Raw genomic sequence first — 144179 nt, forward strand, 5'->3', positions numbered from 1 at the left:
AGACCTTGAAGGTCCTGTGCACTAAGCAGACTTCTCCCCTTTCCTCTCAGTCTCCAGGTTCCCGGGTGCCAGGCTAACTACTCTCCTCCTTACTGGCCTTGAAGGTCCCAGGCACCTGGCCAATCAGGTGGTTGTGACCCCGATACAGAACAGGGAAGCTTAGCAGCACACATAGCACTGCCTATAAAATCAAGCAGTTAAGTCTTAAAGTGGGACTTGGACTGAAACAGCTGCTGGACAGCAAAACTTGTGATCCTCCAGTGGTCAGGGATGCCTCCAACATCATCTGCTTCTACTGAGGATTTAGTCACTCAAATTATTTTACATCTTTCAAGCCTAGATTATGATTGTTATATTGATATGGAAAGTCATATATTAAGATTTGACCTGACATGCAGAGGATCCAGGTGATTAGAAGCCATAAGCTAAGCTATGCCTTGAAATTCTGTGCTATGCTACTTATAGAATTGTGCTACACTGATTCTGCTTATTAAAACACCTGTTCTACTCTGATCATACCATTCTATGCTGATCATAAAAGTCCGGTAAAAAAAAAAACCTTTTAATTGTAACTACTACTTAGTTTCATCATCATTCTGCCAAGGATTTCCAAAAGAACCCGTCTGTCCCCATAAAGCCAGGTGACAGCCTTTCCTCATAAGGGAGGTGCTCCAATCCTTTAATCATCTTTGTGACTCTTCACTAGTGTCTCTCCATAATGTCCATGACTCCTGTACTGGAGGGCCCAGAACTGGACATGGTACTTTAGATGCAGACTCACCAGTGCTGAGTAAAGGGGAAGGATCACCTTCCTTGACTTTCTGGCAACGACAGCGCAATGCAGCACAGGGTGCTGTTAGCCTTCTTTGCCACAAGGACACATTGCTGGTTCATGTTTAGCTTGGTGTCCACTAGGACACTACAAACATACAGTCCTTTGCTGCAAAGCTGCTCTCCAGTTGGTGAGCCCCCATCATGTACTGGCGCATGCAGTTGTTTTTTCCCAGGTGTGGGACTTGGCACTTTCCCTTGTTGAAATTCATGAGGTTCCTGTCAGTCCATTTCTCCAGCCTGTCAAGATACCTCTCGATGGCAGCACAACCCTCTGGTGTATCAGCCATTCCTGCCAGTTTTGCATCATCTATGCACTTGCTGAGAGTGCACTCTTTTCCACTGTCCAGAGGTGTTGGCAACTTGGTGTCAAAAATATATTTTGGGCTATTCCTATAAGATTTTTTCCTCCTATAATCAGATTTCAGTATTCAAAATCAAGCTTGGTAATTTACCTTAAACAACAGAAAATAATTAAGTGTTCATTGATTAGTATGAAATACTTTATGTGCCTCAAGGAAATTCACAGAACTGTGCTATTATTCTCTTCACTGCTCATCATGTCTAGTTTTTACTTTTTTTTTTTTTTAATTTAGTGAGTAAAATAAAATTCCAATTCTAGTTAAGCCCATTAATTCAAAGCAGTCAAATCTATGAGCTAAACACTGACAAACACTTCTACTGTTCCCTGCTGTTTAACTACTGATTACAGTGTGAGCTAGTGTGTTCTGGAAATAAGACGCTTCCTCACAGACTTGCATAAACACCTGAGGAGGAATTTTCCTTTTTTTTGGTGAAATACAATTTAAGCATTATGCTTTACCTCAGTGAAATTCCATCTTACTGACATTCATACTTACATGGGGAAAAAAATTGGCTTAGCAAGCAAACTTATTTCACAGGGGAAAGTATTAAAGCAGCACACACGGCCCAACTTTAAAATACTAAGCCTTTTTAAATTAAAATACTAAAGAAACTGCTTCTTTGCAGTCTGAAGTCACATCACTACATTTTGCTCATGAGAATAAAATTTAAAGTCATGAGTTGCACATAAAGGATTTATTTTAAATGTTTTAAGGATAGAGTTACATCATAATTATAAAAATTACTTACAGAATTAAGCAACAGATTTAAAATGTTCATACTTTTAAATGCAAAGAAAATAAAAATTATGAAACCAAGCTTTAAAGATGAAGTCACTACCTAATTTTAAAATGTGAACACAAAGACCTTTGAACTATACACATACCAAGAACCATCCAAATTGCACTAATGATATAAAATACAAAATGCACAACATTTTCAAGGAACCAGAAACTGTGTTTTACCCTTATTATTTTTCCCTGAAGCAACTGTAATTTATTCTATTTGAAGAGAAATCCTCCATTTTAAAGAATTAATTTAAAGAAATGTATACCTATTGTAATAAATAGGATTTTCCCCAAAGTATTTCAGTCTTTATGTAGTCCCACTTAGTTTAGGGTTTGGCATTCAAAAGAACAAAATCCATTGTTTTACTTATCAATTATGATTTTATTTATTCTTGAACAGAATACATGGTCCCTTCAAATGCTGTATGACATACAACTGGAAAATTACCTCTTGTTGGAACTATGTTTGCCTCACCAGTGCATTTAATCCTATTAACAACCATTCAAACAGCACAATAAGGAAATTCACAAAAAACTGAACACAAAATAAAAACAGAACAAACCCCAAACCTAAACATTATAACATGCAACTTCCATTTGTTACACTGAATGTTCTAATCTTCTAAGCATGCAAAAAAGGATGGTCTGCATTTAAGTTGTTTTTTTTTTTTTTTTCCTTTTTAAGAGTTTTCCATGGCAGCTCGACATCATGCACATACAATATACAACAATACTACAGCATGTAAATGAGAGGCCAATAATTTTTATACAAAGATCCATGGCTTGTGTCATCACAAGACCTACAATAAATTTGGAAAGTAATGTTGAACCCCTAGAACAAGGGACCAACATGTAGTTACTAGGGTAATGCAAGCACTGCATGCAGATCTGAAACATGAGCCTAAAGTAAGCCCAAAACAGATGGCAGGGAGTGGAATAAGTCTCGAGTCTCAAAAAGGTGGTTTAAGCTATTAAAAAAACCAACCACAAAACCAAAACTACCCCTCCACACAAACCTTAAGAAAAAAAAAGATGAAAAGAAAAAAAACCCATGCAACAGACAATGGGGACATCTAAAAACAACTATAAAATTTGACAGTATATACTGTATAGATTATATTCTAATTAGCAAAATATGTGGTGTATTAGAGTGGCTTACATAAAACTTCACAAATGCAAGCCAAATGCTAAAAATGTTCCAGTAGAGCTAAACCTCAAATATTTCAAAACAAACCTTGTTGTTACATCCTTAGACGTAAAGCCCAAAATTCGTTGTACTAAGTTATTAGTGTATTTTGTGTGTAATCAATACACTCATTCTTGTGCCACAAATATCAACTTGGGCTCATGGAGCCAGGCTCAGCTTTGAGATTTACATGCAGGACTCTTAAGAGTCAATAGGAAGCACATAACAGATCTGCAGGATGAAAGCACTGTGTTGCAAATCTGCTCATTTTGTTCAAAACACAATGAAAATTTACTGACTCAGATACTTGGTGCTTAAAGACTGGATTGAGAAGTTGTGAACTGAAAGACAATAGCCTGCCTTTGGTTGCCCATGATGAAATACAGGACATAATGCAATATAGTAGCAAGGGACAAAGAACTGATACCATATTTATACAGTATTACCATTATAACAGCATAATGAGGCACAAGCCTTAAGGCTAAAGTATGAAATCAGGCAAAAAAAAAAGGACAGAAAAGGACTTAAGCCACTGTTTTTGCTATTAAGAATACCCACAATAGAGGTCAGACCCCTGATCTCTGATTAGCAATCTCTCTCCTGCATCCTTCCACTAACATCATAAGGTTGGATATCTATGTATTCCTTCTTTCCATCAATAGTGTTGACTGTATTCGCATTCTTCACATACTGTATTTCTGTGAAGCAATGGTTTGAAGCCTGTAGAGATCTGCTTCAACATGAAAATTTTGTTGCTGTGATAATCCCCATGACAATTATGATGCTTTTAAAAGTTGCTATTCTTAAAAAAACCCAAATACCCATACCTTGATTTACAACTATCTTGCAAGATTAAAACTGTGAAAGGATTCTGCTGTTGTGGCTGTTATTTGCATCCACAATCTAATGCAGATGACTGAACCACTGAGACAGCCTATAGCTCCCATTAGATAGTACACCACTGGCATGCATAACTCTAGTGTTCACAGAATGAAATTCATGTTAATGGCATACCTCAAAGCAAGTACACCACAAAAGGCAACAACAGGTTTAAACTGTAGATTTGTCTGGACACTCCTTACGTGGAAAAGCCAAAAATAGAATGCATTGAAATTATGCCTTCTTGAACCAAAATGGTTAAAAACAATACAAATCCCAGCACAAAACAAAGCAAAGGAATACAGCAGACTGAGGAGAAGGCAACAAATGCTTCTCCTTCTCTAAAGGAGGTCCTCAGTGTAAAAGGACCTCCCTCCCACATAAACTTGTATTTACTGTGTAAAAGATTAACTAATACTAGGTTTCTAAGTCCACACACAAACATCCAGGTTTCTAGGTTCTGATATTAAATGAGAGACTACTGATTGCCAATGTGTAGTCCAAAGTCTGCTTAAGTAGCATTATATACTGTTAAACTTGTGGCACCAAGCACTTGTATTCTGCTACGAAATGTGTATGACAAAACAGAACACAACATTTAGGATTAATGGCAGCTTTGTTGTGTGTATTTTACTCTTTCCTACAACTTGTAAATACAGGCCCTTAACCTTCATTTTCTAATTAACTGGATATACAGATTAAAGATATTTTTATAGTTTAAAGCCTTTTCACTGAAAGGTGCATAAGTCAAACACTTGATATCCTACTGCCCTGTGACTAGTAAAAAACACACAAGTATTTAATAACTTAATTTGAAACAAAGAGTAGAAACACAGTAAATTGATGCTACATGGGTTAGACACTCCTTACTGCTGCACAAACTGTTTAAATCTTTCAGAAAAGTCACCTCTGTCCCAACCCAGAAAACAAGGACTGCCAGTAGCCAAGAAATTAAATTTAATGTTGCAAAAGAAGGCATATGGAAAATAGCAAACTACACTTGCATGTGGCAGTTGAACAGGTGATGGAAGGTTGAAGAAAAAGTTAATCTAAGAAAAAATCTAGATTACAATACTAGATTGACTTCACACAGCTTGAATTTGCAACTGTTCTTTGCTTTTAACTCCCTACCACCCAAATATAGTGATTTCCTTCAAGAAAAGGAGCTCTCTTACACGAGATGTGTCATATTCACATAAATTTGTATTATTCAGAACAAAACAGTTGCTGGCAGAGATTGTGGGTTCGCAGGGACATTTAAATTTTCATTCAACTGAAAACCAGTCAAGTCTGTGTCTACAAATTTTACATTTAATAGTTCCACAAATTTGTCAGAAGTTCATGACGACGTCTAGGATGTCTTCACCAAATCATAGACATAAATATGGAAATCATCATCAAACTTGATGAAATAGACAGATGGTTTGGCTTCAACTTGATGAATGACCATGCCAGTCCGTTTTGAGCCATCTTCTTTGGCATATTCCACTTGTTTGCCTACCAGGCTGTCTACAACTTCACCTGGTTCTCGTTCTGCAGGAGGTGAATCATCTGTAATATGAAAATACATTGTACTTTGGTAGACATTTATGGATTTTTTCCGATATACAAGACTGCAGACTTCTTTATAAGTTAAGAAAGTCACAAGTTCAAAATGCAAAGTATGTCTAAAGTTGTTTAGACAAGCGCCTATTGCTATGCTTCTAGAGTAGTCACAGATTTTATTTTTTTAAGTAATATCGTCTTCACTTTTATGAATTAAAAATTAGCACTTCAATTGGTTAGAAAAGTAAATCTTTTGACATGAAGGTTTACACACCAATTACAAAAAATGTTTGTAGATAATTGAATTTGAGCCCCCAGCAGAACAAGGCACTAAGTATATTTAACAGAAAGGCAGGGGTACTAGAACTCATTATCCAAAATGTCAATGCAAATATGTCATTGCAACAAAACCACATCTTCCAAGCTAAGTGCAACCTCCTTAATCAATAATGCTGTAGAAAGGAGCTTTCAGTTTTACACTAGAATGGATACTGTTGAGAAGTTTAATCTTATAATCTGCTTTTCAAGCAAAATCTACCCAGAAGTATCCTTAAATACACAATTTACATTGTCTGTAAAGGACCCAAATTCAGGGAAGGTAGCTCATAGTTTGGAGTGTCTTAGAAACAGAGGTAAGGAATCATAGAATATCCTGATCTGGAAGGGACCCACAATAGATAGGAAAAAAGAACACATTAAAAACTTAATTCTTAAATATGAAAACCATGAGTCTTTTAACTTATTTTTGTAAGAAAGAAGAAAGCAAAGCAGAATTTAAAAAGAAATTACAAGGTATTTTGGAGTGCCAACTCTGAAAGAGCTTGCTTTGGTTTTTATACAATCAAAGTCAGTTTTTCCATTAACATTTGTGGTTCTCTCTCAGGCCACAGATAAGTTGCTTTTTGTTAGGCTGGAAAAAATCTAAAACCATAGGATTACTACAGAGGTTATGCAAATAAGTGCCACTTGTTTACTCAGCCAGTGCTAGATCTGAAGGAAGACAGTCTGAGAAACTCAATTAATTAATTTAAAATAATATTTATGTAGTGCATTGCATAATTACTGTTTGGCTATCAAATTAACAATTTACTTTAAAGTCAAAATTGCCTCTTTGTCGGAGAAGCACTTTTGAGACACAAGACAGAAGTGAGAGCACAGTATTATCGACAAACTTTTTTATTATTTTTTTTTTTTTTTAGCTAAAATCCCTTGAACAACACTGATTCGGCATAAAATATTTATAGGAAAAAAGCCAATAACTTTCACTTTAAAAAAGAAAGAAAAAATATTCCTCCTAACCTATTGAATTTTTTCCCTGTTTATATGTTTAAACATGTGAGAGAAAATGAATTTTGAAAATATTAGTGCTTCTTTCCTCCAAGAATCTATTCACAAACTTTCCAAACTGATGATGCTTACCCAAACTAAATTAACCTATTTTAGTTAGCCCCAAAACATTATTTTTATAACAACTGCTTCAAAAATAGAACTCCTTGATTTGTGACACTTCTATAAGAAAATAACAATGGAAAGATTCTAGTTTGTCCATGTGAAAAAAAATCTAAGTGTAATCTCTTCATAACAGTATGCATATCTTTATAAAAATTAGGAATTATAACAGAAAAGGATTTTACAGTATTTATTGCATATTTCACCACTGACTCAAGGAAAATATTTCAGAAATTGTTTAATAAAGATATTTTTTCAGTTGTGCTGTAACCTTTGCTAGTTTTGATACTTAAAAAGATACTTGTTTGTCAACTCTCTTTTCCATACATAACCCATAAGCTGTATAATAATACAGAGAGATGCCACTTTTCAGAAGAAAAAAGTAACCAGTCTACTTACTGGAATCGGGCATAATGCGAAGGTCACCTTCTTTATAGTCATCTAAGAGTTGGTACATATACAACACAGGATCTTTCTCGTAGGTAATATAAAACCATGTGTTCATAATAGGAGCTCGAGCCAAGACCATCCCCCTCCATTCATCTTTTGAGCCATCCTCTGTCTCAAACATATGTTCCACAGCTTTGCCAATCATTGTGTCTGCCAGGTGGGCATCACTAATTCGAGATGAAGCTGAAATGGTAGCAGTTCAAAAGTATGTTCATTCAAAAAGCACAGAAATAAATCTTTACAAAAATAATCTTTATCCAGATTAATGAATAAATTAATTTGAAAGTTAGTCAATTCACATAAAAAACAAATAATGCCCATTTCAGAGAGTTGAAAACCAAAGAACAGCAGAACTCAAAGAATTAATTTAACATGCTAACACTCTTTAATGACATTTTCCATCATTGCACTCCCCCCAATCAAACTATCATAATGCAAGGTAAAGGGAGACCAATATAAGCCACAGCAAGGAATAGCATCTGTATTTTAAATATTTATACTGAAGGGGAGGAGGAGGGGAGGAAGAGAAGCTAAATCACAGAGCAGCTGTATGAAGTTATTAATGAAGGTGTTAGGTTTGGTTCCCCCTAACCCCATTCTAGAGACTGCTACTGATTTCTTTGCAGTCAGGAAACCCAAGAATTGATTCCATTCAGAAAAAAAAACATCATTATTAGGTCAAACCTTGAACTTTACAGTTTGGAAACACCTGCAGTTTAACAATTCTGTGCTAATTATAAGAAAAAATAAAGCCTTGTTACTAGTTAAGTTACTAGTTACTAAGTTATTTCACTTAGAAAATGCTTTTTTTCCCTCCACTTGTATTAATACCTATTGAAAGCACATTAAAAAAAAATCCAACCAAACACATAATTAATGTCAAACACATGCAAGACAGCATAGTCAGGACATTTCTCAGTTGGCTCAGAGTTAAAATTTTAATATAAATATTGACAGTACATGTACATAAGCTCATTAGGGATAAGACTCTCAAAAAGAAAACCCACAGAATTTTCTACATACAATTTAAAGACAAGAGACAGCACTAATCTCTCTGCTATCATCAAAACTTTGTGAACTAAAAAAAATAAAAATTGAACAGAGCATTTCGATTATCTGCCATGTACTGAAAAGTAATTTAATAAAATTTAAATGTTCTGACAACATATGCACATATAGGAAAAAACCTCTTACCAACTCTGTCTGGAAGGACTTCAAGTGCTGAAACTCTTTCGTCTTTATGCAGTTCTAGTCCATACACACAATCAAATCCATCATACTTTATAAGATAGAGGGAGGGATTTACAGGAACTTGATCAAGAACTGTGCCTTTCCATTGTGTTACAGGTCCGCTCCCTTCTCTCCAGCCATGCTGTATTCTGCAGCCTACAATGTTTCTTCGTGGCTGAGAAATAGGTTTGCTTGGTCCAACATTGTTTCTATGCTTTCTGTACACAGATACAAACATAACATTAAACAAGTACATACTCAAAATTCTACTCTGGACAAGAGCTGCATGCTTTAAGAAGGCAATATATTATTATTATTATATACTAATATAAGATACATTAATTTATACAGCTTAGTGCACCTTATTCAAATTAGGGTATAAAGAATACTACATTGCTCTGGAAAAAGAAAAAAACCCACACTGAAAAGTAGTGGAATACTTTCAATATTTTGTATAAGTTGCTTTCATAATAGTAGTTCCTAAAACTAGTTTGCTTAAGCCAAAAGAACTATTTTAGGCATTGCTACACAGAACATCAAAAGTAAAACTTGCTTGTTAAAACCCTAAATCAGCTCTGAAAGAGCAATGTCACCTAATAGTATATACTTTTGCTACCTTGTTGCTCTCCGCAGAATGGTAAACATAATTCCCTCACCCCAGTAGGAAGAATCCAGTGGAAACATTAGTGGTGGTTGATTAAAATTCTTCAGAGCATTTGTTTTCCCTAACCTGTCTTGTCACCTGAAGGAAATTTCACTTCCCTCTGCACTTACAGGTATCTTTGACTTCAAGTATTTTTAAAGGCACATGGTAGCAACAACATTTTCTAACATTCCTTTTTAGTACAACACAAGAAAAATTATATGCAAAGGTCACAGCAAGAGAAGTGATACTCTTTAAAGCAGATATTAGATTAAATATACTTTTTACCCTTCCTCATTTTTGTAATCTAACTTGCACAGGAAGATTCCTTCCAGTGAATGGCAGTTTCTCTGATAAACAGTCATGTAAGCTATTTGACAGTTTCAACCCACTAAAACAGTGTTACACAAGTTTTATTCTATTGAGTTAAATAAACCCAAAGAGTAACTTGACATTTGTGAATACAAATGAAAAAACATGAACATTACAACATCACATTGGTGATAAATATATATTATCATCTTTATTTTAGCATGTTACAATATGTATATTCATTCCTAGAGTGACACTTAGTGGGTTGCCTGATTAAAATTCTCACAAATGTTAGCTAATTCCAAAATAATTTTTTTAATTAATTGTCAGTTATAGTACTCTTCATTTAAATGGCAATATACACATTAGAAGCATGCTTAAAAGCAACATCTAAAAAAAAGAAAAATCAGTTGCAGAAAACAACATCCATTCTTAGATTAGTGACAGTGACCAAAGTAAAATGTCTCTAGGAACAATGAAAGCTCAAAGAACAACCCATGTACGCTAGAGATACAAAAGACACAAATAGCAATCTTATCAATGAAGTCTCATAATGAGTCTTAAAAACCAATAAAAACAGTATATGAAATTACTAATGCTGAAGATGTAATCATAACTCTATTAAAAACAAAATGCATAATTCCTTCAACAGCTTGTCCCACCTCAACACTTTCATTCTTCATGAAAGTCTTAGCAGAGTTCCACAGTATCTTTTGTCAATTTTTATTTCTGTCGTGATTTAACCTGATTAAGGAGGTCAGTCTGCATTCACAATTTATCTTGTCAAAGTTAGTATTATAGAAAGGCTAATCTCTTCCAGTTAAGAGGAATTCCTCTGCAGAGTTGGTTCTAATTTTCCACAGAAACTTGAACGTATGTTCAAATACTCATTCTTGGTCAAATCTTACTTTAAAAAAATTATAATAGTCTCTGAAAAGTTTTATTCTGAATAAATGAGATGAGAGATCTGGTTCTTGGGCACAATGAAAGTTACTTTATTTTGCATGAAATTAATCTATTGAATTTTAATGAATCACAATTCCATTATTCCATTTTAAGGCATCCTCACAGAATAAAACCAGCTGCTACTGAAGCTAAAAAGTTAAAGTTGAAAAAGGTAAAATAATATTGTTCATGTTTAACCACACAGTTAATTTCACTTTCTGCTTATAAATCATGACATTTAAATTTGCACAATCAAGTGAAAAGCTTCAGTCACTTAAAAAAAATATGACAAAAAAAGCTACACAATACAGTCCAATTTGGTCACTACCTTTTAAAACACCTTGGAGAGAGCAAAAAGCATCATAAATGCAATTACAAATCAAGGAGCAGCTAGGTATACTTGCAGTTCAAGTTTTCCTTTGTTTGAAGGTTGGTACTGCTGGACAGCCACTCATTGTCATTTGTATCGCTATTTGTTATAGCAGGAAATATGATTTCAAACAAATGTATTGCCAAAGAAGAACTAATTTTGCTTGCTACTGAACATGTCATAAGAAAGAAAACAAATTTCTAACTGACGACAAACAACAGAATCATAGAATGATCAGCCTTTAAAGATCATTTACATTCAATTCTTCTACCCCCTGCTATGGACATCTTTCATTAAAATCAGGTTGCTCAAAGCCCCATCCAAACTGACCATGAACACTTTTCAATGATGGGGAATCCACAGCTTCTCTGGGCAACCTGTTCCAGTGCCTCACAACTCTCATCATAGGAAATTTCTTCCTTATGTCAAATCTAAACCTACCCTCTTTCAGTTTAAAACCATTGCCCTTAGTTCTGTCAATACAGACCCTGGTAAAAAGTTTATTTGTCTTTTCATAAGCCCCTTTTATATATTGAAAAGCAGAAATAAGGTCTCCCCAAAGCCTTCTCTTCTCCAGGCTGAACAACTCCAACACTCTCAGCCTGTCATCATAGGAGAGGTGTTCCAGTCCTCTGATTTCATTTTCATGGCCCTCCTCTGGACGCACTCCAACAGGTCCACATCTTTCTTGTACTGGGGACCTCAGAGCTGGATGCAGTACTCCAGGTGGGGTCTCATTAGAGCAGAGGGGCAGAATCACCTCTCCTGTCCTGCTGGCCACACTTCTTTGATTCAGCCCAGGAAGCCCAATTGGCTTTCTGGGCCGCAAGCACACATTGCCAGCTCATATTCAATTTTTCATACACCAGTACCCCCAAATCCTTCTCTGCAGGGCTGCTCTCAATCCATTCATCCCCCAGTCTGTATTGACACTGGGGATTGGCCTGACCCAAGTGCAGTACCTTGTACTTGGCCTTGTTGAACTTTATGAGGCTCACATGGACTGAACCTTTCAAGGTCCCTCTGGATGGCATCCCTTCCCACAAGTGAATCAACTGCTCTGCTCAGCTTGGTATCATCTGTACACTTGCTGCAGGTGCACTCAATCCCACTGTCTATCAGAGAATCATAGAATTGTTTGTGTTGGAAGGGGACCTTGAAGATCATCTAGTTCCAACCCCCCTGCCACAGGCAGTGACACCTTCAACTAGATCATGTTGTACATAGCCCCATCCAACCTGGCCTTGAACACCTCCAGGGATGGGGCATCCACAACTTCTCTGGGCAAACTGTTCCATTTCCTCACCACCCTCACAGTAAATAATTTATTCTTAATATCTAATCTAAACCTACTCTCAATTTAACCCATTCCCCCTTGTTATGTCACTACATGCTCTTGTAAATAGTCTTGTCCCATCTTACCTGCAAGTTCCCTTCAGGTACTGGAAGGCTGCAATTAGGTCACCCCAAAGCCTTCTCTTCTCCAGGCTGAATAATCCCAATTCTCCCAGCCTTTCCTTGTAGAAGAGGTGCTCCATCCCTCTAATCATCTTTGTGGCCTTGTCTAGACTTGCTCCAACAGGTCAATGTCTTTCCTGTGCTCGGGATCCCAGAGCTGGATGCAACACTGCAGGTGGAGTCTCACAAGAGCTGAGTAGAGGGGCAGAATCACTTCCCTTGACCTACTGGCCACACTTCTTTTGATGCAGCCCAGGATACGATTGGCTTTCTGGGCTGCCAGTGCATGTAGCCAGCTCATGTCCAGCCTCTCATCCACCAGCACTCCCAAGTCCTTCTCTGCAGGGCTGCTCTCAATCTGTTCATTCCCCAGCCTGTATTGATACTGGGGTTTGCCCTGACCCAGGTACAGCACCTTGTACTTGGTCATGTTAAACCTCATGAGATTCCCATGAGCCTCCTTCTTGAGCCTGTCTAGGTCCCTCTAGATGGCATGCTATCCTTCAGGTGTGTCAACAGCACTATGTTGTTGATAAACATAATGAACACTACTGGTCCCAGTATGGATGCTTAAGGGACACCACTCATTACTGGTATCTACTTGGACACTGAACTGTTGACTTTGAATGCATCTATTAGCCAATTCCTTATCCATGTAACAGTCCATCTATCAAACCCATGTATTTCCAATTTAGAGGAAGGACTAAGTCCACAACAGATAACATCAATTGCTCTTCCCTTGTCCACTGATGCAGTCACCCCATCATAGAAGGCCACTAGATTAGTCAGGCATGACTTGCCCTTGCTGAAGCCATGTTGGCTGTCTCTAATCACCTCCCTGATTTCCATATGTTTAAATATGTCTTCCAGGAAGATATGTTCCATGATCTTACCAGGCATAGAGGTAAGACTGACTGGTCAGTAGTTCCCCGGGAACTCTGCACTACCCTTTTCAAAAAAGGGTGTGTAATAACCGTGACCAGTATACTTCCATATAAGATAATAGTCAACTTTCTCAAACCTCTTTTTATATCAATAGTATGTTGTTTCTGTGATAAGCACAGGAACACATAAGTATGTACATTTTGAGATGGTATAATGAGAAAATCCAAAATGTTTCCCTTCTGTTTTATTAGAATTATCCTTAAAATTTCACAAAGTTTTGTTCCTAAAGACTGGAATAATATTTCAAAGCCTTAGACATTCAAAATTTAAGTTGTCATATGTCACAGCTAGTCTGTGGCTGAGCAATTAATTCAGTTACAGACAGGGACCTCAACCAATCACGTTCCATCTTAAGCTGCAGACATCTCATTGGTCAGGAAACTGGGAGGTGTTAAGAGCAGACCAATGAGCATTATAGACTGGGACATTTCAAACCCCCTATATAAGGCTGGGTTCAAAGAATAAAGCTCTCTCTCTTGCCACATGGACCTTGGGTGTGTGTTGTCTCTGTCTCCAACCCACCCCTCCATGTTACAGTCACACATACATAAAACACAGAGCCAGGAAAAGCAAATAATGCCAAGTCCTGAAAACAATTCCTGATGCTTCAGTTATGCACTCATTGTAAAAGGCCCTTCAATTCCACTAAGTTTCAAATCCTCTTATTTCAAAGAAATTATAGAATCATTTAGGTTGGAAAAGGCCTTTAAGATAATTGAGTTCACCTGCAAACCTAACACTGCCAAGTCCACCACTAAACCATGTCCCTAAGCAACATATCTATATATCTTTTCAATACCTCCAAGGATGCTGACTCCAACGCTTCCCTGGGTATTCTGTTCCAATGCTTGAAAACCCTTTCATTGAAGATATTTTTCCTAATATCCATTTTAAACCTCCTCCGGCTCAACTATTGCTTGTCATTTTGGAGAAAAGACCAACATCCACATCACTACAACCTCTTTTCAAGTATCTGTAGAGAGCTATAAGGTCCCTCTGAGCCTCCTTTTCTCCAGGCTAAACAGCCCCAGTTCCCTCAGCGGCTCCCCATAAGATTTATGCTCTAGACACTTCCCCATCTTTTTTGCCCTTCCCTGGACACACTCCAACACCTCAATGTGTTTTTTGTAGTGAGGTGCCCAAAACTGAACACAGTGCTCAAGGTGCAGCCTCACCAGTGCAGAGTACAAGGGGACAATCACTTCCCTAGTCCTGCTGGCAACACTATTGCTGATATAAGCTAGGATGCCATTGGCTTTCTTGGCCACCTGGGCACACGCTGGCTCATGTTCAGCTGACTGTCAACCAACCCTCCCACATCCTTTTCTGCCAGGCATCGTTTCAGACACTCTTCCCCTAACCTGTAGCGTTGCATGGAGTTTGTTGGGACCTAAGTGCAGAACCCAACACTTGGCCTTGTTGAACCTCAAACAAGTGGCCTTGACCCATTGATCCAATCTGTCCAGATCCCACTGTAGAGAGTTGTTACAGTGATTGACAAGGGTGTTGGCCAACCAAATATCTCCCAATGCTGCAGCCACCTCACTGGCCAGGACCTGAAGGGGCGTGGAGTTCAAACCAATGAGAACATCCAGACCGGGTCTTTCAAATGCCATATATAAAGGAGGGGTTGGAAAAGAAAAGCTCTCTGTGCCACATGAACATCGGGGTGAGTGGTCTCTGTCTCCTGCGCCCCTCACCCCCCCATCCCCCCCCCCATAATCTAACATAGAGTTTTTCTACCATATGGCAGATCAACAGTCCCAGTCAACTTGGTGACACCTGTAAACTTGGTGAGCATACACTTGATCCCCTCATCCAGATCATTGATAAAGATATTAAACAGGACTGGACCCAATACTGAGCCCTGTGGATGATGCCAAATTGGTTTTTGCCTTTTTTTCTTTTATATATTTTCTATATTCTTTACATGTATATTTGTAGCTCTGTAGCCTACCATAGTATTTGTAGCTAGCATTTATCTACTCTATTAGACAGAAGGACAAAATAAATTCCCCAGTGCCTCCAAGCTGGGGGTCCAAGGTTAGATTCTGTGGGAAGTCAAGGTTGAAACTAGCTCTCTGAGACAGATTTTCATAAACAAAGCTTAGTTACTATCTAAAAGAGGGAGAATTCAAAGAGGGTTGAATGGGGCGAGCATTACCTCACTACTTATGTCTCTAATTGGGGATTTTTGTCATTTATGGTAATTTGCTAAACATATAAAAATACAATAGAAATAGAGCTAGAAATACAGCTAGAAAGCTGAGCTGGGAGCACTGTTCAGCTCATGACAGAAGTGGATATGTTAGCATTAGTAGGCTGCAAGCCTTGGCAACAGAAAGCAGAACCCTGAAGAAGGAATGCAAAAGTTAATGGTGTTCTTGGTACGATGTACTTGGTAAGCAGAAATTATGTAAGATTGCACATACCTGTGCTAGTGTGTATGAGGCTTTGAATTAAGCAATGTTACCTAGTTACATAAATGTTATAGTTACGCTATTTTTAGTTACAACTGAAAAGGTATATAAACTCAGCTGTGTGTATCAATAAATGGCTTCATGTGTGCAAACCATGGAGACCCTGTCTCTTTATTAATTGCCATCAAATGGTGCCCTCATGGTGAGGAAGCAATGATCATCTAGCTGAGAGACTGACGACGAGCCCTGCAGAATGAAGTGCTGCTGTGAGGAAGCAGGAAAGCTGGCCGGCAACGAACCCTTCTGGGATAAAGTAGGTGAGGTATCCCTCCAGGATATATAGGAGGTTAACTGCTGCAGGGGACAATGGGTCAGGGGATGTCTGCCTAGGAAAGAGACGTTTTTGAACTTATGTCTAAGCTGTTGCAACAGCATGGCAAAACTTTGCCCTCACATGACTTAAAAGTCCTATTACGATGGGCAGCAGCTGAGATACCAGGAGTCACAGAATCTACGGTCTTTATGACAGATTTGTGGGACAAAGCACGAATTAAGCTATGGGATTCTGCTACCAAGGGAAATAAAGCAGCTGCAGAAATGCTGCCCTCCTGGTGGGTGATTTTTGAAGTCTTAAAGGCCCAAGAAAAGTCCCAGGCTAAAGGGAATGCCTGCCCTCCCTCTACAGCAGAAGCTCAATGTTCTTTAAAATCTTAAGAGACTGCTGCTAAAGTCAAACAGATTGCCGTTTTCCCGCCCCCCCCCCCCCCCCCCCCCCCCCCGCTTTACAGTGGAGTCTCAGAATTCCTTACATTCCAAAGAGACTGCGTCTCTCCCGCCACAGCAAACATGACCCACAGCCCCGGTACCCCCCTCTTACGAGGGAAAGGGAGGGGGGGCCTTTGCACTCTGTAGGGGGTTTTGCTGCTGGCTACTGCCCAAAGAACAGCGAGGAAAACGAAGAGGAGGACTGCTTTGATCGCGGGCCTATCGATCCTGACAAAGAACCTGATTTGTATCCCCCTAACCCTCATGACAACTGGGTCTGTTTAAAACAGCAAGCATTAAGGCAGGGGGAATTTGACATTGCTGAAAGAATTGTGGCACCGGTAGTATATTTGGGACCCTGAAAGCAAATTGCCCATTGGGAACAACTGTCTTTCCCAGAAATTAAAGAGTTCTGACAGGCAGCTACCAAGCACGGCATCAGTTCACTATGTTTTGCAAACATGCTAGATTCTGTATTTGCTGCTCATGTAATGACCCCGCACGATTTAAAAACTCTTGCTCGGCTACTGCTATGCCTCATTCAATACAGCTTGTGGGAAAAGGAGTGGGAGAAGGGTCTGCAAAACCTTCTTATAACTTATGTGGGTCATGCTAATCAGACCCTGGTGGTCCTCACAATCAGACAGCTTATGAGAATGGCACCATACACAGATCCTGCCGCCCAGTTGCGAGACTGCCCAAGGGAAGCCTTTGATGGAGTCTGGGATGCAGCTTGCCAAGCCTTTCTTAAGGTCCCCAATGCAAAAACATCTCAGAAAGTGTTCACAACCATTGTCCAGGGGCCTAAAGAGCCCTACATGCAGTTTATTGACCGCCTTAAGAAAGCACTTTAATGCCAAATTGATAATTCTGACGCCCGTGAAATTTTGCTTGTAAAACTTGCTGTTGAAAATGTAAACACAGACTGTAAAAAACTGCTTAAGTCCCTGCCTAACCAAGAACCAGCTCTTATTGAAATGGCTGAAGCGTGCAACTGTACTGGGACAATAGAACATCAGTATGAAGCCATGGCCACAGCTTTTGCAGCGATCAAAGGTCCCTCTGGAATTCTGGGAGTCTGTTTCGGCTGTGGCAAACCTGGCCAACTTAAAAGACTGCTTTGCTCAGAAAGGAGCTAAGTCAAAAACCCCTGATGTATGTCCACAGTGTCATCAGGGTCATCATTTTGCTAACCAATGTCACTCTAAGTATGATTTTGAAGGTCACCCGATCCAGGAAAACTGGAACTGCAACACGGGCAGGCGCCACGCTCCTACACAAGTACCTCAGTCGCCACCGCAGATGCTGTCACCGCAGATGCCAACTCTGCAGATGCATCCACCAAGGATACCCAGCAGAGGATCGCCTCAAGTCTTCACCCAGCAACTGCAGGCAGTGCCAGGCTGGACCTGGCAACCTCAATCACAGTAACGTTGCTCGATTCTTCTGTTCATTTACTCTCTTCAGGAATTTTTGGCCCACCAGGACCCCAGAAAAGTGCTTTGCTGGTGGGGAGGTCTTCAACTACCCTTTGAGGACTTTTTGTCCTCCCAGGAGTTATAGACTCAGACTCTTTTGGGGAAATTAAAATCATGACTTGGACCCCCTTTCCACCCTGTACTCTCCCTCAAGGTACACATATCGCACAATTGATTCCCTTTTCACACGATTTGTCATCCCCTGTAAAAGAATGCAAAACAAGGGTGGGAGGATTTGGTTCTACGGGAACCCCACAAATACTGTGGGCACAGACAATTTCTGATGAACGTCCCATTTGCAAATGTACCCTGACATTACAGGGGGAGCAGATAACACTCACTGGTATTTTAGATACCGGAACCGATGTCACTGTTATCTCTCAAGCCAAGTGGCTTCCCACATGGCCCCTCACAGAGGTATCCCAAGCCCTCACTGGGACTGGGAGGAGCAGTCGCAGTTATCAAAGTCACGATCTAACTCAGGTGACGGGACCTGAAGATCACATAGCCTCAGTAAAACTGTTTGTTCTGCCTGTACCCATGGTATTATGGGGACGAGATGTACTTTCTCAATGGGGTCTCAAAATTCAGTCTGATTTTTAATAGGGGCCATTGTGGCATGCGACACCCTGAAATTAAGCTGGAAAACTGATACACACCTCTGGGTGGACCAGTGGCCCCTCCCACTACCTAAAATGTGTGCTCTTACTGACCTTGTCCAAGAACAACTTCAGAAGGGACATATAGTCCTCTCTACCAGTCCCTGGAATTCGCCTGTGTTTGCAATTAAAAAACAAACTGGCAAGTGGAAGACCTCGACAAAATCAATGTTGCTATGGAAGACATGGGAGCACTTCAGCCAGGTCTTCCATCTCCCACCATGATCCCTCAAGATTAGCACCTGACAGACATTGACTTAAAAGACTGTTTTTTTGACGTTGCTTTGCATCCTGATGATGTTCCTGAATTTGCCTTTTCTGTCCCAAGCACCAATATGCAAGCACCCCTGCAAAGGTATCACTGGGTGGTCCTTCCCCAGGGCATGAAAAACAGTCATACTATTTGCCAGTGGTTTGTTGCGAGGGTCCTCAGCCCCATTCGCCAAAAGATGCCTGCTGCCTTATTATATCATTACATGGATGACATTCTTATTGCAGCAGAAAACCAGGAAGTTATGGAGGAAGCCTTAGCCCTTGTTGTTGCTGCTGTAACCCAGGCAGAGCTTTGTGTTGCTTCCGAAAAAATCCAGCATCAACCCCCTTGGAAATAACTCAGCTGGCGCATTAGGACCCAGAGTATTTCTCCTCAGCCTTTACAAAGTCAAACAAACATTTGCAGTTTGCATGATGCTCAAAAGCTTTTGGGTTCAATTAATTGGGTTTGTTCCTTGCTAGGAATCTCAAATGCAGATGTGAGCCCTTTGTTCGATCTGTTAAAAGGAGAGCCAGACCTCCTGTCGCCTCGGCAGCTCACACCAGAAGCTTGCCAGGCACTGCAGCAAGTAGTTGATGCTATTTCAAATCGGCAAGCGGCCCAATGGGCCCCTGAGTTGCCTTTTTCTTTAGTAATTCTGAATCTGGCTAGGCAACCCCATGCTTTGACTTTTCAGTGAGATCCTGAAGTGCCTGATCCCTTGCTGACCATAGAGTGGATTTTTCTGCCACACCAAATGTCTAAAACTATAAGCACACAACATGAGATATTTGCTTTGCTCATTGTAAAAGCTAGACAGAGACTTACCACAATTGCAGGTGTGGATTTTTGTTTGATCTGTTTGCCTATTACTACTGTCTATTTACAGTGGCTGTTGCAGTAATCTGAAGTTTTTCAAATGGCCCTCAATGACTTTTCTGGACAACTTTCTACATATCCCCTGAATCACAAGCTTGTGGCAACCAGCTTTAATCTCCTAACATGACCCAAGAGAAGTGAGGTTCTGTTACAAGCTTTAACTGTTTTTACAGATGGATCTGGCTGCACCCACAAGTCGGTACTGCTTTGATGGAAAACAGATCTCAACCAATGGGATTCACATTTCACTATTCTTTCAGGTTCTCCCCAGATTGCTTAATTGGCAGCTGTTGTGCAGGCCTTCCAGCAATTTGTTACCCTTTTCCCTTTTTAACTTAATAACAGATTCTGCTTATGTTGCAGGACTTGTGGAGAGAGCTGAAGCTGCCGTACTAAAGGATGTTCCCAACAAGGAATTGTTTCAATGGTTACAACTTGTTTTCCTTTTAGATACTAAGCAGCACCCCTATTTTGTCATGCATGTCAGGTCTCACACTACTTTACCTGGTTTTATTGCAGAAGGAAACCGGCAAGCAGATTTACCCTACCTGTTCAACTGCTGGACCACTTTTCCCAGGAAAAACTCAGTCACTCATTTTTTCACCAGAATGCTGCTGCGCTCACCCGCACCTTTGACTTGACCACACACCAAGCTGTTAGTATTGTGGCTGTGTGCCCAGACTGTCAAAGACATTCCTTCCCCTCTGTTGCAGGAGGTGTTAACCCTAGAGTACTTGAAAGCCTTCAAATTTGGCAAACGTATGTTACTAATTTTCCAGAATTTGGCAGACTTAAGTACATTCATTCTTCTATTGATACATTTTTGTGTGCTTTATTTGCATCCTGTCATACAGGAGAATCAGCAAAAGACATTTGCTATCACTTTACGAGTGCCTTTGTAGTCCTGGGTATCCCCTCACAAGTCAAAACTGATAATGGCCCAGCATATATTTCTCAGAGAGTTGCAAATTTCCTTGCCCTCTGGGAGATAACACACAAAACAGGGATTCCTCATTCCTCAACAGGCCAAGTTATAATCGAAAGGGCCCGTGCTTCACTGAAACATCTTCTGTTACAACAGAAAGGGGGAATGAGGAATGCTACCCTGGCAGAGCAATTACAGAAGGCATTGTATGTTTTTAACTTTTTAAATGGTTTCCTCATGGATCCTAACCCTCCATTTGTAAGGCATTTTGGCAAAACCCCTCAGTTAGAAGTTAAGCAGAAAGCCCCTGTCCTTATTAAGGACCCAGAAACAGGTAAAAATATGGGACCTTATCCCCTTGTCACATGGGGAAGAGGTTTTGCTTGTGTCTCCACAGAAAATGGCCCGAGGTGGATCCCAGACAAGAACGTGAGACCTATCAGAGAATCCTTGCATACCTCTCCTGAGGATCCTGATCACCCTGGCACTTCCTCCCCGGTTTTGCCCACTTCACCCTCAGCTCTGCCTTCTCAGACTGCAGAGTCCGAATCCCCCAAGAGCCCGCGGTCACCCAAACCAGCTTCTAGTTGACTTGAGGGGACTCATCAACCTCTCACCACTTAGCGAGCTGTACGGTTGACTTGTTCCAGAGATAGTAGAAGCACTAATTGCAGAACAAGTCTCCCTCCAAGAAAAATGGCAGAGACGGAGTGAAAGGAGGCTTGGACTTAGATGTGAAAATAACCCTATCCCTTGTTTTATTTGCAGAGACTATTTCCACCAAGCATGGACTTTGTGTTTCTGTTATAAGTGCCAAAGAAAGTGGCATTGTGAATCAGAACACTGACTTCGGGATTGCCCACAGTGTGATCCTTTGCACTATTCTTTTGGTGATTGTGTCATTTTAAATTTGGTTTGTGGGAAGGAGCATGGCTAGCTTCCATGTCAGTATTTTTGGGAGCTGGACCTGCCCTCTCAGGCTGGTTTTTCTGGTAGGACTCCTCGACAAAGGAGAGGTAGTTGCATATACATATATAGCCCAGATTGTGATGATAACGTCAAATCCTGGAACATTGGAGCCCGAGTATTTGCCTCAATTATTCCATCTATAGGCATGGCACGCATTAAAAGCTTTAAATAACCTTGGCTGCTGGCTTGCAAAACAAACTAATGCTACTAGCTCTGCTTTAACAGGCTTATTAACAGTTGTTGATAGAGTGAGACATGCTACACTGCAAAATAGATCTGCGATAGATTTTTTACTTTTGGCGCATGGACATGGTTGCGAGGATTTTGAAGGCTTATGCTGCATGAATTTCTCTGACAACTCTTTGTCTATTCATGCTAACATACAGGCCCTTCAAGACAGTGTAACCAAATTAAGAGTAGTAGATGATAGTGACTGGCTTGGACATATACTTGGGGGATGGGAGCTTACTGGCTGGCTTAAACACTTAGCTAAAACAGGAATTTATATTTTAGCCATATTATTGCTTATGATGATTTGTTTGCCATGTGTTTTGCAATGTGTTCAGAGACTGATAAATCCACAAAGAAAATTTTACTGGTGGAAAAGAAAGTGGGACATGTAGAAATACAACTAAAAAGCTGAGCTGGGAGCACTCTTCATCTCATTACAGAAGTGGATATGTTAGTATTAGTAGGCCATAAGCCTTGGCAATAGAAAGCAGAACCCTGAAGAAGGAATGCAGAAGTTAACGGTGTGCTTGGTACGATGTGCTTGGTAAGTAGTGTCATGGTTTGGAATGAGAGGAAATTCAGAGAAGTGATGCAAAGCTTTTTGTGTAACTGACAGTCTATTAAACCACTAAGAAGCTAGGCATGCCTCTGTGAAACACACATGTTAAAGACAAAAAAAACCGAGAACTCGCTCTTTCCTTTCCGATCAGTGAAGAAGTAGCGTGCCCCGGCCCCTCCCCCCGTCCCGGCCAGGCCGGGCCAGGCCATCCTGCCATAGGCCGGGCCTCTTCCCCCCTCCCCGGGCCACCCGCCGGCCCCCCCATTGGCTGCGGTCTGGCCGGGCCGGGCCCCAGCAGCTACCAAACAAGAAGACAAGGGAGGCTGCAGAGCCCTAACCAGAACAAAAATAACCACAACTATAAAGATCTTACCGTCAAACCGCCCCCCCCCCCCCAGCGTGGCTGAGACCAGAGACCCCTACAACCCATACAAAAAAACAAAGACCAACCATGAGGCCAATCCTGACACAACCCAACCACAGCTCCCCACCACAAATTACCGGGGTCAGGTAGGCCCTAGGCGGGATATTAACCCTTTCAGTACTTCAATCCTCCCTCAAGTAAATAACCGACAAGATACAAACATATAAAAGAACAACAGAAAAACATGAAAGTCAGTAAAGAAGAAGTCCCAAATAAGAAAAAGAAAGAGATACCTTATTTTTAGAACTAAAATCCTCTTATAAGCTATAAAAAACCCCTCTTTTTCCTTATAACACATAAAACCATAGAGATAAAAGTGTTCAAATTAATATCGAATAAAAACCTCCATGTTAAAGTAAGCAAATATTAAAATAACTATAATCCCATAAAAAGTTTAAACAAAAAAAGAAAAAAGAATAATCCTATACTTCCAAAAAAAAAAGAAAAATTCTATTCCCAAAAAGAAAGATAATTTTAAAAATAAATAATAAGAACTTTTACCTTTAAACAACTCATCTTTAAAACAATACCTGCTCTGGGTTGACTGTATGATGCTTTTATCCCCAATCATCTGTTCTGTTTATGCTGAATAATAAGTTTTGCACCTTTAAAACTTGTTCCGAGAGTGAAGGAGGGAGAGAAGAAGCTCGAGGTTTGTTTTCAGAAACGGCACTCATTCCTGCTCCTGGACTGTGTTGTCTGCAGATGGACAGACAGTGGGACAGAGCTCTCCTTTGCTTTTAGTTTTAGCTAGCCGAGGCAAAGAAGTTCTCTGGACTGTTTTTTTTTCCTTTTCTTTGGACCTGTTTAAAACTGCCCTGGACTGAACACCCAGAAGAGCATCTGCAGCTCGCACCTGTGGCCCAGCGGGCCGGGCCTGGGCCACGGCATTTCCAGTGCCAGAGGGATGGTAAGAGACCGAGTGAGCCGAGCTGCAACCCATGGAGGGGACTTTCTGAGTTTGTTTCTCTTTTGGAGCGGCAAGAGGTTTTATTGTTTAATATTGTTTAGGTTTTTGTGAAAAATGCATACTTTATGATTGGCTTTTTGCAAATATTACAATGAATATTAAATGTGTAATGTTAGAAAGTTATGCTGTATTAACTCTCTTAAGTAGTGTGTTAAATATTGTTTTAGGTTATAACACAATGGTAAAATAGAAACTATGCTATGTAAGATACTTTTTAACTAGCTCAAGAAAGAGATGAGATAATCAAGAAACTCTTCGCACAGAGATAACAGCAAAAGGGCCCATGAAGAGTTACTGCCTCCTTATCAGAAAAGACAAACATTCTTCCACCTTCTCTCCGTCTTTATGGAACCACCAGGATTAAGGGGAAGAAGTTGACAAAAACCAGAAAAGTTCTTAATTTGCAAGGAATTTATGCATCATGTATGAGATATATGAATATGCAACAGGCTATTGCTTTTAAGGGTTATTCCTTTGTTCACAAGGCATGCTTTTCGTGACTTAGTGTCCGAGAGCATCCAGACGTCCATAATTCTTTCCTTTTTATTGTCTTGTAATTGTCCTAAATCTAAATTTTTATTACTCTAATTGTATTACTATTTTTATAACCATTTTATTTTTATTAAACTTTTAAAATTTTAAAAACCAAATGATTGGTGTTTTTCGCAGTTTTCTTGTTTAATAAACGTTTTTTTCCACTTTTCTCCAAGGAGGTATTTTTTCTGAACCGGTTGGGGGTGGGGCTGATTGAATCTGCTTCCTAGAGGAACCCCTTTGGGGGTTCTCTCCCAAATTTGCCCTGAACCAGGACAATACCCCATAAATCAACATAACCCATCAAGAAACCATAAAAAAGCTTGTAAAAAAAAAAATCACAATAACAAAGTTCCCCAAACAACTATTATTCATAACAAAATTAAAAACCACAAAAAACTATTTTTTCCTCTTATAAAGAAGTCTCCATAACCTTAACAAAAAAAACTTGTCTCCCTAAGTAAACTAAAAAACTACTATTTTAAAAGTAGTAAGCGATCTAAAAATCTTAAGTTTAATTTCTTTACATTATCAATAAGAAACAAAAAGTTATGGGGGAGGAGAACTGTTCCAAAGAGTTTGTTTTAATTCTTTCTACTTTTTTTTCCTTCTAATTATTTTAATAAAATTTTCTTTATACCCTTTTAAAATTTTAAACCTACTTTACCTTTCTCCTAATCCTATCTCACAACAAAAAATAAGTATATTAATAATTAGCCAACGCCAAACCCACCACATTCTTTAATACATTAACTAAAAAAATTTAAAAATTAAAAAAATCTTAAATTAACAAACCAAAACCACTACAAGCAGAAATTATTTAAGATTGCACATACCTATGCTAGTGTGTACGAGGCTTTGAATTAGGCAATGTTACCTAGTTACATAAATGTTATAGTGCTATTTTTAGTTACTGCTGAAAAGGTATATAAACTCAGCTGTGTGTATCAATAAATGGCTTCATGTGTGCAAACCATGGAGACTCTGTCTCTTTATCAATCATCGTCAGTATACACATTATGCTACATGTGCATCTTTGGCGTTTTCCACCTGCTGAATGGTGCACCTAAGGATCCTTGTAAAGGTACCCCCCTTTTTATCGCCTAACTGTGTCTGGATCATGATTTTAGGACCAGCAAAAAGGCATCAGGGAACTCCACTAGTGACTGGCCACCAACTGGATTTAATGCCATTCACCACCACTCTTTGGACCTGGTCATTCAACTGGTTTTCCACTCAGTGAAGAGCATACCTGTCCAAGTCATAGGAAGTCAGTTTCTCCATGAGAATGCTGTGGGAAACGGAGTCTAAAGCTTTACTGAAGTTCAGGTAGACAACATCCACAGCCTTTCCTGTGGTAGATAGGGACAGGTGAACGGAAAATCTCGGGATGTGATGGAAAGCAAGACCCTTCCCCCCTCATCCTGCTATAAGTGATCAATCACCCCTGAAGCATGCAGCCCCTCCTAACTCCAGTAGTTTTCCACTCCTTACTAACCCTAGCCAGACCCACCGTCCCCCTTTGACGTAGTAAAACCCCCTTGACTATTTAACCTCACGAGATGAGATAATAAACGCCATTTGACCATCCACCACATTGGTGTCTGTGCATGTCAGTGGACCGAGTGACCCGGGTGAGGCCGGGTCGCCGTGCTGTGTCTTAATACCAGGTCGCCCGCCTTCTCAGCAGAAGGCGACATAGTGGTGCCGAAACCCGGGAAAGGGAAAAGAGAAACTCTCGGGTAGCGGGTATCGTCTGGACAAGAGCAGCAGCTGGAACGGCTGGACCGATTCTCGGCGGGGGAGACGTCCCCAGACCAGCGACGGACATGGAAGCCATCGCGAAGGTCATGAGTTCAGTTTATAAGCAGTGGGGGATTAAATGCAAGCTCAAGGATTTTTACCTCGCTATTGCGAAACTCTTAGAGCTTGGGGCGATTGAACATCCTGTGGAAATATTACACCCGGAGGTGTGGGAGAAATGCACGGCCGCGCTGGCCGAGGATACTAAGTCCTCAGGCAGCGGCAAAAGCCTCAAGGCGTGGGGAAAAGTCGAACAAGCCCTACGCAGGGCGCTAGAGGAGCAGGAAACATGGGGCGCCGCACGCACATGTTTATTAGCTACACCCAAGCTGGGGGTAGGAGCGGCAACGCAAACCGCCCCCGAAAGCGATTTACCCGGCAGCGAAGACCCGGGGGGGCCAGGCGCGTTCCCCCCCTCCCCGAGCCCGAACCCCCCCCGTGGAACCTCCTGAAAAACCCACGAAATCCCCATCCGTCCCTTCACCGCCGATCAGTGATCCGGTGCCAGGAGCGCGGCAGCGCGCGCAGTCCTTTTGGGAGGAACTGGCGAGGGAAGCCAGAGATGCGGAGAACGCGGCTCAGAAGGAGACGTGGGCAGCGCCGCCGCCATACCCAGCCGAACATGGCGCCGGCGACCAAGGGGATGGGCGGGGCGCGGACGCTCTCGGCGGGAGGAGCCCGGGGTCCCGAGTTCTTGCTAGTGTGCATCTGCGAGGAAAAGAGGAGGAGGGGAGCGGCAGAGAGCGCATGCCCAATCGGGAGCCGCGCTCAGCGCTGCTACCATTTAAGGGAGAGACCTCCCCCTGCGGGCGACAGGGCAAGCCCAGGGGGCGGGAGCGGCACCACCCCCGAAGGGAGGGGCGGGGCCAGAGCCGCACGAAAAGGCACCGAAGCCCGGAAGTGCGCTGGCATTCGACTTCCGGCTCTGAGTCCGGCGACACCAGCTCCACCAGCTCGGGAGAGCTGACAGAAGCCGACTGGGACTCAGAAACGGAAAAAGCGGAGCTAACGTGGTTTAAAACAAAAATGAATAAAGCCTTAAGCTACATCGAAAGGCAATCGCAATGAGAACCAGCCCAGTTTACCGACTGGGGAAGAATAAAAATAGCCTGTGCAGAATGGACCCCTTCAGCCGCGGTCCAAGCCTTCCCGGTGAGGATCACCGGACCAGAGGGAAACCAGCAAAGGATATATAATCCGGTAAACCCCAAAGACATACAGGCAACTGTCAAAGCGATCTCAGAGAAAGGGATCAACTCAGCTATGGTCTCCACCCTCGTGGACGGCCTTTTTGGCAATGACGACTTGCTCCCCTTTGATATCAAACAAATAGGTCGCATGATACTCGGCGGCGCGGGAATGATCATGTTTAAGCAGGAATGGGAAGATAATTGTACAAAAGTGCTAGCCCAGGCTTCTGGGGCGGGGCAGCCACTGCATGGGTCGAGCCTATCCAGGCTGCTGGGGAAACATGACGAGATGGTTACACCTCAGCAGCAAGCCGCACAGATGCGGGCTGAGGAAGTCAGGGCCACCACTCGAGCTGCTAGGGAGGCTATTCAGGCTGCCTCTCTGGTTGTGGCCAAGCCGTCACCGTGGTCCACCATAAGACAGGCAGAGAGCGAAAGCTTCACGCAGTTCGTAGACCGCCTGCAGGCAGCAGTAGACTCCTCTACCCTGCCTGCGGAGGCAAAGGGCCCCGTGGTGGCGGACTGCTTGCGCCAGCAATGCAACTCCGTCACCAAGGACATCCTGTGCTCCCTGCCAGCCGGAGCCAGCCTAGCCGACATGATCAGGCACTTTGTAAGAGAGGAACACCTAACACCCGTTCAAGTGGCCATTCGCACCCTAACCAGTGCAATGGCGTGCTTCAAATGTGATCAGGCAGGCCACATCGCAGTGAGCTGTCCCCAGCCGGCACAGCAGTCCGCGGCGGTGCCCCCACCTCAAGCATGCCCAAGAGGGCCCTGCTGGAGCTGTGGGAAGAAGGGGCACTTCGCTAGGGACTGCAGGTCCCGGCCTCAGGGAAACGGGAAAGGGAGGGGGCGCACAGGCCGCACTCAGCCTCCTCCCGCTACGAATGCGAAGTGGCCCATTTATGCCAACCCCCAGTGGGGCGGGGGGCCCTCATACCCCATGCCCCCACAGGAGGCAGCCAGCTTCGCACCCTCACCAGCGACACAATCTCAGAGTTTTGCAGCACCGCCAGTGGCACCTTCGTGTCCACCACCACCACAAGCTGCGCCTGTGCCACAGGGCCAGCAGGGGACGCCCCAGAGCGGGACCCCTGGGTGGCCTTGGCCATGAAAATAGGGAAGGAGCCCCTGATGGTGTGGGGGACATGCCGCCTTTATGGCAGTCAGGATCCCCACGTCATAGGGCTTCAGTTCTGGGCGGACACAGGATCAGACTGCTCGGTTTTTCCCCAAGCGCTTTGGCCTCAGCACTGGCAATGTAAAGAGGTCCCCCCAGTGAACGGAGTGGGAGGGCCATCCCGGGCATGGAAAAGCACCCAGTTGGTGGCTATAACACTCCACACGAAAAAGGGACCAGAACAGACGGTGGCAATCTACCCCTACATTCTACAAAGCTCTCCACCCTTGATAGGAAGGGATGTCCTCGCTATGTTAGGAGTCAGGATCACAAATTTATCCTGAGGGCCACTGCCGTACACCCACCGCTGCCAATCAGACTGACCTGGAAATCGTCAGACCCCATTTGGGTCGAGCACTGGCCCCTGTCAAAGCCTCAAATGGCAGCCTTGCTGGAACTGGTCAGCCGCGAGCTGCAGAAGGGTCACATAGAACCCTCCACCAGCCTGTGGAACACCCTTGTATTTGTAATCCCCAAAAGGTCCGGAGAGGGTTATCGCCTCATCCACGACCTGAGGGAAGTGAACAGGACGATCCAACCCATGGGTCCAGTTCAGACACTGCTGCCCACGAACTCAGCCATCCCCAAAGGGCAGCCATGCGCAGTGCTGGACATCAAGGACTGCTTCTTTTCAATACAGCCACAACCCAGTGGACTAATGAGAATTGCGAGTTTCTGTTTACAGGACATGCTCGTGGGCCGTCCCCGTAACGCGTACACCCCGGTTCCAGAGGAAAACGACGAACCACCAAAACACCGGACAGCACCCAAGAGTCCTACACCGGTGAGACCCAGACAGCAACAGTGGCATTGTGTGATCTTGCTATTAGGGCTCATCGCCGGAGGGCGAGCCAACCCAAACTATTACCCCCATCAGCCATTCAGGTGGGTCATGCAACATCTTTCAAGTGACAAGGTATTCAAAGAAATCACCACGGCAGGCACCCCATCCTTCGTGTTCCATATCACCGACCTGTTTCCAGGGCGACCGAAAATACGACCCCAGCACCCACACGTCATGTACATGTACCTATCCTACTGGTGTCCAGCCTCCAACCCGGGGAAGAAGTACTGTAACTACCCGGGGTGGGGATATTGCGGACACTGGGGCTGTGAAACCATTGTCACAGATACCAGACCATCAGGAGAAGGGTGGGAACTGCAGGAGCCCGATAGATTTTTACAGTTCACCTGGGCACCTACCGGCTGTAAAAAGCCCGCCATCGCGGAAGGGGTCTATAGCAACCATTATACACAGCCCAAATATCGGAAGTGCACAGACTATAACATGATGGTTCTGCAGCCAGAACACCCTAGTTGGGCCACAGGCAGAACGTGGACTGTAGTCCTCAAAGGGCCAAAAGAGTGGGTGAATGTGCGAATTATCAGGCTCCAACCACCGGCACCCCGACCGGTAGGACCCAATAAGGTTATTAAGGACATGCTGAAAGGGAGAAACATAACCCATCCCAAAACCTTACCCACAAAGGCCACTGATATCCCGACCGACCATGCAGATGCCTTCCAAATAGGCCGCTTAGCCGAGTCAGACTCAGACCCAATCTTCTGCATGCTAGAGGCTACCTTTCTATCCTTGAATGAATCCAACCCAAACCTAACCAATTCCTGCTGGCTTTGCTACGATGTTAAACCTCCTTTCTACGAAGGAGTTGCTCTAAACACCCCCTTCAGTTACTCCACAGCCGATGCCCCCCACCAGTGCAGATGGGACACTCCCCGTAGGGGAATCACCCTGAGTCAAGTCACAGGCCAGGGCAAATGCTTTGGCAATGCAGCCTTGGCAAAGCAGAAAGGCAACTTCTGCACCGAAGTCGTCAAGCCCAACAGAAAGATCAACAAGTGGGCGGTCCCATCCGCATCGGGGATGTGGGTTTGTCAGAGATCTGGGGTGAGTCCTCGCGTGTTCCTTGCCAAGTTCAATGACGCTATCGACTTCTGTGTCCAAGTTCTGATTGTTCCTAGGGTCCTGTACCACTCAGACGAAGAGGTATACCACCTCTTTGAGGAACCCGGCCGACTCCACAAAAGGGAAATAATAACGGGAGTGACTATCGCAATGCTGCTCGGCCTGGGAGCAGCTGGCACATCCACGGGTGTCTCAGCCCTCGCGACCCGACACCAAGGGCTTGCTCAGCTGCAAATGACCATCGATGAGGACCTGCAGAGGATCGAGAAATCCATTTCCTTTCTAGAGAAATCAGTCTCCTCGCTTTCAGAAGTGGTCTTACAGAACAGGCGAGGACTGGACCTCTTGTTCATGCAACAAGGAGGACTGTGTGCCGCCTTGAAGGAGGAATGCTGCTTCTATGCGGACCACACAGGAGTCGTTAAAGACTCCATGGCAGAACTCCGAGATAGACTGGCTCAAAGAAAGAAAGACAGGGAAACCCAACAGAGCTGGTTCGAGTCCTGGTTCAATCAATCACCATGGCTCACCACTCTGATTTCCACCCTGATAGGTCCGCTAGCGATACTGCTTTTAGCCCTTACATTCGGACCATGCCTGCTAAACAAGCTGGTCTCATTTGTTCAGGCTCGCCTAGAACGGGCCAACATCCTCTTTATAGGCCAACAACAAATGCTGTGAACCAAAAACCGAGAACACTGCCAGTCGCAAAGGTTCTCTGAACTTGCCTTACGAAGATTACTCAGGTTTACCAAAACCCCTTTTCCCTTATCAAATTATAACTTTATACCTCACCTTAGTGCTTATGTTTATAACTACCTCATTCATTAGTAAAAAAGGGGGGGGGGAGATGTGGTAGATAGGGACAGGCGAACGGAAAATCTCGGGATGTGACGGAAAGCAAGGCCCTTCCCCCCTCATCCTGCTATAAGTGATCGATCACCCCTGAAGCATGCAGCCCCTCCTAACTCCAGTAGTTTTCCACTCCTTACTAACCCTAGCCAGACCCACCGTCCCCCTTTGACGTAGTAAAACCCCCTTGACTATTTAACCTCACGAGATGAGATAATAAACGCCATTTGACCATCCACCACATTGGTGTCTGTGCATGTCAGTGGACCGAGTGACCCGGGCGAGGCCGGGTCGCCGTGCTGTGTCTTGATACCAGGTCGCCCGCCTTCTCAGCAGAAGGCGACACTTTCCCTTGTCCACTAAGTGGGTAACCTTGTCATAGAAGTAGATAAGGTCAGTCAAACAGGACCTGCCTTTCATAAACCCAAGATGACTGGATGTGATCAAATAGTTGTCCTGTATGTGCTGCATGATGGCACTCAAGATAATCTGTTCCATAACATTCCCAAGGATCAAGGTCAGGCCGACAGTCCTGTAGTTTCCTGGATCCCCCTTCCAGTCCTTCTTGTAGATGGACATTCTATTTGCAAACTTCCAGGCAACTGAGACCTCCCCAGTTAACTGGGACTGATGGTAAATGATTCAAAATGGCTTAATGAGTACTTTCACCAGCTCCCTCAGTACCCTTGGATGGATCCTGTCCTGCTCCATAGACTAGTGTGTGTCTAAGAGGTATAGCAGATCGCTATTTCCCCTTTGATTATGGGGGCCTCATTCTGCTCCCTGCCTGTCTTCCAGGTCAGTGGGCTGGGTACCCTGAAAACAACTGGTTTTGCTATTAAAGACTGAGGCAAAGAAGACCTTCATTATCTTGGCCTTTTCCTCATCTTTTGTCATTTTGTTTCCCTCCATTTCCAATAAAGGATGGAGATTCTCCTTAGCCCTCCTTTTGTTGCTAATGTATTTATAGAAACAGTTTTTATTGTCTTTTACAGCAGTAGTCAGATTAAGTTCTAGTTGGGCTTTGGCCCTTCCAATTTTCTCCCTGCACAACCTCTCAGCATCCTCATAGTCCTCCTGAATTGACTGCCCCTTCTTCCAAAGGCTATAAACTCTCCTTTTTTCCCCTGAATTCCAGACAAAGCTCTCTATTCAGCCAGGCTGGGATTCTTCCCTGTCAGCTTATCTTTCAGCACACTGGGATGGCCTGAACCTTTAGGATTTTCTTCTTGAAGAATGTTCAGCCTTCCTGGACTCTTTTGCCCTTCAGAACTGCCTCTCAAGGGACTCTTTCAACCAGGCCCCTAAACAGGCTGAAGTGTGCCCTCCACAAGTCCAAGGCAGCAGTTCTGCTGACTCCCCTCCTTACTTCTGCTACACCTATTGGGACACACGAGACAGATGATGGACTTTGGACTTGGTTAGCATAAGAGATTTGATAACAGGATGCCTTGGAAAGAACAAACAGAGCTTTGAAGATTGCAAGAAAATTGGATCAGACTGGGACAGGGAAGAAGATTGAATGAACTTCTACAAGCAAGAGATGTTTAAAATGTATAAGTTTGTTTATGTGATGATTAACCCAATCATTGTAGTAAAACATTACTAGTCTTCCTAGAATAAGTATATAAGCAGTTGTACTTCACAATAAATTTAGATTCTTTGACCATCTCACGGAGTCCCCATCTCTCTTCATCACCGATAACACCAAGCAGGAACTTGTCACCATTGTCCCCTATCGCTTAAGTCACCACATTCTGCCAAGCAGAGACAGGATAGGAAATCTTCCATATCATATGTCCTGTCTGCCTGACATCCCTGCCGCAGGGAAGGTAGGGGACAATTCCAGTAGTCTCTCACTCTCCCTGATACTCCTTAACAACCTACTCACCACATCCTAGAGCTCTGTCGCTAAGCGGCGGAGTTCCTCTACCTGGGTGTACCTCCCCCAGTTGTGCTCAGTGCTGCTGTCCAGTACTGGCATAAAAGTAGGATATGCCCTGCAGCCCCACACTTGTGTAGCAGTGTCTTTCCACCACTGCTCGGTCTGGAAAGCTGTGTCATTCATTGTTGGTGCAGAGTTTAGAGTGTTCATAGCCTTCTGCCAGCTGGATACCATTGCTTCCTGGTTGTGTCGGCAGAGCTACAGCACCTTTTTTTGCATGCCCTTCCCTGCAAACTGCCCCGTTGTGTCACTAGCACTCCCTAGGGGCTTCTTTCATACAGAGGTGAGGGGGGTTGACTACCATTGCTCCTGGCCCCACCCAGGTCTTATCAGCAGCTGCAGCACAAGTGTGGGCTCCTGGCGGCTCTTGTGGCTCCCCCAGGTTCAGGAATCCCCCCTATGCTATGGATCGTGCTGGCACCAGAGCTGCTCATCTCAGTGACTAAGTATTTATCACAAAGACACTAAGCTGATAAGTAAAGTCTTGTTACGAGAAAGGGGTTTATTAGCAGAACAAGATCATGGAAAATTCCAAGAAATTTAGAAAAGAGTACAAATGAAGTAGAGTAGCAATGGTCAGTACAATTTCTATATTTCATGGAACCATGTAGAAAAATTATTAAAAATAGGGCTTGAATTAGAATTTTGATACTATTTTGATACTATTACAGACTGTCACTAATGGGGGATCATATGATCAGACAATTGTTATAAACTATTTTTCCTTAATATTCAGACTGTGAGGCACATTACTAAAGACAGAAGTTGTAAAACACTTTCTGTCCTCCTTCAAAAGGCATCATTCAGTTGTGAAATTAATTTTCTTAGGATTACAGGTGTATTGGGCTTACATGGCAAGGTTTTGGTAATGAACACACATACACATAAAGACATGACACCACCTGCAGGAGTAGCCTCTATGAGAGGAAGTCGGGCTACCCTGTGCCAGACACAGCTGGTTCCAGATGGCTTGGCAATGGTCCCGCTGACAGCTAAAGTAGAGATGATCAGCAAAGTTTATGGTGTCTCTGTGAAAACATATTTAGCAAAGAGCAAAAAATCCACCACTAGACAGGCAGAGAAGGAGGGGAAGAAAAGGATCCATGCTGGAGCAGTTAGGTATTTAGTGAGGGAACTGAGGCCCATGGAGAACTCACAGAGAACCCATGCCAGAGCAGAGTTTAACTGACAGAACTGTCTCCCCCAAAAGAGACCATGCTGAAGGAGACTTTCCTGACAGTGACTGTGACCTGTAGAGAACCTATGCCAGAGCAGGAGGAAATTAAGTACAAGAGGAAAGGAGTGGCAGAAAGTAAGCATTATGTATGGACTGTAAACTCCCCTCCCTCACTGTAGCAGTCAGAGGCCCTGCAAGGCCTCCATGGCGGTCACTAGCCTAAGATAAGAAATGCAGAGTCATGATGAGTGGACCAGAGCTGCCCCTCTTCCGCACTCAGACCCCTGTTATCTCTCTGTAAGGCTATAGGTCGTATTCTCCTCGACCCCAGCCATTGGACGATTTCCAATCCCTCAGTACCCTACTTAAACCCTCACCTCTGCCCAGTTCAGTGGAAGAGCTGTCACTGGAACCCTTTGCAGAAGCTGCCAATAAAGACATCTCCGCAGAACTCCACACAGCCTTCACCTCTCTCCATCCCTGCATCTGCCGAGGCACTTTGCGAGCACAGAGCTGAAATCACTAAGAGCTGAACTCACGAGAGCTGAAATCACTCCAGAAGTGCTCGCTAAAGATGCCTGCGGCTGGGAGCTAGCCGGAGGGCCCAGACAGGCTGTGCCTCATCAGCACAGCGCTATCCAGGACACCTATGGCGGCTGCTGCCCGGGGGGCCAGACGGACCCCCGGAACTCCAGGCTGCCATACGTGGCAGCCCTAACGAGAGAACTGACATCCTGGTACTCCTGAGAGCAGCATTCCTTTGCGGATTGTTACTGCCTTGGCCCGCCACGACCCTCTGAGGGTAACTTCTCCGTTATAGAAGAAGTTATCTGGAAGAGGCGTCCAACGAACCTGAACATCACCATCTGGGACGAAAGTCCTCAGGAGTTGGACAAAGCAGATCACCCACCCAACAGTCTCGGACCCACTCTCGGCTGAAAAAAGCGTAAGTTTAAAACAGCCTTTCTGCTCGCTTCTAATCTTGGGTCCCCTTTTTGGTTTTTTTTCTTTTTTTTCTCTTTTTCACTGCTTGGGGGGGCAAGGGAACTTACAGCAATGGGATCAAACTCTAGTAAATTAAAAAGATCCCAGAATGAGAGAGATTTATATTTACAAATCCTAGAAATCCTAAATGCTAACAACTTTTCTTTCGCTAAAGGCAATCTTTCAAAAACTAACTTGGAAAAATTTATAACATGGATCCTTTCTCAGTTTCCAGACTTTAACATAAGCATGATTGCTTCAGACTCTTTTTGGGACTTAGTAGGGGCAAGAATATATGTTTTCCAAACCAAAGATTACTTCTCTGTTACCAAATTCCTGCCTCTGTTTCACTCTATCATTAAAGCTGTAGAAAAGATACAGAACTCAGTTCCTAGGCAAACCTCTACTAGTGAGGAAATTCCATTCATATCTCTATCACCACCAGACCCTTCAAATGCAAATTTTCCAGATAACAGTCCTCTCTATGTCGGCTCACTTCTTCCTAGGATGGGGAACAGGGGAACCACGCTGTCCCCACCGACCCTTCCTGCACCCACGGGGTCCGCGGAGCCTGCCCATCCTTGTGCATCCCCCCCACCCCCCCCCCCCACCCCGGACGTGGCAAGCCAGAACTCAGCTCCCTCGGTTACACAATGCACAGCACGGTGCTCGCACTGCTCCCCCCCCCCCCCCCCTGCCCCCATGCTCGGGTAAAATCGTGTTGATCGTGATCGGGTTCGCCCCGCCCTACCCCAACACCGCCCTGCAGCCCGCCGCGTTCCCTCCTCTCCCCCCTGCAGCCATGCCTCTCCCCCCCGCCGCCACTCTCCCCACCCCTGTTACCACCCCTACCTGCCTGCCTGCCGCAGATCCAGCAAATCTCTCTGCACCCGCTGTGGTGCCCACGGCAGCAGCTCCCCCCAACCCCACCGCCTCCTCTCCCCGCCTTCTTCCCTGCCTGTATTCCGAAGCGATACATCCACCCACCCACCCTCAATGCCCCGCTAACGGCAACCCCCCACACTCTGTCCAGTCCCCCACACCCCTGCAAAATGTCGCTCCAACACACCCAAAAAAGCACAGAGCACCTCCTGACCACACCTCATCAGAGGACAGTGAGTCTGAATCTGACACAGACGAAATTGATCCATGGGCTCTAATTAAAATGGAACCGACTCGGGCAGGGGATTGGGAACTAGCTCAGAGAATTACTGCCTTCCCAGTAAATTATATAAAGGGGAAAAGAGGGGGGGCACTACTAGAACAACGTGGAACCTAACACAAATAAAGAACTGATAAAACTACGAAATATAGCTAAAGAACATGGTAGAAGTTCACATATTTTCAGAAACTTCCTCGAAGCACTTTTTTCCTCGCATGTCCTTGTCCCTCACGACCTTAAAAACATTGCCAACTGCCTTCTTTCCCCAGCAGAATATATGCTATGGAAAAGACAGTGGAAAAGGCAATTAAAAACATTATCAGACACCTATACTCAAGATGAAAATAAGCCAGATTTTACAATCCAACAGCTGGCCGGAGAAGGGGATTTACAGAAACCCACTGACCAAGCTAACACCTTACCTAAGGCAGCCCTACAAGATTTGGCTGTTGCAGCAAAAACCTCATTTCTTCTTACCCCAGATGACTCTATCCCTATCCAGCACTTCTCTAGTATTAAACAAGGAATAGATGAAAGCTTTATCAAGTTTCTAGACAGAATTAAAGACGCTCTGGAAAAACAGATAGCGAGCACAGAAACAAGAAAAGAACTGTTGTGCAAACTTGCCTTGTCAAATGCAAACGAACAATGTAAAACAATTCTGAGGGCCTTACCCTTGGATACAGAACCCACCATAGAGCAAATGGTGGAAAGCTGCACACGTCATCTGTCCACTGAAAACACAGTGGCCCAAGCAGTTGCTAAGGGTATTGCAGAAGGAGTTTCTGGTGCGTATGCAGTAGTAACTTCCAAAGACTAGGACCGCTGCTATCACTGTGGGGAATTTGGACATTTCATAAAGGACTGTCCAGACAGGTCACCTACCCGAAACCCCCGTAACACCTACCAAAGACCTCCGAAGCAGCCGCAATACCAGCAGCGTTCGGGAAACTTCCAGTGTAGCACAGCCAGGCCCCGCGCAAAGACAACAAATCAAAAGCCATCCAGATCCAGTCACACGTCATCCCAGCAGGTTCCAGGCCACCTGGACAGGATCCAACCCACGGAGCGATACAGATGGGAACACGGCACCAGTTGGTAACTGCTTTATCCATTGACTTTAATAATAAGGAGGTTTATCGTGTTCCCACAGGCAAGCATGGGCCAAAAGGTGGTCCTTTTAACATCTTAATTATAGGGGACACTCTCCATGGCCCAGAGGAAATCTTTGTCATTCCAGAGGTACAAACAGTGCACCCAGGACAAGAAATCTCTGTTCAGCTGTGTTGCACGGACTTACCATTTTTTTCTTTCAAAGGGAATTCCTATCGCACAAGCCTTTCTATTCCCAAAGAATCACAGGGAACAGCTTCCTCTCAATCCGACAGTAATGTGGGCACAAGTTGTGGGACCAAGTAAGCTTACCATCGAGTGCGGTCTATCCTACAGAGGAGAAAAGTTCCACCTACCAGGGATGCTGGACACCGGTGTGGATGTGACCATCACTACTTGCTTGGAATGGCCAGCACACTGGGGAATACAACCGGTAGCAGGAATGATTTCAGGGATTGGTGGAGCTACAGTGTCCATGCGAAGCAAGCACAATATCCTCGTTGAAGGGCCTGAAGGCAAGCTGGCAACCATCCGCCCATTTGTGGTAAGAGCCCCCATCACCCTTTGGGGTAGGGACGTTCTATCCCAATGGGGAGCTCCCCTACATATTCCCAGTCAGGATTTCTGACTGGGGCCACGGAGGAGTGCGCACTACCAGATACGCCTTGGCTCACCTGGAAATGCCAAGACCCAATCTGGACTGACCAGTGGCCCCTCTCTAAAGTAAAATTGTGCGCACTACAAGCCCTTGTGGAAGAACAGCTTGCCAAAGGTCACATAATCGAGACCACCAGCCCTTGGAATTCTCCAGTCTTCAAACTGCAAAAACCTGGGACAGACAGGTGGAGGCTCCTCCATGACCTTCGCAAAATCAATGCGGTCGTTGAGGACATGTGCCCCCTCCAGCCTGGCCTACCTTCACCATCGATGCTGCCTCGAGACTGGATACTTGCCATCATAGACATTAAGGACTGCTTCTTCAGCATTTCGCTACACTGCCAGGACGCTCCACAGTTTGCTTTCTCCATTCCCTCTCTTAACAGAGAGGCTCCACTCAAAAGATACCATTGGTTGTATCTCCCCCAAGGACTAAAAGTCTCACCTACCATATGTCAGTGGTACGTCGCTCACATCCTGTCTCCTGTTCAGAACCTATTTCCAGATGCAATCATCTACCACTATATGGATGATATCCTGGTCTGTGCATCAGAAAAAACTTACTTAGAAAAAGCAGTTAAAGGGACAATCGAAACCATAGGAAAAGCAGGGTTCGAGATCCGTGAGGACAAAATACAATACACCAACCCATGGACATATCTTGGATTCCTGATCCAAGAAAGGCCAATTGTATCCCAGCAGCTTGCTATCTGAGACGACCCAAAAACTCTGAGACACTTACACAGTCTGTGCAGATCCATCAACTGGGTATGCCCCTTGCTAGGAATTACAACAGAGGACCTCACTCCCCTATTCAACCTTTGTAGCAGTCAGAGGCCCTGCAAGGCCTCCATGGCGGTCACTAGCCTAAGATAAGAAATGCAGAGTCATGATGAGTGGAACAGAGCTGCCCCTCTTCCGCACATCAGACCCCTGTTATCTCTCTGTAAGGCTATAGGTCGTATTCTCCTCGACCCCAGCGATAGGTCAAATCCTGATCCCTCAACAGCCTATATAAACCCATAGCATTGCCCAGTTCAGACGGAAGAGCTGTCACTGGAACCCTTTGCAGAAGCTGCCAATAAAGACATCTCCGCAGAACTCCACACAGCCTTCACCTCTCTCCTTCCCTGCGTCTGCTGAGGCACTTTGCGAGCACAGAGCTGAAATCACTAAGAGCTGAAATCACTAAGAGCTGAAATCACTCCACAAGTGCTCGCTAAAGATGCCTGTGGCTGGGAGCTAGCTCAAGGGCCCAGACAGGCTGCGCCTCATCAGCACAGTGCTATCCGGGACACCTACGGCGGCTGTTGCCCCGGGGGCCAGATGGACCCCCGGGGACCACCAAGCCGTAATAAACCTTCTCCGTGGCAACAAAGACCGAGACTCTCCACGCACACTCAAAACAGAAGCCCGAGACACCATCACCAAGGTCCAGGAAGCCCTGTCTTCACCCCAAGCCCATCACTTCGAACCCAAGCTGCCTTTCCAGTTCGTCATCCTCGGAAAAGCACCTCGGTTCTATGGACTGATTTTCCAATGGGATCTTCAACTCAGAGACCCCTTATTGATACTGGAATGGATCTTTACAAACAACCGACCTTCAAAGACAATTACCACCTTCCAGGAAATAATGGGACATTTAATAAAAAAGGCCAGAACTCGCCTCCGCTCCCTTGCTGGGTGTGAGTTCACATGCATATATTTGCCACTAACCACTGGGGATCTGGAACATTTGCTCCAGACCAATGAAAACCTCCAATTTGCCCTAGACAGCTATACAGGCCAAATTTCCATTCATATCCCAAAACATAAACTTTTTAATGCAGTCTTTAATCAGACCCCAAAATTAGTGTAAAGTAAAACACCACTCAAAGCTCTAACAGTCTTTACAGATGGCTCAGGGTCATCCCATAAATCTGTAATGACTTGGAAGGACCCTAAGACTCAAAATTGGGAGTCGGATATCCAGATAGTGGAGGGATCTCCACAGATTACAGAATTAGCAGCTGTTGTCAGAGCCTTTGAGAAATTCAAAGACAAACCCTTTAATCTGGTCACAGATTCTGCATATGTCACAGGTATAGCTATGAGAGCAGAACACACTCTTCTCAAAGAGGTTTCCAATCCAAAGTTACACCAATTGATTTTGGCATTAACACGCTTAATCTCTCACAGAAAGAAACCTTACCATATAATGCATGTGAGGTCGCACACTGATCTCCCAGGTTTCATCACAGAAGGGAATAGGAAAGCGGACGCATTGGCCACAGCAATAGAAACTCCTAACGTCCCTGACATCTTTGCCCAGGCAAAGTTGTCACACGCATTCTACAATCAAAATGTACCTGCCCTTATTAGAATGTTCAGGCTTTCAAAAGATCAAGCAAAAGCTATTGTCGCCACATGCCCAAACTGTCAGAATTACCAGATACCATCTATGGGGACAGGAGTCAATCTCCAAGGACTGAACAGCTGCCAGCTGTGGCAGACAGACGTAACTCACTACACAACTTTTGGAAAGTCAAAATACGTGCATGTATCGGTCGACACGTTTTCGGGAGCAATATTTGCATCAACTCATCCAGGAGAAACTACACAGCGCACCATAAAGCACTTCCTCCTTGCCTTCGCTACCCTGGGAGTGCCGAAACAAATCAAAACAGACAATGGACCTGCCTATACCTCTCGAAAATTAAGGGAATTCTTCAGTGAATGGGGAATAGAACACAAGAGAGGCATACCAGCAAATCCCACAGGACCATCAATCGTGGAAAGGACAGATCAAACCCTCAAAAGAGTCCTCAATCAGCAGCGAAGAGAAACAAAAATCATATCTCCAGTTGAGAGACTTTGCAAGGCTCTCTATGTCATCAGTTTCCTAAATGGTACAACATCAGAGTCTGACCCACCAATACTTCGCCACTTTGCAAATACCACCCAAGCAAAGCTCACTGAGAAACCACCAGTGCTAGTGGAGGACCCAGAAACACATCAAATTTCTGGGCCTTTCCAGTTGATTACTTGGGGTAGAGGATATGCATGTGTTCTACTACCATCTGGTCCAAGATGGTACCCAGGAAAAAACATAAAACCATACCTAGGCAATGCAAACACTACTCCCACAGACAGTGACAAGAATTCTCTGGAGTCAAATACAAGACTTCCTCAAAATCAGACAAGTTCTGCCTGGAGATGAAGACGTCGCCGAATGTCCACATACAGAAGAAAAGACCATCCCATTACGCGACAGCAGACAAAACAGAAAGTGGAACAACATTCTGCTGTAGCAGTTAAGCCATAAGCTAGAAACAGGCTGAACACAAATTGTTCTCTGAATGATATTTTATCATCCCTTTGTTTACCCTAAAAAACCCTATTACCTTCCCTTCTTAACTTGTTAACTCTTACCAAAAACCTCTAACCTTACACCCACTCCCCCATCCTTAGCTTATAGAAGAAAAAAAAAAAAAAAAGGGGGAGGGAAAGAAAGGAGGAAAGGAACAAGGGAGAAAACCCTCTCCTCCCACCATAAAGATAACAAATGTTGCTTATATTCCCTATCAGAAGCCCCATCCTTATCCAAAGATGAAAATTATCTCCATTGGTGCTGTCCTCACTGCTGCCTGGATGCTCTTCACCGTACCGTATGTCTATGGGCTGGATTAGCCCACAGCCTAGCCACAATGTTTGGGTAACCTTAGCGAAAACATTAAAACAGGATAACATGTGCTTATCCATGGGAAGCACTGATAACCCACTTTCCACATGTTTAGTAGGGATTCCATTCGTAGCAGACGATTGGCCCACCTATAATTCAGAGCTTCTCCGCACCACAGGTAAGAGACCCAACATGGTAGATACTTGGGATGAGTGGACAAAAATGTTGCCCAGTGCTCAAGAGGAACCTCAAGAACTGGACCTGTTGGGGTCCTCCAAGGCAACATACTGCGTCAAATTTTACTTTAGACGTCCAAAGAACAATTGGCCAGAAATTGACCAGACAAAAAACACATACAGAAAGGACGTATCACCCACTAATAAAGCCTATAACTATCTGGATTGGTGCAATTACACCGCTCGGGTGATCTCTGTATCCTCTCTCCACCCCAAAGTATTACCCAAGGGAACGTTTCTCATCTGTGGTGACAGAGTATGGGCTGGGATTCCCTCCCGCCTTCAGGGAGGTCCCTGTAGCATTGGAAAACTTTCCACCCTCACTCTAAATATTACCTTGTTACATAATTGGAAAAAAAGAAAGTGAATTAAAACACCACAAAAGATCCTACACAGAATTTTATGAAAATAGCGATCCAAAATTATATGATTGGAACAAAACAAAAAAGATTGCAGTCTCCCTATTCCTACCCTGGGTAGCTGCAGCTAAAGCTCTTGGTGAAATAAATCACTTAGGGTGCTGGCTCAGCAAGCAAGCCAATGCTACCTCTGCCACCCTAAGCGATCTTTTAAAGGAAGAAGAAAGCACAAGACATGCATCACTTCAAAATCGAGCAGCGATCGACTTCCTACTGCTAGCCCACGGACATGGCTGCGAAGACTTTGAAGGGATGTGTTGCTTCAACCTCTCTTCATGCTCAGAATCCATCCATGCAAACATCCAGAAACTGAAGGAACTTATGAAGGACTTAAAAGTAGAAAGCAACCCAGACTGGGTCAATGACCTTTTCAGTCGATGGGGATTAACGGGATGGGTTGCATCTTTGGTTAAGGGAATTTTGTGGATTTTCATTGTAATTGTCATTGTGTTAACTATGTTCTCATGCCTTGTCCACTGTTTCAAAAGAACTATAGGGCACGCCTTTTTACTAAATACAGAAAGTGGAGTTGTAGCAGTCAGAGGCCCTGCAAGGCCTCCATGGCAGTCACTAGCCTAAGATAAGAAATGCAGAGTCATGATGAGTGGACCAGAGCTGCCCCTCTTCCGCACTCAGACCCCTGTTATCTCTCTGTAAGGCTATAGGTCGTATTCTCCTCGACCCCAGCCATTGGACGATTTCCAATCCCTCAGTAGCCTACTTAAACCCTCACCTCTGCCCAGTTCAGTGGAAGAGCTGTCACTGGAACCCTTTGCAGAAGCTGCCAATAAAGACATCTCCACAGAACTCCACACAGCCTTCACCTCTCTCCATCCCTGCATCTGCTGAGGCACTTTGTGAGCAGAGAGCTGAAATCACTTAGAGCTGAACTCATGAGAGCTGAAATCACTCCACAAGTGCTCGCTAAAGATGCCTGCGGCTGGGAGCTAGCCGGAGCACCCAGACAGGCTGTGCCTCATCAGCACAGCGCTATCCGGGACAACTACGGCGGCTGCTGCCCGGGGGGCCAGACAGACCCCCGGGACTCCAGGCCGCCATACCTCATTTCCCCTGCACCCTGGGGATGGTGGTGAGTCTGGAGTGAAGGAATGAATTTAAACGTGGGAAAGGAGGAAAGAAAGGTGTTGTTTTAATGTTTGTCTTCCTGTTTCTTACCACCTGAATCTATTTAAGTTCGCAATAAATTAATTTTCCACAAGTCAAGCCTTTTTTGCCTGTGATAGTGCCTGGTAAGTGTAGCAGGGCATCTCCCCCACCACAAGACCTTATCTGTTGCTTGTTAGCTGGTGAAACAACTCAGGGCATCTTGCCCCTCACATGAGCTTCACATGAGTTTTGGTGAAATAACTCAATCAGGACAGCTTGTCTTGTAGTGAGTTATTTCAGCGATGTGGCAGTAAGGCTTTCAGCTGACAATGAACATCTTGCTGTGAAAGCGAGATGTGGAAAGATAAGCTGGAATTTCTGAGTGACAGACACTTCACTTTACAAACTATAAAAGCTACACAAAACTTTCACAAAGCAGAAATCTCCTGCATGTTCCTTGGAAATGTGTGGGGTTTTCTCCCCAAAGTTGGGACACCTGCTTTTTGGTTACTCTCCCAGGAGTTGAGGGAAGGGAACCTGTGTACAATATTGTAATTTCGGTGATAATTTACACTGACTCCTAATCTATACTATTTCTTTGCTAGCTTTAATATAGGTACCTTAATGTCATGCACTGTTTTATGTAATCTACTAGTAGTTATTTTTGTTTTATACTGTGTAATAAGTAACTCTCTTTAAGGCCTTTTGTCTGTTACCTCCTGCTTATTCAATAAATAACTTATTTTATAATAGACCTGATCTGCCATTCTTAGAACTTGCAGGCCAGAGTGTTTTTAGTTGCAGGCCACCTAAATTTAGGCTGCTGCCAAAAATCTGAGGCTAAGGCAGGGCTTGTCTGAAGCTCCCATTTGATTGGTAACAGTAAGCAATCTTCCTGTCTTTATCTTGACCCATGAACATTCTCATTCTATTTTCTCCCCCTGCCTCACTGAGGAAGGGGAGTAAGCAGGTGGGTGGGAGTTTGGCTCATAGTCAAGTATAATCCACCACAAGAAGTTAGTTTAAACTGTGATCAGAAATTCACAAGGGATAAGTACAGTGATAGTTAAGTGGCAGATAGAATCTCCACCTCAAAGTCCTTGAACTGCCAACTATGAGAAACTGGTAAGATGTTATACTGTGCACTATTTCCTTATGCACCAAGGGTGGAAAAGATAAGAACCAAGAGACTACTGACTGATCTGACACAGAGTCAACTTTTTATTCACAAAAATAATCTCTACCCATTGACACTGACAGAACATTCAGAAGAACTGCCCTTTTGTAGCTGACCATGGGACTCCCTTCCAAAAGGGTCAATGGTTAACTGACATTTTAGTTAAGAAGAATTTAGAAGACTAATCCACACAGCTCATTTTATCCCTTCCTTAGTTACTGGACTACATCCTGTTCTATCCTGTTGGCTCTTCCCTCCCCTATGAACTTATGAACTGAGTTTAGAATCTCCCCTATGACCTTCAAGTGCCAGTAATTTGTTCCTCTTTTTCTTTTAATGAGGAATGTAAAAGTCATCATAACTAAATCAATGACAAAGTATGCATTATTAATTCATGGTCTGCTGTAATGGCTCATAGTAGTATCAGCATACATTTTTAAACAGTGATTCGTATCTCACTTGTTTACTATAAACATGTCTACAGTGCTACTTACTGTTCATTTCAAAAATATAAGCAATGAATATCAAATAAAAACAACTCTATACTAGTGTGTCATTTGCAGAGAAGTCATTGAGCAACACACAAAGTCATCTTGGTTTGGTACAAAATAAAAGCTTTACCAAACAATTCTTAAACAATTAAACTAGGCTAAATCAATATAAAACTCAGTTGGGTGCTCAAGTTAAATGGCTCAAAATCACATGACTTAGGATCATGACTTAACATGCCCCATAAAAGCCTTTATACTAAAAAATATACAACCTATTTAGGTATTTAAATAAGTGTATATCAAAACAACAATAAAGACAAATCTAGCCACCCTCAAGTACAAAAGGCAACCCACCTCTGATAGTCTTCCCATCATACACTCCTTTCTCTGAGCGGTTGAAAAAGAACAAGAGAAATTAAATTTTAACTCTACCTGTCTCTAGACAAATAAATGTTTATCTCTGCCTTGTAAGGAGATAGACAAGACTGAATAATGAAGAGTTGGTGGAAGGAATTAAGAGTAGTTTTACATCAGGTGTTGCATCTGGGAAATAGTTAATACTAATTCAAATGTTAATCATGGAAGATATTTCTGCCAGAAAAATTGTTTTGGATTTATGCCTGTTGTATATCAGCATTATAGGACTTCATACTCAAAATATAACTAATAGCATTTTAATAAATTTCACCTTTTTTCCAGCTTATTTTAGAGTTCACCCACCAGAGATGCAGCCAGATACAACATCTAGCTGTTAGAAACGAAGGTAAATTTTGTCGAAGCTACTACCTATATCTTCTCACATTTACTCATAGCAACATTTAGCTATTACTATCTCAAATTCTAATAGAGTGAATAATAAATGTGATGAATGCATAGGATAAGCAAGTAACCTTCACACAAATAGTAGCCATACTACAGTACATTGATTATTTTTTTAAAAGGTAAAAAATCATTTTCAAAAACTAAAGCTGTAATGAATCCTAGAGTACGTATGCCAAATTTCTGGCTTGCAATCTCTTGTTTCTGAATTATAAGTTACAGAACTTTATTGACAGAATAATTTCTCTCAGAATAACATTCAAAGTGATGTTTAGAACTGTATCAATGGTGCATTCTTTCCCATTGTCCTCCCAAAAAATTAAAGTCTGATTCTACACACATACACCATTTGACTACTGCTCCACATTTTTTTCAAAATGACTGGAACAATACAGATACATTTCTAGAATGGTACTGCCAGTTATTGAGAACTACACTTGAGGAAGTATTAGGAACTTACTTGTGGGAAGTTCTTTTCTTCATCATGCTCGCAGAAACTCCTGCATGACCTACAATATAAATGATGGAATTATTGAACAATAAAATCTGTTTATACACAATGCCAAAAAGGTATCTTATAGAAAAGTTCTCTTTTTCAAGTAAAAAAGCTTAAACACATCATGATGTGATTTACCAATGAGTTTCTACAATGGAAGAAGTCTAAGGAGACAGGCAAGGACTATGTACTCATGAAGTTAAGTGAAGGATTAGGGAGTTACTGATGACAACTGTTACAAAAAGCTGAGCTTAACACAAAGGAGACTGAAGGTAGTCTTTGTCATAGATAAATGGCTACAACAGTTAAGGGATTAAAATGGCTGTGTATCTGCCCTTGAGTTGATAATATCAAATACATATATTCCTGTGTTAGTGAAGCCAGAATGGGTGGGTGTATACATGGCTCAGCCAAACTCATTATAAAAACTTAGTATAGAACCAAAACCAAGTATAAAAAATAAGTATAGCATATACAGTATAAAAATGGTCCAACTAACAGACAGAACATTGAGTAGAGCAACAGATTTGAGTCTGTTTCAACCCACATATTTCTTCCCAACAACTGGGGATGCCCAGCATTGTGATGGAGACCAATAATGGCAAACACATTTGTATTGTGATACAACTGTACATTGCAATTGCTATACTCTGCTAAATGTAACTTGTACTTGCACTGTTATTTAAGTAAATTGCTGTATCATTCTGCTAAATCAAAGTTCCCTGTAATGTCAAATAAAGAAATTAATGTATTGGGTTTGCATGGCCCGGTTTTCACAGTGGGGGGGACTACAGGGGTGGCTTCCATGAGAAGATGCTAGAAGCTTCCCCCATGTCCGACAGAGTCAATGCCAGATGGCTCCAGGATGGATTTGTTGCTGGCTAAGGCTGAGCCAATCAGAAATGGTAGTAACGCCTCTGTGATTACATATTTAAGAAGGAAAAAAAAAGATTTATTGTGCAGTTGTAATTGCAGCCAGAGAAGAGAGGAGTGAGAATATATGAGATTAACAGTTCTGCAGACACCCAGGTCGGTGCAGAAGGAGGGGCAGGAGGTGCTCCAGGTGCCAGAGCTGAGATTTCCCTGCAGCCCATAGTGCAGACCACGGTGAAGCAGGCTGTCCCGCTGCAGCCCATGAAGGAGTCCCATGCCAGAGTAGGCAAATGCCTGAAAGAAGGCTGTGAAACTGTAGGAAACCTGTGATGGAGCAGGGTCCTGGCAGGGACTTGCAGATGCATGGAGAGAGGAGCCCATGCTGGAGCAGGTTTCCTGGTAGGACTTGTGACCCCATGGGGGACCCATGCTGGAGTAGCCTGTTCCCAAAGGACTGCACCCCATGGAAGGGACCGATGATAGAGGAGTTAATGAAGAACTGCAGCCCATGGGAAGGACTACCATTGGAGAAGTTTGTGGAGAATTGTCTCCCATGGGCAGGACCACATGCTGGTGCAGGTAAAGGACTCCTCTGCCTGAGCAACGGCAGAAGCAACCTGTGATCAACTGACTGTAACCCCCCTTCCCTGTCTCTCTGCACCTCTGGCAGGGAGGAGGTAGAGCTGAGGAAGCAGGGAGGGATGGGGGGGAAGGTGTTTTTAAGATTTATTTTACTTCTCACTATCCTGCTCTGATTTTGTTTGCAATAAATTCAATTAATATCCCTAAGTTGATTCTGTTTTGCCCATTATGATAATCAGTGAGTGATCTCTCCTGATCCTTAACCCATGAGCCTTTCACTATATTTTCTTTCTCATGTCCAGTTGCAGAAGAGAGTGACAGAGCAGCTTTGGTGGGTACCTGGCATCCAGCCAAGGTCAACCCACCACACTTCAAAAAACTAACGTTGGCATTAAAGCATTAAACCCTCTACACATGGAATATCTAAAAGGACACAGAGAGTGTTGGACATATGCATGTTATCAATTAAAAAACCCCTCATATATCTGTAGAAATGTTCAGAATTTAATCTATGGACATTTAAATTCACACCTACAGAGAAGTACTTAATTGAGGTTTCTCTACAGATCCAAACAAATTCTTAAAACATTATGTCCATGTTCCAAGCATAGCTTTGGCATATGTATTCAGAAAATTAATTTTCATAATAGTAATAGTGTCACACAAGAGTTAAGCACTGAAAGTGCAATTAACCTTAACAGTTTTCATAAATATTTTAATATTTGGATTTTCCTATGGAGAAATAAAAGGACATATATCACATGACAGAAGTGGCAGAATTTAAATAAGACTACATACATTTTGTTTCCAACACTCAAGCTTGTACTGAATCCATGGAAAGATGCGTCTCCAGTTTTAACAACAGGTGGAATTTGAAGTTTTCAAAAATTAAGCCCTCCATGCAAATAGCTACAGTAAAGATGCTATTTGCAATAAAGACCAAGTAAATAGAACTTCCCTTGAACATGTTTATAAGAACTAACAGCTAGAAATTAAAAGATATCTCAAAAAGTATGAATAGAAGCCCAAAAGACTTCTGAGACTTGACTGCACCAAGTGAACAAGCATTTTCACCCTGTCATTAGCCACCCCTTAGTTATATGAGGAAACAAGTTTAAAAACATACTTATTAAAAAAAATCTGTTCTCACAAAGTAAAAAACCACAAACACACAGATTTAATGTTTTCCATTACTGGTTGATGAGAAAAAGTAAGATTTAACTAAATCAGTTCAAGTAGTTAAAACACTATAAAAAGCATATCCACATATTTAGCAGGATGGTTCAACACAAAACTTGTTTTCTGTCCTCTGCTCAGAGACTCTGAATCTTACTATGCAGTGCAACACATTTAGCCTTCCAAAACAAAAGTGGCCTTAAAGATACACAGAAGGAAGATCTATTACAGAAGCTGCAAAAAATGCAAAGGAGAAGCTATGCACTCTACTCAGAATGAGTGTTTGCCCTGTTCAGTAACTGTTCACCTTAGGCACCTCTTATTTTTGATAAAATTCAAGTTCTACAGCCAGATGTCTTTTTTTCTCTCAAATTCATTTACGTGCAAAATTTCTTGACTATTCATACACGGTGTCCATGAATGAAATGGCATGTACCAAACTAACAAATATTTACAACACTGAACTGAGAGTTTGAGAGTACACAACCCATTTTGCTGTCAGATAAAAATAAACTTGGTGGGTCCTGATTTCAAGAACTTGCTTGTTTGTATACTGTGGCAGCACATTTCTCTCTCTCTCTCAGGATTTTTCATAGAGGTGCACAGAGAGAAAGAAATAGAAAACAATTTCTATTTCTGCTCTTTGTTTTTCCTATGTGGAATGTGTTTGGAGAATTGTTTACCTGGGGTAATTGCTTGATTGGATTCTGGTGAGGATTGTTTGAGCCTGATGGCCAATCAGATCCACCTGTGTCTGGACTCTCCCAAACAGGGTCACAAGTTGTTAGCAGTTAGATATGGTAGTTAGAGAAAGTAGGTATGTGGTTTTAGTATCTTTCTTTATATAGTATATTAATGTATTATAGCATAGTTATAATAAAGAAATAATTCAGCCTTCTGAACTGATGTTGGACATCATAATTTCTTCCCACCGGGATCGCCTGCATTTTACAATAGTATACCTAGCTCTAGAGAAAAACCAACTGAGCAAACTGAGTACTGCTCAGTTTCTTGTGTTGGTAGTTTAAGGTAGTGTCCAGTTTAATAAAAAGTTATGGCATTTAGATGAAGAATGTGAATATAGTCTACTTACAAGAAGAGGTAATAACAAGGTACATGAAGAACTTGAGCACAAGAAAGACATGGACCTGTTAGAGTGAGCCCAGAGGAAGGGCACAAAAACAATGTCCAAATGCCTCTTAAACACTGACAGGCTTGGGGCATCAACTGCCTCTCTAGGAAGCCTGTTCCAGAGTCTGACCACCCTCTTGGTAAAGAAATGCTTCCTAAGGTCAAGTCTAAACCGCCCCTGATGCAGCTTTGAACCATTCCCACATGTCCTGTCACTGGATAAGAGAGAGAAGAGCTCAGCACTTCCCTTTCCAGTTCCCCTACTCAGGAAGCTGTAGAGAGCAATGAGATCACAGTTAAGGGCTTATTTTACTTCTCATTATCCTCCTCTGACTATGCTAGCTATAAATTCACTTTGTACTTCTAAGTTGAGCCTGTTTTGTCCTTGGAGTGTTTTCTCCTGGTCCTCATCTCAACTCATGAAGCCTTCATTAATTTTTTTTCCTTTCCTCTGCCCAGCTGTAGCAGGGGAGGGCAAGTGAGTGGCTATTGTGAGTGCCTGGTGTTCGGCCAGTGTCAAACCATGACAAGTGGTAAAGCTCATTAGAACAAATTCACAATAGAAATGCCTTTCTGGTTTTGTTTTTCCTACAGGAACAGGAATACTAAACTTCTGATGTTTTAGGATTTCTTTCATTCTGTATATTTTATTTTTTCCCCTGAGTATTAAAGGGAGAAATAAACTCTCACAGCATAAGGTAGACATAAAACTTATCTTACACTAAGGCAACAAATCAACTGTGCAGAAGACTTTTAAAATTCCAAATAGCTTGTACAGTTTCTTTACAAAAAAATTTATCAGTAAATACATGATGTTGTAAGTATTACTATGTCTTAATGACTTAAAACATTTGAGAGCAAATAAAAATATTTCAATACATTAATGTTTAACATATATATTAAAATCATAGAATGATTTGGGTTGGAAGGGACCTTTAAGATCATCTAGTTCCAACCCCCCTGCCATGGGCAGAGACACCTTCACATCCAACCTGGCCTTGAATACTTCCAGGGATGGGGCATCCACAACTTCTCTGGGCAACCTGCTCTGGTGTCTCACCACCCTCACAGTAAAGAATTTCTTTCTAATATCCAAATCTAAACCTACCTCCTTTCAGTTTAAAGCCATTCCCCCTTGTCCTATCACTCCATGCTCTTGTGAAAAGTCCCTCTCTGGCTTGCTTGTAGGCCCCCTTTAGGTACTGGAAGGCTGCTATAAGGTCTCCCTGAAGCCTTCTCTTCTCCATATTGAACAACCCCAACTCTCTCAGCCTGTTGTCCTAGGAGAGATGTTCCATCCCTCTGATCATCTTTGTGGCCCTCCTCTGGACTCGCTCTAGTTGATCCATGTCCTTCTTATGTTCAGGGTCCAAGATCTGAAAGTAGTACTCCAGGTAGGATCTCACCAGAATGGAGTAGAGGGGGCTAATCACCTCCCTCAACTTACTGGTTACACTTCTTTTGATGCAGCCCAAGATACAATTGGCTTTCTGGGCTGGAAGCACACATCGATGGCTCATGTCAAGCTCCTTATCCATTAACACCTCCATGTCCTTCTCCTCAGGGCTGCTCTCAATCCATTTTCCATCTAGCAAGTATTTGTGCTTGGGATTGCCCCAACCCAGGTGTAGGACCTTGCACATTGCTTTGTTGAACTTCATGAGGTTCGCAGAGATCCACTTCTCAAACCTGTCAAGGTCCCTCTGGATGGCATCCCTTCACTCCAATGTGTCGACCACAGTACACAGCTTGATGTTGTTGGCAAACTTGCTGAGGGTGGACTCGATCCCACTGTCCATGTCACTGAAAAAGATGGTAAAAAACAGTGCCAGTCCCAATACTGACCCCTGAAGAACACCACTTGTCATTAATCTCCACTTGGACATTGAGCTGTTGACCAGAAGTCTAAGAGTGACCATCCAGCCAATCCCTTATCCACTGACTGGTCCACCCATCAAATCCACGTCTCTCCAGTTTAGAGACCAGGATGTCAAATGCTTTTCACAAGTCCAGGTAGGTGATGTCAGTTGCTCTTCCCTCATCCACCACCTCTGTAATCCTGTCATCGAAGGGCACCAAATGCATCAGGCACAATTAGCTGATGATGTTGATAGTCACCTTTAGCAGAGAACGCCAAACATAACAAGCAAAGCAGAAACTTTGTTTACACAAATCATCCTGAAATGTCTAGTATCACCTAAATGGCTTCTGACAGAAGCATAATTGGCATTAGCCATTCACTGTCAAGTGTTCAATTCAAAGGAAGACATTTAAAAATTTGCCAACAATTTCAAGGGCAATTGTGGTGGTTTGACTTTGGCTGAATGTCAGGTGCCCACCAAAGCCACTTTCTCACTTCTCTCCTCAGTTGGACAGAGGAGAGAAAATACAATGAAAGGTTTGTAAGTTGAGATAAGGACAGGGAGAGATCATTCACCGATTGCCATCACAGGCAAAAAAGACTCAACTTGGGGATATTAATTGCATTTATTACCAATCAAAACCAAATCTTAAAAACATTTTCCCCCACTCCTCCCTCCTTCCCAGGCTTAACTTTATTCCTGATTCTCTACCTCTTTCCCCCCAGCAGTTCAGGGAGACAGGGATTGGGGGTGAGGGTCAGTTCATCACATGTCGTTTCTGCTGCTTCCCCCTCAGGGAGAGGAGTCCTTCCCCTTCTTCACTGTAGGGTCCCTCCCACAGGAGCCAGTCCTCCACAAACTTCTCCAACATGAGTCCCTTCCACAGGTTGCAGTTCTTCATTAACTGCTCCAGCATGGGTCCCTTCCATGGGGTGCAGTCCTTCAGGAACAGGCTGCTCCATCACGGGCTTCTCACAGGTTCACAGCCTTCTTTCAGGCAGTGGGTCTCCTCCATGGGCTGCAGGTGGATCTCTGCACCCCCTGGGGCCTCCATGGGCTGCAAGGGGACAGTCTGGCATCGCTATGGTCTTCACCATAGGATGCAGAGGAATCTCAGCTCGGGCACCTGGAGCATGTCCTCCCCCTCCTTCTGCACTGACCTTGGTGTCTGCGGAGTTGTTCCTCTCCCATATTCTCCTCTCTTCTCTGGCCACAATTACTTCTGTGCAATAACTTTTTCCCCCTTCTTAAATATATTACTCCAGATGCATTGCTATCATTGCTGATCGGCTCAACATTGGCCAGTGGTGGATCTGTCTTGGAGCCGCCTGGCATTGGCTCTGCCAGACAAGGTGAAGCTTCCAGCAGCATCTCACAGAAGCCACGCCTGTAGCTCCCTGCTACCAAAACTTGGCCATGCAAACCCAGTACAGTAATACATTCAGATAAATATTTCAAGTGAAAAATTAGTGTGTCAAGTATTTTGGGGTCAAGCTTGGTTTGGTCTCAAGGAATAATGTGACTGCAAAGATGTTAACAGTAATCAGAAAACAATAATGGATAGTTATCAGATTCTATATACCATGAATGTCACTGAATGGATTTAAGTTCATATCCTTTACCTTGTCATGACTATGGAATGACAAGTGCTACTGTTTCAACTTGCACATTCCATGAAATTCCATGTTTTAGACATCATTCAAAATAAACAGTGTTGATATAATTTGCCATGAATATAAAACCAGAAGTTAATACTGAAGATCAGAAAGAAAAAAATGCAAAAAACAAACACACAAAGTGATTTGTTTTATGCTTCTTTATAATAAGCAGCAAAGAGTCAAACTTGGATAGATCTGAGGAAGAAGAAAATATATATGGCTCAATCTCTCATGACTAAAAACCTGAATATTTTCAATAATAAAAAGTCAAGAACAAAAGAATTAAGCGTTTAATTGCCAGTTGGCCTTTGCTTTGAGCCTGGATTAATTCTACCTAATGTATCCTTAAAATACTGTTAAATTCAATAGCAAAACTAGGAGCCATGTTTCTGAATGCGTCTACCTTACAGAGAAAGAAAAAGGGTACGACAACATAGAAATAAAATAAACATTCTTTGAGGGTGTGGACTGTAGAGAAAGTACACACATTTCAACTGGGGCAGGTAGGAGGAAAGAAAAGGAAGAGGGATGGGAGAAAGCTACTAGCAATGTTTTTAATTGTCATCATATCAGATGGTACTCTCCATTCAGTCTATCAAAATTAGATGAACTCTTCAAAACAAACCACAGCTGCTTATTTCTCACAATATCCTGTCTTTATGGTAGGCAGCAAAAGCTGGACATTTAAAAAATATATTTCAGTATCTGCTGTGGAAACACCATGCAATCACATGAGAATTAATCTTGATTTGATGTCTTTCAGAATTACTTTGAATGACCTGAATATTTCAGAGATGTGTTTATTTACACCTAATATTGCCTGCCCAAAGTCAACTCTAAGGGTTTGGGAAACCAGACCAGGAGAAGAGTGGTCAAATGAATTCCCAACTTTCCCAAAAGATTTCATTGCATCTTAAAGTAGTTGAATCTGGGAGTGGAATCTCTTCATAATTCCCAAGGACAGTACTGGTAACAGCTAGGAAGGACTGTAAAAGACGATGCATTACATTTGTACAGCATAGAAAACAAGTGATCACTAGGCTCAAAAAGTTGAAATATAAATGTAAACACAAGGTGTCATGGTTTAGGAATGGTATTCCCCAATTTAGTGTTCCCACCGAAAACACCCCAGACCACGTGCCACTGGCTCACTTCTCTCCCCTCCCCCCCATGGTGGAAAGGAGAAGAGAATGGGAGGCACAAAATGGTAAAGATTACGACTTGAGATAAGAACAATTTACTGTAAAGTGCAATGAAATAAGAAAAACAAACAGCAAAGACAATACCGATAACGAGGACACCAGGGTGTAATCACAATTTACCTCACAGATAATTAAACTGGATTATGTTAATAAAAAAAAATCAGGATTCACCTATATTGAGGAGAAATATGGTCTAATTAGAAGCACAAACACAATGCCAAGCACTAAGGATCTGACTGATCTACTGAAACTATATCCTGGGAGTCTGCCCTATATTTTAACAAAATTACTGATACTGTAGACACATGCTCTACTGTTGTGAAAAAATAAGAAACAAGTTTGTCTTTCCTTTGTTTCACCATTTTGGGTGTTATCCTTTATTTCTCAAGATGGAACTATTAATTCTGTTTCCCAGTAGAGGTAAACTTCAAAAACCTGGATACTTCAGTCAAATATATTTTTATCCTCTTTTAAACCTACTTTACAGCAAATAAAGGCCTTTTGTTTTGGTAAGATCTGATTAGTGAGAGATGCCTCTGACCGAGTAGGAAATGAGACCATATGCAATATGGATTTCATTTTACAATAAATGTGAGGTAGAGAGATAGAAAGAAATAGAAAAGAGTAAAGGGTGGAGAGAGAGAGAGAGAGAAATCAAGCAGAAGACAGTCACCACCCATGAATACAGTGGCATCCCATTGGTCCTTCTTCACCCCGGGCTTCTCAGTGGTGGAGGTCCTGGAATCATTCTTCTGAGGGTACCACCTTTATACAGTCCAAGTTCCAAGTACCACAGAGTAGTCACAGATGCTGTTCCCATAACTTGGGGTGATATGTGTATGAGCAGTTGCTCCCTTTTCCACAGTGGGAATTATTGTCCGGATGCATTAACCAGGATGTGCTAACCAGATCTTGCCTCACCAGGTCTGGAATTAGTGCCTTCCTGTTGCAAATTCCTCCCTTTTGTGCTTAAGTCAAGTTCCCACTGTGGTGGCTTATCTTATGGCAAGTTCCTTCTGTGGCCTTGTGTCGTGGTTTAGGAATGGTGGTCCCCAATTCAGTGCCCCCACCAACTCTCCAAACCACACACTGTTCTCTCTTGCTCCCCTGTTTTCACCTCCTCCTCCCCACTATGGATGGCTGGAGAGGAGAGCTGGAGGCACAAAAGCCAAAGATCACGGGTTGAGATAAGAACAATTTACTGGAAACAGCAATAAGATAAGAAAATGAACAGTAACAGCAACAATATTAATAACAGAGTGTACAAGAAAAGAAATTATTCACATGGAAAAACTCCATGATAACAGACAATACCAGAAGGCTCCCTCTGCCATATTTTCTCTTCCGAAAGGAGCCCCTTCTCCCCATAAAAGAGCCCTTTCCCCTGCTCCCAGCAATGACATGAGGTGATATAGAATAACCTCCATACCCCAGTCATGCTCCCTCCTGGCCACTGAAAAAAATTAACTCTGGCCTGGCTGGAACCAGGATACCTTGACAGTGTTTGAGACAGGAAACTGTGCTCCTTGCATCTTTGTAGGCAGACAGGAAGGACAGAGGGAAACTAGCTTTTTCAAAGAAGCCACCACTTCTTAGTCTTTACGACTGATTTGGATTTCTAATTCCAGCTTCTTGTCACTTAACCTAGTTGTGCTTTTGATAGCTTTTTTCTCCCAGTTGTTTTTTTAAAAAAATATTTTAATAAAATGCAACAAACTCACTATAATTTTAATTTATATCACATTGTAAGGTCTTTCAGCAAGAAAAGAGCAAGAGAGGCCCTGCCTCGTGCTGCCTCACAGGAATCAGCATTTCAACAGCATTGCAGCCATTCTACATAGGTTTAAAACTACTGAGTGGGGGTTGGGTCTGCAACTGCTAGGAAGTTTCTTCCAGTGTTTCAGCAGCATTGGAGCCTTTTGGACAAAAATATTTTTTTCCAGGATTTCTTTTTCCCTGCTCCTGTTGTTGTTTGGGGGCGGGGAGGGAGTTCTGGAACTGCAGAGGCTTGGTTGCTGTGTTGTTTTCCTTTGTTCTCTCTCTTGGCTGCATGGTCTGGAGAAGAGGGCTTCCCTGCCATCTTGTCTTTGTCCTCTGGGCCACATGGGCTGCCATGGCGGCCGCCATCTTGGGAAAAGGGAGCTTCTCCACCATCTTGTCTTTGTCCTCTGGGCCACTAGGCTGTCCAGGTGGTGGCCATTTTTTCTCGGGGAGAGGGCCATGTAACTCAGCACCTTTGAATCTAGTGGTTATTGCTGTTTTCTTGGTTATTGCAGTTTTTCTTTTAGTAAATGGTTATTTTTTCACTTATCTCTGTGAAAAATGCATATTTTATGATTGGCTTTTCGCAAATATTACAATGAATATTAAATGTGTAATGTTAGAAAGTTATGCTGTATTAATTTTCTTAAGCAGTGTGTTAAATATTGTTTTAGGTTATAACACAATGTTAAAACAGAAACTATGCTATGTAAGATACTTTTTAACTAGCTCAAGAAAGAGATGAGATAATCAAGAAACTCTTCGCACAGAGATAACAGCGACAGGGCACATAGAGTTACTCCCTCCGTATCGGAAAAGACAAACATTCTTCCACCTTCTCTCAGTCTTTATGGAACCACCAGGATTAGGGGGAAGAAGTTGACAAAAACCAGAAAAATTCTTAATTTGCAAGGAATTTATGCATCATGTATGAGATATATGAATATGCAACAGGCTATTGCTTTTAAGGTTATTCCTTTGTTCACAAGGCATGTTTTTGGCAGCTTTTTGCCCAAAAACATCCGGACATCCATAATTCTTTGCTTTTTATTGTCTCGTAGTGTCCTCATCCTCATTGTCCAAATTTTTATTACTCTAATTTTATTACTATTTTAATAACTATTTTATTACTAATAAACTTTTAAGATTTTAAAAAACAAGTGATTGGCATTTTTCACATCTCTTCATATTTGTCTCTTCTTATTGTTGAAAGGGGAGTGGTTAAAACTAAGAGGAGATAACATTTCAAAGTCTGCACCCCATAAAATTGTCTTAAACTAAGACAGGTTGGTGTTGAAGTCTCCTAATAATGACTACCTGGTACATTTTCCTAATCTACACCTGAAATTAGGAAACATGCAGCAAATAATTCCATCACCACCTATATTTGTCTTTCTCTTGCAACATGAGAGAGAAGGCCTTGACACTGTGTAAGCACCGTTCAGCAGTAACATCAGTGTTATCAACCCTGTTTTCAGAACAAATCCAAAACATAGCACCATGCCAGTTGCTGCAAAGAAATTTAAATCAATCCCAGCCAAAACCAGCACAACTTCATAAATGTAATTCTGTACAGCTTAAATTTATATATGTACTTTCAATTCCACAATTCCAATAATTCCTACCTTAAAAAAAACCCCAACAACTGTCAACTGTCCCAATCAAAACCAAACAGTAACAGTTTCATAAAACCATGAGTACATAAGAAAAATCTGTAAGGACACTTTTTTATCCACTAAAAAACAACAACACTCAAATTCAGTAACACCTCACCTGCATCAGCTCTGGACCGCTGACCTGGTGATTTTCCAAATGGGGTCTTCATTCATCTGTGTTTAAGTGAGCAGCAGAGCTGCTAGACTAGGGTCAAAATCCAGTTCTTTCCAACTCCCCAAATATCTTCTTATTCTCGTAATTCAACAGCTACTTATTAAGATACCATCCAATCATCCATTCATTCTTCCTCAAATATAGGAGAAGCACTTTCAGTTATATCACTCTGAAAAACAAATCAGAAAATACAGTCTGATTTGAGACTTGGTTAAAATAAACAATGAAGTGAAACAAAATATTTTTTCTTTCATGTTCAATGAGAAGTCTCTTCATATTCTGTTATTCTGGATGCATTCCATATTATGCACTAAGTTTCAGAACTCCTATACTACCTTTGAAAATTATAATGAAAACACCAGTAGAGAGAGCATGAAAGCATAAGATTCTCACCCTCCCCAAGTCACAAAACAGCTATTCCTGTTTCAAAAATTTATTGTATTTCAGGGACAAACCCCCATATTTCCTCTGAAAGTTTCTAGAATAGTTTCTAGTTTAGTCTGTACCACCCTTATGCTTACACAGATGGTTACTGTGGGAGATGCAAGGCATGGAAGTTAAATATTCTTGTCTGCATTACAGCACCCATCTGTCAATAGACTTGAACAAAAAAAAAAAGCCAATGATGGGGCAATAAACAGGAAAATCATGCAGATGAACAACTGGCTTTGAGACTGGTGTTACCATTAGAATTTTGGGGGTTTTTATCATGGGTCAGTTTACATGACACCGAGCCCGCTGGCAACAGACGGGGTCCGTCTATCTCAAAGGGGGAAAAAAAGGATTTTAGCTCAGGAGTTAGCAGGGCTCATTGAGACAGCTTTAAACTACATTTGAAGGGGGATGGGGACAAAACCAGGCTCAACAGACATAAGCCTGGGGGTACTATGCAAATGTTTGAGGGACAGTGTGCTACCAAGGTCCTTCAGTCTGCCATATCAGTGGAGGTAGGGGATGGAGATCCATGCAAAAGTAAGGATGCAAGGGTTAATGATGTGTTAGAAATCCCAGAAGTACCTGAGAATGGTCACATGAATAAGGGCTTCTCCCTGCAAAAAGGCAGTAGGGTTATTAGCCCAACTAAAGTGCATTTACACCAATACACACAGCATGGGCAACAAACAGGAGGAACTGGAAACTATTGTACATCAGGAAAACTATGACAGTTGCCATCACAGAAACATGGTGGGATGATTTGCACGACTGGACTGATGCAATGGATCACTATAAACTCTTCAGAAGGGATAGGCAAGGAAGGAGAGGCAGTGGGGTAGCCCTGTATGTTGGGAGTGTTTTGATTCTTTGGAGCTTGATAATGTGTTATGACCTTGTTCTTGTTAATAGATCCCTTGGGGCGGATTAGAGGCACACTGAATGACTGGTGTATATATATGAGTTTTCCACCTGAGCCTTATCGAGAGGGAGGACATTGACATGATAAAAAACATTATCCCACTACGCAGGATGTGCTTCTTATGGGCCTTTTCCCTTATCTGGCTTAAAACCCAGCTTGTTAACAACATTAGTCACAGGTTATCCAGTATACAATTGCAGGGCTCAACAAGTTTATCTAAACAAAGGTCAGTTTGTAGTGGACATCCTCTGGTGGTAAATGTACACCTCCTCTGCACCTGGGCTGTTTTTTGCAGATCAGAGGCTTTGCCACCACATATCCAAAACTTCTCCTCCTTGCCTTCAGTTGGGGGGGGGTACAAACCTGCTCTCAGCAAAGCACTCTGCTGCTTTTGCAAATGGCCGATTGAGTCATCAACCTTTATCATTTCAGTCTCTCACATGATGGTAGTTATAGAGTTGACTGTTTATCAGTAAGTGTACTGGGTTTTTATGGCCAGGTTTTGGTAGTTCCTGGCAGGGACCTGCAGACCCATGGAGGGAGGAGCCCATGCCAGTGCAGGTTTCCTGGTAGGCATTGTGACCCTGTGGGGGATCCACACTGAAGAAGCTGTGCCTGAATGACTGCACCCCATGGAAGAGTGACCCACATTGCAGCAATTTGGGGAGGACTGTTGCTCGTGGGATGGACTCACACCGGAGAAGTTCATGGAGAACTGTTTTCTGTGGGAGAGACCCCACATTGGAGCAAGAGACAGACTCTTCTCCCTGAGCAGCAGCAGAAACAACTTGTGATGAACTGAGTATAATCTTCATTCCCTGTCTCCCTGCGCTGCTTGGGGGGAGGAGGTAGAACTTGGGAAGCAGGGAGGGATGTGGGGAAGGTGTTTTTAAGATCTTATTTTACTTCTCATTGTCCTACTCTGATTTTATGAGTAATAAATTAAATTAATACCTCAAATTTGAGTCTGTTTTGTCTGTGACAGTATTTGGTGAGTGATCTCCCCCAGACATTATCTCAGTCCATGAATCCTTTTGTTATATTTTTTGTCTCCTGTCTGGTTACAGAGGGGAGTGATAGAGCAGCTTTGGTGGGCGTCTGGCATCCAGCCAGGGTCAACCCACTACAGTAAGACTCAGGGAGAATGCTAACAAGGCAGATGTCCTGGTGGGAGTGTTATAGACCACCCAGGTAGGATGAAGAGGCAGATGAAATATTCTGTAAGCAGCTGGGGTAAATCTTGTGATTGCTGGACCTTATTCTCATGGGGGACTTCAACCTACCAGATGTCTACTGGAAATACAACAGAGCAGAGAGGAAACAGTCCAGGAGGTTCCTGGAGTGAATGGAAGAGAACTTCCTGACACAGCTGGCGAATGAGACAACCAGGGAAGGTGCCCTGCTGGACCTGCTTATTGTAAATAGAGAAAGACTGCTCACAGTGAAAGTCAGAAGCCATCTTGGGCAAAGCAATCAAGAAATTATAGTTTTCAATTATGAGAGAAATAAGGAGAGATGTCAGCATAACTGCCACCTTAGACTTCTGGAGGGCAGACTTTGGCCTATTTAGGAGACTGGTTGAGAGAGTCACTTGGGAGGCAGTCCTTAAGGGAAAAATAGTCCAGGAAGGCTGGATGTGCTTTAAGAAGGAAATCTTAAAGGAGCAAGAGCAGGCTGTCCCCATGCTGAAAGATGAGCCAGCACAAGAGACAACTGGCATGGCAGAACAGAGAGCTTTGGCTCTGGCCACTGCTGTAAAAGAGAACAAAAAGTGTTTCTACAAATACATCAGCAACAAAAGCAGGGACAAGAAGAATCTCCATCCTTTCTTGGATGTGGGGGGAAACATAATTACAAAGGATGAGGAAAAGGCCAAGGTACTGAATGTCTTGGTTGTCTCAATCTTTCAATCTTTAGTATTGAAACATAAACTTTAAGAGATTTAGAGATTTTAGAGGAGCTAAGATTTTAGTTAGAGATAAGCCTTACTAGAGTTAATTAAAATAAATGAGTAGGCCTTGATGAAGTTAAGAGTTAGTAGTTAACTAATAATTGATTGCTTGTCAACACAATGTTTAGTTAGCTGGGTTTATAATGAAGAATATAGAAACTGACAAATACCTTTTAGGAACATAAGACAATTGTGGGCCTCCTCTGTTCTGAAACCAATTGAAGACAAGGAATGGGAGTTCTACCAAGGTTCATTTGTCATATTTGCATTGAAAAGGTAGAAAGGTCAGAATGAGGAAGACTTCATTTACTTCCTCATTTTGGGACCCCTCCCCATGAAAGGGACCACCGACCCATTTCAAGGAACAAACTACGCATGCTTAATAGCTTTTGAAATGATTAGCATACGAAGCGAGGAATGGGATGTACTAAATTATGAATATGTATTTGTATTTTGGGTATTCAATTCTTGTGTGAATAAAAGGACTCTGTAATCACTTGAAAGGGGCGGTGTGTATTTGGGAGCTATCCCACACGCTGCCCGGCATCGCAATAAACATACATTTTCTAACTTTAAACTGTTAGAGAGTTTTTGTCCGTCACAGTTGGATATCAGTACTAGATCAATATCCATATTTCTTTAATAGATCAGTATGACCAGTTGTCCTCAGGGTACCCAGCCTCCTGAGCTGGAAGACAGAGACGGGGAGCAGAATAAAGCCCCCATAATTCAGGAAGGAATGGTCAGTGACCTGCAGCGTCACTTAGACCTCCACAAGTCGATGGGGGTAGATGGGATTCACCCAAGGGTACTGAGGGAGCTGGCTGAAGTGCTTACTAAGCCACTTTCAATCATTTAGCAGCAGCCTTTGTCAACCAGGGAGGTCCTGGGTGACTGGAAATTAGCAAATGTGACACCTATCTATAAGAAATGTGACACCTATCTATAAGAAGGGTCAAAAGGGGGATCTGGGGAACAACAGGACTATCAGCCTGACCTCAGTGCCGGGGAAGGGCATGGAGCAGATCATCTTGAGTACCATCATGTGATGCATACAGGACAAGCAGGGGATCAGGCCCAGCCAGCATGGGTTTATGAAAGGCAGGACCTGCTTGACAAACCTGATCTCCTTCTATGACAAAAGACACCTGCTTAGTAGATGATAGAAAAGCTGTAGATATTGTCTACCTAGACTTCAGTAAAGCCTTTGCCACCATTTCCCACAGCATTCTCCTGGAGAAATTGGCTTCCCATGGCTTGGACAAGTGAACTCTTTGCTGGGTAAAAAATTGGCTGGATGGCCGGGCCCAGAGAGTGGTGGTGAATAGAGTTACAACCGGCTGTCAGTCAGTCATGAGTGGTGTTCCCCAGGGCTCAGTATTGGGGACAGTTCTGTTTAACATGTTCACTAATGACCTGGGTGAGGGGATCAAGTACACCCTAAGCAAGTTCACAGATGACACAAAGTTAGGCAAGTATTGTTTTGCTGGAGAGGGATCTGGCTTTTGCTCATTCACTTGACAATGATTTTTTAAGCAATCTCAAACACTCTTGTTCATAACAATTGACTAGATCGATGAGCTGAAGCTGACCATATGGAGTTCAATAAGTTGAAGTGCTGAGTCCTGCACTTGGGTCATGACAACCCCATGTAGTGCTACAAGGTTGGGGAAGAGTGTCTGGAAAGATGCCCAGCAGAAAAGGATGTGGAAGTGTTAGTTGACAGCTGGCTGAACATGACCCAGCAGTGTGCCAAGGTGGCCAAGAAGGCCAATGGCATCCTGACTTATATCAAAAATAGAGAGGCCAGCAGGACTATGGAAGTGATTGTCCCCTTGTAGTTGGTACTGGTAGGGCCACACCCCGACTACTATGTTCAGTTCTGGGCCCCTCACTTCAAAAAGGTCATTGAGGTGCTGAAGCGTGTCCAGAGAAGGGCAACAAAGCTGGTGAAGTGTCTGGAGCATGTCTTGGTCTTGAGGGGAATCCATAAGAGGAGCAGCTGAGATCACTTGGTCTGTTCAGATTGGAGAAGAAGAGACTGAGGGGAGACCTTATTGCAGTCTACAACTTCCTCATGAGGGGAAGAGGAGGGGCAGACACTGATTCTCTTCTCTCTGGCGACCAGTGACAAGACACAGGGGAATGGCCTCAAGTTGTGTCAGGGGAGGTTTAGGTCAGATATTAGAAAAAGGTTCTTCACCCAGAGGGTGGTTGCGCACTGGAAAAGGCTCCCCAGGGAAGTGGTCACAGTACCAAGCCAGCCAGATTTCAAGAAGCTTTTGGACAATACACTCTTGGGGATGGTCCTGTACAGGGCCAGGTATTGGACTCAATGAGCCTTGTGGTACCCTTTCAAGTCAGCATATTCTGTGATTCTGTTGTTTAGCCTGGAGAAAAGGAAGCTCAGGGGAAACCTTATTGCTCTCTACAACTACCTGAAAGGTGGTGGTATGAGGTGTTGTTGGTCTCTTCTCCCAGGTAACAAGTGACAAGACAAGATGAAATAGCCTCAAGTTGCACCAGGGGAAGTTTAGATTAGATATGAGAAAAAAAAAATATTTTCACTGAAAGGGTTGTCAAGCATTGGAATAGGCTGCCCAGGGAAGTGTTCAAGTCACCATCCCTGAAAGTGTTCAAAAAAACATGTGGATATGGCACTTCAGGACATGGTTTAGTGGAGAACATGGTGATAGTGCTAAGTTGAAGGTTGGACTTGTGGTCTTAGAGGTCTTTTTCAACCTTAATGATTCTATGATTCTAAAGAAAAAACCCCAAATACAGAGTTACTACATTTGACACTGCGATCCTGGACAAATGGTCTAAATTATAGGAATGTCACACTATATCCAGTTCAAGGACCCAGAATTTGGAGATATTTCACTAGGACTTGCATCTTCAAAAGCTTCGTATTACTGGGAGAGAGATCAATTTTGAAGTTAACTCTATGCATCCTACAATGAAGGGTAATCTTTGTCTCAAACATTCACAGAAGTATACATGGTATCTTAAAATAAATAAAATCCACATATGAAAACAACCATAAAATGTGAGATTTCCCAAAGGTTTAACATCTCAAGAACACTAGTACCATATCACTGAAATTGACTACCAAAGTTCAGCTGATTGGAAATTAAGCAGTGAAGGGGGTAATTTTTCCCCATGTATCAAGAACTACTTTTTTCATATCCAGAATTGAACCTCTACTTCTTGGAAGTATGCAATGAAGGAACTTTTTCATGCACTTATAAATCCTACTGCAATCAAAGGATTATTCCAGATATTCTAGTAGCCTACAAATTATGACCATGACACCTAATCTCCATCTGACTGGCTTAATATTTTGTTAGCCTTAAGAATACATCGGAAATTCCATACCCAACATGAATGTCCTTAAAGAGTGGCAGCCTCCATAAGTAGCATACAACATCTAATTCCAAGGGATGACTACGAACAGCACTGCATTTACAAGTATCAAAGACTTCAATCAGTGGGTCACTAGTGAAAACACAGAGAATAAACAGTAAACTATTGTACTGGGTTTTGGGAGGGGGGGTACTGCAGGGGTGGTTTTTGTGAGAAGATACCAGAAGCTGCTCATATGTCTGACAGAAGGGGGAAAATTGCTGCACAGCAGCAGCTGAAAGAGAGGAGTGAGAATATATGAGAAACAGCCCTGCAAAGACCAAGGTCAGTGAAGAAGGAGGGGGAGGAGGTCTTCCAGGTGCTAGAGCAGATGTATCCTCCATGCATATACAACTGTTTACAGCGAAGGAGAAAGAACTACATCAGTAATTCAAGTGGGCATTTTACCTTATGAATCAAAAACGTGAAACACATTCTATAATCACCAAGAAATTTATCTAGTACAGCTGAAAGCAAGTAAAAATATTAGTAACAAATATGACACATAAGTTTTTATATACATTAAACAATTGAGAATTTCAAGGTATACAGAATGAATAGAATTACCAGTATTCATAGAAAACACAAACAAACAAGTTTTCCTATTTTATATTTAAAGCTAGTAAATTAGACTGTCAGTTATAGACAGCCAGAAAGGAAATCCATTCCTATTCCAAGTACACATTGATTTTTGAATAAGAAAGGGAGGAAGATAGATACCATTTCCCTTCTATGGGGAGGCAACCATATGATATCCTTCTTTCAGATCTGCTTACCACTTATTGCTTAGTTGAAACAGCACATATGTAAGCATATGGCTACTAACTACACATTACTTTCTTCCCTGTTCTCTGCAGCTGAAGTTTTCAGATGAGAATTTGTTCCTTTAGTATTTTCTCACTTCCAATAGTACTTTTCTTCACATTTGAGACACAACTTTTGTCCTCTACATAGAAGGCAACCTGCAACAACAAGAACTACTGGTGTTAAAAATGCTTCAGGTATTGTCAGTACCCTTCTAGAAGCAGAATGTTCCAGCTGCAAAGAATACACTGAACATCTGGACAGATTTTCCAGAAACTAAACATCTGCCTCTCATGCTGTTGTTTTTTATAGAACCTAAGCATTTACAAACTATTCTCTGTTTTCTTTACAAACATAGCTATTTCTAGAGGACCTTTAGAAGCAACACGAGCAGCTAGCATCACTAACAATGCATTGCTTTTTTCTTTTTGGAAAAATGAAAAATTATTGTAATTCAGCTTTGGGCATGAGAGTTGAACCTCCTAAAATAGTCAGACATAAGGTTGAATCTTGCCTGTCCTCTAAAAGAAGTTAACTTTTCCTCCTATTATTGTCAAAGTTGAAAAGGCCCCTGGATCATCTGTTTTAACACCTTGTGGATTCATATCCAAGAACTAAAACTCCTCGTTTCTATCACATGTAAGATCTGTCCATCTGATGAACTTGATTCAAGTTCCATAACCAATGCAAATACTGTCTGAGTTCTCCTAGTAATCCAGTATAATTTTTAAGGAGGAAAAGATAACACTGGGATTTAATGCAATGTTGTTTCTGTGAGAAGTGTTACAGGGATGGAGTTCTTTCTGTATTTATAAAGTTATGGACTAACTCAGTACATGTCTCTCCTGCAGTGACATACAAAAAGGTTAACAAGATTTGGTAGAAAAGAAACCTCTCCTTTCTATTACCTTAATTTCCCAGGACATCAGCAATTAAGTTACAACTTCACTGACAAGTTGGTGAATTTTATTTCTTCCATTGGGAGCCTTAACAATTCTGCTACGATGTAGATAGTCCAATCCCCTAATGAAGTATGCTAATCATAGCCCTCAGAAACAAGAAGAATTTATCACACTGTTCAATTCTCTTCATACATTTTAAGAAAAATGTCATTCTAGCTTCTTTTGGAGAATAACAGAAGGAGATTATACTCAGCAGTAAACAACATTATCCATACAATCCCAAATCATTATTTTAAATGGTTATGCAAAACTATACTTTAACTAAACTCTCAAGCATATTTGAGTTTTTTCCAGCATTTCATTTTACTAACATTTCTGGGAAAAAAGTTAACAATTCATACAAAAAAAGAAAGCAACAGCTTGCATAAAAATGTCCACATTGTCAGTCTACAGGTTTTCCAATTATTCCTGAACTATTCTGTATGCTGAAGGCTTCAGAAAAAGATGCAAAGTGCATTCCCCCTCTCTGTAATATGTATAATGAAATAGCATAATAAATAAGTATGCCTGGAAGAGTCCTCAAAATTAACATCTACTTTAAATCGTTTTCTTGACAGAAGGATAAGCTCATTATAGTTGTCACATTGTGTATTCTGTTTATTATATTTCTGTACTTTCCAATTATTTTTGAAAAAGTATGCAGCCCAAAATGCTTTCAAATTTTGTAAGCATACTTATATTTTATCTTTCAAATCACTAATGGGATTTTAATGAAAACTAATCCAAGGACATGCCAAGTCTGGATTATCAGAACTCCCTAGTAGACCATGCAAGAAGTTCAGCTGTAGATTATTCTTCTAGGTAGAAGAAATGAATCTTTCTAATGAAAAATACCTCTCAGTGTGTATCCATAATTTACTTGTTTTTTTATATTACAGCTTCCATAAATGTTAAATTAAGCAATGTTTCTGATATGAATAAGGTAGCTGACCAAAGAAACAAAGCAAATTTATTCCTTTTTAGATCAACCCAAGAGATGCATTGCTATTTATTTTATATATAGCACAAGATAACGAAAAAAAGTTTTTCTTCCTGCTAATATTGTGAGAAATTGACTCACAGCATCTTCCTATTTATTCAGCACCTACCATCCACCAAAACCAGTCAATACAAGTAGATATTTTACTGGCCTTTCCCAAATCTCCTAGTATCTTGAAAGTAAAAGCTTTATTGCTGCAACGATAGAATCACTCAGGTTCTAAAAGACCTTTAAGATCATTGAGTCCAAGTGCAAACATAACACTGCCAAGGCAAGCACTAAACCATGTCCCTAAGTACCATATCTACGTCTTTTCAATGCCTCCAGGGGTAGTGACTCAACCACTTCCCTGGACAGCCTGTTCCAATGCTTTATAACCCTTTCTGTGAAGAAAATTTTTCTAATATCCAATCTAAACCTCTCCTGGCAAAACTTGAGGCCATTTACTTCTGACATATCACTTCTTACCTCGGAAAAGAGACTGACACCCACCTTGCTACAACCTCTTTTCAGGTCCTTGTAGAGTCCTTTAAGATCCCCTCAGCCCCCTGTTCTTTCAGATTAAACAACCTTCGTTCCCTCAGCCACTCTTCATAAGACTTGTGCTCTAGACACTTCACCAGCCTCGTTGCCCTTCTTTGGACATATCCTAGTATCTCAATGTCTTTCTTGTACTTAGGAGCCCAAAACTGCACATAGTATTGGAGGTGAAGTATCACCAGTGCTGAGTAGAAAGGGAGAATTACTTCCCTAGTCCTGCAGGCCACATTATTTCTGATACAAGCCGGGAGGCTGTTAGCCTTCTTGCCCACCTGGGCACACACCGGCTTATATTCAGTCAGCTGTCAACCAACACTCTCACATCCTTTTCTGCCAGGAAGCTTTCCAGACACTCTTCCTCAAACCTGTAGTGTTGCATGGGGTTGTTGTGACCCAAGTGCAGGACCTGGCACTTTGCCTTATTGAACCTCATACAAATGGCCTTGCCTATTGATCCAGTCTGTCCAGATTACTCCTGTAGAGCCTTCCTACCCTCAAGCACATCAACACTCCTGTCCAACTTGCTGTCACCTACAAACTTACTGAGGATGCACTTGATCCCATAATCTAGATCATCAATAAATTAAATAAAACCCATCCCAATACTGAGCCCTGGGGAACTCCACTTGCAACCAGAAGCCAACTGGATTTAATGCCATTCACCATCACTCTCTGGGCCCAGATATTCAGATGCTTTTCTACCCAGTGAAGAGGACACCTGTCCAAGCCATGAACAGTTTCTCCAGAAGAATGCTGTGGGAAATGGCATCAAAGGCTTTACTGAAGTTCAGGTAGACAACATCTGTTGCTATGACCTCACATTAGAGATGGAAATGAGATGAGACATACACTCTTGTTCAAGCAGTGAGAGAGAAGCTCCAGTTTATTTCCACATCCCAAATTTATAGGGTTTTACAAAAGTTTCGTGCTCAACTCCAATTGGTCGGTAACTATTTGTTACCCCCGTTTGATTGGTCAGTTCACCAGAGGTGCCTACCTGCCGACTACACTCTTTGTTTGCATTCTTCTTTTCAACAATTCAGGATAGTTTTCACAGGTGCCGTTAACAGACACAGTCTTAGAATTCTTTCTCATTAGAATAACTAGATTTTCACTGTTACAGGATTCCATTCTCATGAAAGCTGACAGTTTTATAATGGGAACTTATCAGGCTAGCTGCCAGCTGTACTTAGCTGAAGTAGCAGGCCTAAGCCATGATTTTACAAGGCCTTTCTTTTATAAGGTTTTTACCTATATGTAATAAACATCCACAGCCTTTCCCTTGTCCACTAAGTGGGTAACCTTGTCATAGAAGGAGATAAGGTCAGTCAAGTAGGACCTGCCTTTCATAAACCCAAACTGACGGGACCTGATCAACTGGTGGCCTGTACATGTCACATGATGGCACTCAAGATGATCTGTTCCATAACATTGCCCGGCACCAAGGTCAGGCTGACATGCCTATAGATTCTTGGATCCTCCTTCCAGCCCTTCTTCTACATAGGCATCATTTTTGTTAACCTTCAGCCAACTGTGACCTCCCTGGTTAGCCAGGACTGTTGATAAACATTTGGAAGTGGCTTGGTGAGCACTTCGGCCAGCTCCCTCAGTACCCTTGTACCCATCCTGTCCCATAGACTAGTGCATGTTTAAGTAGTGTAACAGGTCTCTAAACAATTCCCCCTGGGTTATGGGGGCCCTACTCTGCTCCCCGTCTCTGTCTTCCAGGTCAATGGGCTGGGTAGCCTGAGAACAGCTGGTCTTATTCAAGAGAGAGGAAAAAGCAGCATCAAGTACCTCAACCTTTTCCTCATCTTTTGTCACTGTTTCCCTTCACATCCAATAAAGGATGGAGATTCTCCTTAGCCCTCCTTTTGTTGCTAATGTATTTATAGAAACAGATTTGATTGTCTTTTATAGCAGTATTCAGATTAAGCTCTAGTTGGACTTAGGCCCTTCTAATTTTCTCCCTGCACAACCTCCCAATATCCATTAGCCCTCCTGAATTGATTGCCCCTTTTCCCAGAGGTGATAAACTCTCTTTTTCTCCCCGAGTTCCAGACAAAGCTCTCTGTTTAGCTTGGCCGGTCATCTTCCATACAAGCTCATCTTTCAGCACATGGGGATGTCCTGCTTCTGCTCCTTTAAGATTTCTTTCTTATAGCACATCCAGCCTTCCTGGACTCCTTTGCCCTTCAGGACTGCCTCCCAAAGGACTTTCTCAGTCTCCTAAACTGGCCATTGAATTCTGGGATAGCAGTACTGCTGACCCAACTCCTTACATCTCAGAATTGAAAACTCTATCATTTCATAAGACTGCCTTCAACCATCACATCACCCACAAGTCTTTCTTTGTTCACAAACAACAGATCAAGAACCTTCTGTAAGGACTTAAAGAGCACAGTTGCCCGCCTCAAACACTGTCAAGGCCACAGAAGGAACTTGCCATAAGATAAGCCACCACAGCAGGAACTTGAGATAAGCACAGAAGGGAGGAATTTACAACAGGAAGGCACTAATTCCAAGCCTGGTAGAGGTGAGATATGGTTAGCACATCCTGGTTAACACATCTTGACAAAAATTCCCAATGTGGCAAATTGCTGTAGGAAAGGAAGCAACTGTTCATACATGTTAGCACCCCAAGTTATGGGAATGGCACTTGTGACTACTCTGTGGATACTTGGAACTTGGACTGTATAAAGGTGAAACCCCCAGAAGAACAACTCTGGGACTCCCACCACCAAGAAGCCCAGGGTGAAGAAGGACCAATGGGACACCTCTGGATTCGTGGGTAGTGACTGTCTTCTGCTTGACCCCTCTCTCTCTCTCTCTCTCCTCCTCCCCCGCCCCCCCCCCCCCCCCATTTCTATTTCTTTCTATCTCTCTACCTCACATTTACTGTTAAATTAAATCTGTACTATTGACTTCGGCATATGATCTTGTATGCACCTTAATTCAGGCAGAGGCATCTCTCACTAATTGGATCCCAATACATTCCCTAGTTGGCTTAGTCATGAACTGTGTCAGGAATATAACACACTCCCAAAACCTCCTAGACCATTTCCTGTCTGGTCTGTTGTATTTCCAGCAGACATCTGGTAGGTTGAAGTCCCCCATGAGAACAAGGGCCAGTGATCACAAGACTTCTTCAAGCTGCTCATAGAATATTTTGTCTGTCTCTTCACTCTGGTTGGGTGCTCTACAACTGACTCCCACCGGGATATCTGTCTTGTTGGCCTTCTCCTTGATTCTTACTCATAAACACTCAACCCTTTTATCACTGTCATCAAGCTCTAGATAATCAAAACACTCCCTAATATACAGGGCTACCCACTCCCTCTCCTTCCTTACCTGTCCCTTCTGAAGAGTTTTTAGCCATCCATTGCAGTACTCCAGTTGTGGGGGTCATCCCACCATGTTTACTGTCATAGTTTTCCTGATGCACAATGGCTTCTAGCTCCTTCTGTTTGTTGGCCATGCTGTGTGCATTGGTGCAGATGCACTTCAGTTGGGCTATTGATCTCAAACCTTTTTAGGGGGAGACGTCCTAATTCCTATGTGACCATTCTCGGGTGTCTCTGTGGTTTCTAACACATCAATAACCCTAGTGTCTTTGCTGATGCATACGTCCCCATCCCCTACCTCCACTGAGATGGCTAGGGCATTGCACTCATTAGGATCAGGGCATTTAAAATGTGCTCTAGTGTACTAAGCACATAGTGGAGTAGTCCAAAGGAACTTGCTAACACACTGTCCCTTAAATATTGAAGTGCTGCCACCAGGCTTTTCTCAAGGGAGCCTGGTTTCATCCCTTTCCCCCATCAAATCTAGTTTAAAGCTCTTTTAATGAGCCCTGCTAACTGCTGCACAAAGATCCTATTCCCCATTTGAGACAGGTTGTCATGGTTTTAAGGCCAGCTGGAGCTAAAAAACCATGAAACTGCTTGCTCAATGTCTCTCTCTTTCCCCCATCCCCCTGCCCCGTGGAATGGGGGGGAAAAATCTAAGTAAAACTTGCATGTTGAGATATGAACAGTTTAATAATTGAAAATAAAGTAAAATGTAATAATAATGGTAAATTGTGATAAGTTAGAAAAGACTCTTTGTTCATCAAGACAGAAAGAAGAAGCCTTGTGTAGATAACAGAAAATCAAAGGAGAAGCCTTGTGTAGATAACAGAGAATCAAAGGAGAAGCCTTGTGTAGATAACAGAAGACCGCCAGACAGAAACTAGTTAGTATGTTGATTACTTAAGCTGGTTGTGTAATTAGAACTTAGGTGCATATGGAAAAGACCATTGCAGGGCTGTGGACTTTCGCCGGGGAAGAAGAGAGGAGCTTCCCTCGGGCAACCAACAGAGAGTAGAAGACGACCCCCTAGCAACAGAAGGCGCAAGCGCAGAGTACACCCAGAGATACCGCGGCCCCAGAAAAAAAAAGTATAAAAAGACTGTGGGAAGGGGGAAAACGGTGTGTGGGCCGTTTTGCGGAGCGGGGACTCCCCGGCTGCACCCAGCGCTGTTTGCTTGCCATCGCTTGCTGTAATCAATAAATTTCTGATTGACTCTTGAAAGGCTGAACAAATTATTCGCCTCTATTTATAACAATCTGATGCTGTGACTCGGATAAGGGCTATCCGTTGGAAGCTCCTCATGGGGAGGCGCCCTCGCTGCCTTGGCAGCGAGCCCCGCTCAGGAGTCCCCCTCTGGGACCCTTACCGACGAACCCAAATTCGGCGGCAAGCAAAGAAGAGCCGGCAACCCCTTAATCTTTGTGCACGAAGTCCCGGGCGAAGACACAGGACTGTGTAAGTACCTTTCAGTGGTCCTTCGGGGCTACTGAGGTTGCTCCGTTCGGAGGGAGCGGGGCCCGCTCGGGTGGGGTTGGGATCCCGGAGTGTAATGAATGAGACGTCTCTGTGAGACGACGTGACTGTGGACCTCATAGTAGTGCGTTTCTCACACCCGGCGACGGGCTGGGCCACGAATTGAGGGAAGCGTAGAGGTGTGTGTGTAAGAAGGCACTCCGGAAGATGGGACAGAGGAAAAGCAAGCCCTCTGGTCCCATGGGTGGGGGAAACCCTGTAAAGCTTCCCCAGATTCCTCCAGATAGTCCATTAGGACTAATGATTAAAAGTTGGGATTCCTTCCCCTCCAGGAAAGGAAAGGACAAGGTGAAAATAGTGCACTACTGCATAGAGGTTTGGGGAGGGAAACAAATAAGAGGAGACCATTTGTACTGGCCAGTGTTTGGCTCATTTGAGGATTGGATATGTCAGGCTTTAAATATTTATGTGAATTCTAAAGAGCCCTCGAACTCAGAGGAGAGCGAGTACGCCTCCCTTTAGACAGTGGGGGAAACTCGCACGAGGTTGTTTGCACTTAGTACTAGGGAGAAGAAGAAAAGATTGAAAGAGGATACAGACCTACCCGATTCCACCCCTCCACCCTACATACCTCCTCCCCCTCCATCACCTCCTCTACCACCAGCTCCCCCTCCCCGTTCTCCTCCCTGGAACCTTTACCCTCCCCTGCCTCCACATTCACCACAACATCCTGACCCCTCTGCCCTGGCACAAAACGACTCAGCAAAAGATGACTCAGAGGGGGATGAGTTGAATGCCGAGCTCCAGGGGAATAACCAGCGGGTAACTAGAAGCCAGACTAGGAAAAGGCGGGAGGAATTGGGATTGTTCCCACTCCGAGAAGCAGGAATGGGGATGGTCCCTAACCCTAATGCAGGACAACCAGGGCAACCAGCCCAAATCTTAGGAGTTGGATATGTGTCTGTACCCTTGAACTCGGGAGATGTGAGGGAGTTCAAAAAGGAAATGGGACATCTCTTAGAGGACCCCCTTGGAGTCGCCGAAAGGTTAGACCAATTTCTGGGTCTGAACGTTTATACTTGGGATGAGATGCAATCTATTTTAGGTATATTATTTACCTCTGAGGAAAGGAGGATGATTAGAGATGTAGGGATGAGAATATGGGATGATGAACACCAACAAGGGCCCCTCGCAGACACCAAGTGGCCTATGCAACGCCCTGACTGGAACAACCAGGATCCGCAACACAGAGCCCATATGGTAGATTTGCGGAACATTATAATACAAGGAATAAGAAGATCTGTCCCTCGAGGACAGAATATTCACAGGGCTTTTCGAGAACAGCAAAAAAAGGATGAAGATCCCACAGAATGGTTGGAAAGGTTGAGAAAACTCTTTCAGTTATATTCTGGAGTGGACCCTGATACCCCAGTAGGGGAGGCCTTGCTAAAAACACAGTTTGTAGCGAACTCATGGGTGGACATTTGGAAGAAGTTAGAAAAATTGGAGGATTGGCAAGGAAGAGGATTGGATGAATTATTGCGAGAGGTGCAGAAAGTTTATGTAAGGAGGGAGGATGAAACTCATAAAAAGCAAGTTAGGATGATGGTAGTGGCAGTTCGGGAAGGGCAGAAAACTGCCCCCTCTCCTTTACAGAAGGGGGCAGCCGTGCGGGGAAGTAAGTGAATTCCAAGGCGGACTGATGGGATTGATGAGAGGAAGGAGGAGAGAAGAATTGCCTGCTTTTACTGTGGGAGGAGGGGTCACATTAAGCGGGAATGCCGACAAAGGATAGCTGATGAAAAACAGTTTCAGGAAGACTAGGGGTGTCAGGGGCTCTATCTGCTGGGGACAAGAGAAAGAACGGAGCCCCTGGTAAAGATAAAGATAGGTCCCCAGCAGCAAGAATACGAGTTCCTTGTGGACTCGGGGGCAGAAAGATCAACCGTCCAGACCCTTCCTCGGGGGTGTAAAATTTCATCTGACACGGTACAGGTAATTGGGGCAAAAGGGGAGCCTTTTGGAGTACCTGTGATAAAAGATGTCTTTTTGGAGACTGATTCTAAATTGGGGGTGGGATCCTTTTTATTAGTTCCTGAGGCAGATTATAATCTACTCGGACGGGACTTGATGATTGAACTAGGAATAGGAGTGGAAGTAATAGAGGAGAAATTGAGCGTAAAACTGTGTCCCCTACGGACCGCGGATGAAGCTGAAATCAATCCAGAAGTGTGGTACACCCCCGATACTGTAGGAAGATTGAATATCGAACCTTTTGAAGTAACCATCCGGGACCCTGAAATACCTGTGAGAATAAAACAATACCCTCTGTCTCAAGAAGGGAGACAAGGGTTAAAACCCGAAATTGAGAGACTCTTAAAACAAGGTCTCCTCTAACCATGCATGTCTCCTTTTAACACACCCATCTTACCTGTAAAGAAACTGAATGGTAGTTACAGGCTAGTTCATGACTTAAGAGAAATTAATAAAAGAACTGTTGAAAGATTTCCCATAGTAGCTAACCCATATACACTTTTAAGTCAATTAGACCCTGAAAATAAATGGTACAGTGTAATAGACTTAAAAGATGCTTTCTGGGCCTGCCCTCTTAAAGAAGCCTCCAGAGATTATTTTGCCTTTGAATGGGAAGACCCGGATACCCATCAAAAGCAACAATTAAGATGGACTGTCCTCCCTCAGGGATTTACAGAATCCCCTAATTTATTTGGACAAGCATTAGAGCAAATGTTGGCAGATTATTCCGTAGGCGAAGGAACAGCTTTGGTACAGTATGTAGATGATTTGCTAATCGCAGGCAAAGAGGAGGAGATAGTAAGAAAAGAAAGCATAAAGCTACTAAACTTCCTGAGTTTGAAGGGACTTAAGGTTTCAAAGTCTAAGCTACAGTTTGTAGAGGAAGAAGTTAAATACTTGGGACATAAGTTAACCAAAGGAACTAAGAAATTGGATGCTGAAAGGGTCCAAGGTATACTCTCATTACAAGCCCCACAGAATAAGAGACAGATACGGCAGTTGTTAGGACTTTTTGGATACTGTCGACAGTGGATAGTGAACTTTAGTGGGAAAGTTAAATTCCTGAATGAAAAATTAACTCAAAAAGGATTACTCAAGTGGACACCTGAAGATGAGGACCGATTAAAGGCCCTAAAGGTTGAATTGGTAAATGCACCAGTCCTCAGTCTCCCTGACCTAAAAAGACCATTCTTTCTATTTATTAATGTGGAAGAGGGAACTGCATATGGGGTGCTGGCCCAGGACTGGGCCGGGAACAAAAAACCAGTGGTGTATCTCTCAAAACTTTTAGACCCTGTTAGTAGAGGGTGGCCCACCTGCTTACAAGTAATTGTAGCTGCTGCTCTCTTAGTAGAAGAAGCAGGGAAAATAACCTTTGGAAGTGAGCTGCGGGTCTTATCTCCTCATAACATCCGGGGAGTTTTGCAACAAAAAGCTGAAAAATGGATAACAGATGCCAGGCTGCTTAAATATGAGGGCATCCTAATATCATCCCCTAAATTGACTATAGAAACTACCAGTTTACAAAATCCTGCTCAATTCCTATATGGGGAACCAACTACTGAGCTGGCACACGATTGCCTCCAACAAATTGAGGAACAAACCAAAATACGGCCAGATTTGGAAGAGGAAGAACTAGCCTCAGGGGCCCGGTTATATGTAGATAGATCCTCCCGGGTTGTTGAGGGGAAACAGAAATCTGGATACGCTGTGGTGGATGGAAAAACCTTCAGGATAATAGAATCTGGCCCCCTTAGCCCTAGCTGGTCAGCACAAGCATGTGAATTATATGCAGTACTCAGAGCATTAGAATTGTTAAAAGAAAAATCCGGAACCATCTACACTGACTCTAAATATGCTTATGGGGTAGTACACACTTTCAGTAAAATTTGGGAAGAGAGAGGATTAATTAACTCACAAGGAAAGGGGTTAATACACGAGGAATTAATCCGACGAGTTTTACAAGCTCTCAGATATCTGGAAAGGATAGCAGTAGTGCATGTCCGTGGCCATCAGACAGAAATAGGAGCCTCCATTAGGGGAAACAATTTTGGTGATCAAGAGGCCAAGAGAGCTGCGCTACTGACTTTAAAACATAAGCTTGAGGTTACACAAAGGGAGGATTGCTCTGCTTGTGGAGATGATTCAGGAACAACACCGTGTTGGTCAGGTTGTAAAATGTTTAGAGATGATTCCATCAGAAGTGCTTGTGGTAACCCCCAAAAGAAACATTGCTGGTATCATGACTCAAAGAAATATTTATTAACATTCACAGTACAAGAAAAAGAAAAATTAGACCAAATGGGAATACGGGAAAAGGAGGAAGGCAAGTGGGTATTACCCGATGGTCGAGAAGTACTCCCGAAAGGAGTAGCCATGAGAATCCTGCAGGCTATACATGATAAAACCCATTGGGGCACTCAGGCCTTAGTCGATCAGTTTGCTATCAAATACATGTGTATAGGGATCTATACTCTAGCTAAACAGGTAACCCAACGCTGCCTGACCTGTCAAAAGGTAAACAAGCAGCAACAAAGAGAGAGACCAATGGGTGGGAGAGAGTTAGCACAAAGACCTTTCTCTCATATACAAGTAGACTTTACTGAACTACCCAAAATAGGGAGGTACAAGTACCTGTTGGTATTGATAGATCACTTGACACATTATGTAGAAGCATTCCCCACCGCCAGAGCAACGTCTCATGCGGTGGTTAAGATACTTTTAGAACAAGTCATACCTAGATACGGGATGATAGAGATCCTAGATTCTGATAGGGGCCCCCACTTTACTTCAAAAATAGCAAAAGATGTTCTCACCACCCTGGGGACCCAGTGGAAGTATCACACTCCATGGCACCCACAAAGTTCTGGGAGAGTGGAGCGGATGAATGGGGAAATCAAGAAACAGCTAACTAAATTAATGCTAGAAACAAAGATGTCTTGGGTCAAGTGTTTGCCCTTGGCTCTATTAAATATCCGCACTCAACCCTGAACTGATGTGGGGATATCCCCTTTTGAAATGCTATTCGGAATGCCCTATGATATGGAAGCCCCTGTAGATCACCCTTGTTTGAAAGATTCTCAGACCAATACCTATATTGTGCAAATTATGAACAGAAGGAGAGAATTGAGGGAAAAGGGGCTGTTAACTCAGAGACCTCCATTAGACCTAGCAATACATAAGATTAAACCTGGAGATAGAGTACTCATTAAATCATGGAAAGAAAATTCTTTAACACCTCGTTGGGAAGGCCCCTTCGTTGTTTTGCTCACCACAGAGACTGCAATTCGGACCGCCGAGAAGGGATGGACCCACGCAAGCCGAGTTAAAGGATCAATCACTACGGCTGACCATTGGAGAGTAACGAGCCAACCCAGAAACCTGAAGGTCACCTTGAAGAAGAACTAATGGACTCAGTGTGGGTAATCCAAATAGACCAAGAGGGGGAACAAAAAGGGTACACTTATCCCTCGGCTGATGATTATAGAGTAGTATCTGAAGAAATACGTTGTGACTGTTATCCTTTTGTGTGCTTTGTTTGTAAAACTTGCCAAGAACGGTGGTAAGTCCATTGCTACAAAGGAAAGCCACCTACTGGGATTTGCTCCAGCTGCTACAAGCTAGAGCGAGGATTAACAAGAATCATATTAGAGTTAGGGGAATTGGAGAATAAGTGGGTAAGGTTCAAATCAGAAGAGTGGTGGGAGGTTTACAGAAAAGGGCTTAACCCTGAGAATTTTTGCTTCCACCTGAATGAACCTGCCCCCTTGTTGCCCATATTGTAAACCGGTGTTGTCGGAAAGAGCTGAAAGAAATCCCGTGTGACTCATCCCCGGTCAAGGATAAGAACTAGGAGCAGTATAAGGCTAGAAGGAGAAAAGGGAATGGATGCGCTGGAGAGTACCGCTGCTGCCGAGAAGATGGTAATCCCCGCGGCTCGAAGCACCCGAGTCGGCGGGCGAGGCAGAGGGGAAAGAATCAGGCTCTTCCCAATCCCAAGTAGAATAATGCAGAGATACTCCAAATATTACCGACTGGGTATTGATAATCTCCCAAAAGGTACCGACTCAACCACCCCGGGTAAACAAAAAGGGCAACAAGCTAAAAGGGAAATGGTAGGAAATCATGAGTTAAATGCAAAAACAGGACTCCACCCTCCTTGGCAAGTTATCATTATTGTACCTCTGATTATGTTATTGCCAGGAGGATATTCTCAATTCTCACATCAACCCTTTAAGTGGATACTAACCCGAGTAGATGGGAAAGAAATCCAAACTCGGATATCATCCAGATCTCCTAGCTTTACACTGTCATTATGCACACTGGCCCCCATCGAACCATGTCTAAATAAAATAGGTTTCTATATGTGTCCAGCATCAAATCCAGGAAAGGGATATTGCAATTACCCTGGGGAATACTTCTGTGGGTATTGGGGCTGTGAAACAATAGCATCAGATTGGTCAGTAGAAGGAGATCAATGGCTTACTGTTTCTTGGGGACCCTACGGCTGTAAAGCTCCACAGAAGGACTGGTCAGGCGACATAGTCAATCAGGGGAATTGTCAATTTGTGTATCTGAATGTAACTAAACCATTAGATCCAGGATGGACAGTGGGATGGACATAGGGTTTTCGGTATGTGGAACCTGGTAAGGACAGAGGCAACATGTTCACCATAAAGAAGGAGCCTATCTCACCAGATACCCGACCAGTAGGCCCTAACCCGGTAATAGCTAAAGATGGAGAGCCAAGCCATGTTGAAATAATCAATAATCAAAGTAACGTAGGAATGGAAAATTCAACTGTTGTCACCCAGACAATAGCACCCCCTAGCGAGGATTCTCGATTTAACACCCTTTGGAAGCTGGTAGAGGGAGCATACCGGGTCTTGAATGTAACTAACCCCCGGCTTACAGAGCATTGTTGGCTCTGCTTTGATGTTAAACCCCCATTTTATGAAGCTATCGGAATATCAGAAAAGGCGAGACGTGCAAATGGCAGTAACTCCCCTTCATGTAATTGGAAAGATCCGCGGGGGCAAGGAATCATATTAGCCTCAGTAACAGGGAAGGGGAGATGCATTGGCCAAGTGCCCCAGCACATGGAATTCCTGTGCGAAATAATAACTACAGCAAAACAAGAAGATAAGCCAGCCAAGTAGTTACTCCCTGCTAAAAACACAAAGTGGATCTGTGCAAAAGGAGGACTCACACCCTGCATCTCCCTGGAAATTTTCGATGAGACCTCAGATTACTGCATACAAGTAGTCATAATCCCAAAAATTATCTATCACCCTCAAGACTATGTATATAACCTACAAACTACCCCAGCACACCATCTACAAAAACGAGAACCTTTTACTACACTTACAGTGGCTGCTTTAATGCTCATGGGGGGAGCAGGTGTAAGCACGGGAGTGGCCTCCTTAGTAAAACAAATGAAAGAATTTCACTCTCTAAGGGTAGCAATAGACGAGGACTTAGAGCGAATAGAGCAATCGATATCAGCCTTAGAGAAATCAGTGAGATCTCTATCTGAAGTAGTTTTGCAAAACAGGAGAGGATTGGATCTCCTGCTCCTACAGCAAGGAGGGCTATGCGCAGCACTCAGAGAGGAGTGTTGTATCTATGCAGATCACACAGGGGTAGTCAGGGATACAATGACAAAACTAAGGGAAGGATTAGAAAAACGAAAAAGAGAAAGAGAAGCCCAACAAGGTTGGTATGAAACCTGGTTCAACAGTTCCCCGTGGCTGACTACCCTATTGTCCACAATGGCAGGGCCCCTAATTTTACTGATTTTGGGACTAACCTTTGGCCCGCGCATTTTTAATAGGATCATAGACATAGTAAAGAGGAGATTGGAGGCTGCTCACCTCATGTTAATAAGGGCCAAATATGAACCCGTACCAGAGGATCCTGAGACTAATGAAACCTTAGCCCTTAGCTTACAAGAACTAAAAAGGTTTGATGAACAAAATAAAGAAAAAGAAAAGGGGGGGATTGTGATAAGTTAGAAAAGACTCTTTGTTCATCAAGACAGAAAGAAGAAGCCTTGTGTAGATAACAGAGAATCAAAGGAGAAGCCTTGTGTAGATAACAGAAAACCGCCAGACAGAAACTAGTTAGTATGTTGATTACTTAAGCTGGTTGTGTAATTAGAACTTAGGTGCATATGGAAAAAACCATTGCAGGGCCGTGGACTTTCGCCGGGGAAGAAGAGAGGAGCTTCCCTCGGGCGACCAACAGAGAGTAGAAGACGACCCCCTAGCAACAGAAGGCGCAAGCGCAGAGTACACCCAGAGATACCGCGGCCCCGGAAAAAAAAAGTATAAAAAGACTGTGGGAAGGGGGAAAACGGTGTGTGGGCCGTTTTGCGGAGCGGGGACTCCCCGGCTGCACCCAGCGCTGTTTGCTTGCCATCGCTTGCTGTAATCAATAAATTTCTGATTGACTCTTGAAAGGCTGAACAAATTATTCGCCTCTATTTATAACATAAATAAATGGTAAATAAAAAGGGGAAAAACAAGTGATGTATAATGCAATTGCTCACCACCTGCTGACTAATGCCAGACCCCCCCTTCCCAAACCTAGATTGGCTCTTCTTCCAGCTACCTTCCCCCAGTTTATATACTGGGCATGATGTTCTATGTTGTGGAATATCCCTTTGGTCAGTTTGGATCACTTGTCCCAGCTATGCTCCCTCAAAGTTTTTTTGCAAACCTCCTCACCGGCAGAGTATGAGAGAAGGAAAAAGTCCTTGGCTTAGGAGAAACATGACTTAGCAAATCCACAAAACATCATTGTGTCAAAATCACTCTCATTACGGATCCAAAATACAGCACTGAAACAGCTACTGAGAAGAAAATAACTCTACTCTAGCTGAAACCAGGACACAAGTGCATGTTGTCTGTTGCCAAAAGGCCTGGCACAGTGTAGACCAACCCATGATCAAAGAACCCAAAATGCTGCTGGTGACACCAGCCTCAGTGCTTGGTTGTCGTGGCTTAGGAATGGTACTCCCCAGTTCAGTGCCCCTGCCAAGACTCTCCAAACCACATGGCACTCTCTCTTGCTCCCCTGCTTTCTCCTCCCCCTCCCAAAATGTAGATGTACTAGAAATGTAGATGTACAAAAAAATCCCAGGGTAATTTCTTCCCCTCCCCAAGCAAACAAACTAATCAGAGACAGCTAATTTTTCCATTTGTGGAATTGATTAAAAAAAAAAAAAAAGAACAGAAAAGGGGAAAAAGGGTAACTTCACTTTCATCAAAAGAATGGTGTGCTTTTGTAATATTTTATGTTTCATCCTTTGCTTTTCATATAAAATGCAGAAAGAATTTATTAGGAACATAACCATTGATGATATTACATTCACACCAGTATTGTGGTGTAGAAATTAGATGTTGTCTGTCCAGAGCTTTTCAAAGTGCTTATCTTTCTTTGATGAATAGTTAGAAGTGCCTGCAAAAAGGATGATCATCTTGGCTGGTCTACTTCAATAGTTCACAAATTATGGCTTCTCCCACTGTACTGGGCTTTGAATAAGCTGGAAATACTATTGGAACATCTGATCAGTCTTCTTCATTCCATTTAATTGTATGCTTCTCTATATCTCCCTGCAATTCTTTACAGAAAGAAAGGGAAAAAAAAACAAAACAAAACAAAACCAAGAAAGTCCTATAACCCACTACTGAAGAAACCATACCAGCCATTCCAGACTTAAAACACTGAACCTGAAGACATACAAGCTAATTATAAAATAAGTGACAATGATAACACTACATGTTCACTAAACCGGACAAACTATCAATATGTCAACTGATGATAACAATTAGCTATAGGCATAAGATTCTGTCAAAATTAATAAAAAAACCTGTTTATCACCACAGAGGCAAAAATTAAAAGCATGACTACAAAACTGAAGTGATGAAAAAAGTACAGAAAAATAAATGTAATAGAGATGGCAGTGGGAAACTACACATGCATACCTGTGGCAGCAGCTATCTGGCCACAGAGAGCAACAGATAACTTTCCCAGGCCTTTCTGGGAAAGGCTGTGAGAAGATCAGGGAAAAGAATGATAAATAATTCTTATCTTGCTGCACCTGTTATTGTGAACATGTGGAATGTGTTATGGAGGTTTGTTTACCAAAGGGTAGTTTCTTAACTAATGGTGATGATATTTTAATTAGAGGACCAATTAGGTCCAGCTGTATTGTAATGGTCTATAAAAGCAATGGGTTTCTTAATAATAATAATATAATAATAAAGAGATTAATCAGCCTTCTGTGAATCATAGAGTCAATACCAATTATTACCCGGCCGAGGGCCAACTACAGCAACACATACCATATTCAGAAAGAGATGAGGGGGAGGGAACAAACCAGATCATTTTCATTATAGGTTTTAAATTTAGTCTCATGCTAAATTAGCTTTCTGAAATTCCCTCCAGGTTTCAGGGGGAAAAAAAGCTACATGGTTGCAATTTTTAAAACTAACTAACTAGCTCTAAAACTAGAAGAAATTTAGGTTCTTCAAGATAATGTATTCCAAAAAACCTTGCAGTTTTGGTCAGGTTTGGAGGGTTCATAAATACCAAAGCCAGCTAATAACCATTAGTCTAAAATTAAAATAATATAAATACTGCTTAATTGATCTGCATCCCACATTAGCAACATTATAACCAGATTCAATAATATTTGGCTAATGGCCTGAATTACATTTTGCCGTATATTTGCCCTATGAAGAATTTTTTGTTTCCATTATTATTTCAAAAGACATATACTAAAATTGAAACAAAAGTTGAATCTGAAGTTTGGTATTAAAACCACACACTTCCTCTATTCCACTAAAAAGGAATCAGGCTATAGGAAGAATAGGAGAATTGGCTAGTGCCAACTGAGCTTGCAACAACTTAATTAAAAAAGTAAAATGTACTTTTATCAACATATAATTTAGCTTAAAACTCCAATTTCTAGTAATTTCCCTCCCAACACTTGTGAAGGACTAGTGAAACATCTATACACAAACCTTTAACAGGTCATTTATTGCAGAATTATTTACACCTTAGGTACTAGGACACTAAAAACATATGCATAGAGTATTTTTAAAGAATTCTTTCAGAGCTCTACTCCCTCATGCAGCATGGATGCATATTTACTCTGAAATTATCTATGACAAAAGAACAAGGATTAGGAAGGCAGGAATTCAACAGTTCAATTTCAATATTCTACCCTCTATGGAACCACTGTAAACATCAATGACATCTTAGCCAACCAGCTTTCTAAAAGTTTATTGCTTATTTTGAAATATAAAAGATGTGACTTAATTTCTATTCATCCTTTTGCTACAACTTTTCTTGACAGAACTCTATAAAAAACAATGAGTTTTTAAAGCATTCACATACTTACAGGTAATAAAAATCTGCTTGTTTAGTCAACCTTGCATATGTTACACCTTACTAAGTGTTCACTTAATAAATTCAGTCATCCATATTTTAAAAAATTCTTACAAAATAATGCTTTTATCAACAACTTAAGAAATTTACTATTTATTTAAACCCAAGAAACTGCCTTAATCTTCACATTTTTGCAAATCTGAAGTAGCTTAGCTTCTCACTGAAAACAGCTAACCACATTCATCTTCCTCTGAACCCAACAACATGTGCAGAAAGATAACCACTACCCAGGATATGATAGCAGCATCTTATTACTATAAAGCTTATGTGTTTGCTACCATTCAGTTGTGCACTTGAGTCACAACAACCCCATGCAGCACTACAGGCTTGGGGAAGAGTGACTGGAAAGCTGCTCGGCAGAAAAGGACCTGATGGATGTTGGTTGACAGCAGCTAAACATGAGCCAGTGTGTGCCCAGGTGGCCAAGAAGGCCAATGACATCCTGGCTTGTATCGGAAATAGTGTGACCAGCAGGACCAGGGAAGTGATTGTCCCTATGTACTTGGCACTGGTGAGGCTGTGCCTCAAAAACTGTGTCCAGTTCTGGGCCCTTCACTGCAAGGGCATTGAGGTGCTGAAGCATGTCCAGAGAAGGGCAACAAAACTGATAAAGGGTCTGGAGCACCTGAGGGAACTGGAGTTGTTTATTCTGGGGAAAAGAAGTCTCAGGGGAGACCTTATCACTCTCTACAACTACCTGAAAGGAGGTTGTGGCAAGGTGGGGGTCAGACTCTTCTCCCAGGCACCTAGCGATAGGACATGGGGAAATGGCCTCAAGTTGCACCAGGAGATGTTCAGGTTGGATATTAGGAAAAATTTCTTCACTGAAAGAGTGGTTAAGCATTGGAACAGGCTCCCCAGGAAACTGGTGGTGTCACCATCCCTGAAAATGTTCACAAAACAAGTAGACGTGGCACTTCGTGATATGGTTGTGAGTGGGCACGCTAGTATTTGGTTGAGGAAAGACACATGCTAAGAAGGGGGTGTCGTGGTTTGACACTGGCCCAACGCCAGGCACCCATGAGAGTCGCTCGTTCACCCTCCTCTGCCCAGCTGTGGAAAAGGAAAAAGTTAACAAAGGCTACACAAGTTGAGATAAGGACCGGGAGAAAACACTTCAAGGGAAAAGCAGGTTCAACTTGAAGTTGCAAAGTGAAATTTATTACTAACGGAATCAGAGGAGGATAATGAGAAGTAAAATAAGCCCTTAAAACACCTTCTCCCCCCCAGCCACTTCCTCCTTCCCACTGACAGCACAGGGAGACAGGGCATGGGGGTTTTGGTGAGTTCATCACTGAGATTTTCTTCTGCTGCTCTGGGAGAGGAGTCCATCCCCTGTGAGGTCGTGGGGTCCCTCCCACAGGAGACAGTTCTCCATGAACTTCTCCGGCATGGGTCCACTCTCACGAGCAGCAGCCATACTGCACCTGCTGCAGCATGAACTCCCTCCATGGGCAGACAGTCTTCCCAAAACTGCTGTGATGTGGGTCTCTCTTTCCACGGGGTGCAGTCCTCCAAGGACAGGCTGCTCCAGCCTGGAAGCAGGGGCCCCCTCTCTCCATCAGGTCTTCCACTGGATCATAGCCTCCTCCAGGCATCTACCTGCTCTGGTGTGGGCACCTCCTCCCACAGGCTGTGCATGGATCTCTGCATCCCCTGTGGACCCATGGGCTACAGGGGGACAGCCTGCTTCACCATGGTCTTCACCACAGCCTGCAGAGGAATCTTGGCTCTGGTGCCTGGAGCACCTCCTCCCCCTCCTTCTCCACTGACCTTGGTGTCACCATGTTGTTTTCCCTCACATATTCTCACCTCCTCCTGCTCTCCAACTGGAAGCAAAACCTTGTGACTTGGTTTTGATTTCCTTCTTAAATACGTCATCACAGAGGCCTTACCAACCTCTCATTGGCCCAGCTTTGGCCAGCAGCGTGTCCATCTTCAGAGCCATCAGGGATTGGCTCTGCTGGACATGGTGGGAAGCTTCCAGCAGCTTCTCACAGGAGCCATCTTTTTGGCCCCCTCTGCTGCCAAAAACCAGGCCATGCCAAATCAATACAGGGGGCCATCCAAGAAGGCCATCAGTTTAATTGCTGTTGAGACACAAGAAGGCAATTCTCAATCTCCCACACATAGAAGAAAGACTGCAATCACTTTCCTTGATTCTGGTGAGGGGACTTCTCATCTGGCAATGCAAGGGTCAGAGTGAATACTCCAACCAGAAACAGAAAGAGAAGGTCCCTGTCTTCAGCTAGAAGGAAGGAAGGGATGACTGGGTATACAGTGTGTGTAGATTTGATGGCCTGAATCATCAGACCTACAAAAGTACAAGGCTTTGGTAAACAGTGTACAGGAGACAAGTGCAAATGCATCCTAGTCTGACTGGCTTGGATGCCCTGTGTATACATAACATAGACTACCCCAAGAGAAGGTACTTCAAGGACCTAAAAGGGTACCAGTGGCCTTTTGGTGTAGCCATCATTAACACACAGAAAGTTAAACAGCTGTCTACCCTGCCTGTCCTCTCAAGCAATCCTTCTGTTGAGGAGTTGCTGCAGGTCAAAGAACAGCAGGAGTCAATTGCAACCAGGACAGTGCACTGGTGACAATATCACACAAACTCCCTGGCTCCCATACATAAGCCAATTCATCAATTGGAGAACCAAGAAATGATCAGCAAGACTCATTTGTCCTTTAATAGTCCCATATGGCCAGTGCCAAAGTCTGATGGAGGCAGACTAGTACAGCCTAAATGAAGTCACACCACCACTGAGTGCTGCCATACCAGAAACACCAGAACTCCAATATGAACTGGAGTCAAAGGCCGACAGGTGATATGTTAGGGGTTTTTCTCAACTCCTTTGGCAGCAGATTGCAGGTTACAGTTTACTTTCACATGAAGGAGTATCAAATACACCTGAAATCAACTGCCCCAGGAGTGGAAGCACAGCCCTTCCATTTGTGGCGGACTAATTCAAACTGCACAGCAACAGGGTGATGCCCCTGAACATTTACAATACACCAACAAAATCAGTGTGTGGAGCAACAAAGTAGAAACATTTTAAGAAGAGAAAAAAAATAATTCAGATTCTTCTGTAACTTGGTTTTGTCATTAAAAAAAAAAAACAACATGTCAATGGACCTGCACAGAAAATCTCTTTCTTGGGAGCAAAATGGCAGGATTGACATCCTCATGTCCCTATGGATGTGAACAATAAAATAGGAACTATGTCCCCACCAGTTAACAAGGAAGAATCAAGATTTCCTAGGCCTGGTGGAATTCTGGAGAATGCATATTCCAGGTTATAGTCAACTTTTGAGCCTTCACTATCAAGTAACCTGAAAGAAGAACTATTTTGAGTAGGACTGCCATGGTTTAACCACAACCAGCAAGCACCACAGCTGCCCGCTTGCTCGCTCTCACCCAGTGGGACAGGGAGACAATCAGAAGAGTAAGTGAGAAAACTCATGAGTTGAGATAAAAACAGTTTAATAACTGAAATAAAATAATAATAAAAAATAACAACAAAGACAGAAAAATAAAATCCAAGAAAGATAAATGATGCAAATGAAAACAGCTGCTCCCCCCCAACCGACTGATGGATGCCCAGTCCCATAGCAGCTCCCCCCCACCAACCTCCCCCCTAACTTTATTACTGAGCATAATGCCATATGGTATGGAATATCCTTGTGTTGCCAGATGAAAAATCATCTGCACCTGGTGGGCTAACACAATGCTCATTCTTCAAAAACCACTGGTCTATGGAACTGCACAATGTCCATTCTGTAAGAAGAACTGAAAAGCAACAATCCCAGTTGTGCCAACTTTTACCAGTTCACTGGGTGGTCAGATATGACTTTGGGGTCACTGACCACCAGGAACCACTGAAGAGATCCGAGGACAGAACAACGCATGCATAAAGGGGAGGGAAAATATGTTAATAATTTTGGGGAAATGATTATTATATGTATGTTTATTCTGGGAAAATCAATAAATATGTATGTAAAATATAGTCTGTAAACAGGAGCTTTTCTGTATTCAGCATGCATGATATTTTGGAGGAGATATCCCCTCATGCATCCAACCAAATAAAGAATGCCTGCTTCTTGATACTATATTGGGGTTGAGGAGTTTTTTAATTTTTACTAATTTTTGGTAACACCTGTGGTCAGTTGGGGTCAGCTATCCCGGATGTGTCCCCTCTCAACTTCTTGTGCACCCCCAGCCTACTCACTGGAAGGGTAGTGCAAGAAGCAGAAAAGGCCTTGACTCTGTGCAAGCACTGCTCAGCAATAGCTAAAACATCCCTGAATTACTGTCAGTATTTCCAGCACAAATCCAACACACAGCCACATACCAGCTATTGTGAAGAAAATTAACTTTATCCCAGCCAAAACCAGAACAGAGGCCCTGAGCAACAACAAGCCTTTGAGGAGATAAAACAGGAAATAGCTCGTGCGGTAGCTCTTGGGCCTGTTCAGACAGGACCAGCCATGCAAAATATACTCTACACTGCAGCTGGGGAGCAGGGTCTCACATAGACCCTCTGGCAAAGAGCATTAGGAGAAACAAAAGGTTGAGCTCTAGAAATTAAGGAGGTTTGAGCTGCTTCAGAAGTTGTTGGGACAGAGGCACGTCTCCTCTTGGCACCATGATTGCTTGTACTACACTGGATGTTCAAAGGAAACCATCCCCATGACACATCATGCAAACAGTGCTACATGGGTAGCTCACACAACATACTTGATCACACAACATACTTGATCACACAACATACTTGATCACACAATATACTTGACTGCAGAAACCCAACCACCCCAAAATCCTGAAAGAGATCATGGACTGGCCAGAAGGCAGAGCATTGCCCGAGGAGGTGGCTGATGCCATATAATGAGTTATCAGAAGACAAAAGTCATTATGCTCGGTTTACTGATAGATCCTATTGTACTTTAGGAAACTATCAGAAGTGGAAAGCTGCTGTGTGGAGTCCAACATGACAAGATGCCAAAACCACTGAAGGAGAACATGACCATTTGCCAAAGTGAAAACCATCCATCTAACCCTAGAGATTGTTGAACGAGAAAAGTGGCCAGTATTCCATCTCTGTACTGACTCCTGGATAGTGGCTAATGCCCTATGGGGGTGGCTACAGCAATGAAAGAAGACCAATTGGCAGCAGTGCAGAGATAAACCCATCTGGGCTGCTGTATTGAATGACTGCTCAACACCTGCTCAGATTTTGGCTATCCACAGCTCATGCTAAGGACTGATGCATGCTGAGAGAAGTGACATTAGGTCAAAGGGAGAGTATCACGTAGGTAGGACAGGTGACCAGAAAGAACTAAAAGGCCATTATACAACCACTATTGCTTGCTGTCTCCTGTAATTGTTATCTTTGCATACTGATTGTCTGACAGTTTCATCAATATCTGCTAGCTCATGGAAATGGTATAGACCAAGGTTCCAAGGTCAAAGGAGGTGATCGTCCCACTCTCATCTTGGGGTGATTCATAATGATAGTGTAGTCTGTAATCATCTGTGCCCAAAAACTGTTACTGTGTCTTTAAGACTCTGCAGCCTGGGATCTTGTGGGGGTGGGGTAGAGTTTGCTTTTGCGCAGGGTGCTTTTTAAAAGCTCCCCACCAAGGTTTTTCACGGCTCTATGCAGCGTGGTATTTGCTTCGCTGGCTTGGTCTTTGCCCAGGCAAAAAACTTCCTTTCCTTGGCTGAGAAGCTGCAGTAGAGATCTTTGGGCTGCCTTGAGGCAAATTCCGTAGCTGCTTGTCCAAAGTTGGAGGCATTACACCAAGAGAAGTGGAGCAGAGATGCCCCGGTCCAGCCCAAGCCACTGTTAACCATGCTGGGCTGGGGAGAGGATGACACCGAGTGGCTCCAGCCCAGCTGCTTTGTCTGCCGTGACCACTCTGCTGTGCCTTGCCATGTGAAGGAGGTTGATGCTGGATGAGCCATTGGGCCTTTGTCTGCTGCTGGAACAGCTCCATGAAGCTCCTACCTTCCCGAGAGGGAGCTGACGCCATCTTGTATTGCGTATTGAGAACAGGTATTATCCAGCATTTTGTGTGTCTTTGTTCCAGTGGGGTGGTGAGGTCTTAGCAGTTTGATATCTAGTAGTTATTTTTTATTTATGTTTTTCCCTGCCTGTTGGCATTCTGGTTTTTAATAAACCATTGGGTTTTTTTTCACTTTCATTTATTAGTATTAATTTCTTATTGGTGGAAAGGGATTGTTGGAACCCTTAGAGGAGATGACTCATTCCAGAGTGCTCCTCTTTAAATTGTCTCAAACCAAGAAAACTGCACTGGTGTGGCTTTACCTTGAGTACTGTGTGCAGTTTTGGGCACCAGGATATAAAAAAGGCAATAAACTATTAGACAGCATCCAAAGGAGGGTCATGAGAATGGTGAAAGGTCTAGAGAGGAAACCATATGAGGAGTGGCTGAGGTCACTTAGTCTGTTCAGCCTGGAGAAGAGGAGACTGAGGGAAGACCTCATTGCAGTTGTCAGCATCCTCACAAGGGGAAGTGGAAGGGCAGGTGCCAATCTCTTCACTCTCATGACCAGTGACAGGACTCAAGGAAATGTCATGAAGCTGAGTGGGGGAGGTTTAGGTTGGATATCAGGAAAAAGTTTTTTCATCCAGAAGGTAGTTGAGCACTGGAACAGGCTTCCCAGGGAAATGGTCACAGCACCAAACCTGACAGAGTTCAAGAAGTGTTCGGACAATGCTCTCAAGCACATGGTGTGATTCTTGAGGAGTCCTGTGCAGGGTCAGGAGTTGGACTTGATCATAATGGGTCCGTTCCAACTCAGCATATTCTATGATTCTATGAGTCTAAGTTAGAAGTTATAAATACATCAGCTTATCCAAAAAGATTTTGAAGTGAATCCAACAGCAGCTGGACTGCTGAGGCTTTCATGCTTCCTGGTGTGATACAGGGGAAGGGGCACTGTGATGGAACAAGAAGGATGAGCACTTCCACCATCAGCTAGGTAACCATCTTGCTCATAGGTGCACGAGTCAAGAGTTGTGGGTTATAAGTTATGAAAGCTTATGATGGCAAATAAGTGAATTCACATGATAAACTAGTTTGTGCAAAGGGGATTGACCCCTTTTTTGTCAGGTTTGTTATATTTCTTTTATCAGCTAATAAAATAAAACTTAATTTACTGAGTATGTTGTCCTGAAAATTTGAGAGATCCAGAGGGACTGTGACACACTGTGACAAGACATGGCTGCTCAAGTAGAAAATATTGCTGTTAAGGTGCAGCATGTCAATGCTCACATGCCCAAAACCCATGCCACTGAACATAAAACCAAAAAACAGGTAGAGAAGATGGTCAAAATTGAAGTGGCTCAGGTGGACCTAAACTGGGAGCAGAAGGGTGAACTGAACTATTTGTAGCTCAATAGGTCCATGAAACATTGGGAAAGCTAGGGAGAAATGCAACACACAAATGGGAGACAGGTTGTAGTGGTTTTGGTTTGCTAATTTGAGATTTTTTTTGCTAACGTACTAATTAATGTGGTGGGTTTAGTGCTGGCCAAATGTTAGTGCACTTACTAAAATATATTTATTTTTTTGCTGTGAGATAGGATTAGGAGGAAGGTAAAATAGGCTTAAAATTTTAAAAGGGTATGAAGAAAGCTTTATTAACAGTAACTAAAAGAAAGAATAATAAAAAAAAACAGAATAAAACCTTTAGAACACTTCTCCTCTCCCCTACAACTTTTTCTTTCCCACTCACAACATACAGAAACAATTCAGTCAGTTTACCACCTCTAGAATAATCTTTCTTCAGTTTACTTAGGGAGAGGAGTCCCTCTTGTCAATTTATGGAGACTTCTCCACAAGAAAACAGTTCTCTCGTGGCTTTTAATTTCCACTAATAGCAGCCGCCCAGAAAATCTGCAATCGTGAAGTCACTCCAATTTTTCACAGCTTTTCCCACAGCTGTGTTTATGGGACATGTCAACTTATGGGGTATTATTTTAAAGATGAGCTGTTCAAAAGCAAAGGTTCTCTTTATCTATTTTTGAGATCATCTTCATCTCTGGGAACAGAGGTCTTCTTCTCTCCCTGGGGGCACAGGGTCTTCATCACTTTTTTCTCTCTCTCTCTGTTTAAACTTCTCATAGGATCACAGCTACCTTAACATCTGCTTGCTTTAGCTTTGCTTATATTTACAATTTGAATGATTCTTCTCCCCATACTTTTCAATGTGTTACATGGAAAAAAGGGTCTGATATATCAATTATATTCTTCTCCATAGCTTTACAAGAAAATTTTCAACCTAAAACTAAAAGCATCTCCTCATCCCTCCCATCTAAGACTTAACTTCTTCTTCACTAACCTTAGTGTCTTCATATTATTCCTCTACATGTCTTCACTCTATCATTTTCTCTCACTCAAGAAAAGATTAAAAGTCTACAAGCCTTATTTGGGCACTGATAGAGTTAAGATCTCACCCAAGACTTACAGATAGTCACATAATCCCTGCCAGGCAATAGCCAGAGCATTTGCAGTAATAAATCTTCAAGCTACACTGAGGCTGTATCAAAATCTCAAGGGGTCCGGGCCAGAACGGCAATGGCCGCTCTGGCCGCATGGCTGTTTTCCAGCCCCCTGCTGTGTTCAATTCCAGCCCCCTGCTGTGTTCAATTCCAGCCATGGGGCTGTTTTCTATGCAGGCTGCAAAGCCGTCTCTAGGTTTTTTCAGTAACCACGCTAAAAGAGGCTAAAATTTTAGCAGCCAGGCTTAAACTTAGCGGCCGATGGCCTCTCCTCCCCCTACCCTGCAGCTGCTGATCATGCCAATGAAAAGCATCCAATAAATGAACAGGTAGATAAGGCTGCCAAGATTGGAATAGCTCAGGCTGACCTAGACTGGGAGCAAAAGGGTGAGCTATTTATAGCCCAATGGGCTCATGAAACATCAGGGCATCTAAGAAGGGATGCTGCCTACAGATGGGCTTGTGATCAAGGGGTGGACCTGACCATGGAGGCCATCACACAGGTTATTCACGAATGTGAAACATGTGCTGCCATCAAGCAAGCCATGTGAGTATAATCTCCTTGGAATAGAGGGCAGTGGCTGGGTTTCCAATATGGCGAGGCCTAGAAAATTGACTATATTCGACCACTGCCATGAACATGCCAAGGCAAGAGCTACAAACTCACCATGGTAGAGACATCTACTGGTTGGCTGGAAACACACTCTGTAAACCATGCCACTGCTCAAAACACCATCTTAGGTCTTGAAAGGAACATTTTGTGGTGACATGGTACCCCAGAGAGAATTGAATCAGACAATGGGACTAATTTTCAAAATAACCTCATAAACTCTTGGGCAAAGAAACATGGTATTGAGTGGATATATCACATCCCTTACCACCCACAAGCCTCTGGAAAGATTGAGAGGTATAATGGACTGCTGAAGACTATGTTGAGACTGCTGAGCAATGGGGCATGGAAGCACTGGGATGCAAATTTAACAGAAGACACTTGGCTGGTTAACACCAGAGGATCTGCTAACCGCCCTGGTCCTGCCCAAACAAAACCCCTACATGCTGTGGGAGGAGATAAGTTCCCTGTAGTGCATGTAGCAAAATGACTGAGGAAGTTGGTGTGGATTTCTCTTCCCATGGGAATGATGTCCATGTCCACCCTAGGACATTAGGAATCCATAATGTCCTAGGGTGGACATGGACATCATTCCCATGGGAAGAGAATTATGAACCCATAATGTCCTAGGGTGACATTATGATGCTCGTATCCCAAATTGTGTGTTCTGTTTATGCTGGATATTATATTCTGTGCCTTCAAGACGGGCTCTGAGAGTGAAGGCGGGGAGAAGAAGAAGCACGGAGTTTTGTTATCAGCCTGCACTCACTCCTCCACAGTCTGCTGGAACATAGAACTCCACTGTGTTGTCTGGGCACAGACGGGGCAGAACACCACGCTCCTTTGCTTTTTAGTTAGCTTAGCTAGCTGAGGCAGCCCAAGTTTTCCCTGGACTGGTTTTATTTTCCTTCTCTTGGAACCGTTCAAACCTGCTCTGGACTGGGACCCGGGGAAACACCGAGACCTTGCACTTTGTGGCCTACGGGGGCCTACTCTGGGCAGCAGCCTTTCCCAGCGCCGGAGGGACTGATAACAGAGCAACCACCCACCAGAGAGATTTTCTGAATCTGTCATCTCTTCAGAGTGACGAATGAGTTTTGTCACCTGGTATTGTTCATTTTTTGTGCTGGGGAGTGCTTTGCCTGTTAAATAAACAGGTTTTTTCCACTTGTCTCTGAAGAAATTCTTCCCAATCTGATTGGGGGGAGGGGCCGTGTGGGTTGGTTTTCTGGGAGGGTCCCTTTTTGGAGGTTTTCTTCCAAATTTGCCCTAAACCAGGACACATGGGAAAAGACAGACCCATTCATGGGATTGTCTTTGCCCAAGGACCAGGGTGTACTTCGTGGGTGATGCAGAAGGATGGGAAGACCTGGTGTGTGCTTCAAGGAGATTTAACCTTGGGGGAAAAATTATCTGTGTGTTGAAGGAAGTAAAGTAGCAGGAATGACATGAATGGATAAAGAATGAATTTTGCAAGGAGCAAGGAGAGTGTGATGATGACCGGGGCAGGGCCAGTGTTGGTGCCCAACACTCGATTGTTCTCTTCTCCTGTCCTGAGTACCCATCCTGATGAAATGGAGCCCAAGTCATGGATCTGGAGGGGTGGAGGAAGCCCATGAAATGGGGAAATAATACCTATCTGTGAAAGGACAGGGGATAGTAGTTAATGAAAATTTACAAATCTGTATGTTGGGTAAAGAGATGGTTTAAGGATGTAGTTTAAGCTGTATGTGTGGGAAAGAAGGGATTCCAGTAATGAGAAATAAATACAATGGAACAGTTAGAAGGTTTATAAATTATGTGGGTTCTGAGTATGATGCAAATGCTGTGCAATCAGGGGTGGAGATTGTATTGGGTCTAGCTGAGCTGGAATTCATTTCCCCATAGCAGCCCTCACAGTGCTGTGCTTTGCATTGGGAGCTAGAAAGGTGTTGAGAACACACCAGTGTTTTGGCTACTGCTGAGCAGCACTGGCACAGCATCAGCGCTGTCTCTCAACATTTTCCCTCCATCAAGGGGCTGGACAAGATCCTGGGAGAGGACACAAGCAGGACAGCCGACCAAAATTTACCAAAGGGATATTGCATACCATATGACATCAGCTCAGATATAAAAGCTAAGGGAAGTAGGAGGAATGGGGGGGGCGGAGAGGGGGATTAATTATTTTCATTTTTTGTCTTCTGGAATAACTGATCTGCATGGTGAAGCCCTGCTTCTCAGAAAGTGGCTGAATGTTGCCTGCTGCTGGAAAGTACAGAATTCACTTTTTTTTTCTCTTTGCTTATGTCCGCCCAAACTTTTGCTTTAGTAAACTGCCTTATCTCAATTTAAGAGGTTTTTTTCTATATTATTTTCTTTCTCTTGTCCATCTTGGAAGGGGAGTGGTAGAGTGGCTTGAACGGTACCTGGCATTCAGCCAAAGTCAACCCACCACAGCAGGCTGGAAACCTGCATGGCTAAGCAAGGATCTGCTCCTCAAACTGAGGAGTAAGAAGGAAATGCACAGCCAGTGGAATAAGAATATGTAACCTCAGTCTTTACTGACAGTCAGGCTTCCCACATCTCTCAAGTTCCTGAACTTCTAGGTGGAGGTTGGGGTAGTGAAGTCCTTCCCACTGTATGCAAAGAGCAAGTTCAGAACCACTCAATGAAGCTGAATAGCCAGAAGTCTATGGGGCCTGATGACATGCATTCCACGGTCCTGAGGGAACTGCCTGATGATGTTGCCAAGTCACTCTCCATCATATTCAAAAAGTCATGGCAGTCAAAGTTCCCCGTGACTAGAAAAAGGGAAACATTGCTTCCATTTTTAAAAAGGGAAGAAAAGAAGACCCAGGGAACTATAGACTGGTGAATCTCACCTCTGTGCCTGGGAAGATCATGGAGCAGATCCTCATGGAAGCAATGTTAAGGCATACGAAAGACAAGGAGGTGATCTGTTGCTGTTGAGCAGGACAGGAACAGAAAGACTCCAAGTTAGAAGGCAAGAAATGAAACTGATTTATTTCAAATGCACCGCTCTATATATAGTGAACATTGTGTGGACTAATTTCATTGGTCTTAAAGCAAAAACATCTCACACCATTGGTGTGCAGTGAATGACGCACGGTGGCAGAACATATCTATAAACAATGTGAACAACAAGAGAGATTAGAGAATTATTTACATTCTTTCCCAACTGTTTCCCAGGCTCTCGCCTGGTTAGAAAAACCTCTCTCTTTCTCTCTGACTGAACTGAGAATATCCATAGTGATCCAAGACAGCCAGTATGACTTCACTAAGGGCAGATCGTGCATGACCAATAACGTGGCCTTCTATCACAGTGACAGCAATGGTCGACAAGGGAAGAATGACTGATGTCATCTATCTAGACTTCTGTAAGGCATTTGATACACTCCCACATGACATCATTATCTCCAAATTGAAGAGACATTGATTTGATGTATGGACTATTCAGTGGATAAAGAATTCGCTGGATGGACACAGTCAGAGACTTGCGGTCAATGGCTCTATGTTCAGGTGGAGGCCAGTGATGAGTGATGTTCCTCAGGGCTCTGTCTTGGGACCTGTGCTCTTTAATCTTTATCAGTGACATAGACAATGGGGTTGAGTGCACCCTCAGCAAGTTTGCAGATAACACCAAGTTGAGCAGTGCAGCTGACACAACAGAAGGAAGGGATGATAGCCAGAGGGACCTGGTGAAACCTGAGAATTGGGCCCATGAGAACCTCATGAATTTCAACAAATCCAAGTGCAAGGTGTTGCATCTGAGTCGGGACAATCCCAGACATGAGCATTGACTGGGAGAACTCATTGAGAGCAGCCCTGTGGAGAAGGACTTGGGAGTTCTCATGGATGAAAAGCTGTATATGAGTCAGCAGTGTGCACTTGCAGCCCAGAAGGCCAACTGCATCCTGGGCTGAATCAAAAGAGGTGTGGCCAGCAGGTTGAGGAAGGTGATTCTCCCCCTCTACTCTGCCTTGTATGACCTCACCTGGAGTACTGCATCCAGCTTTGGGCTTCTCAGCACAAGAAAGATGTTGACCTGTTAGAGCAGGTGCAGAGGAGAGCCACAAAGATGATCCAAGGGATGGAGCAACTCTCCTACAAAGACAGGCTGAGAGAGCTGGGTTTTTTCAGCCAGGAGAAGAGAAGGCTTGAGGGACACCTTATAGCACCCTTGCAGCTCCTTAAGGGGGCTTATAAAAAGGAGGGGGAGGGACTTTTATATGGGCAGATAGTGACAGGACAAGGGGCAATGATTTTAAACTAATAGACAGCAAGTTTAGATTAGATATTCAGAAGAAATTCTTTACTCAGAGGGTGGTGAGGCACTGGCACAGGTTGCCCAGAGAGGTTGTGATGCCCCATTCCTGAAGGTGTTCAAGGCCAGGTTGGATGGGGCTCTGAGCAACCTGGTCTAGTGAAAGTTGTCCCTGTCCATGGCAGTGAGGTTGCAACTAGATGGTTTTTAAGGTCTCTTCCAACCGAAACCATTCTAGGATTCTGAGATACCCCAGAGAGAACTGTCGGACAGTAGAACTCATTTTTGAAATATACTCATAAACTCCTGGGCCAAGGAACATGGCACTGAGTGCTTGTATCACATGCCCTATCATCCACAAGCCTCCAAAAAGACTGAGAAATATAATGGACCATTAAACACTATACTGAGAGCATTGAGCACTGCATTCTAAATTTAGCAGAATTTGAGGAAGAAGGGAATTAGCTGGGGAAGGCAATGTGGACTTCTCCCTCAGAAAAAGGCAAACCCATTCATGGATCTGGGTGTAATTGGTGGGTAATGCAGAAGCATGGGAAGATCCAGTGTGTGCCTCAAGGAGATTTAACCTTGGGGGATAATAATCTATGATGCAAGTTGTATGTTGTAGGAAGTAACATATCAGGGACTACTTCAACCAACCAAGAGTGAGCTTCACAAGGAACTGGGTGAGTGCAATGATGACTCAAACCAAGCTGGTGTTTGCACCCACCAGTCAAACATGCTGCTTCTCCTGTCCTAAGAGACCACCTTGACAGATGAGGCCCAAGTCATAGTCAGTTCTTATGAACATTTGGGGCAATGGTAGAAGCTCATGGAATGGGAAAATGATATCTGCCTATCTCTTAAGAAACAAGGAATAGTAGTTAATGGGAATGTATAAATCTGTATGTTTGGTATAAAGATGAATTAAGCATATAGCATAAATTGAAAATGTCATTAAGAGGGGATTTACAGAATGAGAATTACCTCCAGAATGAGAAGACCCTGCTTGAGCAGGGAGGTTGGGGCAGATGACCCTACTGTGGTTCCTTCCAACCTTATCCATTTTGTGATTTTGTGAAATAGATATAAGGGGATAAAAAGAAGATATATAAATGTGTGAAATAATGTAGGACCTAAGCACGATGCAAATGGTATGGAAAAAAAAGGGTGGAGATTGTGTTGGGTCTGGCTGGGATGGAGTTAACTTTCCCCATAGCAGCCCTCAGTGCTGTGCTTTGTATTTGTAGCTCACCAATGTTTTGGCTACTGTTGACCAGTGCTTGCACAGCATCAAGGCTCTCTCTTACCCCCCTCACCCACTAACCCTAAAGGTCAGGATAGCCAACCAAAATTGACCAAAGGGATATTTCATACCATATGACATCATGCTCAGCAATAAAAGCTGAGTGAAAGGGGATGTGGGGACTGTGAGAGACTAGAGGAGATTGCTGGCTTGAAGCATTTTGGAGGGGTGGGGGTGTGAGGCTAAGGGGCGGGTTGGGCCTTGCCTTTGGGGAAGCAATGCACTGCCTTGTACACCTCACCCCTCCTGGGCCTGTATCCCAGCCCTGCAGTGGCTGCCAATCACTGGCACACCAGAGGCAATGCTCCACACCCCACCTCTGGAGCTCCTAACCCAGCTCTTAAGTGGCCAAATGACTGAAAGTCCCACCTGGGGGAAGGACCCAGGAAAGCCAAAGTGTATTTAACCCAGGACATGTGGTGAGCACATGTCTTGACTCTACCTCCTCTTGGAATTTCTATCAGCTGAACACTGTTGGAACTAGGAGTGGCAGCTATATTTGTTCTTTTCTATATTTTTGCTGTCTTTTTCTCTTTCTTCTAATTCCCTCGGAGTTCTGAGTAACATTTTGAGTAACTTTAAATTAGACAGGCTTAGAGTTTGCTAAGTTGAATGGGTTAAGTTAATGCTTTGTGGAATGTTTTATGTTGATTGAATGCTGCTCTAAACCTTTTGCCAAAGTTCTCTGATTTTCTAAAGTTGCCAGTAAAGTTTTTTGTTGTTTTTGACCTCTTGAGAATATCTTGTTGGTATTTCTCCCGTGCCTCTAACTCAGAGTATATAAAAAACTGTATGCCCTTTTAAGTGTCTCATTGAGTGAGGTTTTTGGGGCCTTACATGGGCACGTAACATTATTAAGGCATTTGTCTCCAAAGCACCCACTAGACATACTGGGGCCCTACTTTGGATAGAATATTTCCAACTGAAAAGGAAACTATAACAATCATCTAGTTCAACTGTGTGGTCTCCAACTGCGGACCAAAACTTCAAGCACAGTATTAAGGGCATTGTCCAAAAGCCTTAAACATTGACAGGCTTGGAGGATCAGCCATCCCTCTAGGAAACATGGTTCCAGGGTTTGACCACCTTCTCAGTAAAGAAATCTTTCCTTATATCAAGCCTGAACCTCCCCTGATGCAACTTTGAGATATTCTCATGCGTCCTATCACTGGATACCAGGGAGAAGAGATCAGCACCTCCCTCTCCACTTCCCCTCATCAGAAAGCTGTAGAGGGCAATGAGGGCACTCCCTCAGTCTCCTTTTCTCCAATCCCGAGAAATCTATGGGCCCTGATGGGAATCCTCAAAGATCTGGCTGATGTCATCGCAAAACCTCTCTCAATGATTTTTGAATAGTCTTGGGAATCTGGAGAGGTCCCAGATGACTGGAAGCTGCTGAATGTTGTCCTGATACTCAAAAAGAGAAACTACAGACCTGTCAGTCTCACTTCACTGCATGGTAAAATCATGGAAAAGAATATTCTGGAGGGTATTGAAAACACCTGAAGGACAATGTAGTCATCAGTCACAGCCAGCACAGCTGCATGAGTTGGACAGTCCTGCTTGTCAAACCTGATTTCCTTCTACAACATTGCAACCCATCTAGTTGATCTAGGAAAGCCAGTTGATGTCATCTGTTGGGATTTCAGTAAATCTTTCAATACTATCTCTCACAGATCCTTCTGGATAAACACATCATGTGGTGGGTGAGTAACTGGCTCACAGGTCAGGTGCAAAAGGTTATAGTGAATGGGGTGACATCAGACTGGTGACCTGTCACTAGTGGGGTTCCGCAGGGCTCCATCTTAGGCCCTGTGCTCTTCAACATCTTCATAAATGACTTGGATGAAGGACTGGAAGGGATACTAAGCAAGTTCACAGACAATACAGAACTGGGAGAGTCTGTTGACTTCCTCGAAGGCATAGAGGCCCTGCAGAGAGACCTCAACAAATTAGAGGACTGGGCAATCACCAACCATATAAAGTTCAACAAGGGAAAGTGCCAGATTCTGCACCTGGGACAGGGCAACCCTAGATGTACATACAGACTGAGGAATGAGATGCTGGAAAGCAGCACCCCAGAAGAGGACCTCGGGGTCCTGGTTGAAGGCAAGTTGAATATGAAGTCAGTAGTGCCTTGGCAGCCAGGAGGGCCAACTGTGTCCTGGGGTGCATCAGGCACAGCATCACCAGCCAGTCAAGGGAGGTGATTATCCTGCTCTACTCTGCACTGGTGCAGCCTCACCTTGAGTACTGTCCTAGGTAACCCAAAAAATGTGCATTGTATTCCATATTAGTGATATGCCATTTGCCCAAGATTTTTACTGTCCCTTTAAGACCCAAGACCCAAGGGCTGGAAACAGAATCACGGAGGCAGAGGGTGCCGGGGTGCCTTTCAGAGACAAGACACTCAGGCAGAGCCTCTCTATCATTCCCACCAGTAGGCAGAGGCTCTCTTTCATTTTTCCTGTACCTCTAGAATAATTTGCAACACCTTTTTGGTTGCAGTTGCCAGAGGCAACCCCCATCTCTGAAGCTGGAGCTGTCAGAGCCAGGGGGTGCTGGTTTTGGTGCCTGGGAAGACCATTTCTTTCCCCACCCTAACACACAAACGTGACAATACAAACTGGGTCCAGCTGGCTGAAAAAGAAGCAGAGCAATTGACACCGCAGGTTCGTCGCTGCCCCAATTCCCAAGTTCCAGCAGTTGCCTGAATTCCAGCCACCACTGTTGACGGAGCTGCCACTGTCAGGAGAGACACTGTTGGGTGGCATGAAGCAAATGGCTTGGGGGGCATTTAAATGTTTTTGGACTCCAGGTTTCTTTTTGTTTTGTCCTTGTTCCCTATTGGTTGTTGTTTAGAGGAAGAGGGAGTTTTATAATCACAGAGGTTCATTTGCTGTGGGTTTTTTTTTCTCTTTGTTCTTTCTCTCAACCATGCAATCAGGAGAAGGGGGCCTCTCTGCTGTTTTGCCTTTGTCCCTTGGACTACACAGTCTTTTACTGAAGCTTCCATTTTAGGGGAGGGGCTTATCTGCCGTGTTGTTTTTGTCCCTTGGACTACATGTTTGTCTAAGGATGGTACCATGGTGGGGGGGGGGGGGAGGCTTCTCCACCATTTTGTTTTCTTTGTTTCCAGGGAGTCGACAGGACTCAACACCTTTGTATCTAGTGATTATTACTATAACTTTGCCTGTTGCTGTTTCATCTTTTTAGTAAATTTTTTCCACTTAGATCTTCTCAAATTCATCCCTCCTTATTGGTGAAAGGGGAGTGGTTAAAACTAAAAAGGGAGGTAACTCATTTTGGAGTGCCCATCCTGTAAATTGTCTTAAACCCAGATGAGTACTGTGTGCAGTTTTGGGCACCACAATATAAGAAAGGAGGGCAACAAAGATGGTGAAGGGCCTTGAGGTGAAGCCGTATGAGGAGCAGCTGAGGTCACTTGGTGTGTTCAGACTAGAGAAGAGGAGACTGAGGGGAGACCTCATTGCAGTCTAGCACTTCCTTGTGAGGGGAAGAGGAGAGGCAGACACTGATCTCTTCTCTGTGGTGATGTATTGGGTCTGGCTGAGCTGGAGTTCATTTTCCCTTAGCAGCCGTCACAGTGCTGTGCTTTGCACTGGGAGCTAGAAAGGTGTTGATAACAGACCAGTGTTTCGGCTACTGCTGAGCAGTGCTGGCACAGCATCAGCACTGCCTCTTACCATTCCACCCCCCATCAGTAGGCTGGGAGTGGGCAAGATCCTGGGAGGGACATAACCAGGCCAGGTGACCCAAATTAACCAAAGGGATATTCCATACCATATGACATCAGCTCAGATATAAAAGCTAAGGGAGGGAGGAGGAATGGGGGGCATTTTTTTTTTTACAGTGTTTGCCTTCTGGAGCAACCACTACGCATGCTGAAGCCGTGCTTCCTGGGAAATGGCTGAGCATCACTCGCTGATGGAAAGTACAGATTAATTTTTTTTTCCTTTGCTTATGCATGTGCAAACTTTCACTTTTTTCTTGCTTTAGTAAACTGCCTTTTTTCAACCTACTAGTTGTTTTCCATTCTATTTTTCTCTCCCCTGTCCCACTGGGAAGGGGAGTGATAGAGCAGCTTGGTGGGCACCTGGTATCTAGCCAAGGTCAACCCACTACAGGTGACCAGTTACAGGACTCAAGGGAATGGCCTGAAGTTGTGTCAGGGGAAGTTTAGGTTAGATATCAGAAAAAGATTCTTTACCCAGAGGGTGGTTAGGCACTGGAACGGGCTCCCCAAGGAAGTGGTCACAGCAGCAAGCCTGACAGAGTTCAATAAGTGTTTGTACAATGTTTTCAGGCACATAGTGTGAATCCTGGGGCTGTCCTGTACAGGGCTGAGTTATACTCAATGATCCTTGTGGGTCCATTCTAACTCACCATATTCTGTAATATAGACAGACCCAGTGTCCTTAGCTGTTCCTCATAGGAAATGCCTTCCAGCTCCTTCACCAGCTGTCTTTCCCTCCTCTGGATGCATTCAAGGACCTTAAGACACTTTTTAAATCACAGAACCATTAAGGTTGGAAAAGACCTCTGAGATCAAGTCCAACTGCCAACCTAGCACCACTACCATATTCACTGCTAAACCATGTCCCCAATTACCATGTCCACACATTTTTTGAACACTTCCAGGGATGGTGACTAAACCACTTCCCTAGACAGCCTGTTCCAATTAATGAAAATCCTTTCTGTGGAGAAATATTTCCTAATATCCAATCTGAACCTCCCCTGGCGCAATTTTGGGCCATTTCCTCTTGTCCTGTCACTTTGTCTTGAGGATGGTTTTTATAGCATATCTGTTATAGATGAGTAATGCAATGGTTGACTCTCAGAATTAAGGGGTGAATATTATGTATATGTTAAGAGAAGTTTTGTAGATGTATAGTTATGTTTCCCCTCACCCTTGCATTGTTATCATGGGATAGACTGAGTAGTCGGGGCATTTGAGAGGGTCAGCTTGTTACTATGACAACACCTGACCTCCAATCAAGATGTAAGAAAGTGATCACCACTGGACAGTGAAGAAGGAGTCAACTGACAAGACTTTGGGAGGGGCTAGAGGTATAAAAGGCAGAGCATCCATTTTGTAGATGAGCACATGGTGGTTGAATCCTTTGCTCCCGGCTCTGTATTTTTCCTGATTCAGTCTTCTGTTGTATTTTGATAAGGTCTTAATAAAGCTTTAAAATTTTTAAAATTTAGCATAGTTTCTCACAATATCCATTTTTTTTTGTTTGGTTTTGGTTTTGTTTTGTGTCCGGAATGGTCACACCCCCCACCCCTGGCTCCAGGAGTATCCCGATGGGTGGGAGCCAACCTGGGATCCTGCGAGGGGTGAGGGCAGAGGGCTGCTGCTCCCTTTTCCCATGGGGCGATCATCTCATGCGGCCATGTGGTGCAGTGCCTCTGACTGAATATCCTGTTGCCTTGTGGTTTTTGCCTGTTTCTTTACTTTTCTTTTCATTTGGCACTGTGACTGGGGCTTGCCGGCTTGCTTCTCTGCTCCTCTGCTTGCTTGGGAGCCCAGAGCCAGTGCGTGTTGCGCTGGGATCCCACTGTCCCCCACCAGGGCTGCTCTCTCTGCACGGCCCGACCCCGGGACGAGCCATCTCTGGTGAGCTATCCAGAGGAGTGATTCCCCACCCAGCCCCACTGTTTCCTGCTACTTTGTCAGGTCTTCTTGCTACACTTTAACCCGACACCCGAACACCCTGCAGCTTCTGGCGTGGCCCCGGAGTCTTTGCTACACTTTGTTGCTCTGGGTGTGCTCGCCTCTGCTGTTCCAGCCTGCTGTTCCAAGGTTTCCTGCTATAGTCCATTCAACTTCCCGAGTGGCACTGAGACCAGCTGCCCCCCCCGTGAGTTTGCAAAGGAAGCCTTTTCTCTCTCCCGCCGGCTGAGCCGCCATTACCCATGTGGAGAGAGGTATCTGGCTCACACCACAGCGCCCCCTGCAGCCATGGGGATATCATTGCACCTGCCCTGCCTGGCTGGGAGCCAACAGCACCCCTGCCAGCTGTGACCATAACTACAACAAAGGGGAAAGTGCTTGACAGCGGAGAGAACACCATTATTGGGTTTCTGTATTTGTTTGTTGTTGCTGCTATTGTAGTTGTTAGTCTGCCTTGCTTTTTATATATATATATATATATATTCTAGTAAAGAACTGTTATTCCTTTTCCCATATCTTTGCCTGAAAGCCCTGTAATTTCAAAGTTATAATAATTTGGAGGGAAGGAGGTCATATTTTCCATTCCAAGGGAGGTTTCTACCACGGCAGCTGCAATCAGAGCCAGCGAACTCTCAAGTTTGCTATACTCGAGGACTAGCAAATGACAAAAGATCCTGGGCTGATACCCCCATTCCTCAAGGTTCAACCCTTCACCAATTGAGAAGATGCAAAGGAATCTGAAGTGAGTATTTCACTACCTTTGAGGGGAATTTTTCACAGGGACACTGTGCAGACTCTTTATGTGTTCATGCAGGTGTGCATATGCTATATCAAATGTAGGAGAAATGCTGCTCTCCTAGATTCTTAAGTACTTTAGATTTCTAAGTTAGGCCTGTAAGTAAATGACCGTTGTGGTATACTAAATCCTATATGAATACTTTGCTAAATTGTTTAAGTTAAGTTATAAGTTAAGTTAAATATTGTTAAAGTGCTGTTAAGTGCTGTTGGGCCTTTAGGCCATATTCCTTTTTATTGTTACTCTTTCTATCCTTTTCTCTCCTTCTCCTCCCTCCCTCCCCCCTCCATCCCCACCTCCACATAGGTAGTTTTATTTCGGTTTGGATTGATACGGTCCCACACGACACCATTATCTCCAAATTGGAGATGTGTGGATGTGACAGCCTGGTCAGAGAGCAAGAAAACTAGATACGTTTTCCCAGAATCGGCTTGTGAGACTTTAGGGAGTTGAAGATAAACAATGATAGCTTGTTATTATAAACAACCTGCAGGTGTTGTTTTCCTACCCTCTGTTTTCCTGTTTTTCTCAAAGATTGTTTATAAGAAAGGCATTTTGTTAATTAGCCAATCAGGTGAAATGTATTGATTAATTGACCAATCTGGTCTGTCTGTATCAGAACACTGTATAAAAGAGAGAATTTTGAAGTAAAGTGAGATGCTGTGCAAACCAGCCTTCTGGTGAGTCTATGTCATTTCTTACTCAACAGTGACAGACATGGATTTGATGTATGGACTATTCAGCAGATAAGGAATTTGCTGGATGGACACGGAGACTTGCGGTCAATGGCTCTATGTTCAGGTGGAGGCTGGTGATGAGTGGTGTCCCTCAGGGCTCTGTCTTGATACCTGTGCTCTTTAATCTTTATCAATGACATAGACAGTGGGATTGAGTGCACCCTCAGCAAGTTTGCAGATAACAACAAGCTGAGCAGTGCAACTGACACAACAGAAGGAAGGGATGATAGCCAGAGGGACCTGGTGAAACCTGAGAATTGGGCCCATGAGAACCTCATGAATTTCAACAAATCCAAGTGCAAGGTGTTGCATCTGAGTCAGGACAATCCCAGACATGAGCGCTGACTGGGAGAAAAACTCCTTGAGAGTAGCCCTGCTAAATATTCTATATATTTATAAATTTGAAAGGTCAATGAAAAATACTTCTTTAAAGTGAAGTGTTGTTTGTAGAAGAGTAGCACAGCCGTAGAAAAGAAATCCTATCCCTGTAATACTGATAATTTAAATATTTTAATTAACACTGAAATCATCAGCAAGGGCAAATGAGAACTTAAACTGCTTACTCTACTGGTGTGTTGTGTGTTTGGTTTTTACACACACACACACACAAAAGATTACTCCTCAGCATCATAGCACTGTATGTTATTTTCTATTTATATACAAGTCTTTCAGATTTTTCATGGAAAACACGTAACATCCTGCATAATTAAAAAAGAAAAAAAAAAAAGGAACGGGGGGAAATAAAGTTGTAAAACTGACAATCTTTCCCAGAAAGGGAGGAAAAAACAGAGAACAGTGATCATGATACTGCTGGTGCTTTAAGAAGTGGATGAAAAAATGCACAAAGAACTGGCTCTGAAACTAATGTATTATTTGCATATCCATGAAAATAAATGATAACCAGAAGATCTTAAGGAAGTATTTAAGAGGAAGAATAAACATTTTAAGTTATTTGGTGAAAAGCTGTATATTGGGCTATGAAAAAATGTACTTTCAGAGAACACCTGCATAAGTTTGTAAGTATATGAACAGTTTTTCTTAAGAAATTAGCGAAACTGGTTTAAATTTCTTTTAACTAAGCTGTCAAAAACAACCTGTAGTTCAAGAATTCACACTGTATTCTATGCTTATCCCCTCTTGTTAGAATGTTTTTTCAGAACACAAAAAACCTAGCATCTTGGGAAAACAACACTCCCCTTATGAACTGGACCAGTATTTGGTAGCACTTACCAACACCTAGAATAATTTACAGATGTGAGAATTCAGCAGAGAAAGAAGGTAATGTTATTATGTTATTGTACTTCAAAAGATTATATAACTGGAAGGACTGTCTGTGAATAGACTTTGAGGAATTGCCTCTACAGACAAGCAAAATATATGCCTCAAACATTTAGTTCTTCTTGTCCTGTATTAGCAGGGAGGTGAAAAAATATGGCAAGAAGGAAGCCAAGACTCTAAGAATGAAGACCATAATGGAATCTTTTTTTCCCCTAGTATACCTTGTTTGTCCTACAAAACTGTGTATTAATTTCTTACTTTGATAATAATTTTCATTAAAAAATCTTGCTTCTAAATTATTTTATTTATTGTACATGTGGCACAAATGGAAAAGAAATGGAAAAGTACATTCACCAAGATAGGACTTTAGAGTGAGAACTTTTGGCAGGGACAAGAGATAGATCCTCCTCCTCTTAGCTTGAAAAAAAATTTCCATAAAGCTTTATGTCTGACCTGAACTGGATTCAACAACATAAACACTTAATTATGTCCTGTATTTCCTGAGATTTTTGCATAAATATATATATTGGCAATAACAAACAAAACAAAACAAAAAAACCAAACTCACAGAAAGGGAAAAAGTTAGGATCTCAGAAAGCAGGGTATCCCTCCCCTTATATACAGGTAAGGCTTTCTGGAAGTCTATCCTATGGATAAATAGAGCACACACAAGAACAGACACCTCCCTCTGCCTTTCATAGTCCATTGGGTGTATGTGGCAAGAAGTTAGGGACTACCCTGCACCTGCCACAGCCGGTTCCAACCTGCTCAGCAACAAATCCGTAACAGGCCAAAGCTGAACCAATCAGCAAAGCTGGCAGCACCTCTGTGGAAACATTTAAAAATGGGAGAAGGGAACAAAAAGAAGTGAAAAACAACAGACGAAACACCAAGGTCACAACAGAAAGAGCTTCATAGCAGAGCAAACATTCCTGAAGGAACTGCAGTCTGCAGAGAACCCATGCCAGAACAGAAAAAGTGACAAGGAATGAGCAGCAGAGAAGCTGCTATATGCTGACCATAACAACTTAGATATACACACACTGCATCACTGAAGGGACTGAGTGTAACCTGCAGACATAAGGGGCAAGGGGAAGAGTTTGGAGTAAAGCAGAGGCCAGGAAAAGGGGAAGGAAAAGTGTTTTCCTAAGTGTGTTCGCCAGAAGTCTTCTAATGTTTGTTTTGATTCTGTTTCCCAATATTTGAATTAGTATTTTATATAGATATATGAATGACTTTGCAATAAATTAAGCTTTTTCAAAATCTCACTCCTCTGGTGATTAAATTCCCCAAGTCATCTGTTTTGCTCATGGCAGTTAACTGGCAAGTGATCTCCCTGTCTTTGTTTTGACCTACAAAACTTGATCCTGTTCTTCCTATTTTTTCCCACCACATCCCTGCTTCATATTTAAACTTGCTCTACACCTACCCAAACATACAGTATCCCAGAACTGTGGTTAGAGGCCTCAGCATGACTGATAACTAGGATGTTTATTCACAGCAAAGAATCCTGTCCCAAGTCATTACCATTTAAAAATATACTTTTAATCCAACATTGACAGCTATATCTCTAGTCATATGAATTAAATTTGCCTCATCGTCCTCTCTATACAAGCCAACACTGCTATAACTGAGAGTAGGAGTCAGTCAATCCCTTCCTCCCCTCAACTTTAAACAAGTGAATTGTTAGTGATAAATAACATAGAGAATAGAAATTTTCAGTTTCCCTGAAGTTGCTGAATAGAGCTTAAAGACTAACTGGCAAAAAAAAAGATAAAAGGATGTAAAGGTATGCACACAGGATGATAAACATAGCTGGAACCAGTGGAGAAACGGATAAAGAGGCCTACAGTAAGTTTTTTTGCAAGTTACATAACAAGAAGCAACAGCACATGTCCAAAGAAAAAGTTCAAGGAAAGGTCACCTTTAATATGAAAGCATTCAGTGAATACAACCACCAGAGACCCCTTTTGATGACCCTCCAGGACCATAAAAGGACTTCCAGTAAGAAGCAGATGCATGCAAATTAGTTCTAAGAAAGTGATGTTTATGTATCAGATAGGAGATACGCTGTAATGAATATGTATGATGATGATGGATAAATACCTTGTTGTAAAGTCTCATTGAACACGCGGAATAAGGAGAGATCCTCTGTGTTTTCTACATAGATAAAGAATGCCTGCTTTCTAATGCTTCAAATTGCGTTAATTTATTCTGGCTGATTTCAGTGTCATTGGGACAGCACATAAACCACAAGAGAGGTTGCTTGCTCTGTCTTATGGTTTACACCTAACAGTAAAGTATGTTTATACTTATAAAATGGGGGGGACAGAGGACACACATAGAAGATCAAAAGAGATTTCATTCACAAATACTAGCAATAAAAATAAGCCAGTAGTCACCTGAGGTGCCCTCAGCAGTCAATGGACAAGGAGAGATTTCTATCTTGAGTCCCTTCTAGAAAAAGCCTTTTCCTTAGTAGAGATGACTCTATGAGACCTGAGGGCAGCTTTTGTGAATGCTCCCCCTACTCATAAAATGTCAAGCAATAAGTACTCAATGATTTCCAATTTCCAAACACGTCAAACACCTGTGTATTCCCTAACTCCAAAAGCATTTAACAGTCAGATTTTTGAAAAGTATTTGTACCACGCAAGAGACAGAATTTTCTCTTAAGCTGTTTTTTGAAGACACTCCTGTCAGTGGATATTTTGACAGATCAGATATCCTATAACTGCAGCTCCACTGATGGCAAATCAACCATTAATGAAACCTTGTGTCTTCTTTCAACATTAAGACAGAGATCTTACAACTGTCCAATATACAGGAGATTAAGGAACAGGATAGGCAAACAACCATCCCAAATCATACAGATGTAGCTGTCTTTTGAGTACAAGATGTGTTAGACAACCTACATTTTCCAAGCCTTAGTTTCATTATTTGTACAATTCCTAGAAAATTTAAAGACAATTTACTCTCCAAACATTTTACAATTCAAGTTGAAGACCAGATAAGTTAGATATGTGAATGTTCTCAGAGAGAAACAGTTTCCCAGGCATCATTCTGGGAAAGCTGTGAGAAGCTCAGAGAAAAGAATTAAAACAATTCTTACCCTAAGTCTCTGCAGCTGGTGTTTGTGAACATGTGGAATGTGTTCTACGTGATGTTTATGGAAAAATGGTGTTGCTCCTAATTAACCAATTGGGTGACAGGTGTTATTAAGAACCAATCAGGTTCTGGGTGAACTATGTTGCTTATAAAAACGTGAAGTTTTGTAATAAAGGAGCTTTTATGCCTTCTGAAAATGCATGGAGTTGTGTCACCTTCATTTCCGTTCCTGACTCAACGGTGACACAGATATACAGAAGAATGGAAAAAAAATGTTCATCGGTATGATGATGTCCATTATCTAAGCATACCAGAGAGCTAAAAACTGTACTGAATTTTAGTTATGTTTGACACAGTATTTGAAAAAGGATAACAGGAAAACTTAACATAAACGTGTTATGAGCAAAAAGGTTTACTGATTTTTGGGGAATTTTGAACAATTTAATTTGTTGTCAATTAAAAACTTCTAATTACCAGTTCTGTTACTGAAACAAACAAAAAGCCATGCTCATTCTCCCTCAGAAATCACAAAATAACAGAATGGTTGAGGTTGGAAGGGACATCTGGAGGTGATCTGGTTCAACCCCCCTACTCAAGCAGGGCCACCTAGAGCCAGTTGTCTAGTACTGTGTCCAGACAGATTTTGAATATTTCCAAGGACAGAGACTCCACCATCTCTCTGGGCAACATGTCCCAGCACTTGGTCACCCTAACAGTAGTGTTTTCTAATGCTCAGATGGAATCTCCTATGTTTCACTGTGTGCCCTCTGGTCCTGTCCCTGTGTACCACTGGAAAAAGTCTGGCTCCATCTTTATAACAACCTCTCTTCAGGTATTTATAGTTCTACCTGAGCCTTCTTTTCTTCAGGCTAAATATTCCCAGCTCTCTCAGTCTTTCTTTAGATACGAGATGCTCTAGTCCCTTAATCACCTTAGTTGCACTTCACTGGACTCTGTCCAGTATGTCCATATCTCTCCTGTACTCTGGAGCCCAGAACTGGACATGGTAGTCACACACAGAATCACTAGGTTGGAAGAGACCTTCAACATCACCGAGTCCAACCCATGCCCTAACACCTCAACTAAACCATGGCACCGAGTGCCACATCCAGTCTTTTTTTAAACACATTCAGGGATGGTGACTCCACCACCTCCCCAGGCAGACCATTCCAGAACTTTATCACTCTTTCTGTAAAAAGGTTTTTCCTAATATTCAACCTATATTTCCCTTGATGCAGCTTAAGACTGTGTCCTCTCATTCTGTCAGTTATTGCCTGGAGAAAGAGACCAGCCCCCACCTGACTACAACCACCTTTCAGGAAGTTGTAGAGAGTGATAAGGTCACCTCTGAGTCTTCTTTTCTCCAGGCTAAACAAACCCAGCTCCCTCAGTCATTCCTCATAGAGCTTGTGTTCCAAGCCCCTCACCAGCCTCGTTGCCCTCCTCTGGATGCGCTCAAGCGTCTCAACATCCTTCCTAAACTGAGGGGCCCAGAACTGGACACAGTACTCAAGGTGCGGCCTCACCAGTGCCGAGTACAGGGGAAGAATGACCTTCGTGGTCCTGCTAGCCACACTATTCCTTATACAGGCCAGGATGCCATTGGCCTTCTTGGCCACCAGGGCACACTGCTGGCTCATGTTCAGTCATCTGTCGACCAGTACCCTCAAGGTCCCTTTCCACCTGGGCACTGTCCAGCCACACCGTCCCCAGCCCATAACTTTGCAGGGGGTTATTGTGGCCAAAATGCAGGACTTGGCACTTGGACTTATTAAACATCATCCTATTGAATTCCACCCATCCATCCAACCGTTCCAGGTCTCTCTGCAGAGCCCTCCTACCTTCCAACAGATTGACACGTGCTCCCAGCTTAGTGTCATCTGCAAACTTACTAATGTAAGACTCAATACCCTTATCCATGTTGTCAATAAAAATACTGAACAGAACTGGCCCCAGCACAGACCCCTGAGGGACACCACTAGTGACTGGCCGCCAGCTGGATGCAGCACCATTCACCACCACTCTCTGGGCCTGGCCATCCAGCCAGTTCTTAACCCAGCAAAGAGTGCTCCTGTCCAAGCCATGGGCTGCCAGCTTTTCCAGGAGTATACTCTATGCGATCTCACCAGTGCTTAATATAAGGGAAGGATCACCTCCCTTGACCTGCTGGCAATACTTTGTCTAATGCAGCCAAGCATAACATCAGGCTTCTTTGCCACAAGGGCACATTGCTGGCTCATGTTCAACCTGGTGCTCACCAGGATCTCCAGGTCCTTTTCTGCAAATCTGCTTTCCAGATGGGTGGCTCCCCACATGTACTGGTACATGAAGTTGTTCCTCAGGGGCAGAACTTGACACTTCCCTTTGGTGATTTTCACGAGGTTTTTGTCAGCTCAGGATGCAACACCCATTTCTCCAGCCTGCCCAGGTCCCTCTGAGTGGCAGCACAACCCTCTGGTATGTCACTCCCTCCCTTGCTGAGGGTACACTCTGCCCCATCCGTCCAGGTCATTAATGAAGATGCTGAAAAGGACTGGATCTAGATTGACCCCTGGGCTACACTACTAGCTACTGGTCTCCAACTAGACTTTGTGCTACTGATCACCACTTTCTGGGTCCAGCCATTCAGACAGCTTTCAATCCACTTCATCATCCCTTGCCTCTGCAAAATCTCCCCTTCCCTCTGTTCTTTCTCCAATCCCATCACCACACACAGAAGTCTCTTTGATGGGGCAAGAGGCAGCTCAGGAAATTTGGGTCAGTGTGTGGTGGTTCCTGTACTGGTAGCAGTCCCTTTAGAGTCAGGCCTCACCTCCTGCTCAGACTACCACTTGAGCTCCTGCTCTCTTCCAGCATGGTCTTCTGTCTCCTCTTTCTTCTGCACTGCTGTTATTTCTTTTCTTCCTTTTTTTCAGCATTTACCACCCTTCCTTGTTTTATTTTCACAGAGGCACCACAAAATTTACTGATTGGCTCATCTTTGACCTGCAATGGGGTTCCTGATGAGCTGTCTAGAACCAACTCTAACCAGTACAGGGCAGTCCACAAGTTTCTCCCACAGAGTTCACTCATTGAAGCCATACTCTGGTCTCCCCTCATACCCCAACCTGGCCAATTATACCCAATTAAAAAAATGTCACAAGAGAACTATTCTAGAACATGCTTTCTTCTATGCTGCTGGGAAATTTCAGATTTAAAAATCTCAACAGCAACCTTGAAAGTATACAGTGCAGTTACCTTTTTTGAACATACTAGGTAAGAATTTTTAATAAAGAAAAATGCATTCTAAACTAGGAAACTGTGTTGTGAAAATTATTATTTGATCTTAACACATATCAGACTAGAAATCTGATGTTTGATATGTCTTCCAGTTGTGCTTCTTGGAGTAAGAAGTCATGATCTAGTAAAGTTCATTTTTATACTGAAATGAGATTAATACAGGTTCAGAAAAAAAGAAAAAAGTAATTTATATTTTTGAAAGGGGGGGTGTCCTGGGGTGACTTTATGATGCTTGTATCCCCATTCATCTGTTTAGCCCAGAAATAAGTTTTGCACCTTTAAGACTGTTTCCGAGAGCAAGGGGGGGGGAGAGAAGAAGCACGGAGTTTGTTATCAGAAACTGCACTTGCTCCCCCGCATCCTTCTCCTGGACTGTGTTGTATGCAGCACAGACAGCGAGAGAGAGCTCTCCTTTGCTTTTAGTTAAGTTTTTAGCTAGCTGAGGCAGAGAAGTTCCCTAGACTGTGATTTTTATTTTTCTTGGAACTGTTTAAAACTGCTCTGGACTGAACAGCCAGAAGAGCACTGAGAGCTCACACCTGTGGCCCACTGGGCCAGGCCTGGGCCGCAGCATTTCCAGCACAGGAAGGACTGATAAGAGACTGAGTGAGCCAAGCTACAACACACAAAGGGGACTTTCTGAGTTTGTCATCTCTTCAGATTGGCAAGAGGTTTTATTGTTTAATATTGTTCATTTTTTTTGTGCTGGTGAATGCTTTGCCTGTTAAATAAACAGGTTTTTTCCACTTTTCTCCAAGGAAATATTTTTTCCTGAACCAATTTGGGGAGGGGCCACTTGGATTTGCTCTCTAAAGGCATTCCAGTTTGGAGTTTTTTCTCACAAATTTGCCCTAAACCAGGACAGGGGGTCAACTTAAGGTGTAGATAGGTGAAGGCTTTTTTAGAAATTAGCATAAACACAGCTTAGTATGCTTTAGATCAAGTAGATATTTGCTCTTGTTAGATATTTACTGTTGGAGTGGCTACCTAGAACAGAGGCTAGACAGAGTTAAAAAAATAAAGTAGGTATTTATTAAAGGCCTTCAATAGATATACCTTGGGCAGTGCAAAAGCCTCACAGAGGCTACACCCAAGATGGACGATGGTCACGAGTTTCTCAGACGGATATAAGTTTGGTCTATTTGCATACCAGAGGTTAGTTGTCCAATTATAGCTTCAGGTAATGAAGTCATATTCCCCCGGGTTGCTTCCCTCCCATTCACTTTTGTTTGTACTTTTCAGGGCCTGAGGCAGATAGTGTCCTTTGTTCTCAGGCCTGGAAGGATTGTTTTGTCTGACCAAAATGTGAAGAGAGCTTACTAACACTCTATATGGAGTTCAGAGTTATACACTAATGTAGTACAGGATCTGAAAAATATAAAAACTAAGACTTAAGGCATCATTTCCCCCTTTAGAGGCTTGACAAGGCCTCTACCTTGTCGAGTCTCAACACTAAATATCCACTGGCAGTATGCATTAAACAACAGTAAACCCCATCTTGGGTGTAGTCTCTGCAAGGCTTTTGCACTGCCCAAGATATATCTGTTGAAGGCCTTTAACAAATACCTACTTTATTATTTTAATTCTGTCGAGCCTCTGTTCTAGGTAGCTACTCCAAGGCATCAAGTGAAAACTACTGAAAATGTCAAACTTACTTCTTCATTTTAGAAGTGACTAGCAACATCTGGGCAAAGAAATATCACCTTAAGAAGAAGCACCAGTGGTAGACATCTGTTTGCTAAGTAAGGTTATACTTTACAAACTAGTCATCATAGTAATCTTAAAACAGAATAGTTACCCATCTTCCTGTGGGAGGGTGGATTGTAGGAAAACAGAGATAGTGCTGAAGGCAATTTCACCCCTGAGGAGTTGCAGCTGTACTAATTACCAAAGAGTAGGAACAGGCCTGCCCTTAATAGGTCACAGCTATGTCCAATAAGGCCTGCCCTTAATAGGGTGCAGCTGTGTCCAATAAGGATGGGTGTTATAAAAGAGTTGATTAACTGGTTGAGTTGCAGTCAGTTGGCTGTGCTGCTGTGAGGAGTAAGGATCAGGTGTTTGTGCTAGGGATAGTAAGGGTTAGTATGTGCTACTAGGGACAGAAAGGGTTAGGTGGTTGTGATAGGGACAGGAAGAAGTCAGCCAGCTGTGCAGAAGAAAAAGAAAAGGAGTCAAGTGTTGTGAGGAGCTGCCCATGAGAACTCACAGAAAGAAGGTATGAAAGTCTTACAGTAAGATAATAAACTAACAGTGACAGTCAGTTCCCATCCACGGTCGATTGGTGCCAAGCACCGACACCAACAATTGGTGGCCCGTACGGGGATGGATCCCGGCAGTTCCTGATGTTCATTACTTGTTCTGACCTAATAGTAATGTGGGAAGGGATTGTGAAAAATGTTTTTGTGATTCGTGTCAATTAGCAATGAAATCAGAAAATGCTTGTATCTGCTGTGTTGAAAGTGGACATGTTCCCTGGGATAACTAAGAACGGTTTTGAAACTTTCTGACCGAATAGCCAAATAAAGCATCAAAAAGGAAAATAGAAGAAGTATAGTAGTCAAGAGATGAGGTGGCAAAAATGGCTGATGCTTAGAATAAAATAGAGGAAGCTGTGGTAAAGATAAGGGATATTGCAACAAAGCAACTAAATGCTTGTGTATAATAAAAAGCTTGATGCACTTGTATGAGACTAAAATTATTTAACAGACACTGGTGAAGGGCCTCCCTCCAGATGACCACGAACAGGACAGGAAGCCAATGACCACCTGGAAAGATTATGAAATTGCTGATCCCAGCTTATTGATATCTACTGATTCAGACTAACACAAGCACATTGGAAAATGCTTTGTAGACTTAAAAACAGTATATATACTTTGCCAAACTTGTAAGTGGTGTGTGCCGTTAGTGGAGCGGTGGCTCCCCGGCCACCCAGTGCTGCTTGCTTGCTTTCTTTAAAATAAAAGGTATAAAAATAAAATTCGGTTTGGCTATCGAAATTTTATATCAGAAAACAAAAAACCCACCAAGCAATACAGTAGATAGAATTTAAAAGCCTTTGAGGTACACATTCAGAGGGAATTATTATCTTAATAGGCTAGACACAAAGTTACATAGGGAACTTGGTATTCAGGACTACCTCTGAACCACTAGGAAGACTCTGAAAACAGAAGGATGAGAGATCAACCAGTGACCTTAAACATTAACAATATATTTTATTAGAGCACTTTTATCCTAAAGCATTTCCAAACTTGCAGATACAAGCAGTCTTAAACTTAAGCAAACAGATAGGCTCCCCAGAACTCTGACACAAAATCAAACAAATCAAAACCTCCAAAAAGGAACATTAAGACTAGCCAGGTTATCACACCACTGATCACTCCCAGAAAATGGAACTGCAGGGACTGAATCCAAAGCACTTCAATTAAAGTAGCTGGCACTTTTAATACAAGGGGACTATCAGCTACAACATGGTCAAAGAATAAGAAAACATTCTCCTCAACCTGTCAAATAGTCAAATAAATTCACCTCCTACATTTCTGCATGTCATCACCAAATTCACATTTTAGATTAAAAGAGAAAGTTAAATCCAACCACTGTCATGTAAAAAACAGTAATAAGTACTGTATATTATTCAATTAAATAATTTCACCATTACTTGAAAATTACTTTAGCATTGCCAGGCCCATTTTACACTGTTCATAGATAAAATACAAATTAGTTAACTAATATTTTGATTAGTTAATGATAGAGTAACTGAGTGCTGCATAAATTCACCAACATATCAAGTTATAGACTTTTGCTCAGACTTTTCCATCTAGAAATATTACAGTTGGCTTGGGAGCCATGACATGAATACATATTTCAAAATGCAATTTGGATTACTCCACTCAAGTTTTACATTGTGGTAAACTCGATCCTATAATTTATAGTCTTCTCCAGTTAATCAACACTTGTTAATGAGGAGAGAAAAAGCAGGAGGGAAAAAAATTAAAGAATGTATTAATATATGATACTTAATTCTAGCATTAAAATGCAGTAACTACTTCTAATTCAATAAGAACTATGATTATGCTATGCCAGTGCTCCTCCACTAGAAGCTTCTAAAGCAAAATAGCAAAAACAAAACCAAAAAGTTAGGACATTACTTTAGGGCACTGCTCTGATAGAAGCCATGGCTATCAATGTGTTCATACTTTGAATAAAGACTGTGTTTTTAAATATAATCTTTGAAAATGAAACATTGACTATGAGTTACAGTAACACATATTTAGAAAGCATCACATCCTTTGCACCTTGTGTACTCATCCTTACAACCTAGATATGCTGTTCCCCAGCAGATCATTTTATATATGCCCAAGAAATTAAAATGTTATTTTGGCTTTATGTAATTAAAAAACCTCAACCACCCAATAAAATATATGTTATTTTCTTTGAAGTCAGAAGAGGGTACTCTGATTAAATGAGGTTGGTAGGTGCTGAACTGAACATTTGTCTTGTGTTAAAAGTCAGAAATATGCTGTTGTGTAGTTCAGTATTGCATTTCGGTTCACAATGCCATGCCTTTTACTTTTTTAAGAAAAAATGCTCTTATTAACAACAAAAACAACACATCTCTGTTTATAGTATTGTCATCACAAGGGCAATTAATTCTGTGACAGAAAACTAGCAACACAAAGAGACCTGGCAAGTGTTAATTTCAGTTTTATATCCTGTAATCTGTGAGCTATTTAAGATACTGACAAGGAGATACAGAGAAAGCCAAGAAAACCTATGCTATGTTTTTTCACTACACAATGCCTATTCTAACATAAGTATCTCAGGTTTTTTTAATAAGACTGCGTCAAGTTAATACCTTATACTGATCTACATCCCAAAATGAAAGAAATTACTAGATCATTTTTGCAAGCATAATACAGTATTTCATCTCTGCCAGCACTTCAGTGCACCAGCCCCCTCCCCCCAAAGAAATACGCGCATTCCAACCGAGCCTCTCTCAGCAGGGCTCAGCCAATTCTCGCCCTCCCTCCAGGCCTTGCTAGGTTCCCAACCCCCCCCTAATTTTAGGTTTGGATTTTGTTGTAAACGGCAAAACGAAAGGAGAAAGCCTCCAAAGTGACGATCCTTACCCTTGAAATCCCGCCATGGGCGCAATAAGGAGGGTGAATTCTTTTTTTTTTTTTTTTTTTATGGGAGATGAATGAGAAGAAACAAAAGACTAAATGGAGAAGAGGCTAAGCAGTGGAGACAGAGGGAGAAAGAGAGCCCGTTGAAGGAGCTGGGCGAACGTCAGCCATATTGTGTGTGTTATTCCAGTATTTACAAACCTGCAGCTGCAGCAGCGTTTTGAGTCTGGAAGAGAGGGGAAAGAAGGGAGGGGGACAGAAAGGAGAGGAGGGAGGAGAAAGAGGGAATCGAGGGAGGAGGGGAAAGCGGCGACAGCAGTAGACAAAGAAACCCAGAAAAGCGCGAGCAAAGCGCGAGCATACGTCCACACACTCTGGGTGTCCCGGACAGCAGCGGTGGCGCGTGCAACTCCAGTGCTGCCAGCCCGACGCGTTAGCAACTTTCACAGCTCCAGCCTTTGGCTACTGAGGCTCGGCCGAGCCCGGCCACCACCCTCACATCCCTTTCACCACATTTTCTCATGAGGGGAGCCAATAGATGACAGGTCAGAGACATACCTGTCTCCCTCAACGTGCACTATCGACAGAGAGGCTTATCTGCTGGGAGCCCCTTAGCGGGCCCCAGCCCACAGTACAATAGATCCACAGAGAGGAAGGGGGAATGTGCAGCTGCCGACCCCTTCTCTCCAGCAACGGACGCGATGTGGGCGGGGTAGATACCGGGAGGGGCCATGCCAAACGAGAGCAGCAGTCCCCCGGAGCCCAAAGGAGTGGTGGTTGCCAAGGAGTCGGGGTACTACATGGGAAGAGAGTCCGAGGACCCCCACTCTCGCCCGCCTCCCGCGGCTTTTAGGCGGGCTGCTGAGGCAGACAGTGAAGAAGAAAGAGTTAACAGAGACGGAACACCGCAAGTATATAAATAACGTCAGCCGCAGGGAAGGGGGAGGGGAGGGAAAGCTACGAACAGCGGCTCCGAGCTCGTTCCACAGCGACTCCCTCCGGTTCTACCCGGTCCTAGGCTGTGCTTTCCTTTCCCTTCCCCCTTCTCCCGCATTCACTACTCACCTGCTGGGGGGATGGGCGCCTGGGAGTGCCAGGAGGATAGTCTAGAAGTGTTAGCACTGCAGCCGCAGCAGTCCTGTCTCACTAGGCCACCCAGATTCTCTGCGGCAGCAGTATGGGGAGCTGCTCCCCTTGTTTCTTTTGTCCCACTCCACAGTCACCACTGCTGCCTCCAATTCGCCTCTGCTACATTTGGATCCTCCTCTCCGTAAACGAACTCTACCATCAGGATAGAGGCCTCCTCACTTTCCTGCCAAATAGTGAGCTAGCCGCATCGAGACATTCAAAACACGGGACCGGACACCGCCCTCTTCCCCTCCACCAACACGCAGGCGCACTGCAAATTCCGAACTGCGACAGGAGCGCAGAAAGAAATCCTCCACCTAGTCCACTGCTACTCGTTACCGCGCAGGCGCTCCTTTTCCTCCACTGCCGTCTCTCGGTGCTCCGTCGAGGAGAGTGGCGTCGTAGCGGAGAGTGGTGTGGGCTCGTCCCCAGTTGGCTGTCTGTTAGCTCTTCTCCAAACTCAGGCCACTAGGCCCTGGGGCGGTGAATGTCCGTCTTTCCCTTCCCATCCGCCCACCCTCCGCGGTGGATCTAGTGCTGCCTCGTGAAGTGGCCACAGTGCTTTATGGCAGCGGTACCGCTTCTATAAACAGGCCTTGGGAGCCAGTGGCTGCACACTGCCCTCTCACCATCATAGGAAAGAAAATGTGTAAGCCATCATAAGAAAGAAAAATCAGCTATGGATATCCTGTGTTACAAATTTGGCCTGTGACGACTGAGGAGAGAGGCTAGGACGCAAAGTATAGAATTACAAAGGTATGTATTTATTCAAGTGCATGAGATGTCTCAGCCAAACAAGGGATTTTTTAGGGGGTTTATACCTTATGCTACAAGGGTATGATATGAATAATCCACCTACTAATGCAGATTTCTAATTGTCTAATCATAAACGTGGTACAGCATAGCAACATATGTTACAAGCATGTATTTTGTAGGAGTGCAGTATAATTGTCTGTCAGCATCCTTGTGATTTGTCTGTTAATCCAGATGTTTCCATCATTAACTTTTGCAAATTTTTTAGGCATCAACAATTCATGTTTCTCTTAGATATGGATCCTTCAGATAAGAAACCTCTGTTCTTGCAAAAGTTAATTTCGTTGGTCACTTGCCCTTAGTAGGGATCTTGGGTCTCCAGATAATGATTCAGCAATTATACACTAATAATGTTCTTAGCTCTTATTGACTGTGTGGTCTCAATAATTTATATCATGCCTACTAGAAATAAAGATTTGACCAGGTGCCTTGGGACCTTCAAAGCCAGTAAGGTGGGGAGAAGTCAGCATGGTGTCCAAAAATCTGGAAGCCAATAGGGAAGGGGAGAAGTCTGCATAGTGTGAAGGACCTTCAAGACCTTGAGGAGGCAAAAAGGTACCGATACGTGACCAGCTCAGTCACAGAAAATGGCCATTTACCTTATAAAATGGCATTAGTTATGCTAACCATATTACCAGAGATCGGGAGCAGGAGGTACCGGTTGCAGCTGTACATAAACTTCCTAGCCTTTTTGGATGCTTTGAGGTGCCACCTAGTTTGGTTAGAAATAAAATGGCTGAACTCTTACAGAAGCTTTGAATGCTATTGAGTAGCTTTGTGTGAGAATCAGGTTCCCTCTGGTCCCAGAAAATTTTGTGTTCTTGATATCCTTCCAAACTAAAGAGAAACAGCCTTAACTGATGAAAAAAAACACCTCAGCCCTCTTGATTTGATGGTAGAATCAAGAACCCTCAGAGATCAAGTGTCTAGATGTTTGCTTGATCTGAATTTGAAGGAGGAATGATGTCTTGAATCTGATCTTCAATTAATATCTTTAAATGCAAATATTACTTCTGTTTTAATGTAACTTTAAATAAGCAATTATCTGTTTGAGATAACTATCTAGCTACCTGGCTAATTTCTCCTTTTCAAGCAAGCTACTGTAGAGCTATCACAGGAATTATTTAAAGTCAACAGAAACAGAAGCCTCCTTCCAATGTGTTTCCTTTCTGACATGGTTACAACTGATTAATATGCCAGCAGGAGCCAACCTATCTTTTAGCAACTTGAATAAAACATAAATAAGTTTCAAATTCGGGTAATATAAATTAAATAAATAGAATAGTTCCAGTTGGAAGTGAAAGGAATGAAAAGGAGGTGTCTTTACAAACAAACTGTGGACCTGATGGTAGATAAGGCCAGATACAGAGAGGTGAAAGAAGCAGTGGGGGCAACCATAAATTCCATAGGAATTCCACTAATTGATACAGACTGTTACTCATTCAAGACTATACCTAAATCTCTAGATTTAGAGAAAAAGAACAGAGACACAAGGAAAAAGAAAAAGGGGGGGAGTACACATTAGAAAGGGAGTGTATTAGTTGATTTGGAAAGTCTGTACCTCTCAAGTACCTCAGCCAATGGGGAAAGAGAGAAGGAAATGCGGCCGGGAAATTAGGATAAAAAGGAGGCTGCATCCTCTAATAGTTTGAGAGACCCCATGGGAAATGCCACTGACCTCTCCCTTTATTCAAATAAAGTTACAGGGCTCCTCTGTCTCTTTTTGGACATAAACCTCTGGTGTTTATGGATTAATTTTCCTGACAATTTGGAGGATCTTGTCCAGTATATTTCCACCATCCAGGGCCAGCAGGCAGCAAGTGGAGCTGAAGGTGTGCCTCACCCAGTTTCGGTGATCAGCTTCCCTTGGTGGTGGCCGGCACCGGGCGATTGATTGGGTTCCCGAGACTGTCCAGGAAACAGATGAGTGGCAGACCAGGGAGGTCCGTGAAGAGTCCACAGGGAAGGACCACTGAAAATCTCACCAGTGAGTAAAATGGGATCTTTGGGCAGTAAACCTGGGAGGGCACCCGTGGAGGATAGCACAGGTAAACCTGACAGGGCACCCATGGAGGTAGCAAAGTTAAAGCTGGGAAGGAAGAGGCCCTGGCAAAAGGGATGATGATCCCAAAATATCTCCAAAGAATCCTTTGGAAGAGTGTAGAGTTGGTTTACACATTCTTCCAGAAGTAAAGACATGGATGCCCAAAGGGGGCAATAAGGGAAAGTCGAGAAAGGGTCTTGACAATCCATGCCCGGGGGGAGCAATAAGGGGAGTCGAGAAGGAGTTTTGACAACAGGAGATGGACAAATAGTGTTGATATGTTGAGAAAAGATTAGTTGAAGGGGAATGTAGAGAGATATGGTTGAGGCAAGGAGCAGCAGGACCAGACATGGAAGTGCGGGACCGGGAGCATGGGCTGAGGGCCTGTGGGGGCTGTGGGGCAGCCGAGGCTCAGCGCCAGGCAGTGCCTGACCCCGCCACCCCCGGGCAGGGGCGGCAGTGGCTGCCGGCCCCCATGAGGGTGCGGGACGCCCCGGCTTCCTGTGGTGCTGCCGGCTGTGTCTGCCCGCTAGGAGCACGGCGGGGGGAGGAGCCATTTGGACACTGCGGCAGGTCAGGGACCGGCTCTGTTATACAGTGTGTGATAAAGAGAGTGAGCACAAGGAGGAAGAGGACCTATCTGGGAAATGCAGATTGTATGTGGAAGGATAAGGATTTTCTTTTAAGGATTTTGTTTGGTTCACTGGAAAAATGAGTGGTTTTGAGCTGTGGGAAAATGAGTATCCACAGGCAGTAGCAGGGGGGACTAGAGGAAGAACAGAATAAGTCCCTGGATGAACTGGTTAGAAAGATACAGCAAGTGTATATAAGAAGGGATGAGGAAAAAGCAAAGGCAAAGGTGATATAGCAGAGTTTTTATGGTCCCAGAGGGATATACTGCAGGACCTAAGGGGTCCCCCGGGATAGAAGGGATGGGGTTGACCACAAGGAAGTGGCAGAAGCATTCCCTCCTCAGCAGGGGAGAGCCAACCCAGACATTGGTTGGGGAGAAATCAGTGTGCTATCTGCAGGGCAGAGGGACACTGGAAGCAGGAATGTCTGCAGAAACAACTGGATCCTCAGGAGGAGGAAGTCCAGAGGATAATGGAGATAGATTGTTAGGGGTGTCAGGGGCTCCCATTATACCAGGGACCCACCACACCAGAGCCCTTGTTAACTTTTAAGGTGGGTCCAGATTGAGAGGAGCTGTGTTTCCTGGTAGACACAGGGGCCTCTCAATCCACCTTGAATTTTATCCCTAAGGGGGGGAAATTGTCAAAAAGATCTTTGATTATACAAGGGGTGAGTGGAAAGGATGAGCGAGTGCATTTTATTAAACTGCTTTTAGTAGATGTGGGGGATAGATTTGAAATGCATGAATTCCTGTTTGTTCCTAATTGTGATTGTAATTTACTGGCAAGGGATTTGATGGCTAAAGTGGGAATGCAAATTAGTATTGTGAAAAATTATACAGAGTCTAACACTGGTAACTTTGTGTAAAATGTCTGAGAAGACTTATGTTGAAATAAACCCAGAAATGTGAGCGGCCCCAGGGAAATATGGAAGATTTTATATAGAGCCTCTCCAAATTACTTTGAAGCAACCAGGGCAAGTGGTGTCTAAAAAGCAATATCCTATTTCAAGGGAAGGAAGGAAGGGATCACAGCCTGTCATTGAGTCCCTGCTAAAGGCAGGTCTTTTGGAGTCATGGATGTCTCCCTATAATGCTCCTATCCTGCTGGTTAAGAAACAGGATGGAACCTACAGAATGGTGCAGGATCTAAGAATAATAAATGAAATTGTCAAACCAAGGCATCCCACAGTTCTGAATCCCTATACCATCCTGAATCAGATTCCTTCTTCACATCAGTATTATTCAGTACTGGATTTAAAGGATGCTTTCTCTGGGTATCTGATTACCAAGGACAGTAAACAGTATTTTGCCTTTGAGTGGGAGCAGGAGGAAGGAGAGAAGGTGGTAAAACAACAATTGACATGAACAGTCCTCCCGCAAGGATATACAGTCACCGGTTTTGTTTGGGCAAGCCCTGCAGAAAATATTAAGAGAGTTTACTCCACCCTCGAGAGTTAGGTTGTTGCAGTACGTGGATGATTTGCTTTTATCAGGAGAATGGGAAAAGGTGGTTGAAGAGGCTACTGTGAAGCTGCTTAATTTTCTTGATAAAAAGGGACTTAGAGTGTCTGAAAAGAAGGAACAGTTGGTAGAGAAAAAGGTTAAATATTTGGGACACATTTTGAATGGAAGGTTACGGTGTATTGATCCAGAAAGAATACAAGGAATTGTACAAGTACCATTACCCCAGACAAAGAAGAAGTTATGGCAGTTTTTAAAGTTACTAAGGTACTGTGGAGCATGGATTTAAAATTTTTCTGTTTAACCAGACCTTTATATGACTTTTTAACCCAAGAGAGTCCTAATGTTGTGGCATGGACACCAGAAGGAGAGAAAAGCTTTAGAAAGTTAAAAGACAAATTGGTTAATGCCCCAGTCTTAGCTCTTCCAGACTCAGAAAAGGAATTTGAATTAGATGTGGATGTTAAACATGGCCATGCTAAAGGAATTTTGGTACAAGAGCACGGGGGATCACAGCAGCCTGTTGCTTATTTTTCTAAGCTCTTAGACCCAGTGTCCAGAGGCTGGCCTCACTGTCTGCAGAACTGTGCAACCACAGCCTTGATGGTAACTGAGTCCCAAAAACTGACAGTAGGAGGATATCTGATTGTTCAAGTTTCACATCAGGTTAAAGCTTTGTAAACTGATAGAGCCTCTAAGTGGATGACCAGCGCTCGGTTATTGCAGTATGAATCTTGTTTAATGGAACAGGAGGACTTAGAACTGAAAAGTGGGGAAAGGTTTAACCCAGCCTCTGTGAAGGGCCCTGAAGAGGGGGGCCAGGAAGAAACCCATGACTGCATTCAAGTGATAGATCTCCAGACCCGGGCTAGGGAAGATTTACGAGGCACTCCCTGGCCTGAGGGAGAAAATGTGTTTATAGATGGGTCTTCAAGGGTGGTAGAAGGGAAGTGATTTACAGGATACGTTATCATTAATGGAAAGGAATTAAAGGAAGGGGGTAGATTTCCACCCACATGGTCAGCTCAGACAGCAGAGCTATATGTGCTTGTAAGGGCCTGTGAAGTATATCGGGACAAGATAGTGAATATTTTTACTGATTCTAAATATGCATATGGGGTGATACATGCATTTGGGAAATTATGGGAAGAAAGAGGTTTATTAACCTGCAAAGGAAAATCATTAGCTCATGAGAGCTTAATTTCTCGCCTATTGGAAGTGGTGAATTTACCAAAAGGGGTGGCAATAATACATGTTAGGGGACACTAGGCAGGGCGCTCAGAAGAGGCAATAGGTAACTGACTGGCTGCTGAAGAAGCTTGGAAAGCTGCATTGTTGCCAGAAAACTCTTAAGATCCTCCCTTTGCTCCTAGTAACCCCACCCTTGCCAGAGAAACTGTCTTTTCCATCAGAGGAACTTGAGATAATTAAAAAGAGTGGGGCAGAGGAAAGAGCATGTCCTAGGGTGACTTTATGATGCTTGTATCCCCATTCGTCTGTTTAGCCCAAAAATGAGTTTTGCACCTTTAAGACTAGTTCTGAGAGCGAAGGGGGGGGGGGGGAGAGAAGAAGAGCAGAGTTTGTTTTCAGAAACTGCACTCACTCCTCCACATTCTGGCTCCTGAATTGTGTTGTCTGCAGCACAGACAGATGGCGGTACAGAGCTCTCCTTTGCTTTTAGTTAGTTTCTAGCTAGCTGAGGCAGAGAAGTTCCCTAGACTGTGGGTTTTCTTTTCTCTTAGAACTGTTTAAACCTGCTCTGGACTGAACACCCAAAAGAGCACCGCCAGCTCACACCTATAGTCCACCGGGGCCTGGCCTGGGCCGTGGCATTTCCAGTGCCAGAGAGACTGATAACAGACTTAGTGAGCCGAACTACAGCCCACGAAAGGGGCTTTCTGAATTTGTCATCTCTTTTGGAGCAGCAAAAGGTTTTACTGTTTAATATTGTTCTTTTTTTTTTTTTTTTTTTCTGCTGGTAAATGCTTTGCCTATTAAAGAAACAGTTTTTTTCCACTCTTCTCCAAGGAAATATTTTCCCAAACCAGTTAAGGGAGGGGCCACTTAAATCTGCTTTCTAGAGGAACCCCTTTGGAGGTTTTCTCCCAAATTTGCCCTAAACCAGGACAAATACTTTTTTTGGCATCCAACACGTGGCTCGAGAAAACAGAAAAAACCTATACTGATTACATTTTAGTTGTACTTACTCTGTTTTGAGATAAAGCAGTCAATAGCCATGTTACTTGAATTCATAATGTCTCTCTGGGTAGAGGCCTTCATGTGTTTCTGGTCCCTAAGCTTTTTTGAGGTTTTAATACCTTTCTAGTCCCTAGGCTTATTTTCTTACCCAGAAATAGCCCCAATGTTATCCCTAACACATAGCTTTCAGTAGAGGGGAGCGGATTAAAATAGCTATTGTGCTGGGCTGAGTGATGATTTATAGGGAGTTTACAAAGGTACTAGAGGCTATTCAAGATATGTATAGTTTATAGTTTCTTCATCCTACCCTATGTCCTAGTTCCAATAACATGTTTTGGGGGTTTATTCGTAATTGTGCCCAGTTTGTTAGAGGAAGAGCAGGGGATGAGGCTTTTCAGCCTTTCCTTTCCCTCTTCTCCTTTAAATCTAAGTCACTTTTTGAGAATGTTCAATTTCTCCTAAATGTTAAAGAGACCACTTTCCTGGTATTTAATCTAGTAAGTTTCCTTTATACGGTCTACAGCTTCTCTAGAATGAGGGCTGAGATGTCCAGAGGAGCTGATGAGACCCCTGACCCAAAAGTAAACCCAAGTGTGGAAAACGCTGAATTGTGTGGAGAATGGGAGGATATGGGCCAAACCCTTAAAAGAATTTTCTGACCCCATAGACTGAGATTTTCCACGTGAAGAAATTCACAACCCAGCTGAGGTGGGGAAATACATGAAAGAGAAGTGCCATGGTGACTCTAAGGAGAAAAAGATCATTGCAATAAGCTAAGCCCTAGCATATGCTTATTGCACGCTAGTAGATACTGTAAGGTAGCAAACAGAAGCACAGGCGCGGGGAGATAAATCAGCAGCTACCCCAGCCACTCAGGCTGCAGCCAACACCCCAGCTGCTCAGGTTGTAGCTAAACCAGACAGTGAGCTTCAACCAGTAGCTATTGCTCCTACCACGAGAGGCAGAAAACACACAACCAAAACCAATCAGCCAATAGATGATGATGATCTGGGGGAAGGACCCTCAAAGCCAATTACTGACACAAAATTGGAAGTCAGTATTGAGTCCTTTTCCCTAAAAGACCTTTGTAGCCTAAGAAAAATTACACTCGACGACCTGATGAATCTATAGTTAGTTAGTCCATCTTTGAAATGCTACAAGCAAAGTGACAATTCTGGATGGTACTGAAGCAAGGCATTTGGGATCCCTGTCACATGATCCGGTTATCGACCAAAGAATTATGAGCAGGGCTAACCCTCACAGTCTCTGGGCATGGGTCCTGGGACATGTGGCACAAAGATATCCGTGTGCAGATGATGATCTCTGTATGCAGCAAACCCAATAGAAGACCATAGAACAAAATGTTCAACATTTGAGAAAAATGGAAGTAGCAGAGATTGTCTTCTCAGATAACCTAAACACTAGGAATCCAGACTTGATACCATGTACATCCGTAATGTAGCGAAAACTTATATTACTTAAGCCACAAAAATATGCTTCTGCTTTAGCAATAATAAAGCAAGATGACAAGGCAGACACTGCTTGGTATGGCCAAGAAGCTCTGAGCATATGCAGATACCGTGCATGGCCCAACACATGCAAAAATCGTAATTCTGTAAATACGTCTACAGAAATTAGAAAATAAGATAAAAGAAACTCACAGAAAACTCAGAGAAGAGATTAAAGAAGACCTTCTCCAAATCTCAGCAATACAAATCAGAAGTTCTGGTACCAAACACAGATGTCCCCCAAATAGGGAGAAAATGTACACCCCTCAAACTAAGCTATGGTTCTTCATATGTAATTATAAAGTAAACATGAAGAGATGGGATAAAAAATATACTACTGCTTGTGGATATTCTCAGCTCAGTCAGAGAGAAAGAGAAAGGTTTTCTAACCAGGCGAGAGCCTGGGAAACAGTTGGGAAAGAATGTAAATAATTCTCTAATCAATCTTGTTGTTCACATTGTTTATAGATATGTTCTGCCACTGTGCGTCATTCACTGCACACCAATGGTGTGAGATGTTTTTACTCTAAGACCAATGAAATTAGTCTTCATGATGTTCTCTATATATAGAGCGGTACATTTGAAATAAATCAGTTCATTCTCTTTGCCTTCTAATCTGGAGTTCTCTGTTCCCATCCTGCTCAACGGCATCAACTGCTCAAACACAAGTGCTTGAATTAAAAGACAACAAGACTCAGAGAAGAAGTACCACCACAAAAGAGCCTGCTCCAATAATCCATAGCCAAACTGCCAAGTATGATGATGATGACAACACGTCCTGTAGCAGGAAGAGGCCCTGCAAGGCCTCCCTGGTGGTCACTCGCCTAAGATAAGAAATGCATAGTCATGATGAGTGGACCAAAGTAGCCCCTCTTCCACCCTCAGACCCTTGTTATCTCTCTGTAAGGCTATAGGTCGTATTCTCAACCCTGGCCATTGGACAATTTCCAACACCTCTGTACCCTATATAAACCCCCATTTCTGCCCAGTTCGGCAGAAGAGCTGTCACTGAAAACCTTCGCAGGAGCTGCCAATCAAAGACACCGCTGCGGAACTCCATACAGACTTCTCTCTCTCTCTATCCCTGCGTCTGCCGAGGCACTTGCAAGCACAGAGCAAAATCACTTATGAGCTGAATTCACCAGAGCTGAAATCACTCCAGAATTGCTCGCTAAGTTGCCTGGGCTGGGAGCTAGCCTGAGGGACCCAGACAGGCTGAGCCTAATCAGCACAGCGCTATCTGGGACACCCACGACAGTGGCTGCCCGGGGGGCCGGACGAACCCCTGGGACCCCAGGCCGCATTAACATCCAATCCCTGTCGCTGTTGAGTAAGAAATGACAGACTCACCAGAAGGCTGGTTTGCACAGCAACATCTTTATTACGAAAATTCTCTCTTTTTATAGACTGTTCTGATATAGACAGACCAGATTGGTCAATTAATCAATGCATTTCACCTAATTGGCTAATTAACAAAAACACCTTTCTTATAAACAATCTTTGAGAAAAACAGGAAAACAGAGTAGGAAAACACCACCTGCAGGTTGTTTATAATAACAAACTATCATTGTTTCTCTACAACTCCCTAAAGTCTCACAAGCCGATTCTGTGAGAAAACTTATCTGATTTTCTCGCTCTCTGACCAGACTGTCACATACACAGATCCCCTTGAAGGAACCTCCAAGGCATATGCCCAGGGAAGGAAGGATAACCAGGCTTAGAGGAGCCCTGCCTCTAACCAAATAGAAGCTAGGGAAAACTGTGGGGTTTAGACCATGTAGATTCATTAACCTAGTAAATCAGAACCACAAAAATATGAAGCTTTAGTCAACACTAGTGCGCAGTGCACATTAATCCCATTGAGACGTGGGGCCAGAATCTGTTTCTATTGCTGGCGTGACAAGGAGATCACAAGATTTTACTTAGGTAGAAGCTGATGTGAGCCTGACTAGAAATGAGTGGGAGAAACGCCCTATTGTGACTGGCCTAGAGGCCCTATGCATTTTGGGCATAGACTTCCTCCAAAGTAGATATTTTAAAGACCCAAAGGGACTCAAGTGGGCATTTAAGATAGCAGCTATAGAGACAGAAGGTGTCAACCAATTAAACACATTGCCTAGACTATCAGAAAACCCATCTACAATAAGACTCCTAAAGGTAGAAGACCAACAAATACCAATTGCCACCTCAACAATGCACTGCCAGCAGTACAGAAGAACTCGAAATGCCATAATCCCCATCCACAAAATGATCCATGAGCTAGAGAGCCAAGGGGTAGTCAACAAAACCCACTCACCCTTCAACAGCCCCATTTAGCCTATGCACAAGTCTGAAAGAGAATAGAGATTGAATGTGGACTATCATGCCTTGAATGTAATTACTCCACCACTGAGCGCTGCCGTGCCAAACATGCTAGAACTCCAATATGAGCTAGAATCCAAGGCAGCAAAGTAGTATGCCACTATTAACATTGCCAATGCATTTTTCTCCATTCCTTTAGCAACAGAATGCAAGCCTCAGTTTGCCTTCACGTAGAAAGGAATGCAGTACACCTAAAAGTAATTGCCCCAAAAGTAGAAGCACAGTCCCACCATCTGCCATAGACTGATTCAGACTGCACTAAAAAAGAGTGAAGCTCAAAAACATCTACAATACATTGATGACATGAATGTGTAGGAGAACACAATAACAGAAGTGTTTAATAAAAGAGAGAAAATTATCCAAATTCTCCTTGAAGCCGATTTCGCCATCAAGAAGAACAAAATTAAGGAACCTATTCGAGAAAACCAATTCCTGTGAGTAAAGTGGCAAGACTGACAGCGTCAAATTCCCACCAATGTCATCAACAAGATCACAACAATGTCTCCACCAACCAACAAAAAAGAAACACAAGCTTTCCTAAGCGCCATAGGCTTTTGGAGAATGCATATTCCTAAGTACAGCCAAATTGTAAGCCCTCTCTACCTAGTCACCCACAAAAAGAACACTTTCCAATAGTGCCCTGAACAACAACAAGCCTTTACCCAAATCAAGCAAGAGATCGCTCATACAATAGCCCTTAGCCTAATCAAGACAAAACCAAATATAAAGAATGTGCTCTACTCTACAGCGGGAGCCATGGTCTGTCCTAAAGCCTTTGGCAGAAGGTGCCTAGCAAGACTTGAAGCCGATCACTCTCACTGTTGAGTCAGGAACGGGAAGAAAGGCAACACTTGACTCCATACATTTTCAGAGGCAAAAGGCTCCTTTATTACAATCCCACGATATTTATAACCAACATTGTTCACCCAAAACCTGATTGATTCTTAATCAACACCCCTCACATGATTGGCTAATTAAGGAAACACCCTTTGGTAAACATCTTATGAGAAAACAACTGTTCAGAACACCAGCTGCAAGATTGTTTTAATTCCTTCTCTCAGCCTTCTCAAAACTCCCCGGAACAATTCCTGGGAAAGTTTATCTGTTTCTCTCTCTGACCAGGCTGTCAGTATCCACAGACCACTAAGATTTTAACGTTGAAGCTACAAAAAGTCTGAAGCTACCTACACTCCAACAAAAAAAAAAAAAAAAAAAAAAAAAAAAAAAAAAAAAAAAAAAAAAAGTTAGCAATAGACATTAAAACACAACTCCTGGCACTCCGACTATCGGCACTAGGGTGGATGTTCAAAGCAAAAATTCCCTCTACCCACCATGCCACCAATGCCACTGTGCTGGTTTCAGTTTGAAACTGGGTAGAAACACTAATTTTGTGTAGTGGTTTTGGTTCACTAATTTAAGATTTTTCCAATTTTAAGATTTCTCAGCTTAATGTACCAAGATTTTGGTATGTCTTGGTGTTGGCCAATCACCAATGTATTCACTTCCTGTTGTGAGATAGGATTAGGAGAAAGGTAAAGCAGGCTCAAAACTTTAAAAGGGTATAAAGAAAATTTTATTAACAGTAACTGAAAGAAAAAAAGGAGTAAGAATCAAGACAAACCTTTCCTAACACTTCTCCTCCCCCCACAACCTTTTTTTTCCCTACTGATAATATAAAGAAACAAAACTTAAAAGTTCCAGTTAGTTAATCACTTTTTAAATAGTCTTTCTTCAGTTCACTTAGGGAGAGAAGTCCCTCTTGTTAATGTTATGGAGACTTCTCCACAAGAGGAAAAACAGTTCTCTCGTGGTTCTCAATTTGGTTACGAATAGCAGCTGCACGGGGGAAATCTGCTATTGTGAAGCCCCTCCTATTTTCTACAAGCCTTCCCATAGTTTGTTTATGGCTTATGTTGATTTATGGGGTATTGGTTTATGGGGTATTGGTTTAAAGATGAGTTGGTCAAAGGTAAAAGTTCTCATTATCTATTTCTAAAATCATCTTAAGTTCTGGGAACAGAGATCTCCTAGGGGCGCAGGTCTACTCTTCTCTCTATTTCTGTTCAAACTTCTCATGGGATTACAGCTACTTTAATATCTGTTTACTTTAGCATGAAGGCCTTTGCTCGATATAAATTTGAACTCTTCATCTCCCCATAGTTTCATGTGTTATAGGGAAAAGAGTCTTTTCTCCATAGTTTATAAGAGGATTTCAGCTCTAAAATCAAGGTATCTCCTCATCCCTCCCATCTGGGACTTAACTTCTTTCTCACTGATCATGAAGTTTTCATGTTGTTCCTTTACATGTTTGTATCTTGTTCTTTTCTCTTACTCAGGGGAGGATTGAAGTACTGAAAGGGTTAATATGTTACCTGGGTCCTTCAAATGGTCAGCTGACCCGCCGGTAACTTGTAGCCGGAGCTGCAGCTGGGGCTGTGTCAGGATAGGCTTCATGGTTGGTTTTTTGTTTTCTTTGTGTTCAATTCCAGCCACAGGGCCACTCTGTGCGGCGGCAGGGCTGCCTCTGGTCTCAGCCGTGCTGGGAGGAGGGGACTTGATGGTAAGATCTTAACAACTGCGGCCAGCCCTGCTCTGGCCAGGGCTCTGCAGCCTCCCCCACCTTCCTGCCCAGAAACTGCTGGGGCTTGGCCCAGCCAGAATGGGGTTCGGAGTCCCCCGGAGCCCCTGGAGAGGGGCCCGGTCCCCCCTGCAGCAGAGCCTACTCAGCCCAGCCCGGGACAAGACCCGGCAGGCTTCCCAGGCCCAGCCAGGATGGGACCCGGTGGGCCCGGGGTGTGTTACCTTCTTGCTGGCTGGGAAAGAAAGAGGAAGTTCTCAGGTTTCTTTCATCTTTAACCTGTGTCTTTCACAGAGGTGTGTCTATCTTCTCAGTGTTTCAACAGACTGTTAGTGACACAAAAAGTTTTTACATCACTTCCCTAAATTCCTCCCATGTCAAAACCATGAAAGCCACATAGAGCAAATTAATTGCCCTCATCACACAGCGTGCCCATATTAGAAAAGTGAATCGCCCTAAGATTTTAGAGATAATTACAAATTAGCCTAAAAGTAAAAACTTTAGTCTCACTAACGAAAAAGAACAAGAAGTAGCATGTACTAAAGAAGCTCCATCATACAACCAACTACCAACAGAAGAAACACGTTATGCAGTTTTTGCTAATAGTTCTTGCCACATTGTAATAATAAAATGAAAGTAGAAAATAACCATATAGAGCCCAACATGACAAGTCACAAAAGCTACTGAAAGAGAAGATAGATCAAGCCAACTCACTGAACTCAAAGCCGTTCAACTTGTTATAAATGGAGGTGAATAATTTGTACAGCCTTTTGAGAGTCAATCAGAAATTTATTGATTACAGCAAGCGATGGCAAGCAAACAGCGCTGGGTGCAGCCGGGGAGTCAGCGCTCCGCCTACGGCTCACACCGTTTCCCCCTTCCCGCAGTCTTTTTATAATCTTTTTCTTCCATGTCTGCAGTATTTCCAGGTGTACTCTGCGCTTGCGCCCTCTGTTGCTAGGGGGTCTTCTTCTACTCTCTGGTGGTCGTTTGAGGAAGGCTCCTCTCTTCTTCCTTGGTGAAAGTCCACGGCCCTGTAATGGTCTTTTCCATATAAGGTTATATGTTATATGCACCTAAGTTCTAATTACACAACCAGCTTAAGTAATCAACATACTAACTAGTTTCTGTCTGGCGGTTTTCTGTTATCTACACAAGGCTTCTCCTTTGATTCTCTGTTATCTACACAAGGCTTCTCCTTTGATTTTCTGTTATCTACACAAGGCTTCTCCTTTCTGTCTTGATGAACAAAGAGTCCTTTCTAACTTATCACAAACTAGCCCTAGACATTTTTAAAAGAGGGAAGTAGCCATAGCTCTATCTCTACACTGATTCCTAGATAGTAGCCAATGCTCTGTGGGGATGGCTGGAGAACTAGAAAAAAGCTAATTAGCAGCATAGAAGAAAACCAATTTGAGCTGCTGAAGAGTAAAAAAAACATTGCTACCAAGGTAAAAAAACTGCCTATAAAAGTCTGCCATGTAGATGCTCATGTCCCCAAGAGTAGAGCTAATGAGGAGCACCAAAACAATAAGTAAGTAGATCAAGCTACAAAGATAGAAGTGTCAAAAATCGGTTTAGATTAGCAACACAAAGGAAAGTTGTTCCTAGCTCGATAGGCCCATAATGCCTCAAGTCATCAGAGTAGAAATGTCACCTATAAGTAGGCACAAAACCAAGGGGTAGATGTAATCATAGACAATATTTCTCAAGTTATCAATGATTGTGAGATGTTTGCTATTATCAAGCAAACCAAGCAGGTAAAGCCCCTATGGTATGGTGGGCAGTAGTCCAAATATAAAAATAGGGAAGCCTAGCAGATTGACTACATCACACTGTCCCAGACATGCCAAAGTAAGCGCTATGTCCTCACAATAGTAGAAGGCACCATGGGATGGCTGGAGACCTACCCTATGCCTCACACTACAGCCCGTAACACCATCTCAAGTCTTGAAAAGCAAGTCCTTTAGAGGCATGGTACCCCTGAGAGGATTGAGTCAGATAATAAAACTCATTTCAAGAACAGCCTTATCAACACCTAAGCTAAAGAACATAGCATTGAGTGGGTCTACCATATCCCCTACCATGCACCAACTACAAGCAAAGTAAAGAGGTACATTAGACTATTAAAAATCACCTTGAAAGCATTGGGTAGGGGATCTTTCAAAAATAAAGAGCAACATCTAGCAAAGGCCACCTGGTTAGCTAACACCCAAAGTTCCACCAACTGAGCAGGCCCTGCCCAATCTAAGCCCCTACAAAGTCCCAATAATACAAGTCAGAAGTTTGTTAAGGAAGACAATTTAGATCAATTCTACCTCGAATACAGACAAACCCATCCATAGGGTTGTCTTTGCTCAGAGACCAAGTTACACATGGTGAATAATGCAAAAAGATGAAATAACACAATATATACCACAGAAAGATCTGATTGTTGAGTGAGAACCATGTGTAAATATCACTATTTGATGAATGTTACTGTCATTGTCTATATATATACACACTATATATATTAATATATATGTATAATATATGTATTTGTAGAGTTAGAATATATATTAGTTTTGGTAGTAAGCTAATGATATAGAGATAAGGGGTGGAATGTCCTAGGGTGACTTTATGATGCTTGTATCCCCATTCGTCTGTTTAGCCCAGAAATAAGTTTTGCACCTTTAAAACTAGTTCTGAGAGTGAAGGGGCGGGGGGGGGGGGAGACAAGAAGTGCAGATTTTGTTTTCAGAAACTGCACTCATTCCTCCACATTCCAGCTCCTGGACTGTGTTGTCTGCAGCACACACAGACAGAGGGACAAAGATCTCCTTTTCTTTTAGTTAGTTTTCAGCTAGCTGAGGCAGAGAAGTTCCCTAGATTGTGGGTTTTCTTTTTTCTTAGAACTGTTTAAACCTGCTCTAGACTGAACACCCAAAAGAGCACCATCAGCTCGGCAGCTCACACCTATAGTCTACCAGGGCCTGGCCTAGGCCACAGCATTTCCAGTGCCAGAGAGACTGATAACAAACTTAGTGAGCCAAACTACAGCCCATGAAAGGGACTTTCTGAGTTTGTCATCTCTTTTAGAGCAGCAAAAAGTTTTATTGTTTTATATTGTTCTTTTTTTTTTTTTTTTTTTTTTGTGCTGTTAAATGCTTTGCCTATTAAATAAACAATTTTTTTCCACTTTTCTCTTTAGCAGTGTGGTAAAATGGATGGTGTTTTGCTGATATTTCCCAAACCCTCTTCTGAGAAAGCTGCTCAGGCAAGTACATACAGTCACTCAATCCACACTCACACCATAGATAGTTCAGCGAAAAAAAATGGAAAGGGTCTCTATATAGAGTTCCAGCAAGGTTTATTGTAGAATCACACTGAAGGAGTCCAGGGACAAAAACGAACAAACAGTGCAGGGTCCTGGGTTAAGTATGGAGTCAGGGACCAATCATCTGTGGGCACAGGGGCAGTACAAGGGCAGGGCAAAGGGCAATGACCTATGGGGAAAGGGCAGATTAACATAACACTGCAGAGCACCATGGGAGAAGCCCCTTTTGTCTCACTAACCATTGAGGCATCTTCTAAACCTGTGGTAAATTCTTCCAGGGCAATATCCTAGAAATTCCCCTAATAGGCTCAAAGGCCTCCAAATTTCTCCAAGGAAATATTTTTCCAAACCAATTAAGAGAGGGGCCACTTAAATCTACTTTCTAGAGGAACCCCTTTAGGAGTTTTCTCCCAAATTTGCCCTAAACCAAGACAGAGGGGATAATTGGTTTACAAGGGATGGTATGCAGTGGATACCAAAAGCTCTGGCCTTACAGGTATTAAAACAACTCCATGAAGGGAGCCATTAGGGCTCTCAAGGAATGGCAGAAGCCTTCCTCAAAATGTATGTTACTGTAGGTCTTTTTACTTTAGCAAAGCAAGCTATTGAGGGTTGTTTGATTTGTGCTAAAACAAATAACAGGGCTTCAAAGAAAACTGCCAGGGGAAGGAGGCCTTGGGCTGTACGTACCTTCCAAAGATGCCAGGTGGGTTTTACCAAAATGCCCCAAGTGGCAAGGTTTAGATATCTTCTGGTAATTGTTGCTATTGAGCCCCACACGGTGCAAAGCACCAGGACTCACTCAGAAGGCTGCTTAGACCCCTTTATTGAAGCAACATGTTTCTTTTTATAGTTTTACAAGATGTTTACATTTACTTAACGAACACATACACTGCCCATTGGTCATAAAGAAGAAACAAAGCTTTCAATAGGTGAAAGGAGCCATGCCATTGTGTAAGCCAACCAAAGTCCAGATCTTTTTGCTTATACTTTTATTCTCTTTCTTTGCGTTGTCATGGTGATAGCCTTGGTAAATTCCTTGCGAGAGATATGAGGCTTTCCTTATCTTCAAGAAGCCTTCACTGGCTCACAAGAACAGCACAGAAATGTCTTTCCCACAGGTAATAGTATGTCAGCTAACAGGGTGGCCAGAAGCATTTCCAACTGTTTCAGCAACTAGAGGATGGATTATTAAAGTATTTTTGGAACAAATCATTCAAAGATATGGGATTGTGAAAGCAATAGACCCAGATAGGGGAACTCATTTTACAGGAAAAATTCTTCAAGGAGTTATGGCTGCTTTAGGAATACAATGGAACCTCCATATCCCCGGCACCCCCAGCGCTCAGGCCGGGTTGAAAGAATGAATGGAGAAATAAAGAAACACCTCCTGAAGCTGGTGATAGAAACTAAGATGCCATGGGTATGGCTTTTGCCATTGGCTTTGGCAAGAATAAGGGCCAGACCCAGAGGAGATATTCAGTTATCTCCTTTTGAATTGATGTTTGGAATTCCTTACCCTTATAATTCTCAAGGTAGTTGAGGAGTGGAAATCAGTGATGTGTATTTAAAACAATATGTGGCCAGGATACTGTCTCTTGTGAAACCTCTTCGACAGGAAGCTCAGCTGGCACAGACCCTGCCTTTAGACTTTGCTGTTCATAACATCCAAGCAGGAGATTGGGTCCTAGTTAAGGGGTGAAAAAAAGCACCACTAGTGGTGAAGTGGCGTGGACCTTTCCAAGTGTTACTGACCACAGAAATAGCCATCAAGACAGCTGAACACTGGTGGACCCATCACACTCTGGTCAAGGTCTCTAAGGCCCCAGAAACTTGGACATCTCAGCTAGAGAAGGATGGGAAGCCGCGACTGACACTCCGCAGTAGTGGACCAGAGCAGTAACCAGTGCATCGACATCGGGGGAAGCCCCGTGTGCCTACCTGTCGCTGTTGAGGCGGTCGTGACACAAAGCAGAGACATCAAGCAGTCTCAGATGGCAACTCTTTATTATTGAAAATGGCTGACCTTTTATGCACTTTGAATTGTCTATACTTCTTCTACCCTAACTATTGGCCACAATAATTCAACATAACACCATTGGTGAAAAGTAACAGTGATTTCACCTAACTTTCTAAAAATAATTTGTCCAGCTGCAAAGTTCCCTCCTTATCTTTCTTCAATTCCTCTCTTCTCGTGGTAACAGCCTTGGAGAAAGCTCCTTATCAGCTTCTTCTTCCTTCTCAGCTTCTTCTTGCTCCTTTAGCTAACAGGCCTGCTGTTAGCCCCTTCCACAATTCCCCCTTTTTGTTTTTGAACTGTAAATACAGCTGTTATGGATTTTTGCAGGGCCCTTTGCAAAAATCCAAGCAGACAGGGGAAACACAAACAACAATCACGACCATCAACAAAAATTAACATTCCCATTCTTAACACAACCATTCCCATCCTTTATCCATCTATAAGTGCTTTTAAGTTTAACTACTCTATCCTATCAAGTTATATATCTAATAAACTATAACCACCCAAAGTGCTCAAAAGAAGATCCTGATAAGTGCAAACCAAACCCACATCCTTTAATTACTATGAAAACACATTAAGACTGATGAGATGTCCTGATATATGGCCTTAGCCAGTGTCATCTGCATGTTCTGCTTCGGCTGTGGAACCATCCATTCTATTCCTTCCTGCACAGTCCAGATAAGGTTTAATACAGCGACCAGGAACCCATCGAGGACCATTATCTGTCAAAACACAAACATAACCTCTCCCCCAGGTTATTAGTTCCACTGAACCAGACCACATACCAGTAATTAAATCCTTAACCCATACATTAACATTTCTACGAAAATCTGGTTGATAGAATTCAAAGAGGAAAAATGGTAAAAAATTGGAGATAGCTGTGAGTCAGGTAGGGGACGCAAAAAATTTAACACATAAACAGCTTTATCTAATCTCACTTGAGGTGACTCCTGTTGCATTCCCCCTTTTTGTTTTTGAACCTGACATTTAAGAAGACCATGAGCCCTTTTGATGATCGCTTGGCCTGTGGGAACATGTGGAATGCCTGTTGAATGCTCAATGCCCCAAGCATGAAAGAATGCTTGCATTTTCTGCGAAGCGTATGCTGGGCCGTTATCTGTTTTTATGTGACATGGAACACCTAGGATAGAAAAGGCATGATAAAAATGACGAATAGCATCATGAGTTTTTTCTCCTGTGAATGCTGAAGCAACCATTGCATGAGAAAAGGTATCCACTGTAACATGAACATACTTAAAGCAACCAAATTCTGGCATTTTTGTAACATCAGTTTGCCATTCCTCTAAAGCAGATAGACCCCTAGGGTTGGTACCATAATATTGAGAAACATGAGTGATGTGACAGTCAGGACAAGAAGAAAGAATTGATTTTGCTTCACCAGGAGACAATTTAAATTGCTGCTGTAAAGCTTGAGCACTCTGATGAAAAAATTGATGAGACAAAACTGCCTGCTGCAACACATTAGGTACAGTTTTGATTGCAGCAGCAGCAGCTACTAGGGAATCTATATAAGCATTGCCTTCAACAAAAAATCCAGGTAATGATGTGTGGCTACAAATATGCATAATGAAATAAGGATGTTTTCGAGCACAAATAACTGTCCATAGCTTCACTAACATGGTAAATAAGGGTTTCTCTTGAATATTATACAACACTGCTTGATCTAAATGTTTAACTAGATTAGCAACATAAATGGAATCAGTAACTATATTTACAGAATCAGAAAATAAAGAAAAAGCCAAAAGAACAGCACAAAGTTCAACCAATTGAGGAGATCCTTGCTGAATCATTGTCCCATACTCCCAGTGATCATCCTTTTTCCAGGCCACAGCTGCCTTTCTGGTTTTTCCCTGATCCATCTGTAAAAACTGTTATACCTTCCACTGGAACAGGAGAACAAATTTGCTTCCCTACAAAAGGGATCTCCTTGGTCAGTTTTAGAACAGGATGAGAAGGCAAATGGTATTTTATTTGGCCTGTAAAACCAGTTAAGGCAGATTGCAACTCATGATTATTTTGAAAGCACCATTCAAAACACCACTATTGTACAGGTATCACAATGGTCACAGGGTCGTATCCCAGAATCTCATGACAACACCTGTGACCTTTCATGATAATATCTGCAAAAAGCTCATAAAGTCCTGGAGCTGTTTTCCGAGATCTGAAAGATAAAAATATCCATTCCAAAATATGCAGTTGGTATTCCCAATTATCACTCCATTGACACAGTATTCCACATGGTATTTCATGGTCCTTCAAACTAAACAATTGGACACAAACAGAGGTATCTATTCTGTTAACAAATTTGTGTGCTAAGGCTAATTCAATTTCTTCTAAAGTCCTCTTTGCTGCCGGAGTCAATTGCCTCGCATCAGTAGAGGAAGTGATCCCCGATAGCAAATCGAACAATGGTCACATCTGATAATTAGTTATGCCTAAATATGATTGAATCCAACCTATTGCACCAACCAATTTCTGTACATCAGTAGCAGTTTTAAGATCAATGTCTAATTTTACAGGTTGAGGCATAACTTGAGTGTTAGTCACCAACATACCTAGGTATTTCCAAGGCATGTGTTCCTGCACTTTCTCTGGGGCAATAATCCGACCAAAGGCTTTCAAATTTGTCACAGCACATTCTTTAAGAGCTGATAACTGTTGTTTGTTGTCAGATGCCAACAAGATATCATCCATGTAATGATAACAATAACAGTTATTAAATTGCTCCCGCACTTTTGACAAGGCCTGTGCCACAAACCATTGACAAATAGTTAGCGAGTTTTTCATACCTTGGGGGAGTACTCTCCATTGATATCTTTTATTGGGTTCAACATGATTTGTGGGAAGGCACAGTAAAAGCAAATTTTTCTTTGTCCTGCTCAGCCAATGGAATAGTAAAGAAACAATCTTTCAAATCAATGACAACTATTTGCCATTCCTGTGGAATCATTGTGGGTGTAGGAAGGCCTGGTTGTAAAGCTCCCATTGTTGCCATTACAGCATTTATCTGCCGTAAATCATGTAAAAGTCTCCATTTTCCCAATTTCTTTTTTATTACAAAAACAGGGGTATTCCAGGGACTGAAAGATTCTTCAATATGTCCCGCTTGCAATTGTTCCGTAACTAATTCTTGCAGGGCAGTAAGCTTTTCGGTAGTAAGGGACCACTGATCAACCCAGACAGGTCTATTCGTCAACCATGTCAAGGCTACAACTGGACGTTCACCGCCCTGCATCACAGTGGCCCCTATTAAAAATCCGTAGTAATTTTGACACCCCATTGAGATAAGCAATCTCATCCCCACAAACTTTGAGGAGCCTTGGCAACACAGGGTCTGATGTTAGCTTGTTGGCCATCGGGATGTTTCACATTAATTACAATGGCTGACAAGCCTGAAGCAGGGACTCAATAAAATTGGGAGACCTGGACAGGACAAATGCAGATCCGAACCAATGTGGCTAATCATACGTTCTGCCTTTATTGTTTATAAGATGGCAGTTTATATACACTTCAATATAGTTTACAATTGTGAGCACACTCTCATTGGCAAGCAAACACTGTTTGTCTTTGTCTTAAGGTGGTTAAAGTTTCACACTGCAGACCTATACTAATTCACACCCAGAAAGCTCATTACACTGTGGTTACACCTTAACACAATTTCTAACTACGCCACAGACTAATTCTAACTGCGCCATAGGCTTCAAGGCCTCACCGAGGCCCATATCTGAGGCCTAGGCTGGGGTAGCTCAACCTTCACTCTAAACATACAAATTGTGTCCTCTCTCTCTCAGAAATTCTGCTACAATTCCCCCTTTTTCTTTTTGAGCTACCCAGATTGACTTAAAGGTGTGGTTAGTTGTTTTCTGCATGCACTGTAGTAAACAAGGTATAAAAACTAGAATAATTATAATAATAAGAAAAAGTACAATACTAAAATTATCTAAATATTTGACCCAACCAGCAAAACCTAAAGAATTGAGCCAGTTAGCAAACGGAGAGTCCACAACGACAAGTTTCTTCATGTTGTTCTTCAGTTGCATTAACTGTTTGTAAATTGATTGAGAGTGGTCAGATAAATTCATGCAACACATGCCTTCAAATTCTTCACACCCATGTCCTT

At 43.0% G+C, this 144179-nt stretch overlaps 1 protein-coding gene across 7 annotated transcripts; it reads right to left on the reverse strand.

Annotated features, from left to right (window-relative positions):
- Positions 1-1875: 1875 nt before the first annotated feature.
- Positions 1876-121382, reverse strand: LOC128822716 (spindlin-Z-like). 7 transcript variants are annotated; one of them, XM_054004526.1, is made up of 6 exons: positions 121042-121382; positions 58878-59103; positions 46824-46872; positions 8686-8939; positions 7441-7674; positions 1876-5598 (listed from the first exon to the last, which is right to left on the reverse strand). In XM_054004526.1, exons 2-6 carry the CDS (start codon positions 58927-58929, stop codon positions 5399-5401), a joined length of 789 nt encoding a protein of 262 aa, XP_053860501.1. In that variant the 5' UTR covers positions 58930-59103; positions 121042-121382; the 3' UTR covers positions 1876-5398. The 7 variants fall into 7 exon arrangements, with proteins under 7 accessions (XP_053860501.1, XP_053860503.1, XP_053860502.1 ...); XM_054004528.1 differs by lacking the exon at positions 121042-121382 and adding an exon at positions 120535-120615; XM_054004527.1 differs by lacking the exon at positions 121042-121382 and adding an exon at positions 66421-66500.
- Between the last annotated feature and the right edge of the window lie 22797 nt (positions 121383-144179).

Source organism: Vidua macroura (genome assembly GCF_024509145.1).
Source record: "Vidua macroura isolate BioBank_ID:100142 chromosome W unlocalized genomic scaffold, ASM2450914v1 whyW_random_scaffold_30, whole genome shotgun sequence".
In the NCBI taxonomy this organism is placed as follows: Eukaryota; Metazoa; Chordata; class Aves; order Passeriformes; family Viduidae; genus Vidua; species Vidua macroura.

Bases quoted from the DNA above. Each gene is read 5' to 3' on its own strand.
- LOC128822716 (XM_054004525.1), bottom strand. From the start codon at position 52,282: ATGAAGTTCAACAAAGCAATGTGCAAGGTCCTACACCTGGGTTGGGGC. The intron at 46,873-52,068 runs GTAAGTTGAGGG...TTTATATTGTAG, and splicing joins CATCAAAAGAAGTGTAACCA to GTCATGCAGGAGTTTCTGCG. The intron at 8,940-46,823 runs GTAAGTTCCTAA...ATCTGTGTACAG, and splicing joins AAGAAAAGAACTTCCCACAA to AAAGCATAGAAACAATGTTG.